Source organism: Equus quagga, chromosome 13 (assembly GCF_021613505.1).
Source record: "Equus quagga isolate Etosha38 chromosome 13, UCLA_HA_Equagga_1.0, whole genome shotgun sequence".
Lineage (NCBI taxonomy): Eukaryota > Metazoa > Chordata > Mammalia > Perissodactyla > Equidae > Equus > Equus quagga.
In genome coordinates this window covers 43,999,755-44,137,090 of record NC_060279.1, presented here as the reverse complement: position 1 = coordinate 44,137,090, position 137,336 = coordinate 43,999,755, and the positions used below count along the sequence as shown (strand labels likewise).

Genomic DNA, 137,336 nt, shown 5'->3' with positions numbered 1-137,336 from the left:
AAAAAAAAAAAAGAGGAAGACATCAAAGGAAAAGAAAAAAAAAAAGCAAGAACATAAACATAATCAAACATACCACCAAGTAATTCAGCAGTCAACTTGCATGGTTACTTACCTTTAAATACTTGAGTGGCCCAGCGTCCTTGGAGCTCTGAGATGGGCATAATGGCACCCAGGGGTTGGATCAAGCCTATGATTGCAAGAGTTGGCTTCTCCAAGTCAGGGGGGAAGACCTTTTTATACAGGGATACCTTGTTTTTGACTACTTTGACAGAATCTTCAAGAAAAGGAAAGGCAAAGCTATAGCCGGTGGCAAAGATAACAGCATCAATATCATCCTCCCGGGAGCCATCTTCAAATATGGCAGCTGTCTCTGTAAATTCCTTCACATTTCCTTTCACCTTCACCATGCCAGAAATTATACGATTTGGCAGGTTATCATTTATTGTTGGATGCTGACTCAGAGCTCTGTGAGTGATGATCAAGACCAAAAGAAGAAATGAGAGAGATTATGAGAGAGAGAGAAATCAGTAACATGTAAATAAAACTCTACTTTGATAGAGGTGGATAAACAATATGCCAATGGCTCCCTCTTAGTCTATCCGGAAATTTGGGAAAGGTCTAATGTATTAAAGCTTGGCACAGATCAGGGTCTCAGAGCAGGAGTTGGATCCCGGATGGCATTTAAAGGGAAGATATTAGAGAAGTGAAGGAAGAATGGTATTATTTGAAAAGTGCATGTATGCTTTCTCAAGGAATAGTAATGTTCTCAGTGATATGATAAAGCTACAGGACAATGTTTTCTATCCATATATGAAGAAGTCTATAGAACTGGACTATCAGCATTCTGTTGAGTCTCATTTCCAGTTTCAAAGGCCTAAGAGCTAGACTTAGACCATCATTTTCCAAACTGTATAATAAATTACATGTGTATAGTAATTTATGGTTATAAATTGATGTTACATACATTAACTTATTTGAGTCTCACACAAACCCAATGAAGGAAGCAGGACAGGTGTCATCATCCAGCTTTTATAAATGAGGAAACTGAGGTCTAAAGAAGATAAGTGGCTTGCCCAAGGTTACACAGCCTAGGATTTTAGAATTTATATCAAAATGGTTTTCTATGAACTCTTTTGGGATACTCTGGGCCTGTTAGGTAGTATTTCCTAGAGACAGCACAGGATAAGGATGCCAAAAAAATAAGGCAGGGTTTCCAGTGTCTTGGTCCTTTCTAAAAAGCAGTCTGAATCCTTGCATCCTAAGTTAATAGGCTCTGAGAATCCTCAGCTCATTGTGTTCAGACAGAGCTGGCCTAACCTTAAGAACAATACATGTTTAAACAACTATTACTAGTTTGCTGCATTTATTGATGCTTTGACACTAACCTTTAGGTACAGATTCTGTTCTCATTCTGACCTCATGATTTCTTCTTTCTCTCCAAGTTTACTCCTTTTCACTAACAGCACCACCATCCATATAGGTGCCCAAGCCATAAGACTGTGAGTCTTACATCTAGCCACCAAAGCTTTTCCCTTTCTCCTCTAACATCCTCAAAATAGTTCTATCTATTCTCTATCTCACCTGGACTATTACAATTGTCTTTAGGGCCTCCTGCTCCAACCCCCTTCAGTCTATCTTCTACATCATTTTTAGAGTGGGTGTTCCAAAATGTATTTATTATTATGTCACTCACTTGCTTAAAATCTTTCAATAGCTCTGGACTGTCTTCATTCCAAACTTTTTATTTAGCAGAGCATACAAAAGTTTTCATGTACCTGCACAATAAACCTGGAGATGTACTCAGTCACTCTTCCATCTTTGCCATATAGTGCAGCCAAACCAGACTGTGTGCAAGTCCCAGAGCATAATGTATTTTTTTGCTATTCCAAGATCTTGTACTTACAATTAGAATGCTACTTCCTTACCCTATTCGTTTGACTGTCTTCTGTTATTCCATATAGCCACATAATTTATTTTATAATCACCAAAGTTATATATGCTACAATTTCCATAATCAGGTGAAATAAATGGGTGAAAGGTTGCTGGGAAGCACATTCCTAAAGTAGCACCCTACTGATTAATTTCAAAGGAGAAAATTTCTTTAAAAAGGAGAAAACTGGTAGATATCAGTTTTTCCAAGTGATCAAACATCATTAATAGGGGATTAACTGATATCATTGGCTCCTGATATGATCCACCAGGAAGGCACAACATAACCTATAAATATTTGTGCTAAAAATGTTTAACTGGAATATAATAAAGGAAGAACAACTATGCAAGTCCTAATTTAGAGACTTTCTGGAAAACAATTGGCTTGGATTCTTAAAAAAAAAAATGTCCATGTCCAAAAAATGGAGAATTATTTCAGATTAAAGAGATATGACAACTAAATGCAATCAATAGTGTAATACGTGACAGGACCTTGGATTTAAAAATAAGAAAGCTATAAAGAATAATATTGGAATAACTTGGGAAATTTGAATATGCAATATATTAGATAATGGTATTTTATCAATGTTAAATTTCCCAAGTGTGATAACTGTATTATATTTATGTAGGAGAACGCCCTTTTCTTAGGCAGTATATGCTGAAGAATTTAGGATGAAGTGTCTTAATGACTGCAACTTACTCTCAAATGGTTCAGAAAAAAAGATGTATGTATTTATGTTTGTATGTATATATGTATGGATCTATCTATCTTGAGAGAGAGAGAAAGCAAATAGAGTAAACTGTTATTAGGTGAATCTGAGCAAGGGGTATATGAGTGCTCATTGTACTTACTATTTTGTAGTAAGTAAATATGAACACTTAAAAAAATAAAAAGTTGGAGGCTGGCTTGGTGGCGTAGTGGTTAAGTTCTCATACTCCACTTTGGCGGCCCGGGGTTTGCCAGTTCGGATCCTGGGCGTGCACCTAGCACCACTGGTCAAGCCATGCTGTGGTGGCATCCCACATAAAGTAGAGGAAGATGGGCACAGATGCTAGCTTAGTGACAATCTTCCTCAAACAAAAAGAGGAAGATTGGCAACGATGTTAGCTCAGGGCCAATCTTCCTCACAAAACAATAAAAAAATAAATAAAAAAGAGTTGGAGGGAAAAAGGCATTTAACATCACCTCTAGAAATGCTTTCGCAGTCTACCTCCTTGCCTTGACGAGAACTACCATCCTTCATACACTTATAGCACTCTATGCATTTCTTTATCATATTGTATTTGTCTGTCTTCTCATTAGAGTATTTAAGGTCAGATCCATTTCTTGAATCTGCTATTTATTACTTGTGTGATCTTGGGCAACTCAGTTTCTCTAATTGTCAACTTATTTTTATATCTGCAAAATGGAGATAATACACCAACATACAGGGCTGTTGTGAGAATTAAATGAGATACAGCATGAAACTCATTTAGCATTGTGCTTGTCTTGTGTGAAGTCCTCAAAAAAGGAAGGTGTTACTATTTGTATTACTATTATAGTAGGTCTTTACTCTCTGTATTCTCATGTCCTGTATAATGCTTGGCTCATAAGAGGGGCTCAATGTTTGGTGGATGAACGAATGAATAACGCATTGCTCCCTACTTTCATTTTGTTGTTGTTTTTGGGCATCATGTAAAAACAACTAGTATCTGGGGGAATGACAAAATGGTTAACACCAAGCAGAATCATACACCAAAGATTACAGACCAGTAGATCTTGGACTTCTAGGGGGGCAAGGTGGAACTGTGGTCTCAGTTTCTGTGGATTTTCTTAACGTACTTGTAGAGATAGCTCGACTAGCAGCCTATGTGAACAGTCCTTATTCCTGTGCCTTGGCCATTCTCTCCCCACTCCCACCCTGGGAACATACCTGTGTTTAGGCTTTAGGCCATACAGTTCATGGTCAATCCTTTGGTTCATTTTATTTTCCAAATATGCGTTTACTAAAGATTGACTACAAATCTTTGTCAAAAAATGTTGAAATCGAGATAAGGATGACACATCCAAAGGATATCCATAGTCTCCTACTCGACTCAGGATCCAAGCCCCTCTCCTGGTGCTGATGAAAACCTGGGGCACAAGGAAAAAACTTTGCTTTACCATTCTCTGGCTCATAATCCTTTAAAAAATCCCATTTTCTTCAAGATTAAGTTTAAACTCGTTAGTCTGACCTTTTAGTCCCTGCACAATCTTTTTTTATTTCTGCTATTTTCCTTCTCAAACACTAAATTGGTGTATTCACTGACCAAGAATATGTCTTACTATGAACCACCACTGCATTTCTATTTAATGTCATTATGCCTCTCTGAAAAGCCCCCTATTCTTTTAATTCTCCAAAGCCTATTTATTTTTAAGATCCAGATCAATTCTGCCTCCTCCATGAAGACACCACTGACTGTTCTGGCTCACAATTTTTTCTCCCTCCTCTGAACTTCTCTAGCACATATCACTTGTGTGGCCGATTTAAAATCATGGAATGGGGTCGGGCCCGGTGGCACAGCGGTTAAGTGCGCACGTTCCGCTTCAGCGGCCCAGGGTTCGCTGGTTCGGATCCTGGGTGGGGACACGGCACTGCTTGGCAAGCCATGCTGTGGTAGGTGTCCCACATATAAAGTAGAGGAAGATGGGCACGGATGTTAGCTCAGGGCCAGTCTTCCTCAGCGAAAAGAGGAGGACTGGCAGTAGATGTTGGCTCAGGGCTAATCTTCCTCAAAAAAAATAAATAAATAAAAATAAAAAATAAATAAAATAAAATCATGGAATGGTAAAGCTGAAACAACTGGAGATCACTGAAGCCAAAACCCTCAGGTTTTTTTGCTTTTGACATTGCGTTATTACAAAAAGCTTATCACTTATATTGATATTAAACTTTTTACACTCTTATTTTCTGTCTTTCCAAACGTGTTTTCTCCAGGGTGGGAGATATAACATACACATCTTTTAGTCTCTTCAACACATCATCATCATCACTTCCATTTATTGAGAATTGCGAGCTATAAGTCACTGTGCTAGGTCCTTTATCTATATTCTTATTTAATCAATACAACAACCTCTTGAGGTAGGTATTATTATCCCCATTTTATGGACAAGAGGCATGGAGAAGATGAATAATTTGCCTGAGATCATATAGCTAGTAAGGGGCAGAGCTGAATTTCCAACCCAGGTCTGACTCCAAAAGCCTGTGCTTAAGAAATGTTCCATTGCCTATTTAATGGAAAAACTGAAGATTGCTAGTAGAATAATAACAGGAAGCTGGTCAGTCTTTCTATGTTCTCTGCTGGCTAACATCCACGTTCAGAACTAATAAATGTTTGATATTCAATTATCGGGCAAAAGTATCACTTTGTCTACACTACAAATCTCTCTAGAGATAGTTTCCAGAGTTGTAAGGTTTCTAAGTACATTGCTTTAAGGTCTTCTGTCTAAGCTCTCGTGTGAAAAGGTGGCCTTTCTACAGAGGGATAATCAAATACTTCCTTCATATATTGTCACTGCTGGTGACCGTAAGCACTATCATAATTAAGCACTATTACATGTCACAGTAAAAGAGCATGCATGATCTTTGTTACATAAGTATATGAGTAATATAAATATTCAGAGCCTCAATTAAAAGGTTCTCTATGTATAAATAGTAATAATACATCACAAGACTGTTGTGAGGATTAAATATTGTTTTTGTAAAAGGTGTGGCATATAGTAAACACTTGATAAGTGCTTAATGGCATCGTACATCTTATTTCAGTTTTCCATCTATAGTTTGTTTTAAGCAAACAGCATATTTACAAATCTGGATTTATAGGGAAAAAATGTAAGGAAAATTGTTTTACAAGAGAAGGATGTTTTCTCTTCACAAAAGTATTATACCACAAGAATTATTATACCAAAACTTCCTTGATAAACTGAAATTTAAAGATTCATTTAAAATTTTTGATTTACAAACAACTTCTCATAAATACAACTTAATATGTAAAGCAAAAAGTTAGAACCCAGCAACTGAGTTTCTTCAGCTTGTATTAGTGGTGTGATGGTGCTGGCCCCTTGCTATGTAGACACAGTTTTGCTATGAGTTTTCCCAGGCTTTCTTAGACAGAACCACCTTATCTCCTTTGCTTCTGGCTGCTTTGTTCTTTGGCAATCCACAATTCCACAATGCAGGTAAGGCCCAGCTCCCTTATAACTGGCCACTGGACGAGCCAATGATGTTAAAGAAGGCTCATGCTGTGGGTCCCCACCACATACCTTGCACATTCTTCTATCATAACACCTACACACAGTTTTACCCTTTCTTATTTATGTTTCTACTTCCTGATAAGCGCTTGATGAATTAATTCACAGAGTAACATATGAAATCACTTTTGTGATGATAAATGGGGTAGTACTAGGAAGCGTTATTTAATGGAGTTTCTGGGTAAGGGTCATCTAACAAAGTTGTAGCATTAAGCTTCTATTTTCTTTTTAAATAATTTAAAACATATTTGTGGGGAAGCACAACTTAATTAAAGTTACTGAAGAACAATCAGGCATTTACCTATGGCCAATAAAGTTAAGATTCAATAAAGACATGAATAACAAAATATAATAGTAATGTGTCTTTTTCTAGGAATTTATAATGAAGACACTTCTCAGTTCAAAATATATGATAGAAAAAACAAAACAAAACAAAACAAAAAACCACAAGGACATAGAAATTGCTTTAGAGCAAATGCCATTCCGTGTTACCTAACTGTATGCAAAGGCTGGGGTGAGCTGCTTGCATGAGTGGATGCTTTTCAGACTGATATCCACATTGCCTTTGGAAAAAATTAGACTGCTTCTTTTTTCCATTTAAGGAGTGAAGACAAAATTCAATCACTGTCCTATGAGTGAAAAGTTTTCAATGACCCAGTGTGCTTTCCTTCACATAAGAGCATGGCACTTCCACTGGCCAACGGAAGAGCCACACTCTGAATGCTGCATTCTAAAGGGGTTCCCAGCAATTACTTGGTCTTCCTCAAAGCCAGATGCACACTCTGAGGAGGAGATAGCTGATTGGGATTATCAGCACAGTCTGTGGTCACGAACTAATTCCTAAGTATGAGGCCAACTGAAGGATGGAAATCTAACTGGTAACCTTGGCTCCCTCACATCATCAATCATAATCTTGCCAAGTGAGGCAATGAAATGAGCCCTACATTTGCCCCTGGCACTGATGAGCTATGTGCAGGTATCCAGACTCTCTGTCAGGTCCACCTGCAGCTTCCTTGGTGAAGCAAAGTAAATAATTTAGTGATTCAAACCTGCTTGGCTGTGTGGCTAATCTCCACAGCCAGATCCCCTCCAGAATTCCCAATCCCAATTATAAGAACTCTCTTTCCAGTGAAACTCTCTGGGTTCTTATATTCTCGACTGTGGAGGTACTGTCCTTTGAACTTCTCAATTCCTGCAAGAGAAGGGAAAATAATTATCGGGTGATGGCTTATCTGATATCATTTGTCAAATCATTCATTCCTTTTTTTTACAGTGTGTAGAGTTTAAGCATCTATTCTCCACATGTTCTCACTTTACTCAGCTGCAGTCTTGCTTTTCTGAATATTTTTGCCTATTTTCTTTTCCCAGAGCTCAGAGCAGAACTTTGTGATTTCCTTATCATAAGTAGTTTGCTTAACTCAGTATCTGTTTGTAGTTTGGAACTGTAGACTCACAAATCCAAACTGCCTCAGAAAACCTCCATTCTCTTTCCATCCTCTTTAAATACCTACTCTTGTTTCAGTTGGAGCATATATACATTTACACTCTATAGGGCACTTATTTTTTTCAAAATGAAAATCCAGGCCAAAGACTGTAATTAAATTCTCTCTTTAAGCTTTGATTTATTCCTTAGAAACTCAATATTTCTGTTTGTTTCCTCCATTGCTGAAAACGTCCTCATTCAACCTAATGTGGATCAACTCTACATTCTTTGTTCTGATCCTTAGAAAAGCCAGACTCATTGTGAAACTAAATATAGAGCCCCCTAGTTTTCCTCTAGTCTCTAAAATTAGCATTATCTCTACCCCCCAAATGGTAGTAATAAAAGATACCCTGACATCTTTCAAGGGAACATACAGAATCAGGGTAAGCTTTATTTCATTCCAAGGTAGGATCACTCAGACCACAATCCTCCCATTCCTCAGGGCTCAGGTCACAGGCATGGTTCAAGGGTCTTCCTTCCTGGTAGGCTACTCACCAGGGAAGCTTTCCAAGGGTAAGTGAGCATTGGTGTGATGGCCAGTGCAAACCATAACTCCATCAAAGACATTCACCTCCTTTTCCCCTTCAGATTCCGTGACCACCTCCCATTGGCCTGAAGTGGAGAAATCAGGCTGCTTCTTCACACTGCATACAGTGGTCTGAAAAGCAAAGTGATAGCCATAGGGGACTGTAACCACAGCCTATACAGTGGACATCTTCCCTGACATGATTCTCCTTACAGAGTGTTACACAAAGGGCTGATATCACATAATAGGGCTCATACAGGGATATCTGATTTTCATAATCCACAAATAAGAACTCTTTTGTTTGGGGCTGTGGTCAGAGTGAGAAAACTTGCATGAGGCAGTCTAAATAAAATAGAGTTGGCAGGCTAATGTTGCACTCTCCTCTCTTCCAGAAAAGTGCAATTTCCTAGTTCTCTGAGATCATATCCTAAAGCAGTGTGACACCTGAATAAAACTTGGATTTCTCTTGTGCTTCTAAGATACTCTATGCACTAAATGCCCATTCCTTCCCTGACCTCCAGACATCCTGAGACCCTCTGATATCTTCTTACCCCAAATCCTGTTCTCAATGTCTAGCCTTAAACTTGTGAACTGAGCTACAGGGCTGTTTCCTAGTAGAGGAGAAAAACATCTCAGTGGCTTATAGTTTATGTAAATAAACCTCTCTGGCTCCCACGATTGCCCATTTTACAAATAACTATAAAGAAAGAGGCTGTGAGATGGGATAGTCAGTGGTATAGTTTTTAGCTTTTTTAAAAAAATAAATAATAAATAAAGGTTACTCTACCCAGCCTAAGGAAACATTAAGAATGTGTTCCTATGTGCTTCTAGGGTCTATGGCCATAATGTCCTAGTGGACTAACAGAGACACCACCTCTGCATACCCTAGCCATCCTGCAGTATAGTTCCTTTCTATCATATTCTTGCTTTTACACAGGCTAGTGCTTCTACCTGGATCATCCTTTTATTATTTCTTCATTTGGCAGATTCTTACTCACCCTTCAACATTCAGCTTGGATATTATCTCCTCTAAGTAAACTTCCCTGGTGCCTGATACCTCATGCCCTGATGGGTTAAGCATCCCTCCTCTGAGCTGAAATATATAGATCTCTATGGAATATATCACCCTGTAATGCTTTATTTTTATTAATTTTTTAATTTATTTATTTAAAGATTGGCACCTGCACTAACATCTGTTGCCAGTCTTTTTTCTTCTTCTTCTTCTTCTCCCCAAAGCCCCCCAGCACGTAGTTGTATATTCTAGTTGTAGGTCCTTCTGGTTCTGCTATGTGGGACACCGCCTCAGCATGGATTGATGAGCGGTGCCATGTCCACACCCAGGATCTGAACCAATGAAGCCCTGGGCCGCCGAAGCACACACACTTAACCACTCGGCCAGGGGGCTGACCCCCTATTATTTAGACTAACAATAAAATTTTTCTTCATTTTTCTATCTCTTTAACTAGACTATGAAATCACTGATTTTTTTTTCTCTTTGTATCTTTACTGCTTAGTATGGTAACAAACTTGTTCAATAAGTGTTTAAACAAGTGAAGGGAAATACCACTGGGCTGTAAATGACTTACTTTATAAGTTGTCACTGGATATTACCATTTTATTATTGCTGTTAAACAGAAAAAGGTATGATTTAGCAGAATGATCAGAAGGTAGAAGAGGGTTAGGGGTAGGGGAATTGGATGAAGGTGGTCAAAAGTCACAAACTTCCACTTATAAGATAAATAAGTATGGAGATGTAATGTACAACATGATGACTATAGTTAACACTACTGTATGGTATATTTGAAATTTGTTAAGAGAGTAGATCTTAAGAGTTCTCATCACAAGGAAAAACAAAAAAGAAGGTAGAAGATTTGGGCTGTTTGCCAGCTGTCAGAAATATCTTTTATTTTATGGCCAGAGTTAAAAATGATAGAAAAATTATGGAAGACTTTACAGCACGAAGGAACCATTGAAGTGATTTAGTACAACCATCTTGTTTTACAAACAAGAAAATTAAGACACATCGAAGTTGAAGAACTCACTTATCTGAGGTCACAAGTTGATTAGTGGTAGAGCAAAGACTAGAACTCAAGTTTTTGCTCCCTAATTCAGTGTTCTTCCTTCTACACCAGACTTTAACTTCTTTGCTTCCTCAATAACTTCCCAGTAACTGTTTCTCTGGGTTGTTGTGATCAGATAAAATAATTCATTGGAAAGTCCTTCAGAAAGTATTAAAGGGCTAAGCAGTAGCAAGCAAGTTGTGGAACCACAAGTTTCAAAGTTCCCATACCTGGCAGTTCCTCTCATTTGTTTTATTGCAATCAAATAGTATAAAATGAAGGCAATGAAAACATTCTGGCAGGTCACTTCCTGGATTTGTGGTCAAAATATATAGAAGAGGGACCTTCCCCTGAATATTTTTCAGGCACAGAGCAGACAAAGAGTGGCGTCTTTGTCTAGACAGGGTAGATACATGTGCATATGAAACCAATGTTGACATGTCAGCACTGGTAAATGAAGCCACATTATTCATTTACTTGACAAACAACTTCAAACACAAAGATACCCACAAAATTCCTTACCTTAAATCGAATATACTTTAGAAGGTCAAATTCTTTGGCATACATCCTGAAATACTCTAGGATCTGGGAATTATGCATGAAGTTGGGATAATCATCTGGGATGAGAAAGTCACTGAAGCACATCATCTCCTTAGAAGTGTTGATGACCACAGATTTGTAAATACTGGCCCTTCCTTCTTCAGGATTCTCCTGCAGTAAATAAGAAGCATTCATAGCAACATGAGCATTCACTTTGTGGTTTATAAACAGCCAGTAAACATTTGAAAAAGTTTTCTGAAGGAAATGCTAATTAAAAGAAGTTATACACCCCCCTCCCCCATATCTTCCACTTTGCACCCTTGTGTGGTCTCTTCCCCTTGTATCTGAGCTGTCTTTATGACTTTCTTTTGACTAACAGCATGCAGTTGGAATGATACCAAATGGCTTCCAGGACTAAGTCAGAATTAATCTTGTAGCTTCTACCTAGGTCTCTTAGAAAGCTTGCTCGGGTAGAAGTCAGCACCCCTGAGAGAAGTCCAAACACCCTGACACCACCATACTACAAGGAAGCCCAAGCTAGGCACATGAAGAGAACATTTGGGATAGAGAGATGTGTAGCCAGCCCCCAGATATTCTAGTTATCCCAGTTGAAGTTCTACACTTGAAAGCAAAGAGGTCATAGCAGATGTCCAGTCTCAGCTGTCACTCGATTGCAATGACATGAGACTCCAAGTGAGAACTGCCCATCTAAGTAATATAGTCTTTTAAATATTTTATATATTTCAAAGCCTAGATAAGTTTCAAAGGTTTTCATATAGTTGTGAGACTGCTCTCCAGGAAATATTGTACTAACTTAGATTCTGTCCAGTATATGTTCCCATTTTACCTCATTTTTACTAACTTAGAAGACTATTACTCAGTGTTAGCAAAAATGGGGTGGAAATGGGAACTTATGCTAGACGGAGTGTAAGTGAGTACCTCAGTGTTTTCTGGAGAGCAATGAGGCAAGTATATGAAAGCCCTTGAAACTTACTTAGCCTTTTAAAGAAATATTCAGCATTGTAGACAAAGATTTATCTTAAAGGATGGTATTGATAGCATTATATATAATATAAAAAGGAAATAAGCTAAATGCCTGCAATATTGTGATTTATAAGAAATACATATTTGGTTATTCAGATGACCAAAATATATTTCTCATATGTATTTGGTCTTTGTCCACAGTTCCTAGCTCATAGCTCCCCAAACACTTGGAGTTGCCCAAGTGTTGGGAGTGACAAAGGTGTCTTTTGTTATGTTAATGAGGTAATTTTTGGAAAGCACCTAAGGATGGCGGCTGGTTGCCAATGGAGCCACCATGTGATTAGAGGGTTGGAATTTTCAGTCCTATGCCCTGATCTCTGGGGAGGGGAGAGGCTCTGGAGGCTGAATCAGTTGCCAGTGGCCAATGATTTAATCACTCATGCCTATGTAATGAAGCCTCCATAAAAACACAAAAAGATGGAGTTTGGGGAGCTTCCAGGTTGGTGAACCTGCAGAGACTCAGGGAGGGTGGCATGCTTGGAGAGGGCATGGAAGGTCTATGTCCTTTCCCCATACTTTGCCTTATGCGCCTCTTCTATCTGGCTATTCCTGAGTTATATCCTTTTTTTTCTTTTTTTTTTTTGGTGAGGAAGATTGTCCCTGAGCTAACATCTGTTACCAATCTTCCTCTTTTTGCTCAAGGAAGATTGTACCTGAGCTAATGTCTGTGCCAACCTTCCTCTATTTTGTATGTGGGATGCCACCACAGCATGGCTTGATGAACAATGTGTATGTCCACCCCCAGGATTTGAATCAGCAAAGCCCTAGCCACGAAAGTGGAGCATGCAAACTTAACCACTATGCCACAGGGCCACCCTGAGTTATATCCTTTTATAATAAACCAGTAATCTAGTGAGTAAAAGGGTTTTCTGAGTTCTGTGAGCTGCTCTAGCAAATTAATTGAACCCAAGGAAGGGGTTGTGGGAACCTCTCATTTATAGCCAGTCTTATCAACCTGGATTTACAACTGACATCTAAAGTCCAAAGTCCAAGGAGTGGCTCGCTGGAACCTCTAATCTGTAGCTGGTTGGTCAGAAGCACAAGTAATAAACTGGGCTTTTGACTGGCATCTGATGTGGGGCTAGGGGGCAGTCTTGCAGGACTGAGTGCTCAACCTGTAAAATCTATGCTTTCTCCAGGTGGATAGGCATCACAATTGAATTGAAATTTCAGACACCTTACTGGTATCTGAGAATTCAACCGGTTCAGAAACATTTTAATGCCTCCCAGACTACTCTGAAATTTGAGAACCACTGCTGTAGATCCTTACTGCCGAAAGTATTATCTGTGGACCAGCAGCAGTGGCATCATTTGGGAGAAATGCAGAATCTCAGGCCCCACTCCAGACCTACTGAATCAGAACCTGCCTCTTAGCAAAATCTTCAAGTGATTCAGATGTACCTGGAAGCTGAGACGCATTGCCCTAGATGACATGACTCCACAATTCAGTGTTCTTCCCTGTACCAAGATTAACTCCTTTACTTCCTCAAAAACTTCTAATAACTACCTCATGGAGTTGTTGTAGTGATCCACAATATCCACCCAGACTATTAGTCCCTCACTGAGATGTTACAAATGATGACTTTTCAAATCTATTCGATTTTTAAAAATTGTTTTGATTAGAGAAAATCAGCTTAACCATCTTGAACCCCCCTTCCCTTTTTATGCCTGAAACGAACAGATATTTGGATGCTGGGTATTACTGAACATTAAGTAGCCACAAAACAGAGTGTTCGTTGACGTTGCCCACGTGAGAGAGAATTTTCCTCCCATTTTTATACAAGAATTTTTCAGTCTAGGAATCCTGAATTGATCATTCTCATTTCCCTGTCCCATACTCCAAGATCTCATTCCCTTTGGCTGCTAATAACATTTTCACAAGTCTCTTTTCAAGTCTCTTCTTCTAATTTATCTTACCTATTTCAACCAGAGTGTTCTTTCTAAGTGGCTGTATCTCTGCCCTAAGTAAAATTTTGGATGTTGTCCCATTTTCCCATAGTTTATATTTTTCAGCTTAGGATTCAAAGACCTCCAAAATGTCTCATAGTATACTTTTTATCTCCCCGACTATATTGTAAGCCCCTTGAATTGTCTTCGTGATTTTTGCCACAGCTTCTAAAATTATAAATAGAAAAAAATACCATTTATAATAATATCCCCCAAATTAAATACTTAGGTATAAATCTAACAAAATATGTACAGGACTTATATGCAGAAACTATAAAACTCAGATAAGAAAATTAAAGATCTATATAAATGGAAAGATATTCTGTGCTCATAGATTGGAAGACTCAATGTTGTTAAATGCCAGTTCTTGGGGCCAGCCCGGTGGTACAGGAGTTAAGTGCACATGTTCCGCTTTGGTGGCCCAGGGTTTGCCAGTTTGGATCCCGGGTGCGGACATGGCACCACTTGGCATGCCATGCTGTGGTAGGCATCCCACATATAAAGTAGAGGAAGATGGGCACAGATGTTAGCTCAAGGCCAGTCTTCCTCAGCAAAAAGAGGAGGATTGGCAGCAGTTAGCTCAGGGCTAATCTTCCTCAAAGAAAAAAAATATGTCAGTTCTTCCAATTTGTTATGTAGATTCAATGCAATCCAAGTCAACATCCCAGCAAGGTATTTTATAGACATCGACAAACTGATTCTAAAGTTTATATGGAAAGACAAAAGGTCTAGAATAGCCTACTTTGTCCTTAAGTATAGACTGTGCGTAATGACTTTCTTCCAAAGAGTACAGTATGGCAAGGGAGAAAAAAAAAAAAAAGAGCAACTTTACAGTGGCAAAACCTGACAAACCCCATCTCAAAACAGGCCATCAGTGTTAACATCAATAGTGATAAGTCATGTTGATAGTATGCACCATTGATATGATGTGATGAGAATGGTTCTCCACCTCTATGGTCTTCCTCCCTAAAATCTACAACCCTAGTCTAATCATGATAAAAACATCAGACAAATCCCAATTGAGGGACATTCTATAAAATACCTAGCCAGTAATCTTCAAAACTGTCAAGGTCATCAAAAACAAGGAAAGTCTGAGAAATTGTCACAGCTAAGGGGAGACTAAGGAGACATGACAATTCAATGTAATGTGGTATCCTGGATGGCACCCTGGAATAGGAAAAGGCTGTTTGGAAAAAACTGAGTAAATCTGAATAAAGTATAGACTTCAGTTAATAATAATGTGTCAGTATTGGTTCATTAATTATGACAAATGTATCATACTAATGTAAGATGTTAATAATAGGGGAAACTGGGCATGGGGTATACAAGAACTGTGTACTATCTTCCTAATAATTCTGTAAATCTAAAACTGTTCTAAAATTAAAGTTTATTTAAACATGGTTGTACATAGCACTTTTTTAAAAAAATTAAATTAATGTGTGGCAGGGTCATTTTGGAACTAAGATGTTTGTGGGGGCAGGGGTAGACACATTCCTAACTTCTGAATTTGATCTCATTCATTCATTCATTCAACAGATATTTGTAAAGTCTCTTTGTAATAAAAACACTATATTAGGTGCTAAAAATTACAAGTCTGTCCCTGTCATCCAAAGGTTCAAAGTTTAGTACAAGTAGAGCCATACTTTCCACAGCAGGTCTGTCGGGGTAGCTGAGCTAAATGAATCACAGATATTACCCCGTGACAACAGTCATAACTTATATTCTTTCTCAAGTCACTAATACAACAAAGTGTTATCTTGTGTCAACAGTCTTCCAGCCCTTCCAAACACCTGATTGGATTCTAGGCACTAGAGTTTATCACTGTGTCAACCCTCTGCTTTATAAAAGAGAGTGGGAGCAGAGCAGTATTGGGTTAGTGAGTGGAGAAAAGAAGCTTTTGTTCCTGGATTTTAAAATTTCCTACCATCCATGAATAAATCTGTCCTCTACAAATGTACCTTGATTTTATTTCCTGCCCAAGCACATGACTCCCACATTTGAGTAGGAAGTTCACATAAGAAAAGAGAGAGCAGAGGACTTAGGGTTGTGTAATTGGAACTGAAGGGATTGGAGGCAGTAGTAAGCTCAGAAGAAAGGAGAAAAATGACTCTCTTTCAGTGGGAGAAGTAAGGACAGGATGGATCTTCTGTTCCTTTGACAGACTCTCAGAAGCCTGTAGGACAGAAGTTCTTTTAGTACTGTTGTTCTCAACCTTGTCTGCACACTGGAATCATCTCGGAACTCTAAAAGATACTATTGCCTGGTCCGTACTCCCAGACAGCTTGTTTTAATTGCTCCTTGTCTAATGTGTAGACAAAATTGAGATCTGCTTGTAAGAGGTAGTGTGCTGGCCCCGGAAAGCTCAGGGCACCAGAATTTATCCCGTCGATCTTAGAAGACCTTTTGCCACACATCCTTAGCAAAACTACAAAATACCCGAGGGCAGTGGTAGGAGGTTACACAACTGTATCCCCATACCACCTAACGTAGTCTGAGGGCCAGAAATGTTTATTCCATGGAGATTATTGATTTTATTTTAAAGATGCAATGTAATCCTCATTTATCACCTGGGAAAGCTGGGGTAAAAGCTATAAGGCAAAGGCCTCCATGTTGACTGCACATTAGAAATAACTAGTGGCCAGCACCATGGCCAAGTGGTTAAGTTTGCGTGCTCGGCTTCGGAGGTCCAGGATTTCCCAGTTGGGATCCTGGGTGTAGACCTATGCACAGCTCATCAAGCCATGCTGTGGCGGCATCCCACATAGAAGAACTAGAATGACTTACAATGACAATTAGGATATACAACTATGTACTGGGGCTTTGGGGAAGAGGGAAAAAAAAGAGGAAGATTCGCAACAGATGTTAGCTCAGGGGAGTTTGTCTTTCTCTGTCTGGCTTATTTCACTTAACATAATTCCCTCAAGGTCCATCCATGTTGTTGCAAATGGGACAATTTTGTTCTTTTTTATGGCTGAGGAGTATTCCATTCTGTATATATACCACATCTTCTTTATCCAGTCATCAGTCAACGGGTACTTAGGTTGCTTCCACGTCTTGGCTATTGTAAATAATGCTGCAATGAACATTGGGGTTCATGGGACTTTTGGAATTGCTGATTTCAAGTTCTTTGGATAGATACCCAGTAGTGGGATAGCTGGGTCATATGGTAGTTCTATTTTTAATTTTTTGAGAAATCTCCATACTGTTTTCCATAGTGGCTGCACCAGTTTGCATTCCCACCAGCAGTGTATGACGGTTCCTTTTTCTCCACAACCTCTCCAACATTCGTTACTATTAGTTTTAGTTATTTTTGTCATTCTAATGGGGTAAGGTGATATCTTAGTGTAGTTTTGATTTGCATTTCATTGATGCACAGTGATGATGAACATCTTTTCATGTGCCTATTGGCCATCTGTATATCTTCTTTGGAAAAATATCTGTTCATGTCTCCTGCCCATTTTTTGATCACGTTGTTTGATTTTTTGTTGTTGAGTTGTGTGAGTTCTTTATATAGTATGGATATTAAGCCTTTGTTGGATGTATGACTTGCAAATATTTTTTACCACTTAGTGGGTTGTTGTTTTGTTTCAATCCTGTTTTCATTTGCCTTGAAGAAGCTCTTTAGTCTGATGAAGTCACATTTGTTTATTCTTTCTATTGTTTCCCTTCTCTGAGAAGACATGGTGTCCAAAAAGATCCTTTTAATAATGATGCCAAGGAGTGTACTGCCTACATTTTCTTCTAGAAGCCTTATGGTTTCAGGTCTCAGCTTTAGGTCTTTGATCCATTTTAAGTTTATTTTGGTGAATGGTGAAAAAAATGGTCAGTTTTCATTCTTTTACATGCGGCTTTCCAGTTTCCCCAGCACCATTTGTTGAAGAGACTTTCTTTTCTCCATTGTATGCCCTCAGCTCCTTTGTCGAAGATAAGCTGTCCATAGATGTGTGGTTTTATTTCTGGGCTTTCAATTCTGTTCCATTGATCTGTGCACCTGTTTTTGTACCAATATCATGCTGTTTTGATTACTGTAGCTTTGTAGTATGTTTTGAAGTCAGGGATTGTGATGCCTCCAGCTTTGTTCTTTTTCCTCAGGATTGCTTTAGCAATTCGGGGTCATTTGTTGCCCCATATGAATTTTAGGATTCTTTGATCTACTTCTGTAAAGAATGTCTTTGGGATTCTGATTGGGATGGTGTCAAATCTGTAGATTGCTTTAGGTAGAATGGACATTTTAACTATGTTTATTCTTCCAGTCCATGTACATGGAATGTCTTTCCACCCCTTTATGTCGTCATCCATTTCTTTCAGAAAAGCATTGTAAGTTTCATTGTATAAGTCTTTTACTTACTTAGTTAAATTCACCCCAAGGTATTTTATTCTTCTTGTTGCGATTGTGAATGGTATTGCGTTCTTGAGTTCTTTTTCTGTTAGTTTGTTATTAGAGTATAGAAATGCTACTGATTTATGCAAATTGATTTTATACCCTGCAACTTTGCTGTAGTTGTTGATTACTTCTAAAAGTTTTCCAATGGATTCTTTGGGGTTTTCTATATATAAGATCATGTCATCTGCAAACAGCGAGAGTTTCACTTCTTCCCTCCCTATTTGGATTCCTTTTATTCCTTTTTCTTGCCTAATTGCTCTGGCCAAAACCTCCAGTACTATGTTAAATAAGAGTGGTGATAGAGGGCATCCTTGTCTCAGTCCCTTTCCTCCTCCCCTCCTAAATTATTATTTTCAACTCTCAATCCAACTGTTGTTGTGAGTTTGTGGTTAGAGTGATAGGATTGTCTTTGCTTTGGTGATTTACTTCCCTTTATCCTAATGCTATAGTTGAATATTTGCTATCCTATTCTGGTCCTATCTATTTGTCTCCCTACTCTGTGTTTTGTGACCCCTTTCTCCCTTTTTTTCTTTTTTCAGGTACGAGAGCCTTCTTGAGGATTTCTTGTAGTGGAGGTCTTTTGGCTACAAAGTCTCTTAGCTTTTGTTTGTCTGGAAAAGATTTAATTTCTCCCTCATATCTGAAGGATATTTTTGCTGGATAGAGTATTCTTAGCTGAAGATTTTTATCCTTTAAAGTTTTGAATATGTCATCCGAATCTCTCCTAGCTTGTAAGGTTTCTGTAGAGAAATCCACTGAAAGTCTGATAGGGGTTCCTTTGTAGGTTATTTTCTTCTGCCTTGCTGCCCTGAGTATTCTTTCTTTGTCATTCATTTTTGCCATTTTTACTGCTATATGCCTTGCAATAGGTCTTTTTACATTGACAAATCTAGGAGATCTGAAAACTTCCTCCACACACATTTCTCCCTCAGTCCCTAGATTTGGGAAGCTTTCTTCTATTATTTCTTTGAGCACACTTTCTGCTCCATTTTCCTTTTCCATGCCCTCAGGGATTCCAATAATTCTTAAGTTGGATTTTCTCATTGAGTCTGCTATTTCTCGGAAATTTTCTTTTTTTTTTAATTCTTAGTTCTCTTTCTTCCTCTGTCTGGAGCCATTCAGCCTGTCTATCTTCGATTATGCTAATTTTCTCCTCTATGGTGTCTACACAGGCATTCAGGGAATCCGATTGCGTTTTATCTGATCCATTGTATTTTTCATCTCTAGTATTTCTGATTGATTCTTCTTTATACTTTCAATCTCTTTTGTGAAGTAACTCCAGAACTCGTTGACTTGTTTCTCTATATTTCCCTTTACCCCATTGAGTTTTTTGATAATAGCTACTCTGAATTCATTGTCACTTAGTTTACCTATTTCCAAGTCCTCAGGACATAATTCTGTGTTTTTATTGTTTTCCTTTTGGTCTGGAGCTTTTATAAATTGCTGGATGGTAGAGGAGTGTTTTTTGTGCATGATGCTATTATTCGGTTGCAGTTACAGCCTGTCACCCCTACATGGGGGTTGAAAGCCATGCATTCTGAGCCCTCCGCCTTCAGCCTCGATGGCGGTGTGCAGTCCGGGTTTGGGGAGGAGGGGCACTTTCTCTCCTGCACAGACCTGGCTTCCGATCAGCTCCACTCTCTGGTTTCCCTGGGCCCTGACTTGATGGGGTACCCCCACGCGAAAGCTTTCCCCTTTAGAGGGTTTCCGCTGCATGGGCAGTCGGAGTCCAGGATGCTCCTACAGAGATGCAGCCCCTCCCCCACTCCTTCCCTCACCTGTGGCAGCAATCCCAGTCTCTAGGGGAGGGAGCGAAGATCTCTCTTACCCAGTTCCAGCTCCTCCGAGGGCAGTTCCAGCCTCTCTGCCCTCCATCTTTGGCTGCTGTGGGTCTCTGACGATCTCTGTGTTATTAGGATTTTTTGCTTGGAATTCAGTTCCTTTTGATTGTAGTTTGAAGGGGAGAGAGTCCTGGGTGAGCTCACTCTGCCATGTCGCTGACGTCCTATAGTTACCCTCTTTTAAGTGCTTTTGTATCCATTCAGTTGTCTTTTGAGGCAGACAGGGAGTTAATAAATTTAAGAATTTTTAAAAACCTATTCATCTAAGGGTGTTTATTAATTTAATATTTTAAATTAATTTATTAAATATGCCACATAGATTGTATTCATAAGGTATCTTTGTTTTTAAAGATTTTATTTTTTTCATTTTTCTCCCCAAAGCCCCCCAGTACATAGTTGTATATCCTTAGGTGTCAGTCCTTCCAGTTGTAGCATGTGGGACGCCACCCCAGCATGGCTCAATGAGCAGTGCCATGTCCGCACCCAGGATTCAAACCGACAAAACACTCGGCTGCCTGCAGCAGAATGCGTGAACTTAACCACTAGGCCACAGGCTGGCCCTGTATATTTTATTTTTTTGAAGATTTTATTTTTTTTCCTTTTTCTCCCAAGCCCCCTGGTACATAGTTGTGTATTTTTTAGTTGTGAGTCTTTCTAGTTGTGGCATGTGAGATGCCACCCCAGCGTGGCTTGATGAGTGGTGCCATGTCCGTGCCCAGGACTCAAACCAGTGAAACCCTGGGCTACCGAAGCAGAGCACATGAACTTAACCACTCAGCCACAGGGCTGGCCTCCATAAGGTATCTTTTTTATATTACATATACACTTTGGAACTTCACTATTTGAAATGTAGTTATCAGACCAGCAGCATCAATATCACCTGGGAGCTTTTTAGAAATGCAGAATCTTGGCACTACCCCAGATTAATCAATCAGAATGTACATTTTAGCAAAATCTCCAATGATTCATATGAACATTAAAGTTTGAGAAGTACTGATTTGGTATGCTTTAAGGATTTTAAAAATTCAGATGGACTAAAGAATATTAAAAATTATTTTACAGCATTAAATACTTATTAAATCCTCACCATTTCATAAGGGATTTATCATTTTTAAGATATTTCATTCATAAAGTAATATTGGTGGATGAAAATCAAAATAACTTGTCTCACATTAGCACATACTTTCCACTATCAGTCTGATCTAACATTAGTGAGAGAGAGCAAGAATTGATTGAAATTAATGTCTTGAGAACTTAAATATAATTATTACTAGAAGGTATTCACAATAACAAGAAGGAGGCAAGTGGTGAATCCTACTCCTTTTTGGCAGGTGGTACAGAGAAAGAGGAACAGAGATAGGAAAATGCAAGTGATTGTATCTGAGAAGAAAAAAGTATGTACTGAATCCCTGGGACCAGTCACAAGAAAGAGAAAATGGAAGCCCTGGATCCCCAGTGTCTTACTGGACACCTGGCAGCACTGGTGGAATTCCAAACTGCTTGGGATGATCTTATATATGAAACCATGAATGGATTACAGAAAATTTAGGCAGATAGGACAGGAGAGAGGAGGACTCCAAATAACAAGCAAAGGGATGGCAGAGAAGCAGATGTAAAATATATGTGTAAAATATATTATATATGATATATGTATATATTGAAATATATGTAAAATATATGTATGATATCATATACCTAATAGACACAGATGTGGTCTGTCTTAACAGAAGTCAGAGAGTTATGATGAAATATAGTTTATTTTTAAGGAAGCAGTTTATAAGGTGTTGAAATTTTGCCAGGAAGATAATCAGAAAAACTCCAAGTTAAGTCTTTAACAGAGAACAAGTTTAAACCACTTTGGAGATAAAAGCCAGAGACCTCATAATCAGGTAGGATGGTGGACACTCAACGGATTTTATGCCTGGTCAGTAGTTGCCAAACCTGGCTAGGATGTTTGCCAGAGACACCAAATGCATGGGCCTCACTCCAGGCCTGCTGGATAATAACTGACGGATGTGTAGCACTTATTGTTCACCTGTCACTGTCATTAGTGATTGACGCAACTATTCATTCACTTAATCCCCACAATAACTCTATGAAGTGAATACTGTTATTATCTCCTTCTTAAAGATAAAGAAACAGAGGTAGAAAGAGGTTTAATGATTTCCCCCAAGGTCACACTGCTAGTAGGTGTGGTTACAGGATTTGGACCCAAACTGTACACTTAACCCTTTCACTCTGTCATAGCTGGATTTCAAAAGTATAAATATTCTACTGATTGCTAAACACTAACAAACTTTTTAGCCTATGCTCAAGACTGATTATGACAGAGATATGGGGGGGTCTGCTAAGGGGTATCCCCTCTAGATCTGAATAAGGACTATTGTCAAATAGCATTAGTCCCCAAAGACAGAGCCAAGATGCAAAAGGACTGTACTACTGTTCAACTAAGGAATGCTATGAAGCCACTTCATAAGTAGCTTGTCAACACTGTTGGTTTTTATAAATATGAAACACATATGGACACCTTAATACCATTCACTGGTTTAGAAAGTGAGTTTAAAAGCAAACCCAATGCATGTTACTTTGGAGATCAGAAAAGGAGGTTGATATTCTTTGGCATAGAATAAGCTTAACTATCATGTAAGTAGATGATACCTTAACTATTAGTAACAAGTTGCAGGGCTAGATGTGCATATTAAAGTAATTCAACCTTAACACCGAGTAAATGCAAGGACAAAAAGTACCAGTTATAGTTGCCCTCTGCCCTCTTCTGAAGACCAGACTTTGAACTACCAATCTGATATCTCAAGTGGAGGAAAACTTCAAAGTACAGAAGATATTATATTCTATTCGAGGACTAGGATTATTAGAGAATTATCTAAAGTGAACCAGAACTCAAAAAAAAAAAAAAAAAGAAAAGAAAAGAAATAAGAAAAGAAAGGAAAAAAATAAGATTGAAAAGGGGGATTCCTGGAAGGAGTTATAAGCAGGTATTCTAGATCACTTACCTATTAATGCAGACCAGGAGCAACCAACTATGCAATTTTCTAACCACTTTACATTTTCTAATGTCTGTTATTTTATTACTCCCCCCCCAACCCCGGTCCCCAAAGACTGTTACTCTCTTCTGAATAGCAAACTCATTAAATGAAAATGATCTCTGTGCCATTTTCAAAGACATCAGTAAAGAAAAAACAAGTGATACCTGTATCCCATTTTGCTGCCAGCCTAGGGACAGAAGAACCTGCACAGAACCTGAGGTGATGGCTGCTGGGAGGAGGTCAGCAGGCTGAATTCTAGCAGGTTTAATCACTGTCAAGCCCGTCATATTTCCTGAGACGAGATAAAATATCTCATGCACCTAGTTGCAGTGAGGGTTTCAAGTATTAAGGAACCAAGAGATTTACCTGGAACCTCCAGAGCCCTCCAATGTCATCAGTCCTTTCAAAGCAGACGGGTTCCAAGTCTTCATCCAGGCAGCATTTGATAGACGAGAGCCCACTCACACCTGCCCCAATCACAGCAATTCTTTTCTTGGTCATGGTCTCCAGAAATCTTCACTGGGCTGGGTCAGTGTAACCTATGCTCAGAAAGGATGACAAAGACAGAAAGCACACATCAGTTAACACTTTTCAATGAAGACCTTGGCCATGCATCCAAATAAAGGCTGCCACAACAGGTGCCTTTAAGGGAGCCAGATTCTGCTGTCCTCTTAGCCTTAGGGAGGTGCTACACAGACGTTAAGAGAGCCCCGAGCATGCAAGACGCAGAGCTGAGAGCTCTGCTGTGGTACAAGATCTCACTGCCTTTCCTGCAGCACCAAGGCAACCCTTCAGCTGGGAGCTGGAATTTAACACTGCACTTTGGGCTGTCGTCAAATCTAAAGCAACAAAGTGCAAACATCAGCCAATGGGGACGGGCTGTTCTGCTCCTGCTCCTTTCAGCCAACACCCCGCCCACTCAGTGGCATGCACTCCTTTCCCAATTGGGAATGAAACTTGGGCCGCACTTGTTTGGGGCAGAAAAAATTAATCCTACAACCTCTCCATTCTCCCCGCTGCAGTTGCCCACACTCTCAACTACTCTCTCTGGAGAGTGAGCAGCCCTGTATCTCCACGCCCCTCTGCATCCACTTTTAACTTCCTGGTGTTTCCTTAAAGTGACAGACTCCTACTGGTGAGGTGAAACTTGACAACAACCCGTAAGCAAGTCTTGCCGCACAAGCTTATGGGAACACCCACCTTTCAGGACATCTCTTAAAACAAACCCTGGCCCCTTCGTCCACTTCCCTACCCCAGCCGCCACCTAACAGACTGGATCTTTGGTTCTAGACTACTGGTAGAAATTTACTTTAAAATACCTGCAGTAAGGTGAGGAATGGATTACGTTCCCTACTTAGAGGCAATTAGAGTTTAGTGAAGAAGCCCAAAGCACAAACAGATAACTTCAATAAAATAAAAAATATTTTTTAAAAGTGCTTTCTCTCACACAGCTACATGTGTAAGTAAAAAACACAAAATACCCACTTTTAAAATGTAACTTAAATCTTTCAAATATAAAATCATTGACAGATAAGGCCAGTATAATGGATACAGTATTTTACACACTGGGTCAGAATCAGAATCCAGCCAACCCAAGAGTCTATTGTGACAGCTATAAGAGGTTGTCAGACAGGTAGGTTGTGGCTGATGCCATCCATCTTTGTTCACCTTTTACCCTGAGTCAACTTTGCTCAAGATGATTCAATTCTAAAAGTGCCAGCCCTGAGTTTTGGACTTACTGTCTTGACTCTAAAAGACTGACTGACCTCCGCAGGCCATTGATTATCATTTCTCAACAGCTTACCTTGGATGGTTCAAAAGGCTTAAGGGGAATGAACCCATATAATCCTCTCAGCAACCCCATGAAGCAGATACTATCATCAACCCTATTTTGCAAGTAAAGAGAAAGGCCAGGAGGCAAACCAGGCAGTCTGGCTTCAGGCTGGGCTTTCAATCACTCACTATATGTAACACCACTCCTTTATCAGGATATTTTTACTTCTTATTTTGCCACAAGTCCTTCTTTCATTTCTCATCCCTCTATTGCATCCCTTTTCCTATTGCCTAACTCCTGCCTTTACATTTTACACTTTAATTGAACTACTTTTAGCTGAGCTATAGCTTGCCTTATTTCAACTACTTTAAAATATGTTTAAAAATATATCTTTGGTTTGGGGAATCGTTTGGCTCCATCAGGAAGATTCCTGCTCCATATATGGTCGGAATTATATGGAAATATAGTAAACACATCCACAGTGGGGAACATATGACATTAGCATAGCCTAATGGGACAATGAAGAGGAAGAGGCTCAAGGATGGAGTTTTATATATATCTTTCAGTAATTAGGAAAACATGTTTTTGTTTTTTGATGTGGTTCTGTCTTACTGATGTGGTTCTTATTTATCAAAATGTCATTAATCTCTCAATGGTCACATCAAGGGACCTAGTCAAAAAGTTCTCATTTAAAAAAAGCTGCTGTTTACTTTTGCTGTGGATTGTCTTCTCATTTTGCTCCAGAAATCCTTTATGTAACTAGTGTCCTCACAGATTACCACAAAATAGAATGCCTTTTGTCATCAAATATCTTTCTTTCTGTCTAATGCCACTTTCTTCTAGAAAGAAAAAGTAGAACTTTCTTCAATTACCTACATGTATCTCCCTTGAGATTTCAGAAAAATTAGCTGCTCATTCTACTCCTCCCCAAGATTTACAGTAGTGGAAGGGGCAGGGGACACATAAGAACAAGAACATCTCATACAATGATCTTGTTTCTATTAGACCATGGTTTATTGGATATTGGAGAATGTAAATGACCTCCTTTCAGTTAATGAGTTGCTAGACCACAAGGAGCCACATCTGAATCTGAGGCAGACCACTGCAAGCCACCTAGAGATCCCAGAACTTGAGACGAGTGTAGTAACTCCATGGGATTTAGAAGTGTCTCCCTTGGGATGGGGATGAACATGTCAGGAGAAGGATGAATACAGAATTTTAGTGGCTAGAGGGATGCCAGACACTGCTAGCTGTCTGTTAAAATCTGTTCTCTTCGTCTCACAACATAATATGGTTGTAGCTGGGATGGGGCTGCCCGAAGAGGAACTGTAATTTCCCAGTTCCCCTTGCAGCTATGTGTGGTCATATGAGTAAATTCTCACTAAAAACTAAGAAGAGGTGATGTAGGCAAGTTCTACATAACCTATTTATAGCAATTAAAACAGTATGGTATTGGCATAAAAACAGACACATAGATCAACGGAAGAGAATAGAGGGCCCAGAAATAAACCCATGCATATATGGTCAATTAATTTACAACAACGAATATACAATGGGGAAAGGACAGTCTCCTTAGTAAAATTTCGGGAAAATTGGACAGACACATACAAAAGAATGAAACTGGACCACTATCTTACACCATAGACAAAAATTAACTCAAAATGGATTAAAGACTTGAATGTAAGACCTGAAACCATAAAACTCCTAGAAGAAAACATAGGCAGTAAGCAACTTGACAAAGATCTTGGCAATGATCTTTGAATCTGACACTAAAAGCAAAAGCAATTAAAGCAAATAAACAAATACATCAAACTAAAAAGCTTCTGCACAGCAAAGAAAATAATCAACAAAGTGAAAAGGCAACCTACTGAATAGGAGAAAATATTTGCAAATCATATATGAAGGGCTAATATCCAAAATACATAAAGAATTCATACGACTCAATAGCAAAAAACCCCAAACAATCCAATTAAAAGATGGGCAGAAGATCTGAATAGGCATTTTTTTCAGACGTATAGACGGACAGCAGGTACATGAAAAAAATGCTCTACGTCATTAATCATCAGGGATGTGCAAATCAACACCACAATGAGATATCATCTCACACCTGTTAGAATGGCTATTTTCAAAAAGACGAGATCTCAAGTGTTGGCGAGGACGTGGAGATAAGGGAACCGTTGTGCACTGTTGGTGGGAATGTAAGGTGGTACAGTCATTATGGAAAACAGTACAGAGATTCCTCAAAAAATAAAAAATAGAACTACGATATGATCTAGCAATTCCACCTCTGGGTATTTATCTAAAGAGAATGAAAACACTAACTTGAAAAGATATCTGCACCCCCATGTTCACTACAGCATTATTTACAATAGCCAAAATATGGAAACATCCTAAGTGTCCTTCAATAGACGAATGGATAAAGAAACAATGGAATATTATTCAGTTGTAAAAAGGAATGAAATCTTGCCATTTGCAATAACATGGATGGATCTCGAGGGCATTATGCTAAGCGAAGTAAGTCAGACAGAGAAGGACAAATACCATATGATCTCTCTTATGTGTGGAATCTGAAAATAAATTAAAAACCAAGCCCATAGATAGGGAGAACAGATTGGCAGTTGCCAGAGGCTGGGGGTGGCGGGGGGGTTGCAGGGTGGGAGAAATGGGTGAACTGGTTTTTTTTTTTTAGTTTAAATAAATTGAATTAAAAATGATAAAGGTGAATTATCACTTTGAGGCCACTGGTACAAATGTGCACAAAGTGATAATGTACAAAATAGTACCTTTGTGGCTTGAAAGAATTAATTTACCCCCACCATTGAGTATAACGTATTTACTAGTTGTTTTTCACAGATTAACGGAAAATACCAATTTAGATTATTTTGTTCCCAAGTGTAAATATTACTATGTATGCTTTTCTTTCATTTTCACAGAATTTTCTTTATGGACTAAAAAGAGTATTTCATTTTGTGGATAATGCCAAAAGTCCATGAATTAAATATGATTTATGTATAATTAAAGGCAATGGTTTAAGTACTATACAATGCTTTCATTTCTTTATCTTTATTTTTAAAAAAGCCAATGGTTTATCTTGGACTTCTACTCTTTGTCCTTTCCTGTAGCCTGGAATGTTCGTAAGAGAGAGACCTTGGGAAACCAGGCATTAAAGATGGTGGGTCCCCCATTAAGTTGGCTTCCTAAACGACTGGATCTTCTCCTCTGGATCTACTAATCTTGGACTGTTACATAAGAGATGAGTCAACTGCTATTTTGTTTGTGCTGAATTTTTAATTTTCTTTTACAGCAGTTTAGCCAACTGTAATTAATATTCTTTGGACCTGTAACTTTTTAAAGACTGATTTTTTTATAAACACTTTCAGTTATAAATGTGAACTTATACTAGAATAGTATCTTTTGAAAATAAAATTCCGAAGAGAACATTTTTAGTACAATCATTTTACATATAGGAAGTTTACCTTATAAATGAATTATTTGTAAATTGGATAATTTTGAATGTACTAGAGATGCCTAGTTATAGGAAAACCAGTGAATCCTTTTATAAACTGGATATTAATCTCTCCCTACTTAATCAGTTTTACAATTTTAGGCCAATACAAGAATTACTTTTAAAACAATATTTTAAAATATAATTTTATTTTAATGCTCTAGTGCTTTGTTTTGTAATTAATTACTTTTATTATTATTATTATTATTTCTTTCTTTTGTGAGGAAGGTTAGCCCTGAGCTAACATCTGTGCCACTCTTCCTCTACTTTGTATGTGGGATGCCTCCACAGCATGGCTGATAAATGGAGCAGGTCCACACCTAGGATCCAAACCTGTCAATCCTGGGCCTCCAAAGTGGAGCACGGAACTTTAACCACTCAGCCATGGGGCTGGCCCCATGTAATTACTTACTTTTGAATTTGCCAAATATGTTTTGTGTTGTTTTTAAATTACTTGTAAAATATTTTGAAACTTGATTCAAATTTTCTCTCTGTTTAAGCTAAATGCCAATTTGCAAGTGAGTCATTTTCTTCATTGGGCTGTAGCAATACACACAAATTAATATACAGGCTCAACTCATTTACTCATCCTATTGGGAAAGAGCAATAATACAAATGGTAGATAACAATGACTAGTTCTAAGGTAATATATATGAGGGTTTTGAAGGAGTGTGTGTGTGTGTGTATGTACATATGCATGCATGTATAATCGTGTTTACAGAGGACTTTCTGCAAAGGTCCCACCCAGCAGGAGCTTTTGAACAGCATAGACTCTACCTCCACTCAGATGTTCTCCCATTTCCTAATTCTTTCTATTAAGTCTGCATTTTACTTACATTCATTCAATAAATATTGCCTTTTGGAGGCCAGTTCTTTTAAGAGGGCCGCTTTATGTGATAGAAGGAGCTTGGATCTTGTTTGAAGGCGAACTGCCAAGAAAAGCTGCCTGTCAAGCTTTGGACTGTGACATGAGTGAGAAATATGTTTTTGTTAAATTAACATTTGGAGATTTATTTGTTACAGTAGTAAAGCCTGTATCAGTCAGTCCTAAGTAGTATGGGAATCACTGACAGCATAGCATCTATTCTATGCCTGCTACATGCTAGGTTTTTTTGTTAGGTACAGAGGAGGGAGGGAAAACTCACGTTGAAAGGAAATGAGGAGATAAATCATGGACATTAAGGTAGGCTGAAAACACAGCCCCCAAAGAAATCCATGTTCTAATTCAAAGAACCTGTGAATTTCACCTTACTTGGCAAAAGGGACTTTGCAGATGCAATTCAAGTAAGGATGCTCAGATGGGGAGAGGTGCCTGGATTATCCAGGTGGGCCTATTGTAATCACAGGCATCATTATAAAAGGGAGAGTGAGGGTGCTTTGACTGTAAAGACAGAAGGTCGTTCGAACAACTGAAGCGACGTGCTATGCTGCTGGCTGGAAGATGGAGGAAGGGTTCTCGGCACCAAAGAATGCAGCTCTGGAAGCCAGAAAAAGGTAAGGAAATAGATTCTCTCCTAGAACTTCTGGAGGGAGCACAGCCCTGTGGGCACTGTGATTTTGGCCCAGAGAAACCCATTTGGACTTCTGGTCTCCAGAAATGTAAGATAATAAATTTATATTGTTTTAAGCCACTAAGTTTGTGGCAATTCGTTAGAGCAGCCACAAGAAGCTAAGGTGTGATAAGCACAAAATGAGGATCCAGGGATTTATTCAAAAGTAAGCTAATCTAATACCCTCCACAAATCAACTTATTTGAAATGAAATGTCAGTCAAGCAGCAGTGCTGATGGCGCTTCCTGGGGTCCAGGACTGCGTGCCATGCTCTCACACACACAAAAACAAGCAATGCAAGACCTGCCCTGCGTGATTCTCAAAGATGACTGGAAACAGAGAATATAAACTCGTTAAAAAGATTTAAAGGTACTTAAAAGCCATAAAAAATGAGAAAAATCTCCAATGAAGAAATGAGTTCTAAAAAGTTAGTTTTAATCCACTGTTGAAAACATACATTTTCCCATAGAAACAATGTCATATTCCACAGTTAAGTCACCAGAAAAGCCATAAAAACCTACTGAATATTTAAAATAGCCCAAAAGAAAATTAAGTTAAAATCCTGGATCAGTAGGGAATGAAAGTTTTGTGGATGGCTCCGGCTCATTCACATATAAGAATACCATTCATATCCAGTGAGTCTCTGGGGGCTGTTGTCCTCCCATTTGCTCCTCAGGCAAAGGGTCCTTCTGGCATGCACATCAGAGACAGCCAAGACTTGGGTAAGGGTGGGGACAGTGGAGAACTTGAGGAGAGGATGATTCTGGGTGTGGTTTGGAGGTAGAAAAAATACTGACGATACTCAGTTCTGGTAAGAATCTAGAGCAACTGAAGCTCTCATACATTGCTGGTTAAATGCAAAATGGAACAGTTATTCTGGAAAACAGTTTGGTAGTTTTTTATAAGGTTAAACACCTACCATGTGACCCAGCAATCTTACTTATATGTATTTAGGGAAATTAACAGATATGCGTACACAAAAACTTGTACACAAAGGTTCATAGCAGTATTATTCATAACCACCAAAAACTGAATACAACCCAAATGTCCTTCAACAGATGAATGGATAAACAACTGTGGTATATCCATCCACTAGAATGCTATTCAGGAATAAAAAGGAATGAACTATTAACACACAAACAACATGGATGAATCTTAAATGCATTATGCTAAGTGAAAGAAGCCAGTCTGAATAGATTAAGCACCATATATTTCCATTTATGTGACATTATGGAAAAGATAAAACTATAGTGATGGCAAACAGACCAATGGTTTCTAGGGGTTAGGGATGGGTTGAGAGATTAAAGAGTGTTGGAATTGTTCTGTATCCTATTTGTGATGGTGGTTATGAGAATCTAAGTATTATTAAAGCTCATGGAACAGAAAATCAAAAAAAAAGAGAGAATGAACTTGCTGTATGTAAATTTTAAAGATTTTACTTTTTTTCCTTTTTCTACCCAAAGCCCCCCGGTACATAGTTGTATATTCTTCATTGTGGGTCCTTCTAGTTGTGGCATGTGGGACGCTGCCTCAGCGTAGTTTGATGAGCAGTGCCATGTCCGCGCCCAGGATTTGAACCAACGAAACACTGGGCCGCCTGCAGTGAAGCACACAAACTTAACGACTCGGCCACGGGGCCAGCCCCTAAATTTTAAAATAATAAGTTGAAATGTATTAGGACTCATCATCTTGGGTCAAACTGAAGGTCCATATAGCCTACAATTCTATGGCTAGTAGTGCCATGAAATAAGATAATTGCTATTTATCCTCTCTGGCCTCATATACACCAGCATCTTTTAATGCTTCTATTAGGCATAATTGACTCATTCTCACTGTGAAAACACATTTATTTTACTTTTTTAAACTATATACTAAAGATCACAGTAACATGCAATAATATTTTTTTATAAGTGGAAATTTTAAAAAATCCAAAGGAACCAACTGAATAACTTTCTACTAAAAAAACAGTTCAATAAGAAGCAGAATACAAGAACAACATACACGGATCAATGTCTTTTCTATATACCAATTAGAAAAAGTAATAGAATAAAGGAGTCCATTAACTAAAGGAAAACTAAACATTTTCTAAGAATAAACAAAAATGTAATGTGCAAGACCTACATGAAGAAAACAATAAAACTTGACTGAAAGACATAAAGTATGACTTGAATAAAAATCTTGTTCCCAGATAGGAAATCTTAGCAGTGAAAAGATTATTAAGTTTCCCAGTCTCCCAAGAATAATTGATAATGTCAAGGCAATCCAATCAAAATGCCAGTTGAATTTTTTATGTAACTTGACAGGTTGATTCTTAAATCTATACTGAATACTGGAGGAGAAAATGTATAAAAAAATTAAAAGGAAGACAAAAATTGAAAAGAAATATTTCAAAACAAACTAACATTTAAATGATTGAAACAGTGTAGTATTTTTGTGAAAAAAAGATAACTTCATGTATATAAAGGAATTTAGTTTGCAATAAAGATGCTATTTCAAATCACTTGAAGAAAGGATGAATTATCAGAATGATGTTTGTTATCTATTTAAGAAAAAAGTTAGAGTTAGGTCCTGACTTTGCACTGTATAGAAAAACAAATTCCAGAGATAAATGTAAAAATTGAAACTAGAGAAATACTAGGAGAAAATATAGGAAAATATTTATATAATCTGGGAGAAAAGGAAGGCCTTTCTAACTAAGACAAAATCCAAGAACAGTGAAGGAAAAATTTTATTCATGGAAATTCAAAACTTCTGTACATAAAACTAAACAAGGAATAAAGAAAAGCTATAAGCAGGAGAATATATTTGCAACATATCAACAAAAGATGAAAATTCAAAATGTATGAAGAGCTTCCACACAACTATAAGAAAAAGACAAACAATATAGTAGAAAAATAAGCAAAGAATATGAACAGGCCATTCAAAAAAGAAGAAATTAAAAATGGTCAGTTAGTTTATGACATGATCTTCAATCAGATGTGTAACCAAAGAAATTTTAGGCAATGAGATGTCTGTTTTCCTCTTCACATTGGAAAACAAAACAAAATAAAAAGATTGGTCATATTCACCACTGGAGAAGTGATAGAAATGGGCAGCGTTATTTGGGGTATGGCTTAGGTGCTGGAGCCAGATTATGTGGATTCTATCACTAACTAGTTTTCTGACCTTAGGCAAGTTAACATTTTTTTGTCTCAAGTTTTCTCATCTGTGAAATGAGGAATAGGATATAATCACCTACCACATAAGGTGGTTGTGAGGAACAAAGAAGATAATACATGTAAAGTGCTTAGCACATGGCCTGGCACATAGAATTCAACAAGTATTAACTGGCATTAATAGTGAAAAATGGAAAATAACTTCATAAATGCTCATCAAGATGGAGAAGAACTCTATAATGGGACTTCATACTATAGACTTATGTAGAAAGAGATATTTTTATAATATAGATATATTTTAAAAACTTATTTTTAATAAGAGGAATTTATACTGACATGGAAAGATTTGAATTAGCACAGCCCCTAATTGGTTTGTATAGTTCTTGTGGCAAAGGGTAGGAACAACCTAAACAAGCACATTTAAAGCTTTAGGTCATATAGTAGAGTACATCACATCTGGTTGCATTCCATTGGCCAAAGCAAATCATATGGACTCTGCCTGTTGGGAGGCACTGAAGTCATATGGCTGATGGCATGGATGTATGATCATCTTACAGGGGAGAAAGTGAATAGTTGATAAGAGTAATATAATCTACCAAAGCTGGCTATCCATGACCCCACCATTGAGTAGATATTCCAGACTGTGTGTGTATGTGTGTTTTCTGTTTACCTTTAGAACCTGTATCTTCGGGCCACACATATGAGAAAAACACTATGCAACATTTGCTTGTGGATTCCCCAAGCAAATAAGGTTATGATGGGACCTCAAAAATGAGGGATAACTCTCAATTTCTTGTGTCTCCACTGATGAGATGTAGATACTTGGGTGATCTTCAAGCTCATTTTCAGCTTAAGTTTTTCACAATATCCTGGACATTCAAATTTGTGCTTAGTTCCTTATAAAAAAATTATTTCATTTAATTTTCACATCATTATAGGATAGCTATTATTATCCTCATTATAAATTGTTGTGTATCAGAGGCCTCCCGAAAGCATTCTCTGATTGTTAAAACTCTTTGATTATGAAGATTAATTGTGCACGACAATTTTGAGCACTCTTGGGGATGGAGATGGGAGAATTTCCTTGCATCAAAGTTACAACAGAGCCTCAGGAATATAGATACATATGCAAACAAATGTGCCCAGTTTTCAAACCTAAAACCCAGGCTTTGTGGAGTTGGGGCATAAGATGGTTTGCGGCTCTTGTTAACCAGAGTAGGAAGGAGTTCTTAAGACTGTAGCCCCTTGGTAGCAAGATTACCTTACCTTAAGATATTTCAATGTAGGCTAAGTCATGAGAAGCATTTTGGCTTCACAGTTTTATTATTGAGATGTCCTATTCCTTCTGTGGAACTATGTCACAAAAGTTAAATTCCAGAGTTGGCAAACTCAAGCTTTGTGGGATTAGCTAGGTGGACTGCATAAATATTATACTGCTGGGTAGAGAACAGAAAGAGTGACAACGTATATGACTAACTTCATGGCAAGTTATGACAGTCAAAAGGAATTTAAATAGAAAGGAAAATAATCTTGTCAAATAAAACCTGTGGGCGGATTTGGATGCAAAGTGCCAGTTTACAACCTCTGGCCTTTGTCCTAAGATTTATTTGATAACATCCCAGTGTTACCGTTACCTTTGGTATTAAAGGGGAAGCGCAGTTTTCTGAAGTGACTGGGCAAGAATCCTGTATGGTAGATTTACTTTGTTGATATACTTAAATGTGCACTCTCTTTAGTATATTTCCCCTGAATTTCTGGGTTTTAAGTTTATTATGTGCTGTTTGATGCCAAAGATGTATAATTACATCAAAAGTGAAAATACAGTTTTTCCTTTCTTGGGAGAAGAAACAGTCAAGTCTCTTTCATCCCAGTAGAGTGATTTGTCCACTCGAGGGCACTGACCTAATCCTAACCTGAGCTCAGAGGTCTAAGTCTATGTACTCAAGAAGTCTGTACAAATGTTCACCCATCATCACAGCTATTACTCAAGCTCCATACCTGATGCACTAGATGCTGCCAACTGGTGTTCTGCTGCTACCTATCATGCCATAATTGATAACAAACAACTTATTCATTAACATGTACTGGTCATGCTTGTTTTGGTACAGTTGGCAGGTGCTAAGGCTCATCACTGGCATGTTTTGGTTACCATTAATCCCATTGGGTTGCTGCTGCCAAAGGGTGTACCCTCTCTGTGGAGTAATAAAACAAAGAATTAACATGAACCCCACGATTATATAAGCTGAGCAACAAATGAAAGAGGATTGGGGTTAGATTTTATCCTGGCAGTTAACATTGACTCACTAGAAAATGGACAAGTTGCCTACGCTTTCCGTGCCTTAGTTTGCCTATCAGTGAAAGTCCTCTGTACCTCAAGGTTATAACAATCATAAGTCCTGGATTTTAGAATTGTTTGATAGGCGCCTCATTCAAACATTTAATATTACTTATTGAGTGCATGCTATGTGCCAGGTACTGCTCTCAGTACAAATTCGACATATCCTAAAAGTGAAATCATTATCTTTCCTTCCTCAAATCAGCTTTTATCTCCTATATTCTCTCTCTCAGTGGTGGCATCAACATCCACCCAGTGATCCAAGGCAGAAGCCCCTGGAAGTCAGTCTTGACATTTGTCTCCCCTTCAGCCTTATATCCCATCAATGACCAAGTCCCTTCAAGTGTACCCTCACCAATTTAAAAGATCTATTACTCCCTTGCTAACCCTTCCTCAATGACTTTGCCCTTGTGGGGTCTCTGCCTTAAACATTCTTTTTCCTAATTTCACATAGCTGGCTTCCCATCATTCAGATCTTAGCTCAAATGCCATCTTCTTAGTGACATTCTCTCAGCCTATCCTATCCAGAGCTGCTCCCCAGCCCTACTCTTAATCTCATTACCCTGTTTTACTATCTTATTATCACTAATACTACCTGATAACTTGTTACCCACTGCCCCCATTTTGTCTGTCTCCATCATTAGAATCTAAGCTCCATAAGTGCAGGGATCTTTTCTGCCTCGTTCACCTCTATTCTAGACACTGGAGATATGATCAGTATAATCACTCTCTATTGTACTTATCTGGCAAAAATCCAACCCTGGTAAAATCCAGTTTTCTAACTATTCTCCACCTGCACCCAGCACACACCATGCTTATTGTCTCATGACCATAAACCTCAAGTGTCCCTCACTGCTGCTTGGCAATGCTACCATACTTCTCTAGTCATTCACTCTCCCACTTCCCCAGACAACTATTTCACACCTTTCCCTCCTCAAACCTCCAAAAACCCCCTTCCTTCTTCTCAAGCTCATCTGATGACTTTGTTTCTTATTTCACTTAAACAATAGAAACAATTGGAAGAAACCTTCCACAGGCCCTCACACCAAATCTGTCCATATACTGTGCCTCCACATGCTCCAATGCGTGAACTGTCTATGCTCCTATCTAGGCCAACTCTGTCTTTATGCCTTGGGTCCCACCTCCTCCCACTCAAAGACATCATTCCTGCAGTATCATGTTTTTCTGTACACTAGATTGTTCCCATCAGCATTCAACGTGCTCTAACATAACCCATCAAAAACAAAACAAACCCTCCCTTTGATCCATATCCCCTTTCAGTTATTGCTGCCAGTTTTCTGTGAGACATTCTGTCTCCACTTTCTTTCCTCTTATTCTTTTTAAAACCCACTCCATTCAGGCTTTTGACTCCACAATATACAGAACTTGTTATTGTCAAGGTCATCAATGACCACCATATTACCCAATCCAGTGGTTATTTCTCTCTTATCTTTATTCCACTTCTCATTTGCATTTGACACAATTACTCTTTTCTTCTTGAAACTCTTCTTCATTTGGCTTCAGGGACACCACGCTCTTACTTCTCATACTATCTAGGCTGCTCTTCTTAATCTCTTCTACTGGTTCCTCCTCATCTTCTCAACTTCTAAATATTAGTTGTCCAAGGCTTAGTTTCTTTTATAGTTCCAATCATCCCCTACAGGGTCCCATCCTATCAAGTACCAAGGCTTATGGTCCATCCTAAAATGATGACTTCCATATTTTCATATTCAGTTTCAACCTCTCCCCTGAACTCCAGACTAACCTATCTGATTATCTATTCAAAATCTCTCCTTGAGTATCTAGTAACCATTTCATGCTACTCTGTCCAAAAATGAATTCTTGATGCTCCTCAAACCTTCAAATTCTTGGTCTTCCCTCCTCCTGAAATGGAAACTCCATTCTACCACTTACTCAGGCCAAATCCCTGAAAACATCCTTTATTCCTCTATTTTTCTCAGATGCTCGGTCAGTGTATCTCACAGGCTCTACCTTTTCAATATACTAGTATCTGACCACTATGCACCACTCCACTGCCGCCATGCTGGCCCAATAACTATTGTCTCTTGCCCAGACTCTTGTAATAGTTTTCTAACTGGTCCCCCTGCTTCTGCCCTGTCCCCTTCTACAGTCTCTACTCATGCAGCATCCAGAGTAAAACTTTTATAGGCATCATCTCACTAGCTGATTTGAAGTCTCTCAGCTACCTTTCTTAGCTGTATTTTAGATGCCAGACTCAATATACCAACAGAACATTTAGCTTATATCTAGGACCCTATCTCTGGTATTGTGCCAAAACGAATGTACTTTAAGTTAAAAATAATAAACACCCTTTTGAGTGGCAGGTGATTGATAAAGGGGCGGGCTGCTTTAGTGGATAAGTCTACCCACTGGGCCTGAAGGGGAGGAAATAAGTCAAACACAGAGACTAGAATGCAAAAACTACTCACTGAGCAGCCACAAAGGACAGAAGCCCCTCCAGGGAAGCCAACAAAGGATGCAAATCTATCTTAAGGTTTTGAGAAAACACCCAAGTGGGAAATCAGTGTAGTCCCATTATGTGACTCTGACTCTTTCAGCTTAATATTGACCACTACCTGATTTTTATTTGCTAATTTCCTGTCTCCTCCTTTCAAAATATAAGCTTAATATAAGTATAACTTATTTAAGTGTCCTACAGATGAGATTAGTGGCCTCTATCTCCAGTGCTAAAAGAGTGCTTGGCACATGGTAGCTGCTCAGTCAGTATTTACAGAAGGACTCAGGACACAGAATTAGGTTCACAAAACGGTGCTTGTAGTTTTATGAATAAACCAACCTGAAGTCATCTCTTTTGTAGCTCACCAATAATTCCTCCCTTTTTTTAATGGTAGGTGAGGATGTGGAAGAGTGCAACTGTAATTTGCAAGTTTACTGATGATGGAAGCACCAAGATTAACCTAAATGGGAATAGTATTCTGATGATGTCACCAGAGAATAATATGGTTCCTGTGCCAGCTTTGCTACTTACCATTCCAAGTCTCCATTTCCTCATCTGTAATATGGAGACAATTATAGTGCCTGCTTGTGGGGTTATTATGGGGGTTAAACGAGCAAATAAATATGTGTAAAGCCTTTAGGGCACCCCTTGTAACTGCATCAATAAATGCAGCTATTTGGGTGGTGTTATAATAACATCTGTATTATTGGTACACTAGTAATCATAAACCCACTCAAAGCTGATGCTGACTCACGGTGTCCCCCAATCTAACACATCGCTTCAATTTACTCCCCATAATTCACTTGAGAAGTCCACTGTGGAAATGACACCTTTCGTGATCTTAATTAACTACCATTTAGAGGTTCCTAACTTTGGCCTACAGTCAGCAGGGAGCAAGTAAGAGGATTTCAGGGCCCAAAGCAATTTATTACCAGTGTTAACTGCACGGAACACGCTATCCTTTACAATCTTGCTGTGAATCGCTAGAGGGCAGGGACGATGTCTTATTGAATTCTATAACCCCAGAACTCAGCAGAATACCTGCCACATGACAGTCAATGTTGGTTAAATAATAAGTAAAATACAAGCACATGTTGATCCCCTGACGAGCGTTTCAGGCATCAGACGCCTACAGCGGGAATAAGCACGACCAGAAGCGCCGGGAGCCAGAACCTGGCGGCGTGCGCGTACCGCGGACCGCAATTTCGAGGCCGTCTGCGGGGTCGCTCAGAGCGCCCGGCGCGCCCTCTGGCGGCGGCTGCGCCCACGGGCTCCGGCCGCGCGCGTCGGGGAGGAAGTGCGGGGGGCGGCGGGGCGGAGCCTCTCCCGGCTCCATGGAGCGCGCGAGCGCCGCGACCCCCGGGGGCTACGTGCCCGGCTTTTTGCTGGCCCTTCAGACCAAGAGCGGAGCCGAGGCGCCGCGGGCGCTGGTGCAGGAGCAGGAATTAAGGCAGTGGGGCCTGACAGGTCAGTGGCCCCGGGCGGACTTCCCCCGCCTCCACCCCGGGCTAGCAAACTCGGTGGGACTCCCTTCTCTCGGGCCGGGGACCGCGCGCCGGGGGCGCTCCTGCGGCGCCGTGGGCGGACTGGCCTGTGGGTTTTTTACCTACGGGCGGTAGGGCCTTCCCTTCCCGCCCCGGGGTGCGCTGGGCGGAAAGGAACCCGGCCTGGGGCCAGGTGGCTTTGCCGCCGCCTGCGCTGCGCGCGGGCCCACGCACACGGGATGAATAGGATTGGGGACGGGAAGTGAGGCCTGCCTGGGGGGGGGGGGGGGGGGGGGGGGGGGGGGCTGGGTGAGAGCCCTGTGCCAAACGTGAGACTTTCTGAAGAAGCAGAGGACGTCCTGGCCCCGAGGGTGTGGCTTAAAGTTTCTCTTCCGGTAGGTTTGGAGGCCCGGCCTGGTTAATTGGTTGCTGCTGTAAAAACTGGCAGAACTCGTGTTCACGCTTCAGTTTTCTTCTTCGGGTACAGTGCAGGAGCACGGTTAATTCTCCCCCAGGGCTATATATTAAAATATGCAGCTAAGAGAAGTTTATCGGCTCATTGCCGCACGTCGTTATTTTATTTTACTAGCCTTTTCCTAGAATCTTCGAAGCTTGAAACTTGCATTCCCCTGAGGTCTGCAGGCAGCGAGCCTGACTGCATCTCCTGCGGATGGAGAGACCCGGGTCCTGTTTGCTGACCTGCGCTTGAATCCCCACCTAACGTCTCCGGTCCTTGTTTTCTTCATAAAATGGAGCACGCAGTGCGTGCCTTGACTGTGTGACAGAACATTGGACAACAGTAGTGAGTGATGTAGTCGTTAATTCATTATTTATTGAGTGCCACTGAGAGCTACATACTATAAGGTGTTGGTACAGATAGGAGTAAAATAAATATGGACTCTGCCCTCCTAGAATTTCTAGACTAGGTCGTGTGAGTGCTTTCAAATTTAGAAAGAAGTACTTATTGAACTTATATGCTAAGTATCAAGGAAGTGTGAAGTCTTGTTATTCTCAGAATGAAACAAAAGATGTGGTTCTATGTCCAGCTCAGAAGAGGGATGGATAAAGATGAATGGATAGGATACAGACATGGAAGAGAAAAATCTCTCCCTTCTTGAGTCTCTGAGTGTATAAGAATGTGTTTTTCTGTGTCTGTAAGGAGTGTGTATCCAACTTAAATGTGGATTTATGGACTGCTGTTTATGTTTGAGGTATCTTGACTAAAGTTTATATGTTTGTGTGTTTGCCTGTTTCCTTCCATGTGTTTTTGGGTGTGATACTTTGAGAACATGTGTGAGAGAGGGTTAAAGTGTGCACATTGAGATTAGACTGTAAATAGTACACCCAGAGACATGGATGTGTGCTGGTTTAGTGAAAATGAGAAGATAGATAAGAGGCTGCAAGTTTTCGTGGATGAGTTAAAGTGGGTGAATGAAAAAGTAAATAGGCAAACGTGGAAACTTGGTGGTGGGAGTGGATAAATCGGTAGTGGGGCGGAAGAAAAAACAGAAAATAGGTATACTCAAAAGAATAACCATTGAAGATTATAACTTGAAATTCCTATTTCTATTTACCAGAATAAATTAACATTCTGAGAAACTGTTCTTTGTGAGTTGGTTAAAAATGCTTACTGACTTTTGATTATAGGAGCTTTTATACGTTCTCTGTAAAACATGTAGGGTAAATTTTCTATGCACAAAGGAAAAAAATTTAATCTCCTTAATCCTCTTACTGTTAATAAGTTATCTACTCTGCTAGCCCTTGGTCTACACATGCGTGTGTGTATGTGTGTATTATTTCATTTTTTTATTCTTCCTTTCCAAGGCAAAGTGGGAAGCAAAGGAGAGCTGCAGAAATGGGGTTTCATGTACATTCTTTTTTGGAAACCATAATTTTCTTCTTTATAATCATTTATTCTTCTTCAATATCATATTTACTGGCTATAGAGTATTTCACTGTCTGGGTGTGCTGTAATTTAGCTAGCCTGTCTGCTTAGGTATTTGGGTTCTTACTTTTTTTGCTGTTATAAATAATAATAGTAAATATTGTTGTAACCAAATATTTGTTGTAGCTATCAATTTTAATTCCTCAAAGGCAGCATTTGTAGAACAAAGACTATGCAAAATTTTTGCTCGTTTCTCCACACTCTCACCAACACTGGTAGTTTTTAAGTTGAGAAGTTAAAAATGCTGCTTTGTTTTATTTAATGTTTGTTTACTAGTATTGATGGACACTTGGGTGTTCATGTTTCTTTTGTTCCTTGTCTGTTTGCACTCCTTGCCTATTTTTTAATTGAGGTATTTGTCTTTTGCTTTGTAGGATCTTTTTTGCATTGAACGTATTAAATGTTTGTCACATGTATTGGAAATATGATCTCTAGTTTATTTGCCTTTTGACTTTGTTGTGTGTGTGTGTATTTCAGTGGTGAAATTTAAGAATTCTGTAGTCAAATCTTTCAGCCTTTTCCTATATGATTTTCTTTTGATGCAACGTTGGTTTATAACATTGTATATAGGTTTCATATGTACAACATTATAGTTTGACATCTGCATATGCTACAGTGTGCTCACCACCAAAAGTGTAATTTCCATCTGTCACCATATAATTGACCCATTTTGCCCTCCCTCTGGTAACCACCAATCTGTTGTCTGCTTCTATGAGTTTGTTTTTGTTGTGTTTGTTCATTTGTTTGGTTTTTTATATTCCACATATGAGTGAAATCCTATGGTATTTGTCTTTCTTCGTCTGACTTACTTCACTTAGCATAATAATACTCTCAAGGTCCGTCCATGTTGCATCTGGCAAGATTTCATCTCTTTTCATGGCTAAGTGGTATTCCATTGTATGTATATATACCACATCTTCTTTATCCATTCATCTGTCGATGGGCACTTAGGTTGTTTCCATATCTTGGCTATTGTAAATAATGCTCCAATGAACATAGGGATGCATGTACCTTTTCGAATTAGTGTTTTTGTGTTCTTCAGATAAATACCCAGAAGTGGAATAGGTGGATCATATGGTAGGTCTATTCTTAATCTTTTGAGGAATCTCTGTATTGTCTTCCATAGTGGCTGCATCAGTTTACATTCCCCCCAGCAGTGTATAAGGGTTCCCTTTTCTCCACATCCTCTCCAACACTTGTTATTTCTTGTCTGTTTGATAATAGCCATTCTAACAGGTGTGAAGTAATGTCTTGTGGTTTTGATTTGTATTTCCCTAATAATTAGTGATGTTGAACATCTTTTCATGTGTCTGTTGGCCATCTGTGTGTCTTCTTTGGAAAGATGTCTGTTCAGATCCTCTGGCCATTTTTTAATCAGGTTGTTTGGCTTTTTGCTGTTGAGTTGTATGAGTTCTTTATATATTTTGGATATTAACCCCTTATTGGATGTATGCCTTGCAAATGTCTTCTCCCATTTGGTAGGTTGTCTTTTCGTTTTGTTGATGGTTTCCTTTGCTATGCAGAAGCTTTTTAGTTTGATGTAGTCCCGTTTGTTCCTTTTTTCTTTTTTTTCCCTTGCCTGAGGAGACATAGCCAAAAAGATACTGCGAAGACTGATGTCAAAGAGCTGCCTATGTTTTCTTGTAGGAGTTTTATGATTCCAGGTCTTACATTTAATCTATTTTGAGTTAATTTTCGTGTAGGATGTAAGATAGTGGTCTAGTTGGATTCTTTTGCGTGTAGCTGTCCAGTTTTCCCAGCACCATTTATTAAAGAGACTTTTGTTTCTGCTTTGTATGTTCTTGGCACCTTTGTCATAAATTAGCTGTCCATATATGTGTGAGTTTCTTCCTGATCTCTCAGTTCTGTTCCATTGATCTGTGTGTCTTTTTTTCTCCCAGTACCGTATTGTTTTGGTTACTGTAGCTTTGTAGCATAGTGTGAAATCAGGGAGTATGATACATCCAGCTTTTTCTTTTTTCTCAGGGTTGCTTTGGCTATTCAGGGTCTTTTGTGGTTTCATATAAATTTTAGAATTTTTTGTTTTGTTTCTGTGAAAAATGCCCTTGGGATTTTGATAGGGATTGCATTGAATCTGTAGATTGCTTTAGGTAAGATGGACATTTTAACTATGTTCATTCTTCTAATCCATAAGCACAGAATGTCTTTCCATTTCATTGTGTTTTTTTTCAGTTTCTTTCAGTAATATCTTATAGTTTTCAGTGTAAAAGTGTTGCAGTTGTAAATGGGATTACTTTCGTAATTTCTCTTTCTGATAGTTTGTTGTTAGTATGTAGAAATGCAACTGATTTTTGTGTGTTGATTTTGTACTCTGTGATTTTACTGTATACATTGTTAATTATTCCTAATAGTTTTTTGGTGGAGTCAGGGTTTTCTATATATAAAATCATATTATCCACAAATAGTGACAGTTTTACTTCTTCCCTTACAACTTGGATACCTTTTCTTTCTTTTTCTTTCCTAATTACTGTGGCAAGGACTTAAAGTATTATGTTGAATAAAAGTGGTGTGAGTGGGCATCTTTGTCTTGTTCCTGATGTTAGAGGAAAAGCGTTCGGCTTTTCACCATTGAGTATGATGTTAGCTGTGGGTGTGTCATATATGGCCTTGATTATGTTGAAGTACTTTCCTTCTATACTCATTTTATTGAGAGTTTTTATCAAAAATGGATGTTGAATCTTGTCACTTACTCTCTCTGCATCTATTGAGATGTTCCTGTGATTTTTATCCTTTGATTTGTTAACGTGTATCACGTTGATGGATTTGCAGGTGTTGAACTATCCTTGCATCCCTGGAATAAATCCCACTTCATCATGATGTATGATGCTTTGAATGTATATTGAATTTGTTTTGCTAATATTTTGTTGCGAATTTTTGCATCTATGTTCATCAGAGGTATTGGCCTATAGTTTTCCTTTTTTGTGTTGTTTTTGTCTGGTTTTGGTATCAGGGTAATGTTGGCCTTGTAAAATGAGTTAGGAAGTATTCCTTCCTCTTCAGCTTTTTGGAAGACTTTGAGAAGGATAGCTATTAAATCTTTGAATGTTTGGTAGACTTCACCAGTAAAGCCCTCTGGTCCTGAACTTTTATTTTTGGAGAGGTTTTTGATTACTGTTTCAGTCCCTTTACTAGTAATCAGTCTATTCAGATTTTCGATTTCTTCCTGGTTCAGTCTTAGAGGATTATATGATTCTAGGAATTTATCCATTTCTTCAGATTTTCTCATCTGTTGGCATATAGCTGTTTGTAGTACTCTCTGATGATCCCTTTTATTTCTGTGCTATCTGTTGTAACTTTTCCTCTTTCATTTCTGATTTTTAAAATTTTTTCAAGGAACCAGCTCTTCGTTTCATTGTTTCCATTGTCTTTTTACTCTGTATTTCATTTATTTTCCCTCTGATTTTTATTATTTCCTCCCTTCTCCTGACTTTGGGCTTCATTTGTTCTTCTTTTACTAGTTCCTTTAGGTGTAAGATTAGATTGTTTATTTGAGATTTTTCTTGTTTCTTGAGGTAGGCCTGTATTGCTATAAATTGCCCTCTTAGTTCTGCTTTTGCTGCATCCCATAGATTTTGGTATGTTGTATTTTCATTTGTCTCTGTGTATTTTTTGATTTCTCCTTTGATTTCTTCATTGAGCCAATAGTTATTGAGTAGCTTGTTGTTTAGTCTCCACATATTTGTGATTTTTCCACTTTTCCCTGTAGCTTATTTCTAGTTTCATACTGTTGTGATCAGAAAAGATGCTTGCTATATCAATCTTAAATTTATTGAGGCCTACTTTGTGACCAACATATGGTGTATCCTTGAGAATGTTTCATGTGCACTTGAGAAGAATGTGCATTCTGCCACTTTCGGATGAAATGTTCCGTATGTATCTATTAAGTGCATCTGGTCTGGTGTGTCATTTAAGGCTGATGTTCCCTTGTTGACTTTCTGCCTGGATGATCTATCCATTGATGTAAGTGGGGTGTTAAAGTCTGCTACTGTTACTGTGTTGCTGTCAATTTCTCCCTTTGGGTCTGTTAATAGTTGCTTTATATATTTTGGTGCTCCTATGTTGGGTGCATGTATATTAATAAATGTTATGTCTTCTTGATAGATTGTTCCCTTTATCATTGTATAATGTCCATCTTTGTCTCTTGTTACCTTTTCTGGCTTGAGGTGTAGTTTGTCTGATATAAATATGGTTACATCCACTTTGTTTTGGTTGCCGTTTACTTGGAGTATCACTTTCCACTCCTTCACTTTGAGCCTGTGTTTGTCTTTAGAGCTGAGATGAATCTCCTGAAGGCAGCATATAGTTTGGCGTTGCTTTTTAATCCATCCGACCACTCTGTGCCTTTTGATTGATGAGTTCAATTCATTTATGTTTAGGGTGATTATTGATATATGAGGACTTACAATTTCCATTTTATCTTTTATTTTCTGGTTGTTGTATATCTCCATTGTTTCTTTTCCCTTGTGTTTCTGTCTGCCATTTTAGTTGGTGATTTCCTGTGATGTTTTTCTCAGTTTCCTTTTTTTTGTTGTTTCATGTCTCTAGATTTTTGTTTTGTGGTTACCATGAGGTTTGTATACAATGTGTCAAAGATAAAATAGTCCTTTTTCTGCTGATAGCATCTTATCTTCATTTGCCTATACATTTGCCTATACAGGTTCCATCCTTTTCCTCCTCCCCTTTTATGTTTTGGTTGTCACAAATTATTCCTGTTTATATTGTGAATTCAATACCATGTTGAAATAGCTTTAGTTATTTTTAATCCTTCTTTTACTCCTTTAATCTTTATGCTGTCATTGAGTGTTTAACACCCTATTCTCTAATAGCTTTACAAGTTTCTATGTCATTTATCACCTTACTCAAAGCTTTTTTTGTGTACTTTTGCCTTTTTGTTTCTGGAATAAGGACTCCTTTTTTTTAAAGATCTTATTTTTCCTTTTTCTTCCCAAAGCCCCCAGTACATAATTATATATTTTTAGTTGTGGGTCCTTCTAGTTGTGGCATGTGGGCTGCCTCCTCAGCATGGCTTGATGAGTGGTGCCATGTCCACACCCAGGATCTGAACCAGCGAAACCCTGGGCCGCTGAAGCAGAGTGCACAAACTTAACCACCCAGCCATGGGGCTGGCCCCAGAGCTCCTTTTGGCATTTCTGGTAAGGCAGGTCTAGTAGTGGTGAGCTCCCTCAGTTTTTGTTTGTGTGGGGAAGGCTTTATTTCTGCTTCATATCTAGAAGGTCACTTTGCTGAATAGAGTATTGTTGGCTGACAGTTTTTATCTGTCAATATTTTAAATATGTCACTTCACTCTCTCCTGGCCTGTAGAATATCTGCGGATTGTCTGATGGGGGTTCCCCGTAGGTTGCTGTCTTTTTTTCCCTGGCTGCCTTTAAAATTCTTTGTCATTGACTTTTTTTTTTTTTAAAAGATTTTTTATTTTTTTCCTTTTTCTCCCCAAAGCCCCCCGGTACACAGTTGTGTATTCTTCGTTGTGGGTTCTTCTAGTTGTGGCATGTGGGACGCTGCCTCAGCGTGGTCTGATGAGCAGTGCCATGTCTGCGCCCAGGATTCGAACTAATGAAACACTGGGCCGCCTGCAGTGGAGCGCGCGAACCTAACCACTCGGCCACGGGGCCAGCCCCTTTGTCATTGACTTTTGACAGTTTTAATATGTGTCTTGGAGAAGGTCTTTTTGCGTTGAGATAATTAGGTGTTCTTTTAGCTTCATGTACTTGTATATCCAGTTCCTTCCCCGGGTTTGGGAAGTTCTCGGCTATTATTCCTGGGTTTTTTTTTTTTCTGTTAAGAAGGTTTGCTCTGGGCTAACATCTGTTGCCAGTCTACCTCCTTTTTTTTTGCTTGAGGAAGATTTGCCCTGAGCTAACCTCTGTGCCAGCCTTCCTCTACTTTGTATGTGGGTCACCACCTCAGCAGGGCTGACAGGTGGTGTAGGTCTGTGCCAGTGAACTTCAGAAACCCAAAATACATTGGGTCAGAAAGATACTTTAGGACTGCTTTGTTTTTGGAATATGCAGACCTATTACTTCTTGCTGGTTTTTTTTCCTGCTTTTTCACTACTTGTCATCCACTTGAGAGGTGAGCAAGAGAACTCAAACAACTGTATAATGGATATTACAGAGAGACACCCTCAGATTTATTCCTTTCCCAACCCCTGAGCCTGCCTTACTGCACCCTGGAGGCTAGAAAACAAAAGTCAATATTTCTCAGACTGTCTTGTAGTTCTGTAGTGCATGTGACTTGGCTTTGGCCAAGCAGATGACTATGGGAGATTTGGAAGGGGAAAGTGAAGGAGAGGGATTCGGGTTTTCTACATTTCACTAGGCAACTAGTCCTAATTTCAGGAGAGTTAGGTGAGTACTGAGCATTCATTTTGCTGGCAAGGATTGGGGCTGAGGCAGAAGGGTGTGAAGCTGACAGCTGGGGAAATGGCCTCTTGGTTTTTCTTCTCTAGGTAACTCATGTCATTTTCCTCTGGCTGTTTTCAAGATATTTTCTTTGTCTTTAGTTTTTAGAACCTTAATTATGATGTGTCTTGGTGTAGGTTTCTTTGTTTCATTCTGTTTAAAGTTCACTCAACTTCGTGAGTCTGTAGGTCTTTTGCCAAATTTAGGGAGTTTCCGGCCATTATTTCTTTAAGTCCATTTTCAGCCCCAACTTCTTTCTCATCTCTTTCTGGGATACCAATGAATGAATATAGATTGTTTTTGTTAGAGTCCTGCAGTTCCCTGAGACTCTGTTCTTTTGTTTTCGCTTTATTTTCCCTCTGTTTTTCGGATGAGTAATTTCTCTGGTTCTATCTTCCAGTTCACTGACTTTTTCTTCTCTTCCCTCCATTCTGCTGTTGAGCCCATCCTCTGAGCTTTTTATTTTGATTATTGTATTGTTCAGAGTTAAAATTTCCATGTGGTTCTTTTTTGTATCTTCTCTTTCTTTACCGATGCTTTCCATTTTTTCAGTTGTTTGAAGTTCATAATTGCTTGTTGAAGCATTTTTATCATTGCTGCTTTAAAACCTGTCAGATAATTCTGAAATCTGTGTCATCTGGATGTTGGCATCTAATGATTGTCTTTTTTCATTCCATTTGAAATCTTCCCAGTTCTTGATATTCATGATGAGTGCTTTTTGATTGAAACCTGGACATTTTTGTATTACGTTATGAGATTCTGTCTTATTTAAACCTTCTCTTTAACTGTCTTTGTTTCATGCTGCTCTTACAAGGGACGTTGGTTGCTGTCTTGTTACTGCCAGGTAGAGATAGAAGTCCAAGCTCCCCCTCTTGGGCTCTGTTGACACCTGGGCTTAGGGAGGAGGCTCCTGACCCCTTGGTGAGAGTGAGAGTACTTGCTCTCCACTTGGTCTCCAGTGACACTGCAGGAGGGGTGGGCTCATCACCTCCAGGAAGTGATAAAAGTCCTACATCTAGACCAGGCCTCCTTTGACACCACTCATGTGGAGGTGGTGGAGGGAGTGCATTGTGATCTAATAGGGGTAGAATCCAGGCCTTGCTGGGTTGCCAATTTCTTCACTTCCAAGTCTGGGATATATGAGGCAAAAATAAACCCAGGGAACACATCACCTTGTTATTCCTCAGGTCCTGAGGTCACTAGCAGGTCTGCCTTCTTTGCTCCGCCTTTTCAAAGTCGTCTTATGTCTGTTTTATTTGTAATATTCAGGATTGTTAGTTGTATTAGTAAGAAGAATGGGGAAAAGAACATCACCATCTTCCCAGAAGAGGAAGTCTCCAGATTTTACATTTTAATCTTCTTTGATTGTCTGAATTTTCTAACCTACAAAATGGGGCTAATACCTAATGCGTGGAATTGTTATAGCTATTACGTGAGGTAACTTAGGTAAAGCATTCACTGCTCTTGCTGGTATTTAGTAAGTGCTTAAATAAAAATAACTGATTAACCTTTTTTTTCTTCCTAAAGATTGGCACCTGAGCTAATATCTGTTGCCAGTCTTTTTTTTTTTTCTTCCCCCCAGAGACCCCCAGTACATAGTTCTATATGTTGGTTGTAGGTCCTTCCAGTTGTGCTATATGGGATCCTCCCTCAGCATGCCCTGATGAGCAGTGCCATGTCCCTGCCCAGGATCCAAACCAGCAAAACCCTGGGCGGAAGCTGGAGTGTATGAACTTAACCACTCGGCCATGGGGCTGGCCCCAACTTGTTAATCTTTTTAATCTTCTACACTTATTATATATTGGCTAGCTTCTTTTTAAAGGTCATGAGTTCAAACCACAAAGTTATGTTTTTGTTAATAGTTCTTGGATGAAGTAGGTTTAGAGTCTTCCTTCTCCCCAAAATATGGCTATTTTCTGAATTTGGACTTCTTTTCAAGGGAGAAAGAAAAGAGATGCAACAGAAGCTCCATGTGGGTTTCAGACATTTTCTTCTGTCCTTTTTGCACTATTAAACACTTTCCGTGCCACATCATTTCAGCTCTTAACAGCACTGCTTCTCTGTTGAAGCATAATATAGTCCTGTCTTGATTTTTTTTCCTTTAGCACCAATGGCAAATATAAATGGTTGCAGTTAAGTAGACACATGTACAATCCGTGTGTTGTTGTTGTTATATCAGTAATGCCTTATTTTCTAGAATGGACCCTGGCAGGAGATTCAGGCAGTTTAGGGGCCAAATCCCACGTTGACTTTCTCCTCTGCCAATTGGACACTCTAACACTAACAGGCTGTTTTAAGGCTTGGAATATAATGGTGACTAAGTTTTCTCAAAAAGTGGTTCGGAAGTCAGCAAATGTTTGCATATTCATAACTTCCCAGCAAAGGATATGGCCAGTAAGGTTTGGGGGTGTGGGAATTTAGGCTGCATTCTTCTGTCGAAGTCTGAGAACATATCCTGTGTGTGTTCTGAAAAGTCTGCTCCTCAGACAGATAAAGTTGTTTTATTTCTAGGGATTCATCTACACTCTTACCAGCTTGAGGGAGTCAACTGGCTGGCTCAGCGCTTCCATTGTCAGAATGGCTGCATCTTGGGAGACGAGATGGGCCTGGGGAAGACCTGCCAGGTATGTTACTCTGGAGTGACCACTGTTCACCTCCACTGGAATACCTCCTTACAACGCATTACTATCTTTATCTGCTGGGTACCGGTATGTATTTTTATACTAAGAGGTGAAATGCCTGAACCTCTGTTAAGAGATCATAACCTTGGGTCGACTTTTCTAGTCATGGGGATGGTTTTGAACTGTGCCACTAGGCTTATCTAGCCCTCGACATTTAGAGTTGCAATTAATGGGTAAGATTTTCCTCTATTCAAAACCAATATACCTGTCCCGGGGATCAAATTGACTCTGAACTCCTTAGAATACTTTAGTTAAGTTAACTGGATCACTTCTAATATTAATCTCTCTTCTTGGTGGGTGGTGGGGCCACTTCCCATTTCTCTGCCATCCTAGAGAAGTACAGATGAGGTATCGTATGTTTTCCAAAATGCCTTTGTCATCTAATGGTAGGGTACAGTCTAGAGACGTGGAGAGTCAGATGTGGCCTCCTTGTGCACTGATAAGCAAATGGTGTGTTGAGATAGATGCTTCCAGTAGGATGATCACCAGTACAGCCCTGTTGTGACAGATGTCAGTGGTAGGACTGCATCGTTGGAAAGTCCAGACTTAGACACCCCTTGGGTTAATCACTCAACGTTTACTCATCTATAGGATAGCAAAGAAAGTCAGTGCAGTCAAGGTACACAGCAGAGGCAACTTGATCAGAAACCGTAAAAGTATAATTTTCTCGATACCAAAAAGGTTTCACTGGTGAACAAACAGAAAGAGTGAAGGTCTCGTCAGTCCTTTTAGAAGCTCAACTGCCCCCTCCAAGTCTAACCTCACATACATAAACATCAGGCTGGAGCAGTTCTGCACATAGGCTAGTCTGATCATGGGTTGGAGACTACTTTATTTAAGCCAGGTGTACTGCATCAATCTTGGGGCTATTCAGAGTACAGTATGACCTGCAAGTGTGGTACCTGGAGGTACCTCATTTGTCACTCTCAGATTTCTCAGACAAATAAGCCTGGTTCTAGTACATTCCTGAAGTGAGAGCTGTGGAATTAGAGCAAAGGTAACTTTCCTGGATGTCTCTGGGAGCCAGGCTAAGGGGCTCTTGGACAAGCTACAGAGCCTTCCCTGCAGTCTCCTTTGCCTCAGACATTGGAATTGCCCTGACTTCAGTTAGAGCCAGCAAATGCCACTTGTTCTTTACCTTTCCTCAGAGTGTTCATATAGCTCTACTTTAAGTGCCCTAAAAATACCACACCTACAAGTTCATCTTGCTAACATTTTGTTTAGAAGTTTTACATCTATGTTCATGAAGGATATTGGTGTGTAGTTTCCTTTTCTTGGAATATTTTTGTCTGGTTTTGGTATTAGGGTAAAGCTGCCATCATAGAATGTGTTGCGAGGTATTCCCCCTCTTCAGTTTTCTGGAAGAGTTTGTGTAGAATTGGTGTTGTTCCTTCCTTAAACGTTTGGTAGAGTTCACTGCTGAATCCAAATTTGTGTTTTAGTTATATCTGGTTTACAGTAATAAAAGATAAATTTTCTCTAAATAGCATCCTCAGCAAAAGCTAAAAGAATAGTTTTAATCCAGTAAGTACCTATTGGGTGGTTTCTCTGGCACAGTCTGGGCTGAGAAGACATAGGTAGTTAAAAAAGAAAATTATTTCCACTATAAAATTAGTGTAATCTCTGTTAAAAAAAATAATTGCCACCCCATAACCACAACACTCTAATCATAACCATGAATGGCAATGTATGTTTTACATGGTTGAAATTATAGTGCACACATACTTTGTATTTTAGTAATCTAACACTGTCATTGTAATTTTGCATTTTATTATATGCTTCCCAGTCATTATTTTCTACTGGATGCATGATGTTCAGTCAGGAGAATTGATCATAATGTACTGAAATGTTCTACAGATGAGGAATGGCAAGTTCTCCTCTTGTTGTGCAATTTAAATCAAGCTTGATGCAAACGTCTTGGGGTGTGTAGCTTTCACAGGATTTTGGATTATATCTTTAGGACAGATTTTCTGAGAAAAGGTTCACCATTTGGGGATGGGGGATCCTCAGACTTTTTGTTGTATAAAAGAATCCTGCTTTTCTGTATATCACAGCAAGCTTTTAAAGAAACTTTTCTAGTCAAAAGTGTGCAGCCGTATCCTCAAGGAAGCCTACTTTGGTTTACAGAGATTTCCATGTTATATCCCAACTTAAGCTTGTGAGGCATTATTTATTGTTTTCCTCACTAGAATGTATACTTCAGGGGAGCTAGGAGTTTGTTTCTCTTTTCACTGTTATATGCCAGAGCTCAGAACAGTTTCTAGCAAATAGAAGGTACTCTATAAATGCACATGGGGGGGAGGAGGTTGGGAAGGAAGGAAATCTTTCCCCCTTAGGAGAGCCTGGCAAGCAGCGGAGGCCACCGTGTGGTTGATAATCTTTATAGTCACGTCTTGGTACTTCTTGCCATATGTTCACAGAGTATCGTGTGCATTATGTGCATTGTTTTCATTGATTTCTGTTGTGCTTCCTGATTTTTTTCTTTGCATTAGAGGTTCAGTTACCTAAATGTGGAGCACTGTTGCTTGTTAACGATGGATGTAATTGAGTACCATACCTTTCTTTGGCAATTATATTTAGGCTTCTGCGATTTCACTCTAGGAATGGGTGACTCTTCTAATATGTGGGAGATTGTACGGTACATTATATTTCTGTAAAGCAAGTCTTCTATAAGAGTTTATGTTCCCTACAAGATTGTGGGAAGTTTGTGGTTGTTTCTCATGTGGAAATATGATCAAAACTGCCTTCTTTGTCTGTGTTCCAGGCTATTGCTCTCTTCATTTACTTGGCAGGAAGACTGAATGATGAAGGGCCATTCCTGATTCTTTGTCCCTTGTCTGTTTTAAGCAACTGGAAAGAAGAGATGGAAAGGTACAAGTAGACATAGATGAAATTTTATTTTTTACATTGATTAAGATTTTTCTTCTGGGTGATATGTGAAATATGATAAAACAGCATGTTGTCCTACGCAGTGAGTTTATTTCTTTCCAAAAACTCTGACCTGAGGCAATGTAGTTAGAGACTGAGGATCTTATGAGGGGAGGCTCCAATGGGTGTTATTATTACTATTTGGCAATTTGAAGGTCAGTACTCATTTTCAGTAAATTTTGCTGAACTAAATGAGAAGGCATCTTTTTCAAAGTGACATAGGAAATAACCAACATGGAAAAAATAGTTTTCTTTTTAGAGTCAGCACAGGCCCTTTTAGATGTTGATCTGACCCTTCCTCCTTTTCACACAGGGACTTACTCTTAGGTTTACCCATTGCTCTAGGTAAGATTCCAGAGTCCCAGGACTCTTTCTGGTTACAGGGCGTCCTGTGGTCTGCACGTCTGCAATCCTTCCATGAAATGCAAGTTTCCACGTATGCATACCTTTTCCCATGGCTCTGCATTTATGTTCATCTACCTCTTTTCTTGGATTCAGATTTGCTCCAGGTCTTTCCTGTGTCACATATGCAGGTGACAAGGAGGAGAGAGCCCACCTACAGCAAGACCTGAAACAGGAGGCTTGTTTTCATGTACTGCTAACTACCTATGAGGTATCCATTTTTTCTCTATAGCAAGCACTCTTAACCTGGGACCTTAGAAGTTATAGAATCCACTGGAATTATATTTAAATTTTTTTTTTTTAAAGATTGGCACCGAGGCTAACAACTGTTGCCAATCTTCCTTTTTTTTTTTTTAAGGATTGGCACCTGGGCTAACAACTGTTGCCAATCTTTTTTTTTTTTTTTTCTGCTTTATTTCCCAAACCCTCCCCCGGGTACATAGTTGTATATCTTAGTTGCAGGTCCTTTCTAGTTGTGGGATGTGGGACGCTGCCTCAACGTGGCCTGATGAGCGGTGCCCTGTCCACACCCAGGATCTGAACCCTGGGCTGCCGCAGCAGAGCACGCAAACTTAACCACTCGGCCACAGAGCCGGCCCTTAATTTTTTTTGAGAACACATATTTTTCTGAGAAGAAAGTCTACTTCCATTAGATTCTCAGAGCAGGGCTGTGACCAAAGGAAGTGAAGGACCATTGTGCTCCAAATTAGTTAGATATCTCTCCTTTTCTTTCCTGGTGGATCTAGGGGGAAGACTTCTCAGGGAGGTGGCACTTGAGCTGCCTCTTGGTCAGTGAAAACAAGGAGGCAGATAGGCAGGGGAAAGGGTTTTGTCAGCTGAGGCATCATCTCTGTTACTGAGGAATGAGAATGGAGGACACTTAGTTCCAGTCTCTCTTTTTTTTTTTTTGCTGGGGAAGATTAGCCTGCCTCCTCATTTTTTGCTGAGGAAGACTAGCCCTAAGCTAACATCTGTGCCAGTCTTCCTCTACTTTATATATGGGTCACCACCACAGAGTGGCTGATGAGCGGTGTAGGTCTGTGCCTGGGATCCCAATTTGCTAGCCAGGCTATGGAAACGAAACATGCTGAAATTAACCACTCTGCCATGGGGACTCCCCCTCCCGTCTCTTTTTAAGTCATTGTTCTTCAAACTAAGACTGTTTGGACCAATGTAAGGAACACCTTCCACTTATTCATGTCTCTCTTTTGTTTGTCTGTAAGATATTGCTACTTAGAAATTATGCTCAGAACGTTTTTTACTTAGTGAATGAATAAGACTTAGCTAAGTCCTGTTGTTTAGGAGAGTTAACAAGAAACTAGCTTATTAATATCAGAGTTATGTCAATGTCAGCTTTTATAATGTGTCTTCCTTAATTTTTCAGATTTGCTTGAAAGATGCATCATTTCTAAAATCGTGAGTATGTTGCACTACTTCAGAAATTGTGTTGAATTTGTCATGAAAGTCATGTCTTTCCTTCAGATTTTAGTGCTTTGCTTGTTTCCTGCTGTGTCTTCCATGAGTCTTATTTACAGATAGGAGGCATGGCAGGAGTCCTACAGTCCAGGCCCCTACCCATAAACTGTGTGACCTTGATTAGTTACCTTAACCTCCATGAGACTCAGCTTCTTGACCTGTAAAATGGGGAAATTAAATCTCTTACCTTGGATGGTCGTTATGAGGATTAAGGAGATAAGGTAAACATGGTGGGTGGTTCCTTTTACATTCTTTACATTACAACTTGCCTAGACATCTTTCATGGCTGCTGTTTGGAGATTTTGCTACAATATATGAGATCAGTTGTTTCAGCTTTTTCCTGGAAATATCCTGAAGTAGCAATCAATGCTATAAAATTAGCTTTTTAGAAAGGAAGTTTTAAGTATACTTCTAATTGATTAGCTATCAGGCATCGTATCAGCTCATGAAATATAGGAAACTTAGATTTAACTCAGTACCACCTGATGGTAGGGATGACATGTTGCAGCATGTGGTCAAGACAACAGTTACAATGTAAATTAAACAAGAGCTAGACTTTAGGTAAATAAGAGAAGAAGGTATGTTGACAGGTTTCATTCTCCATAGCTTATGTAGTTATGACCTCAGCAGGTGGGGATTTGCATCTCTGATGTTCAGAGACTTTTGTTTTCCAAGTGCTTTTTTAGTATTTTAAATGTTATTTCTCATCCGGGTTCTTCTGAGTTGGATTCCTATTTTTGTCTTATTTTGAAATGCTAAAGGCTCAGTCAGATTTCATGGCTTCCATCTAGTATTTTGTTTCACTTAAGTGAACATATTATCTTTTCTTGGGAAGAGGATACGCGTGTCCTCTTTTTTTCTTTTTTATTATAAACATCCAACTTACTCTTTGTTGAAAATCTTTCCTTTGGAAAGGCATTGTTCTGGGAGTATCAGCAATACCGGGGAGGTAACCCATAGAGCTACTCTAAGAAGACAGAAACTCTAATAGAGGGATAAGAAGTATACAGATATCCATGTTACAAGACAATATTTAGGAAGTCTCAAAGGATAAGAAGATTGGGACATTAATTTACATAAATTATCGTGTTTGATCTTCATGAAAACCCTACTAGGCAACTATTATCATCCATTTTATAGTTGAGGAAAGTAAGAGATTAAAACCCATCCCAAGGTAAATTGCTAGTAAATGGTAAAGCAGACATCCAGACCCAGCACTCACTGCTGTGGAGCGTCTTTTTAAGAGAGCTTCTCAAAGTATCTGAGTGCAGTGGAGTTTTGCATTGTTGAGCAGAAATACAGTCTTTCTGTATCAGATCATCTGTCTGGAATCCATTACAGGTGAATGTAAGAACCTAAATAAGGTGACATTTATCATGTTGACTCATAGTATGAATCCCAAGAACACAATGTATTCTTTCAGTACATTTGGCAAGGTTATTTTGTGTATTACTGTATTGCACACTCAGCTAGAAAATGTAATATAATCTCTGCCCTAAAGAGGTTTATTGTGGAGAGTTAAGACTGTGCACATATCAAAAAATTTCATATTTTTCATATTGTTAACAAACAATAGACTTATAAAATCTTTGCATCAAGAGGATTAGAAGTTACCTTGTCCCAGTCTCCATTCAATGTTGGAATTGCCTACACCTATTAATACCTTTTCAGGGAACATCCTTTAGAACGTCCTTTGCTGAGTGAATCAACCTACTTCCTTCCACTGAGCCAAAATCCACATCCCTGTAGCCTTTTTCGTTGAAGAAGTTTTTATTGGATTCTCACTGTATGTAAAAGCCTATAAATATCTAGTTCTTTGGAAAGAAATAGGACCTAGTCTGCTTTGAATGCTAATCTAAGCAGGGACCAGGCACTACACTCTGGCCGCTTTCATAGCCTATCTCATGACCAGTGTCCAACTTCAGCTGTATCCTTATTCCTTCTAATCCTTAGATGCATCACCTGCTCATGCCGCTCAGCAGGAATGGTCCCAATTTCTACAGTCTCTTTGGACCCAGGTGTCCCTCCACCTGTACCACTCTTAACGTCACTGGTACAAGGTATCTGTTTCTGCACCCATTTTCTGGATTTTCTTTGTAGCCTCAGAAGAGGAGGGCTTCCTCCTTATAGGCCTAACTTCTGCTTAAGATCTTTCTCTTAATTTTTGAGAGATTTTTATTTCCATACCCACTGTCTTTCCAATATTCTGCCTTTCTTGTATATACATTGTTTTTTTTAAGTATAAAAATAATGGAATTACAGAATGTTTACAAACAATAAAAACTTAAAAATCTTCTAACTTACACTTCATGTCTTTCACATGGTTTTCATATTTGTGAAAAAGGATATATAATATTTATATCTTTTTTAGTTTTGTATAGGCCTTTTTTTATTGTAACATATTCATATTTACCATTTAAAATGCTATGTAATATTTCATCACCTATCATCAAACTTATTATTATTTTCAGTTTTTTGCTATTTTAAATAATGCAGCTGGGAACATATTCATACATACATATTTTTCCATATTTCAAATTTTTTTTTGGAACAGCTCCCCAGGATTGTCAAAGGATATGCTTTTATGAATGAAACTTCTTGAGAAATTGTTGTTGTAGCCTCCTATGCTACAAAATGTGCTCTGACAACAGCTACCAATGACTTCCATTTTAACAAATCCAATGGATGTACCTTCCTGTATATCTGCAACATTTGGTCCTGTTCACCACTTCCTCATTTTAAAATCATACTTTTTTTAGCCGCTGTGATACTACTGTCTCTTGATTTTTCTTCTAGGTTTGAATCTCACCTCTACCTCATACTGGCTTTGTGACCTTGACCAAGTCACCTAACCTTTCTGAGCTTTAGTTTCCTTGTTGGTCAAATGAGCACAATAACGTCTACTCACTATATTCTTTTGAATTAAATAATATACATAAAGCCCCACACTCCGTGTCTGGCACATAGTAGGTGATCATAAATGTTTCTTTTTGCTTTCTATCTCTGGCTCCTTCCTTTCTGCCTTCAATGTATATATCTTTCCCATCTTGGGGAAAAAATTCCCTTAATTTTACTACTGTATCTGGATATGCTCTTGTGTATGTAGTAGGCTCTCAGATAAGAAGGAAATTTGAATGTGTTTCTAATAGGATGGACTTCATATTAGTCTTCTCAAAAACAGTCAGTCACAGTTTTATAGTAAGACTTTTTGGTTGTGAGATGTGTTGAGTTACACAAAACTGAAAGTTTGGGTTTTTCTCTCACAGCTTCCCTTGGAGTGTTCTTGTTGTAGATGAAGCTCACAGATTGAAAAACCAAGGCTCCTTGCTGCATAAGACACTTTCAGAGGTAAACTCACAGGATAGTCTTAGTTTTTTGTGTTTTTTTGTGGGGAGGGGAGATCAGCCCTGAGCTAACGTCTGCCACCAATCCCCCTCTTCTTGCTGAGGAAGCAAAAGCTAACATCCATACCCATTTTCCTGTACTTTCTATGTGGGACGTCTGCCACAGCATGGCTTGACAAGCAATGCTTAGGTCCACACCCAGCATCCAAACTGGCGAACCCTAGACCACCAAAGTGGAACGTGCGAACTTAACTGCTGTGCCACCGGGCCAGCCCCTAGTCTTAGTTGTGATATAATTCCTTTTAAAAAAATATTAGTTTAGGCCTGTATAGAGTCAATTTAGTTGAAACTTTTTTCCAGTCAGATTTCTGCAGGGCCAAGTGAACATTTTGCAGATGACGAAAGTATATGGCCTAACTTCTTTTCTTCTTGTCTTTTACACAGGAGATAACATTTACTAAAATCTGGTTATTAAATAAATAAGACTCTATACCAATAAAATACATTGTATTTTTGGATGTGTTTCAACTCTCTTACCTTCTTCAAAGGGGCAATTTCTTTAAGAAGTAGTTTTATTATAATTCTGTCTGCAATAGCAGATACATCTAACATTGTACTCCTCCCCTCATTTACCTATTTAAAAAATTCGACAGTTCACAGAGTCAAGAAGAGGCTGATTTCACATCATTGGGTTTTATCTCCAATCTCTCTTATCTTTGTCCTACTTTTGGGTTTGACACCCTTCACCTCACTCCCGTCTCGTGATCTCTGGCATTGTTCTGCCAAAGAAAATGAGAAACGTCATTGTAGCCCTAGATTTGCCCTCTTCCGAGGAACCAGTGGAACAGCGTGTAGATATAAAGTAACCTTCTTATTGACCTAGTTAGGCTTGTTATTCATGAGTCCAAGTGTGCAAATTTCTGTGACCATCATTGACCTATAATAAGTCAGTTAATAAATTCAGAGGAAAGTGTTAGATCTGAATTCCATATTTACAGGCTAAAAGTTGTAGTTTTTAGCATTATAATGTAGATATGGTCACCATCTATTATTAGCACAGTCTCAAAGATTGCTGTCCCTGGTGGGCCCCCTCTGCTCTGTGGTGTCTTTTGCTTTCTTTGTAGGGACTCTTAACAGTGTATCTTTCCCGAGAGGTTGTCATATGCTGGTGCCTAACCTTGGAAGAGACTGCTTCATCAACTGTCATGCCAGTTTCCTCGTTTACAGTGCGAGGAGATGAGCAGGTGTAGTGAAAGAGCCCTGGGTCTGGAGTGGGGAAACTAAGTTCTGTTGATGGCCTCAGAGCCTTTTCTTGTTATTCATAAGGTTCAGAGGGATTGACTGAGGAAATTTTCGACATCACCTAAGCATTCTGTTGTTGAGATTTGAATTGCAGACAACTAGTTGGTTAGGAAGAAAGACTTACATTTAGTGATTGGGCAGAGACGTGGGGAGAAGGGTAACTGCCTTTTTTTCCCCCTTCCTAATGTTGTGTTCAGCTTGTATGTAATAGTTGGAAGCAACCTAAAGTGAAACATAGGGAAGTAGTTACACAATTTTTGCTATACCTGTTCAGTACATTTACAGAGTAAGCCTACCTTGAAAAATTATGCAGAAGAATATTTAATAATATGAGAAATGTTTGCACAATATTTTATACAACAAAAGTTTAAAAAATATTATACACAAACAAATTGTTTCTGGATTTTTTTTAACCTGGTTATAAGTTTTGATGACAAAATGGACACTGCTTTGAATAAAAATGATAACTTATGTGAAGTTGATTGTAGTGACCAAAAACCTTGATTATCTTTGTGATCTCGTCTTCTTTGGTCACCTCAGTTCTTTGTTTGGTGAACACATTCTGTTGAAAATGTGAGTTAAATTGCAAACATTTATTGTTGACCAGTTCTTGTACTTGAAACACTATGGAAACATCACGCTGCAAGCAGAGCAGGCATGAATGGGTGGACATGGATTAAACCTTTTAAAAAGAAACAAGCAAGAAAGGAAGATTGCCTAAAAAAGCCGTAAAAGATTTTCAAATCAGTTTTAATTGATTGTGTCATTTCATTTATTACCTTTTCTTCTTTCAGAAGTAATGTGCTCTTATAACTCCCTCAAATCGAAATATAGAAACAGAAGAAGAAAAGTAAAAACCACCAATAATCCTCCTCGCCTACATACATTAACATTTGGTATATATGCTGCCATGTCCTTTGCTGTGTATATGTACACCCAGCATATAAATATGCATATATATTATTTTAAAAAATCAAAATATATTATTTTAAATATCAAAATACAGTATGTATGTGTATGTATGTATATGTGCATATACATACATACACATACTGTTTTAATATTTAATATACATATACAGGATATGACTTTCCCTTTTTGCTATATTATTTAACTCAAATGGTATAAGTTCTTGTTACTGTCAGTTCAGAGTTGTCCTTTGCTTGACCTAATATCTGTTGTTATTGTTTTCCCTAACCTTTTACTTCATTAGTTTCTTATTCTTGGAGCACTCATCTGTTGCTCAAAATTTAAAGAATTCCTTTCCCTTTGGGGCTGTATATGGCCAAGAAACATCCGGAAATCTTGAAGTCTTGCATGTGATGCACTGTAAAGTTTTATGAAAGGATATTCTTTTAGTACAGGTCTTCTTGCTTCTTGCTTATAGTGATGGGGCCTGATGCTTTAGCTTTGGGCTTCTCAAACTGCATAAGTATCTGCTGTGTGCCTCTGACGCCCCAGTAGACTCCCTCACATAGGTTATGACACATACCTTGAATCCCCATATAGATTGAATAACAGTAACCATATTGAATACTCCTGTAGTACTTCAGAGTTCACAAAGTGATTTTACTTACATTCTTATAATGGTATTTCCTTTGCAGGATTATTATCCCCTTATAGTTGAAACCGAAGAGGTGTATTTCCAACATCAAACAAGTAGTGTACAACTTGAATGTGAGCCTTCTGATTTCATGTGCCTGTGGTCATTCCGTTAAATCATGCCTTTCTTTGTGTGGGTCAGGGTTGTGATGAGTAACTCAGTCTTGCTTTCAGATGTTATGGATTTTTTACTTTACTTATTTATGTATTTGAGTTCTCAGTAGTCTTCAGTCTCCTGTTGACCGGAACTCCCATCCAGAACAGCCTCCAAGAGCTCTACTCTCTCCTGAGTTTTGTGGAGCCTGATCTCTTTTCCAAGGAGCAGGTGGAAGATTTTGTTCAGCGTTACCAGGATATTGAGAAAGAGTCTGAGTCAGGCAAGTTCCCTTCCTATAAATCATGCCCAAGAGATCTGGGCCCAGAAACTGCCACAGTGCATGAAAGATAGTAGTTATAGATAGAAAAGAAAGAGTCAGTAACTAGAGGACACCTTCCAGGGAGAAAAACAGCCACACAGAAATACAGTGATGTTAGATCCCTCATGTTCTTCCCAGTTGTCTGCTATTCGTGACTCTCTTGTTTGTTACATGATTTTACAATAGGGCTTATTTGGATCATTTTTGGAAGAAATAGAAAGTATCTGCTGATTTGCAGACTTTTTTTCCCCCACGTAATTTTTATAAGGACTTTGTTAACTTTGCTACTTCCTGAGGCAGAAAAGCGTGTGGGTGCTGTAAAGCATTCACAGCACTGATGTCTCTTTTAATACTGTACCAAAACCAAAAGTCTGGGATGGACCCGTGGTGGAATGAAAGGGGGAAGCCTTCCTCGTTCATATAGCTGCAGTTGTAGTCTTCTTCCCCTCACACCTTTGGCCCTCTGCCTCATAGAGCTATCTGTCTATCCTGTAATATTATCCCAAGATGATGATTCAGAGCAAATGATAGGCATGCCTGCTATTGTGTATGTGTGTACTAGGTGAATATGAGTTGGAGGGCTTCTCATAGCAAGAATTCCCCACACCAAAGGCTGAGGGTGGCTTGGGGAACCTGCTCTGATTGCTCCCAACACCCAATAAAATATTACAAGGGACATGCTCATATTAAAAATTATTCGTTATTTATCTGAAATTCCAATTTAACTGGGCTCTTGTATTTTTATTTGCTGTATCTCACAACCCTCCACAGGGTGTAATTCCACTTTAGGCTAGTTTTTGAAGTTCTTGGCACCTGGGGAAGGAACAAGGGAGTTGAAGTCAAAAGAATTAAGTTTGAATAATAGCAACATTAGCATCCAGCTGTGTGACTTTAGATAATATGCCTAATTTCTCTGAGCCTCACTTAACTTAGCTGTAAAAATGGGGACAATATTACTTACTTGCCCTACATTGCTAAGCTGTTATGCTCGTCCAAGTGGTTAAATGCAAAAGTATCCTGGAAGCAGAAAAGCTCATGCAACTGAGATGATTAGTAAGAATGAAGTTCTTTGAGTGTTCCTAGTTCTTGAGTTAACAGCCATTAATGATTTTAGAAGGAATTGGGAAGAACCTAATGGAGGAAGAAATACTATGAAAAATTACCATACCAACCTAGAATGCAGAATTGGCAGGAAAATTAGAATGAAAATAAATTGCTGTATGTTCTCTAATAGTTCAATGCCTTGGTCTTGCTTTCGTTCCACACCAGTTGTGTGTGTGTTTTTTTTTCTCGTGCAGCAAGTGAACTACACCAGCTCTTGCAGCCATTTCTGCTGAGGCGAGTGAAAGCTGAGGTAGCTACAGAGCTTCCCAAGAAGACGGAAGTAGTGATATACCATGGCATGTCAGCATTGCAGAAGAAATATTACAAGGCCATTTTGATGAAAGACCTAGGTAATCAGCGGGCACTTGTCTGTTTAGAAACTCAGTGAGGATGTGATTTTCCTGGAGGGAAATATTTCATAATCATACTCTCTTTATATAGCAAGAATACGGGATGGGATTTTGTATTCTAAATAATGTTCAAGTCATTGAAACTGTGGCAGAATATTGTTACTATCACTCAGACTTTATTGTTTTTTGCACTTGTGGAATCCCTCCCACCCACCTGGTATTTTTATTGCCTGTAGTTAAGGAAACACTTTTAGGCATCTCAGTCATGCCTTTCGTCTTCCCACTTGGTGAGATATGTACACACTGCAAAGCTTTTTTGTTGAGTCAAATTCAGTGGGAAGAATTAGGTTGTGGGAAGGGAGAGAAAGGAGTGAAACGTTTCTCGATTTGCATTATTTTGTCCTTTGGCTCCACAAGAGCAATTAAAGAAGGAAATTTAGAATTTGAGAAAGAGTAACAAAGTACTCCTGAGTTCCATTTTATAGTTAGGCTTCTTTAAAACGAAGTGATGGTTAAGAAAACTTTGTATGAGTGTGCTATTAATTCTTAATGCAATTCAGTGAAATTTGGGAGGTTAATATAGCTTTGAAAGATATATTACTGAAATGAGAAAGGTTATTTATGGAAACTTAGAATTTTTGTTGTTGTTGTTCAAAAGTCCATCTCTCTCTCTCTTTTTCTTTTTTTAAATTTCAGATGCATTTGAAAATGAGACAGCAAAGAAAGTTAAACTTCAGAATGTCTTGTCTCAGCTTCGAAAGTGTGTGGATCACCCTTACTTGTTTGATGGTGAGGCGATGCCCTTTTTCCTCATGTTACTTTTCGCTAACATTTCTGTGGCCGGCATCATAGCACACTTGTTCAAAAGAATTGCCTATATTTACTGTCTATTTTCCTCCCATTTTCTCGTGTAAATTTTTTAATATTGATGTTATCTAATGTATTGTTCATATTCAAATTTCTTCAGTTGTCCCCTTAATGTCCCTTATGGCTTTGTTTTTTTTTTTTTTCTTTTTAAACCGAAGATCCACTCACAGATCCTGCATTGCATGTGTTATGTCTCTTTATTCTCCTATAATCTAGAAACATTCCTCAGCTTTTTCCTTTTTGCCTTTTTTTTAATCTTTCATGAAAATTGACAATCTTGAAGAATCAAGGCCAGTTGTTTTATGAGATATCTCATAATCTGGATTTATTAGATCGTTTGTCTATGATTAGATGTCCATTTATCTTGAACCCACTCAGTCAACCTTTCATCACCATTCCTAGTTCACCAGTCATCTCCATGTTGCCCAACCAGTGGTTGTCAGTTCACATTTTAATTAACTTCTCAAATCCTTTGACACAGTTGGCCACTTCTTTCTTAAAACACTTTTTTCCTTTGGCTTCTGGGACAGCTCTTTCTCTTGCTTCTCCACCTGCCTTACACTGACTCCTTCTCAGCCTCCTTTGCTGCTTTATCTTCATCTTACAGATGTCTGTAACTTTCCCTCCAACTGCTGTCTTAGCTGCCTTCTACATATTTTGATATGTAGTGTTTTCATTTTCATTCAAACTATTTTTTTGATTCCCTCTGACTGGTAGCCTTTGGGACAATTCTAGAACTTCTGTGTCTCTGCGAGCCCTAGTATGGGTAGGAATAATGCAGAGGGTTTGCCATAGTCATTTTCAGGGAGTCTTTGCCAAATAGCACTATAAATTGTTTTTAAAAATGTCACAGAATCTTAATTAGGTGCATATAAGAACTTTTTTCTTATTGAGGTCATAATAGTTTATAATATTGTGAAATTTCAGTTGTACATTATTATTTGTCAGTCACCAATACATATGCCCCTTTACCCCTTATGCCTACCCCCCAACCTCCTTTGTCTCTGGTAACCACTAGTTTGTTCTTTGTCCATGTGTTTGTTTATCTTCCACATATGAGTAAAATTGTATGGTGTTTGTCTTTCTATGTCTACTTATTTCGCTTAACATAATATCCTCTAGGTCAATCCATGTTGTTGCAAATGGGATGATTTTGTCTTTTCTTATGGCTGAGTAGTATTCCGTTGTGTATATATGTATATACCACATCTTCTTTATCCATTCATCAGTCAGGGGGCACTTAGATTGCTTCCCTGTCTTGGCTATTGTGAATAATGCTGCAATGAACATAGGGGTACATAAGTCTCTTTGAGTTGTTGATTTCAAGATCTTTGGCTAAATACCCAGTAATGAGATACCTGGGTCATATAAGTATTTCTATTTTTAATTTTTTGAGAAATCTCCCTTACTGTTTTCCATAGTGGCTACACCAGTTTGCATTCCCACCAGCAGTATATGAGGGTTCCCTTTTCGTTACATCCTCTCCAACATTTGTTGTTTTTTGTCTTGGTAATTATAGCCATTCTAATAGGTATAAGGTTGATATAATCTTTGAGGATGTTCCATGTGCACTTGAGAAAAATGTGTATTCTGCTGTTTTTGGATGGAGTGTTCTATATATATACCTACTAAGTCCATCTGGTCTAGTTTTTCATTTAATTCCACTATTTCCTTGTTGACTTTCTGTCTGGATGATCTATCTGTTGATGTAAGTGGGGTGTTAAGCTCCCCTACTATTATTGTGTTGCTGTTAATATCTCATTTTAGGTCTGTTACTAGTTGCTTTATGTACTTTGGTGCTCCTGTGTTAGGTGTATATATATTCATAAATGTTATGTCCTCTTGGTGGAGTGTCCTTTTTATCATTATATACTGCCCTTCCTTGTCTCTCATTGCCTTTTATCTTGAAGTCTGCTTTGTCTGATATAAGTATGGCAACACCTGCTTTCTTTTGTTTGCCATTACCTTGGAGTATTGTTTTCCATCCATTCACTCTGAGCCTGTGTTTGTCTTTAGAGCTGAGGTGTGTTTCTTGGAGGCAGCATATTGTTGGGTCTTGTTTTTTAATGCATCCATTCGCTCTGTGTCTTTTGATTGGAGAATTCAATCCATTTACATTTAGAGTGATTATTGATATATGAGGGCTTAATGGTGCCATTTTATCACTTATTTTCCAGTTGTTCTGTATTTCCCTTGTTTTTGGTCTCATGTATTTCTGACTGCCAGTTCAGTTTGGTGTTTCTCTGTGATGGTTTTCTCAGTTTTCTCGTTATCATTTGTGTCTCTGTTCTGATTTTTTTTTAGTGGTTACCATGAGGTTTATATAAAAGATCTCGTAGATGAGATACCCATTTTCTGATACCCTCTTATTTCCTTAGTGTAAGCAGTTTCCATTCCTTTCCTCTTTCTTCCTCATGTAAGTTCTTCTTGTCACAACTTACTCCATTTTGTGTTGTAAGTTTGTGGTTAAAAGGAAGTGCTTATCGTTATTTTTGATGTTTTCTTTCCCTTTATCGCTAACGTTATAATTAAGTGTTTGCTAACCTGTTCCGGTAGAGAACTGCAATTTTCTGATTTTGTCTGCCTATGTATCTCTTTGCTCAAGGCTTTGTAAACTCTTTTTTTTCAGGTGTGTGGGCCTTTTTCATCATTTCCTCTTTGGGGGTTCTTGTAGCAATCAACTCCCTCAGCTTTTGTTTATCTGGGAAAGTTTTTATTTCTCCATGTTATCTGAAGGATATTTTTGCTGGATAGAGTATTCTTAGCTGGAAGTTTTTGTCTTTCAGAATTTTGAATATCTCGTTCCACTATCTCCTAGCCTGTAATGTTTCTGCTAAGAAATCTGCTGAAAGCCTGATGGAATTCCTTTGCAGGTTATTTTCTTCTGCCTTGCTGCCCTTAATATTTTTTCTTTGTCATTGACTTTTGCCAGTTTTACTAATATATGCCTTGGAGAGGTCTTTTTACATTGATGTGGTTAGGCGTTCTATTAGCTTCATTTCTTTGTGATTCCAGCTCCTTCCCCAGGTTTAGGAAGTTCTCAGTTATCATTTCTTTGAACAAGCTCTCTGCTCTGTTTTCCCTCTCTTCTCCCTCTGGAATACTATAATCCTTGTGTTGCATTTCCTAATTGAATTGGATACTTCCCGGACCATTGCTTCATTTTTTCTTTAGTCTTAGTTTTCTCTCCTCCTCCACCGGAAGCATTTCTATATTTCTCTCTTCTAAATTGCTAATGTTGTCTCCCATAGTATCAGCTCTGTTATTTAAGGACACCAAATTTGTCTTTATATCATTCATTGTGTTTTTCATCTCCAGCATTTCTGATTGGATTTTTTTTATAGTTTCAGTCTCTTTTGTTAAGAATTCCCTCTGATCAGTATTTTATTCCTGACTTCATTGAACTGTCTTTCTGAGTTCTCTTGTAATTCGTTGATTTTTTTTTATGGTAGCTATTTTGAATTCTCTGTCATATTGATTGTAAATTTCTGCGCCTTCAGGATTGATTTCTGGGTGCTTGTCATTTTCCTTCTGGTCTGGAGTGTTAATATGTCTCTTCATACTATTTGATGGCGTGGATTTTTGCCATCGCATAGTGGTAGTATCTCCTTGCCAGATTTCACCTGCTGCCGCTGGGGTGGGGAGCAGGAGCTGCATATTCTGAGCCCACCGTGATCCCTGGCAGCTGTACCTGTCCTTTGGAAGGTGTGCTGACAGGGCCAATCTGCATTTGCCCACTGGCCACTGCTGCTTTACACACATATGCATACAGGTGCTCTGGCAGGGGTCCCTTGCTCTGGCCGACTGGCCGAGCTGGTGTGCCGCGTAGGGGGAGGGAGGGGCACTTTCTTTCACTTACATGATCCAACTGGCACTCCCACTCTACACTCACTGTCTGCCTTCCTGGGCTGCCCGGCTTGTTGAAGACGCTCCTATAATTGCTTATCCTCCTTGGTGTGGAGCTTTCCCATGGGCTGGGAGGCGGCTCCAAGAATGAAGGCATTCCCTCTGAGGGCTGCCCTTTCCCCACTCTCCTCGCAGAGCTGCACGTGGTCCCACACCTTAGATCAGTGCCATTTGGGGAGGGAGAGGAGATCCCCTTACCTCCTTCCACTACCTCCTGCAGGTTCCAGCACTTCCACCTTCAGACATATGGCTGCCTGGATCTCTCAGACATCTATTGTGTTATGTATGTCCTCTGTTGGTTTATGAATGTCATTTTCATTGTGTCTTAGTGGGGAGAGTCTAAGGGAAGAGCTCCCTCCACCATGATGCTGACATCACTCCTCTAGATCCTTTTTTTTCAGGAAGCAGTGTGTTGGAAACATGTGGATTTTGGAAGAAACTCTCCAGGTTGTTCTAACTGCCAGCTTATTCCTTGATAATTACTAGTTTATACATCTAAGTCTATTTCTTGATTTGTTTTCTGGAGTGAGAGCCTTAAGATTTCAATTTTGGTTTTCTTTGGTCTTTAGCATCTTCCTGTGCCTCAGTTTCCTAAAGAGTGAGTTTGTCCCTTGGATAAGCATTTACTAGGCATATTGAGTGTGCCAGGCTCTGTGATTGATGTGAAGCAGCACTGAGATCATCCTGCAAACAAATAATTATAAAATGCCTCAAAGAGAGATGAAACTTGGGCCCATTATCAGTTAGGAACTTGGCCTCTTTCTGTAACCAAGCCGTTGGCTTCTCCATTCAGGGAACCTACCTTGACTGGGGACATCTTGTTGGGACTGGGTTCTTTCTTTTCCAGGTGTGGAACCAGAGCCTTTTGAAATTGGAGACCACCTGATTGAGGCCAGTGGGAAACTTCACCTGCTGGATAAGCTGCTGGCATTCCTGTATTCCAGGTAGGTGGTAGGTTTACATTTTCTGCTCTTGAGTTGGTGACTATTAGAACCAGAATAATGAGCAACTTATTGATTTCTTGAGACTAATTTCAGTTTTCCTTTTCTCAAGACCCTGGTTCAGGTTCTGCCTCTGCAACTACACTCTCCACCCCATTCTATCCTACCCTACCCGAGCTCCTCTATAATCTTTCTTTACTTTCCTGAGTTCCTGCAGCACTTGGGATCCTAATCCAGCACTTGGCAACGCACGACCTTAATCTGCTCTCTGGTTAATTGGTGTGTGTTAACTGTAACACTCCAGCTATATTGTTTAGTTCCATAAGGACCACAGATAACATCAAGCATTTATTTTTTGATTGCCTGCTGGTACCTTGCATTGAATTGGCACATAATGAGGGCTTAGTAAATATTCACTTTTGTTAATCTGTGGGGTTTGATTGACTCAGGGAGACCAGGGGGACTCTTTCCCAGAGGCTGAGTTGGGCATCAGAAGACCAGGTCACTTCTGGAGACTCTAAAGTTTCAGCTATGCATTCAGCGACCTGGTGTCCCACCTGTACCTGATCCTCTTAGTCCCCAGAGGGAAAGAGGAGTCTAGACAAACCTCAGCTTCCCAAGGACTTCAGAGTTGCCCCTTTGGGACAACTGCCCCAAGAGCACCTTAACCAACCCAAACCCTCTTATTTGGCAAAACCGCCCAACATTAGGAATGTGCAAGTCAAATAATTGCATGTCTTCCTATATTTTATTGGTTCTGATAAATCTGCTATAAGTGTGTTAGAAATGGAGAAGGACCCATAAATATCTTCTGTCTGACCTTTTCATTTCACAGGTGATGAAACAGGCCCAGAGAGGTCATGTGACTTGTCTAGAAGTCACACAGGCAGCAAATGACAGAGATAGGATTAGAATTGAGGTCCTCAACTTCCAGTTCAATGCCTTTTCCACCCTTTTGGGATTAGAGTCTTGAAGGAGTTCTTCATAATTTTTCCTCTTACGCCCGTTGCAAGCTCAGATTAAATTAGTTTTCCTAAGGAGAGTATTGTTTTGACAGTGCCATACTTCTTTGTTTGTGGAAACTTAAAATAATGACTGATAACATGGGGCTCTAAGCTTGACTTTATTCTTGACTTAATCCGTTTTGCCTCCACCTTTCTTCTCTCCTCTCCCTATACATAAGTTTTTTCATGTATCCTATGGTATATGGTATGCCACCTGCCCCTTGCTTCTCTAAAGTGATGCTTCTCAGACTTTTCAACCAATATAGCTGTCAACAAGAGGATAATGACGTTACACCCCCAACACAGAACAGCTGTAGATGGCTAACTACAAGCTCTTCAGGGTTTCCAGTTTTCGGTTTTTTTGTGCGTTTGAATTTTGCGTTTTATTCTTCACATATCTTTGTTTATTTTGCTGTTAAAATAAAAGTGTGTATTTCTTTTTATTTAGTAAATTGATATTCCAGAAAGAGGTACCTTGGTTATCCTAGGGCTTTCTGTACCCACTGATGCAGTGACACCTGCTCCTAGGAATACCCCCACTCAAGTTTGAGAACTACTGCTCTGAAGGGTACAGCTACATGTGCTAGGATGTATATGGCTATATATCCTTATATAAAGCATTTAGCATTTCTGAGGAAGTCTTCACAAGTGATTATGATATTTATATTTCTGTTTTGTATTTCATTTACTTATAAACTTGTATTCGTTGGTAAGTTTCACCTGAGGGAAATTCACCTGAAATACTCCTGGCGTTGGCAGTTTTTCCTTTTCTTTTTCTTGCCAGGAGCCATCGAGTTCTACTTTTCTCCCAAATGACCCAGATGTTGGATATTCTCCAAGACTATATGGATTATAGAGGTGACATCCCTTGGTCACTATATTGCCCAAGCGTTTTTTAGACTTAACAGTCCAGTAGGTCCATGGAGAGTAATCTGAGATGTGGGGGATGTTACAGAGGAAAGCAGTGAAAGAACATTATTCAGAACCAAAAAAAGAATGAAAGTAACGAGAGAGGTGTGTGACGCAAGGGTTGACAGCAGGATAGAGACACATGGGCAGAAATAGGCACACACATTCTCATCAGTGATTCATTTAAAATTATGGATTCTGGAGAAAATGTGTGCTGCAGAAATGTTGAATGTTTGAAAACGTATAGTAAACAGAGTTTCAGTGACAAGAGCTTTCAGTGTCTTGCAACATTTAGCTCAACTGTTGAGTACTTGTTCAGGATCAATTGAAAAGGTGAACATTGAAATTAGAGAAATCTCACATATCAACCAAGAGAAAAGCAAAGGAAATTTTTTCTATATAGACAATATTGAGTCTAAGCTATTACCTGGGCACTCTGTTTAATGTTTAGTAAGATTTATTTGGGGTGATGGGAAAAGGCTGTGACATTGGTTGACGCTGAGATCAGTGGTGAAGAGGTATGAGCTCCAGAACTTACTGTTTAAAAAATGAATCCAGAGTGGGTCTCTCAGAATCACTTGATGCCCCTCAAGTACTACAGTGTGCCTGTTCCATTGGACACTTGCAGGAAATACCACTGGCATATTGAGGAATCTGCAGATTCACGAACATGGCTTCAGCATATAATTCCCCTTTCGGACATGTGTCTGTGGTGATGGGTGGAAAACCCTGAAGCTTCATTGAAAGGTGCTGCTGGGCCATCCGACAGGCTCCCTCACTAGCTCCCAAGTACTTGTCTTACTGCTTGCATACGTAAGAATTGTGTCTTAGCAACTGGAAGTTTCCAAAAGTGGAAACTACCATACAGTGTGGTCCATAGTGTACTTCAGGGTTGCTTGGGCTAGTCAGAATTGAATATTGACTCTATGAATGCCAAATACATCAACTGCAGGTACTTAAAAAACCCAGAGGCGTAGATGATGGTAGGTCTTTTGTAAAACAATGAAATGTCCTGTAAATTTAGATTTTTCCCATGAGATTTCCCTAAATTAGGAGCATGCCTGTATATGAAAAGGGACAAAATTAGCATTTGATTTTGAGCTGACAATGTCTTATTCTCCAAAGAGTACTTGAAAAGGGTTAATATTTCCCTGTTTTCTTCCTCTGTGAAGGCTACAGCTATGAGCGTGTGGATGGTTCTGTGAGAGGAGAAGAGAGACACCTGGCCATTAAGAACTTTGGACAGAAGCCCATTTTTATTTTTCTCCTCAGTACTAGGGCAGGTAGGCCATGTGGACACTTGACAAAAACAGACAAATAAGGGGTGATGCAGTACTTTTTTACCTCTCAACCGTTAGTGTGTTTTTCCTTAATTCTCTGAAAGGTGAGGTCATACTGGGGAGTATAAAAAAGGGGAATTGAGGTAGTTGACGCAAGTTTATCAAGGTACTGGACTTCTAATGTGGTGGTCTTTTCTGTCCAACTTATCTTAAGTTGTCATCTCATCAAAGAAGTAAGGCTGAAACCTGGGGTTTTGGGAAAGTAATTCTAATCTGCGTTGAACTTTGACCTAGGATTGTCCTGAAAGATTTCTAGAGTTTTGTAAAAAGTTTTATTCACGTTCAGTGGAGGCAGCTCTCCTTCCCAACTATGAATTTGGGAAATGAGATAACAACCTGTCTGCTAGGTTATCCTTCCTCCACTAGTAGCTTGGGAATAGTGTTGTAAAAGCTTAATAGAACTCTAGTTAAAAACAAAAAAAAGTGATTATAATGAAATTGCCAGCTTTTTATGATTATTGATGACATTGTCTATATATGACTGAAGTCGTAAATATCATATGATGTTTGTAGTGCTTTACCAGTTACAGAGTGCTTTCGTATACTCTTAAATAATTTGAAATCAGTTCTTGGAGGTGAAATTATTCTTATGTCATGGAGCAACCTTAAATTAGTTTTGAACTTATAGAATCTTAGTTTCATTATCTTATTTTTTGTGGACCTAAATCTTGATGGAATAGATGCTGGAACACTAAAGGGATGTGTGTCCTGTATTAAAGAGAGATCAATATCTTTATAAAAAGAGAGTTCAGTATTATTTGGAAAGCATTTTTTAAGTGCTTAGTACTCGAAGGGTATATAAAAGAAGGGTTAGATGTAGTCCTTGACCATAAGGAGATTGTTTTGGCTGTGTGTGTCTTATCTGTGTATTACAGAGATATGGTCAGATTCATTTGGTCTCACTTCTAAGATCATAGACCGCACTCTGAATCACAGCCATTTTTTTCATGTCATCAGTTGTCCCAGGAGAAACTGGAAGGATCAGGGGAAACACGTCATTAGTGTTGGAAAAACAGCTCTATTTATGCTTTACTGATTTCATCACCTTCACATTCAGAGAGCAGCATTATGTTTGAAACATCTGAAATTAGGAATCTCTGCTTTCCAACTAATCTCCTTGGAGTACTCAGAATCAGTCAAAACAGAGCAGTCTTTCAGGAGCTGAAGCAGTCCTGGACATGAGCCTTTTCCAAACACCAGTTGTCACGTTTGCTATCACTTTTTAGCTGTAGATTTGAAAAATTATCATTTATTTAACAGGTTTCCCTCCAACTTTCAAATATTTCTATGATTGTCATGTTGCCACCAGGTGGCAGTGATAGCTCATGAATGTCCCAAACAAGCATGGAGGTAGCTTATTTATAAAATATCACTGCTTAAAGAAGGCCTGAACTTAGGCAACAGCAACCCAAGAAGAAGATAATTTTTATGAAATACGCTTTAATGAAATAAATGCCTGAGAGGTGTTATGGTATAGAGAGTAGAAACATGGACTCTGGAGTCAGACCATGGGACGCAATCCTGGCTCCTTCTAGCTGTGCAACCTCTGATAAGTCCCTTAACTTCTCTGTGCTTCCAATTCAACATCTATAAAATAAGGATAATAATGCTAATTACTCATACAGCTGTTGTGAGGATTAAAAGAATTAATATATGTAAAGTGCTTTGAATAGTGCCTGGTAAGTAGTAAGCATAGCACAAGAGTAGCTGGCGTTATTATAAGGTATAATTTAGCACCTCTCAGTAATCAGTCTTTATTATCTCTTTATTCCAGCTTTAATTTTATATGAAGACTTTAATTAGAATATTCCCGTCTGACTTGTCTTGAGATCCAGGTTAGCGTCAGTAGCCAGTTTCAAAAGTTCGTCTTTAACTTGGGCTCTCGGAACAAGCCCTTTCAGGCCTGCTTGTTTCTTCAATGAGCTGTAACGACCCTGGCAAGAGGGAGTTGTCTTGTACTTGTTTCCACATTAATCAAAGAGAAGGCTGTAATTTGCCTTCATGGTTCTCTTAATTAATTCCCCTAGTCCAGGGAGCCTCCTCAGCCCTTTTCCTGCAGCGCTGAAGAAAGACCAGAAAGTTATCCCATGGAGTGTTCTTGTACTCTGCTTGGTTTTGTTACCTTCTCTTTGATTAATGTGGCAACAAGTACAGAAAAGACAAAGTTTTCTCCCATCAGAGGGAGGTAGTTTCCGGCTCTGCTTAGGAGAGTAATGAATGGCATCTCCTCATCTCATTAATGTGTGTCAAGGATCTTGCTGCCTAGTTGTAACTTGCAGTGCATGTTAAGAGCTCTTCTCTCAAGTGTCCACAGCAGAAGACCTCTCTCATATTTAAAACTGTTTTCTGAAAGAGCACGTGTGCTTTTCCACAGACTATTCTAAACAAAATCCAGTCAAGATTTTTAAACAGAAGAGATTTAAAATGGCTTCCTGGCACTAACTTAAGTATCCGCTTTTGCTACATACCCCTGCTCCCCTCGTTCTTACTCTCGGTAGTGAAATTTTCTCAGGTAGCACTTTGAAGGACGAAGCCACTTGTTTGACTGATACCAGTTAGCAGTCTGACCACCATAACCTTGCGTCTATGTTTTCTAGTCCCTAGTCCAAGTGCTGCTTATCACACTCCTTTTTGCCTTGTTTTCAGGTGGAGTTGGCATGAACTTAACGGCAGCAGATACCGTTATTTTTGTTGACAGTGATTTCAATCCTCAGAATGACTTGCAAGCAGCTGCCAGGGCTCACCGAATTGGCCAGAACAAGTGAGAGATTTAAGCATCAGCACTATTCCACTTCCTTGGCTCCTCAGCGCTTCTGGGTTGGGGAGGAAGGTGAAGAATGTGGTCCTGGTGACGGTCCTGAACTGGAGGGCGAGAGACCACTAGGTTTTAGCCCAGCTTTGCTGCTGACTCCTAGAGTAGTGCTGAGAAGGGCACATTCTCATTTCAGACTTGCTGTGTTAAAAAGAAGAAAATCAGATTGTGAAAGGATTGGAAGGAAGCTTCAGATGTTATTTAACTTATTCTTCCTGAGTTAAGGTCTAATTCAGTTAGAAAATAGTTATGTGGTTATGGAGCTAAGCTAAAAAGATAGGTCTTAACTCTTGGACCTGAGGATAGGTTAGATCTTCCTGAGATTTTCCTCTGCCACAGAGAAGAATTTCAATTATGGCCGCTTCATCATCCCTTCCTTGACTTTTGGAAAGGTTCAGTGAGAAGTTGAGCCAGACCCCTCTGACAAATGCGCAGGTCCACATACTACAATCTCCCTTTAGTGGTACCTGAACGTGGCATTTTCGGGTTTGTGTCCTTTTAGGTATAGCAGCCTTGCATGCTTGTGCCCATCTTTGCAGACCTTATAGCACACCACTCTTCCTTTGACCTCTGCACAGGTCTGTGAAAGTCATTCGGCTGATTGGCCGAGACACCGTGGAAGAAATAGTCTGCAGGAAAGCAGCCTCAAAACTGCAGCTCACCAACACGATCATAGAAGGAGGCCATTTCACTCTGGGTGCCCAGAAACCCGCAGCTGACGCGGACCTGCAGGTAATGTGGTTGTTCTTCACTTTAGAATATGTCATGATTTATAGTCTATGCTCTCTGTTGATTAGAAAGTAAATAAAAAGAACCAGCATTAGCCACCCACTCTCCCCAGCTACACATTTGTTCCCTTGCCAGATATACCTGCCATAGGACCTACTGCATGCAAGCAAGGGGTTAAAAGTGATTAGGATACAAAAAAGCAACAGAATATAGAATAACAAGAGGGAGCTTTGGATCCCTCTGACTTGAATTCAAATCCACGCTTTTTCACTTTTTGGCGGTGTAGCTTTGAGCAGGTATCTTAACCTCTCAGACCCACTCTCTGTTTGCTTTTCTAAAAATGAGGATACCACAAGTTACCTCAGAGGACCGTTAAAAGAATTAGATAAAATAAAGAACTCAGCATAATAAATGATGATTAATCCCGTACCTCCACCTTAACCCCAGATCCTTTGATCAGTGATCTTCATACTCAGAGGAGAGTGAATGAGATCAGGAATTCAAAATTATGCCATAGGAAAAATGGTTGAAAGATCTAGAGTTAATTGCTTGAAGAAGGGAAAATTGGGTAGGAAACAAAGGCTGGCTTGGAAGACTTCCGAGAAAGCTCTCTTCTGGAAGAGGTGATTAGGGTATTCTATAGGGCCTTTGGGTTAAAATTAGAACCCAAATTATAACATACCCCAGGTTCTTCCACTTTGCCCCAGGGATCAGATTCACCAAAAAATTGGAAAGAAGCCTTCAGATAACAAAACACACAGTAAACATTCCGTAAATGTTCCCTGCATCTGCGTCTGCTTCTCCCTGTTTCAACTGTGTTCTCCCTGCAGGATAATGAACCTGCTTCTCTCTTTCAGGATCCTATACCTCTGAGATTTACCAAACCGTAACCATGTCTTTCATTACTGGATTCTTTTTATTTTGCAAATAGAACCAAACAAACTGCTTTCTTCTGAGACAAGGGCTTTGGGTTGTTACCCTTGTTTTTGGCAACCAAAGAGATAACTCCTATAGTCTGGATGGGGAATAGATAAGTCAGATGTCATAGCCAGAATGTAACCTTCCAGTAACCTTGAGCTGAGCAAGAAGTCCAACAGAGCCCTCTCAAACAGCCAGTGGGCTATGTTCTCCCTAGTATTTGGCTCACAAAGTAGACCATCTAGCGATAATTGACCCAGCCTAAAAGGACAAGATATGAATCAGGAGCCGAGATGTGAATCCAGCTTGGTTCAGAATCTCAGGGTTAGTGCTCAGGGAGGTGCAAAGTTGGAAGTAGGAAACTAAAGCCAGGAAAATGATCTGAACTTTCTGGATGGTTCCTACAGGCCTCAGGAACAGGCTAAGGATTGGAGAGAGAGAAGGGAAGAGAAATAGGACAGGGCACTGCCGGAGAAATATCCAGGAGGAGTAGAATTGAGAAATGGCCTTCAGGTCTAGCGATCAGGAGTTGTTACTGGTCTTTGCAAAGGTGATTTCCATAGAGCACTGTGGTAGGCAACCAAATTGCCAAAGGATAGAAGTCAGTTAATGGTGGAGGTGAAGCACCCTGTGTAGCCTTCCCTTTCCAAGAAGTTTGGCAGTAGGAGAGGTGAGAGAGTAGCTGACTGGGTCTCTGACTTCTCATGTTGCCTCTGGGAATGCCTATGAAAAAGACTGTGAGAAATGCTATAGATAATGTAAGAAATTACTGTTAAACTTCAAAAAAAGTTGGAGGCTAATAAATTTTTTTTTGTTAATGAGAGTTACCAAAATCAACGTCTCTGATCAATATTTATCACCTCTCTGTTTACCCATCATCCAACTACTAAACGGCCCTGTTGGTATCATCTGCCGTGGAGAGAGAAGAAAACCTGACCATCAGGGAACAAATGTGCCTGGTGTCATTACCTAGCAAATCACTGATATTCCAATGTTTGATTTCATGAGAACTAACTGGACTTTTGTTTTCTCCAATCAAGTTGAGTGAGATACTCAAATTTGGTTTGGATAAACTGCTGTCCTCTGAGGGGAGCACCATGGATGATATAGACCTGGAGTCTATCCTGGGAGAAACAAAAGATGGTCAGTGGGTCTCTGATGCCTTGCCTACAGCAGAAGAAGGAAGCAGAGAACAAGAGGAAGGAAGTAAGTTGAGAGTAAGAGTAGAGCAAATGGCATAGCCGCCCCAAGCTAAAACATCAGTGAGACAGGTCCCCAGGGAAGGTCTTGGATACTATTGCCTGGGACATCTTTTTCCTACCCAGCCCTATTCTCATTTGGGCACACTGTTTAGTTAAGACTTACTTGGTCCAAGAACTCTTCCTAGACTGACTGGAAATCGTCTGACATTTCCCTTGTAGCTGAACTTTGTACCAAATTTGTTTTTCTTTCTTTTTTTTTTTAATTTTTATTTTTGTTTTTATGGCAGTAATGTTGGATTATAACGTTATATAACTTTTAGATGTACATCATAATATATTTCGAACTGTGTAGATTACATCATGTTCACACCCAAAGACTAATTAATCCATCACCACACATATGTGCCGAAACACCCCTTTCCCCCTCTTTCTCCCCCCTTCCCCTCTGGTAACCATCAATCCAATCTCTCTTGTTATGTGTTTGTTTGTTGTTGTTTTTATCTTATACTTATGAGTGAGATCATATGGTATTTGACTTTCTCCCTCTGATTTATTTCACTTAGCATAATACCCTCAAGGTCCATCCATATTGTCACAAATGGGTGGATTTTGTCCTTTCTTATGGCTGAGTAGTATTCTATTGTGTATGTATACCACATCTTCTTTATCCATTTGTCCCTTATGGGCACCTAGGTTGCTTCCAAGTCTTGGTTATTGTGAATATTGCTGTAATGAACATAGGGGTGTATGTATCTTTATGCATTTGTGTTTCTAGTTCTTTGGATAAATACCCAGCAGTGGAATGGCTGGATCATATGGTAGTTCTATTCTTAATTTTCTGAGGAAACTCCATACTGTTTTCCATAGTGGCTGCACCAGTTTATACTCCCACCAGCAGTGTACCAGGGTTCCCTTCTCCACGCGTCCTCTCCAACACCTGTTGTTTCCTGTCTTGTTAATTATAGCCATTCTGACTGGAGTGAGGTGATATCTCATTGTAGTTTTGATTTGCATTTCCCTGATAGTATTGATGTTGAACATGTTTTCATGTACCTGTTGGCCATCCATATATCTTCTTTGGAGAAATCTCTATTCAGATCTTTTGCCCATTTTTTAATTGGGTTGTTGGTTTTTGTGTTGTTCAGACATATGAGTTCTTTGTGTGCTTTGGATATTAACCCCTTATCTGATATATGGTTTGCAAATATCTTCTCCCAATTGTTAGGTTGTCTTTTCATTTTGTTGATGGTTTCCTTTGCTGTGCAGAAGCTTTTTCGTTTGATGTAGTCCCATTTGCTTATTTTTTATTTTGTTTCCCTTGCCCGGTCAGACATGGTACTTGAAAATATGCTGCTAAGACCGATGTCAGAGAGCTTGCTGCATTTCATGGTGTCAGGTCTTACATTCAAGTCTTTAACCCATTTTGAGTTGATTTTTGTGCACAGTGTAAGATGATGGTCTACTTTCATTCTTTTGAATGTGGCTGTCGGGTTTTCTCAGCAACGCTTATTGAAGACTTGGCTCCCTTGTCGAAAATTAGCTGTCCATATATGTGTGGGTTTATTTCTGGGCTCTCGATTCTGTTCCATTGATCTATGCATCTGTTTTTGTGCCAGTACCATGCTGTTTTGGTTACTATGGCTTTGTAGTATGTTTTGAAATCAGGGAGTGTGATACCTCCAGCTTTGTTTTTTCCTCAGGATTCCTTTGGCTATTCGGGGTCTTTTGTTGTTCCATATAAATTTTAGGATTCTTTGTTTTATTTCTGTGAAAAACGTTGTTGGAACTTTGATAGGGATTGCATTGACTCTATAGATTGCTTTAGGAAGTATGGACATTTTCACTACGTTGATTCTTCCAATCCAAGAGCACAGAATACCATTCCGTTTCTTTGTTTCTTCTTCAGTTTCTTTCAACAATGTTTTATAGTTTTCGGTGAACAGATCTTTTGCCTCCTTGGTTAAGTTTATTCCTAGGTATTTTATTCTTTTTCTTGGCAGTTGTAAGTGGGATTGTATTCTTAATTTCTCTTTCTGCTACTTCATTGTTAGTATATAGAAACGCAACCTCTTTTTTGTATGTTGATTTTGTATCCTGCAACTTGACTGCATTCATTTATTATTTCTAAAAGTTTTTTAGTGGATTCTTTATGGTTTTCTATATATATAAAATCATGTCATCTGCAAATAGACAGTTTCACTTCTTCTTTTCCAATTTGGATCCCTTTTATCTTTTTCTTGCCTGATTGCTCTGGCTAGGACTTCCAACACTATGCTAAAGAAGAGTGGTAACAGTGGGCATCCTTGTCTGTGAACCAAATTGATGATGTTGGAATTGTTATCCTTGTTGATCTGTATATTTTTTACAGAATATGCAAAAAGTTTGGAATTTAGGCACCTGGCATTATTCTACAGGACACTGCTCTTTGGCTTTTCTCGTATTTTAGATTTTTTAATATTAGTATCCTGTGTTTATTATTCCAGTACTCTTTCTTGTTTTCTGCTTTTTAATTGTATCCTGTCCTCATTTCAGGGATATAATGTCCTTTCTGAGCATATTTTTATAGCTTTTAAAAAGTATTCCAGGGTGGATATTTATTATATCTTTTTAAAAAGTATTCCTGTGTTCCTGGTGTTGACTCTCTTTCCTCCTATTGCTGCTGCTGCTTCCTTTTTCCAGATTTGTTTTAGAATCTCTTGTTCTTGTTGGTAGTTTTCCTGGACTATTTTGTGTCCTCTGGCTGTCTGTTCATGTGCGCCAGTGATGTGCCAAAGCTGATGGGCTGCTTGTCCTGAGCAGGTACGTGGGCTCTTGGTCCTTATTGCAGCATTGCTGGTTGGTGAGCTGGCTTTCACATTGAGCGGGTCTTCCCAGATGTCTGTATATTTGAAGTCTTTTTACTGGGCCACTCAGTTTCTCCAGAGATGAATCCTTTAATATCATTCTTGGCAGAAGTAGGGTAGGGGTTGGAATAACCCTGTTTGCCTAAATTGAAGAGACAACATGAGTCAAGTGTTCATGGCACTCCCGTTATTTGGTGTGCAGAATTTCTCTCATTCCCCCACTGTGTGGTACCTTGTCCTTGTAAGTCCTAAGCTTTTGGAGGATTTTAGAGTCTCTATTCTCATAATCACCCTTTGACTAGGCACCTGTGTTTTGCTTCCACTGTTCTTAATCTGTTATCATTCGTCCAGCCACTTTCCATTTTCTAAAGTGTTGAACTTTTCATCCACTGTTGCCTCCTATATCATTTTTGTGTGTGTGTGTGTGAGGAAGATCCTCCCTGAGCTGACATCTGTTGCCAATCCTCCTCTTCTTTCCACTTGAGGAGGATTAGCCCTGAGCTATAACATCTGTGCTAATCTTCCTCGACTTTGTATGTGGGATGCCTCCACAACAAGGCTGAGGAGTGGAGTAGGTCTGCACCTGGGCTCCAAACCAGCAAACCCAGGCTGCCGAAGTGGAGCGCATGGAAATTTAACCACTTGGCCACAGGGCTGGACCCTCATATATCTTTTTAAAATCCCTGTATTACCATTTAGTGGTGACATTTTGATTACAGTAAATGCTGAAGCTTGCACCCATTTCAGCACTCATCTAAATTAACTTCAGCCTATTTTTGTAGCATTTACTAGAAAAAAATTTCACTGTTTTCCAGAAAGATAATTAGAATTTTTTTGGCAGTTTGACTAACTGAGAAATATATTTTTTCAGGCAGTCCAGCTGCCGGAAGAGATTTTCCAGTTGTATTAAAACTTGGAATTTTGTCTTTGATCCGTGAGAACCTATGTTCACTCTGTGGTAGATGGTACCTCTGGTGGGATGCCGATGAGGGTCTAGGTGTGTGGTCTCCAACCTCCCCTTGACTGCAGAGTGATGACAGGGAGCACAATTAAAAAGAGTAAAAGTAAATGTGAAAGACTGGTAATTAAAGTAGCCCCAATCAAAATTAAATAAAAAACAGAGTTGCTTTATCTTGAATGCCAGGGTTTCTTTATGTTTGTAAGTTGAGGATTGCATGCAATATGAAGCTACATATGTTGATCATATTTGACACTTCTCGGTTCTTTATTTTTTTCCACTTGTTGATAGAACACGTCATTGAAAGCCCCCTGCTGATTTAATTAGCAAATGCTAATTAGAATTACAGCTGGTTGGATTTGGGTACAAGTGTGAAGCAGTTGATCTCTTGAGAATGAAAATGTTTGCTTTCGTTCTCTCTAGAGAAAACATACTTATAGCTGATCTCATAATGTTGTGAAAATATATTTTTTGTTAACCTGCTATTAAATATGCTTCACTTCAGAATCGTTCTCTCACCTCTCTGTGCTTGCTAGTATCAGCTTGTCACGGTTTCTCTTTAGCAGTGATTCATGATCTTGGCAGATCACTCAACTTTTTTGAGCCTTTGTGTCCTCATCTGTAAAATGGTGCTGTTATTGTCTGCTTTGCTTTTTAAATAGTTGCAAAAATCAAATGTGATAATAGACTTGAAAGTACTCTAATAGCAGAAAATGCTTTACAAGGTTACACTATTGTCATTACTGTAATCATTATTTGCTGGCCTGTTATCTCTCCCTCCTTCTATATACAGTAATATACTGAAAAGAGCACACGGGCCTTAAAGTCATAAAATCCTGCCTTCTTCATTTATTACTCGTGAGCATTGGAGAGTCCCTTAATCCCTGTTTGAGCCTCAGTTTTCTCTTTCTTAAGTGGGGTTAGTTATATTAGGATTGTGGTGAGGCTCATGAAGATGCTTCATGAGATCTGTAAAAAATATTGTAAATCTAAGGGATTATTTTTGTGATTCTCATTTTCTCAGATTTGCCGCTTGTTCCTTTAATATTACAGAGAAGCAGGGAAAGAGTCGAGTATTAAAAGTGTGTTTGGAATAAAGAAGTATGTTCTCAGTTACCTTTAACTAGGTGATCTTACTGTCAGTGAGATTTATACTGAGGGATAGTGTGCAATGAATGAGTGATCCAAGACTCCACAGGGTGGAATATCCAGCAGAGACTCCCAGACGGTTTAGAGAGGGACCGAAAAGGCTTTAGCCGTGCTCTGTCCTTTGAAAAGTAAATGTGTGAGATCCCCATGTGGATCCCAAACCCATCAGTGTCAGTGGGATCAGAAATGCAACACCTTCTTCACAAGATAGTCTTAGCCCATGTGGAATACAGGCTGTTTGCCCTGGTTATTGCTTTGAATAGAATTAATCCATTTTTCTTTAGTATCTAACATTTCTCTTTTGTGTTTTATGTTCTTAGAAAACCATATGTACTTATTTGAAGGTAAAGATTATTCTAAGGAGCCTAGTAAAGAAGATAGACAATCATTTAAGCAACTGGTAACTCTTCAGAAAACCCTTCTGGAGGAAACTAGTCAAGAGGGCCGGTTACTTCGAAATAAAGGCAGTGTAAGAACTATTGATTTATGTAAAAGAATAAATTTTTCCAAACTCTCATCCTAAGAGAACCAAAAATGATTCTGGAGTGATTTATTAAGAAATAAGTATGTAAGTATTTGTTGAAATGTATATATAATTCACTGTACTTTTTATACATAGTATAAAAACTATGTAAAAGGTTGGCAGAAAAAATGTTAACAAGGGAAGAGTATTTTACCATTTAATGCACTTGAAAGCAGCCGTGTCAATCTAGGACATCCTGAAGAGATCACTGTATTATCACCAAAATACCATACTTTGCTGCTAATAATTGTAACCCTATAGCACGCAAGCAGATGGCAGTCATAAACAATATGTAATAGCCACAGTATTTGGCACTTAGTATGTGCTTGTTAAATTCCAGCTGTCATTAAGATAATCATCATGTTGAAATATTCTGTTTAAGAAAGAATTATGTAATACATTGTAGGAGGATTTCCATTAAAAATGGTTAAACCTAAAATGGCATCCTGCTGGGCATACTTTCAATTAAAAAAATGTTAGTTTTCTGAAGTACCTTTTTTCTAATGAAATTAATTAAAATGGCATATTGTGTACCAAGCACGTCAGTGCTTTGCTTGATTTTAGAGCACAATATCCTAGTCACCATGCATATGAGATACATAATATGAACAGTAAATTGAAATGTCTTGCCACCACTTCCTACCATGCAAGGTGTCTTGGAGATGCAGTGTTTTATGAAATATTCAGCATGTTGCTTCCATACAGATTGTGTTTAGGAACAAATGAAACTCATGAAGGAACTGGCTGTCCCCAACCTTCCTGATTATAGAGCTTATTCTTCCTACAGGTTCTCATCCCAGGCCTTGTGGAGGGCTCTACCAAGAGGAAGCGGATTCTGAGCCCAGAAGAGCTGGAGGACAGGAGGAAGAGAAGACAAGAAGCAGCAGCCAACAGAAAGAGACTAATGGAGGAGAAGAAAAGGAAAAAGGAAGAAGAGGAACATAAGAAAAAGTATGTGTGATCAAAAAAGTGTTAATTGATTGTATTGTTAATAAAAATGAGGGTCATAATTGATAAAGGAATCGTTCTTGTATACTGAGTCCACAGTTGAACATCACTTTAAAATTCCAGAAAACTTCTATAAAGCTAGTAGTTCCTACTGGTAATAGAATACTTTTCTAAAGATTAAACTTTAACCTTAGCAGTCAGTCTACTTAAGTGAAAAGTCCTGAGTGCCTAAGGCAGAGAAGATGCATTCAGTTGAAGCAAGAAAATTTTAAGATTTTATTGTAGCTGTCTGACAAAGAGTGGTTTACTTGAACAGTACCTTTTAGTAACATTCTTAAAAACAGGGACATCCGATGGCTGCTCATTACTGAAGTAACGTCAGGTGGCATTTAAGCTAATCAATGGGACTTGTTTGTTTACAAATAGGCAGAAAACCTCAAATCAAAGTGAGCTTCTGATTGCATTTCCACTTGACACTGTTTGTGAATAGCAGTACAAAATGTGCTCCAAGGGACATTGGGATAGGCCTGGTTAATTTCCTTTTCTCTCTGGCCTGTTGAAGGATGGCCTGGTGGGAGTCCAACAGTTACCACTCCTTCTGCCTGCCTTCCAAGGATAGCGAACCAGAGGACCTAGAGGATGGGGAAGATGAGAGCCCTGTCCATCTGGATTATGAAGACCCAGACTCGACCTCCATCAACTATGTTAGTGGTGACGTCACCCACCCACAAGCTGGGGCAGAGGATGCTGTCATCGTGCACTGCGTAGGTAGGAGAAGTGGTACAGGCCTGGGGTGGGTTCCTTAATTTTTATGATGCCAAAAACTGGGGAGGATGTGGCAGAACGCTGACATAGGGGTGATTGATGGGCGCAGTGCAGCCTAAGAAAGGTAGACTTTAGAATTCGGAGACTTGGGTTTGACCCTTGGCTCCCTTGTTGACCCGACTGAGTAACCCAGCCTCCCTGTACCTCAACTTCATTATCTGTATAATGGGGTAACACTGCCCTATTCTCTGCACAAGGTTTTTAAGAGGGTGAAAGGAGGCAACATCTATAAGATAAATGAATTCGCTGAGAAAAAGCAAAATTCCAGTCATGTTCCACCCTCATGACCTTTGCACTTTTTACCACCTCTGCCTGGAACCCTCTTTCCCTGACAGCCACATCAAGCATTGTTCAAATGTCTGTGTCTCAGAGAGGTCTCCCCTGATTGCCTCAAATAAAACAGATGCCTCTATTATTCTCTATCCCTTTCCTACCTTATTTTACTTTATTACACGTATCACCACCTGACATATTATGTATGTATTTGTTTATTTGACTATCTCATTACACTAGAAAATAAGCTTCATGGGATTTTTTTCTTTTTGTCGTCTGCTATTACCCTAGTGCTGAGAACAGTGCCTGACAAGTAATACATGCTAACAAATATTTGTAGAATGATTGAATGAATGAGCAGAAATAAAAGGTGCTCACCAGCTATGATAGTGCCAACTTGAATACATCATTAACCTTTCCTGTTCTTCATCTTTACAATGAAAGTTGTGTGCGGTTGTATTACCAGTGCTTCAGCTCTCTCTGTTATATCTTCCGTCCATCCTTCCTCAGTCATGTCCCAGGAATTACAGGAGTACCACAGAGATTTTGCTCTTTCAGAACACACCTTTTTTTAATGCTTTCCTGTTATGATGGCCAGGTATATTCCAGAAAACCTAAACATATTTGAGAAGTCCAACCTGTGATATTCCTAGGAGATTAGATAGTTTTTTCTTCCCTTTGAAAAATCATTCTTCTGCAAGTCTATTTGGTGTACCATTATTTTTTTAAATCGTGGACTGGACTTTTCCTCCCATAGACAAAAATTTTCTTTTTCTTCTCTCAGATGATTCTGGCCGCTGGGGCCGAGGTGGTTTATTCACAGCTCTGGAAACACGATCTGCTGAGCCAAGAAAAATATATGAGCTGGCTGGGAAAATGAAAGGTAAGAAGCAAAGCAAAGAATGGTTAGGGCTGGAATAAGAGAAGAGAGGACACTTAGGACAGGCATCATGTGGGTTAAAAAGCACTAGATAAGGAGTTGGAAGAGCTGGTTGGATTCTGAATTCTGTCATCAGTTACCTACTTATGTGACTTCGAGGCAGTCCCTTGCCATCCTTCTGCCTGTTTTCTCATTTCTAATTTCTAAGTAATATTTGTTCCACCTACTCATGAGACTCTAATTAGGATAATGAATGTGCAAGTATTTTGATAAATGTCCGTCTCTGCGTGCATGTTAAAGTATTGGCATGAAGGTCATTTCATTGTTTACCTGACTCACCCCACCTTTGTAAGGGAATATCTCACCAAAATGTCAGACCTGTGGGAGAGAAATCAGACACACCGTTAGAATGCTAACAAGAGCTCAGGTTGGGTGCTGAGGGGAAGGATTAGGAAGTTAACCACAGGCTGGGGTACAACACTCGCTGGAGACAGAAATAAAGCTGTTCAGGGCTAGGAAACTTGGGAGGCTGGACAGTGATCTCCCTCAGCATAGAGAAGGGGAAAGGGTACCTTCTTTTATGTGCAGAAATCAAAAAGTGGCAGGAGGAGTAAAATTATTGTGATCATTTCTTTGGGACTTGAGAGGCCAAAGGACCTTGTCTAGGAGAGAAGGACCCTTCAGATTTCTTAGAGATTGGTTTTTCCTAATTCTTCTGCCCAGTTCTCTATGGTGGAAAGGGATGTAAGGACTTAGAGTGAATTCTCTTTCTACTAAAACAGATTACTGAAAGAAGGGTTCAATATGTGTTAAAATAATTAACCCAGATCTAGATATTGATTGGGCCATTGGAAAGGCAGAGAGTTCAGGATAGGTCAGAGCTAGAGATCCAGACTGAGGAATCCCTATTTGGATCCTTGTTTGAAACTGTGAGGGACATAGGACAGAGAAATGAGAAGACAGAGAACAGAAAATGGAAAACACCTCCGCTTAGGAGTAGAGGCAGGAAGGGGAGACAGAACGAATTGCCAGATAAATAAGAGAACCTTGAGAGTGTAGTATTTTGAGGTACAAGGGAGGAGAGGATTTCAAGAAAAGGTCTGCATTTTCAAACACTGAAGTCAGGATGAGAATTAGGAAAAGGCCATTGGATTTGCCCCAAGGCAGTCACATGCTCTTGGAACACTTTGAGGAGAGTGTGAAGACTAAACCCTGGGTGCACACAGTTAAGGTATAAGTGGTCACTAAGAAAACAGAGGGGAGTGAGTACTCTTCTTCAGAAGGATTGAAATAGGGGAGCAGGGTAGATGAAAGTGTGGGCTAGAATTACCAGAGAGGGCTTCATGGAGATGGTGAATGTTATCTTGGCCCTGGAAAGATGGGTTGAATTTAAGTAGGTGGAGAGAAATGGCAAGAGGATCCCTAACTTGCATCTCTTTCTTTCAGTATTCCCACAAGTCCTACCATCCCCGGTACAGGGTATTGAATGACCCAGGCAGTTACAGAGTGAATGTGTTTGGGGGATGGTGCATAGGCCAGGCAAGCCAGAGTAGAGGGTTTAGGCTGAGGAATAGAGTAGAGTTATATTTTAAAGAGAGATTTGGGCCACATTATGGAAGATTTTATATGGCTTGTCCTGGGAGATGCCATTCTAAGCAGGACCTTATCCAATGGGTAGTGACTAATCATTTGGGAGATTTGAGGAGAAGAATGTCATAGCAGAGCCAGTATTTTAGAATGACTTAAGAGATTAGGGTGTGCAGGGTGGATTAAGAGGACAAAAGATTCAAACTGAAGCATGTAAAGCCATAGAATTATTTTAGCACATTTTTCTAGAGCATCAATTTGATTTGATTTGGATGAGGCAGGTATACAAGTAGATATAGATATAGTAGTATGCAATATTTGAATGGTTTAAAACAATCATAAGACTTCTAAAGGAATTTTAACTTCGTAGCACTCTCTCTTTCCTGTCCCCCCAGATGCCTCTGGGTTTTGCGTTCACTCTCCAATGCCTGCAAGATTACTTTGTAGGTAACATTTAAGGGGCACTGAATTAGATGATCATAAAAATTCAGGAGTGAAGGGCATGACACTGGCTTCGTGGCAATGTAAGACATCCCTCCTTTTTATCCCCCTTTTTAATCACCAAATTAGGTATCCATACACAAACAAAAGCACCTTGGTGGGTCTTTGGGGACCTAGCACCTTACTCCAAGGGACCCAAGAGGAGTCTTGCCCACCAGCTCAGCCAGTAAGAGACAGACAAACCTCCATGTGGGCTGCAGAGCCAGTGAAACTCCTTCTTGCCACCATCAGGCAAAAATCAGGTGAATGCTGACCCGAGCAGTTACTCACACCTGAGACAGAACTTGTAGAAGTCTAGCCTTCCCAAAGGGAGACTCCAACATATTGTTGGAGAAAAAGAAAAAGATATGAGTTTGATCACAGTGGAGGTTTGGAGGATAAGAGAAACTTTCTCAGTGCTGTCCCCTTTACCCCAGGGAAACACTGAACAGAGCTGATTTATCTGGTGAAGGCAGCCTCTCCTGCAAGGAAAAGGGAAGTGGTGAGTGAGAACCCAGCTGTCCTGGCCAGGCAGGACATAATTAGAGAAACCCGTTTGTCTCCACCAGCACTCAGAGTGCTGGTACTAAGGTGAGAGCTCTATGACTGGGGAGAGGAAGGATACTGGGAAAGAGGCAGGTAAGAATTTCAAACAGCATCAAAGGGATTGTGCTCAGGAGGAAGTTCACCCGTGAGCCTCTGGGAATACCAACCCTGGGGAGCTCCTTACTGGGCCCCCGGGTACCCCCAGTGCCCTGAATGCTAAACCCACACCTCCCTTGACTCTGCTGCTGGCTTCTGAGTGTGTCTGTGTGAGCACACTCAGAAAACAGGCCATGGTTGGTGGGCAAGGAATAAACTACAAACTTGAGCTATAGCTCCAACTGTTCGAAGGCAAAAGAGAGATTTCCAATAGCCAGCATGGTGAATTGTAAGAACCAGAGAAGATGCAAAAGCTTAAAATTTAGCCACAAGAGAGAGCAAGAAGAGTGGAGGAGGTACACCTCACAATAACAATACCATAGAACACAACACCCCTTTGCAGAAGGCAACAAGCAGAGTTAAAGACATGTCTGCTATTTCAAATGTGAAAGCACCAGCGCGTAACTATGAGGAATGTGAAAAATCAAGAAAATGACAGTTCTCCAGCAACCAAGTTCAAAAGCACAGAGTATCGTGATCTAAACTGATAAAGAATTCAGAATAGTTATGAAGAAATTTGAGTTACAAGAAAACTCAGAAAGGCAATTCATTGAAATCTGGAATAAAACATATGAACGAAATGAGTTCTTTTCCAAAGAGAATGAAATTATAAAAAAAAAAAAAAGAATTCTGGGGCTGAAGAATTCAATGAATGAGATGAAGAATGCAATAGAGAGCAGCTGTAATAGGGCCAACAATGTGGAAGAAAGAATAAGTGACTTGGAAGATAGGAGTTTTGAAATAACACAGAAGAGATGAAAGAATAGAGATTTTTTTAAAAGAGCGAAGAAAGCGTACATGAGCTATGGGATTGGATAAAAAAGACAAATATCAGAATAAGCAGGCTTCCAGAAGGAGAAGAGAGGGAGAAGGGGGCAGAAAGTTTATTTAAAGAAATATTAGCTGAGAACTTTCCCAAACTGGGGAAAGACTTGGACGTACAAGTTCATGAAACTAGTAAGTCACCTTATTATGTCAATGCAAAAAGACCTTCCCCAAGGCACAGTGTAATGAAATTGTCAAAAATCAATGATAAAGAAAGAATCTTAAAGGAAGCCAGGGGAAAAAAGAACATAACCTAAAAGGGAACCCCCATTAAGCTATCAGATTTCTCAGCAGAAAGTTGATAGGCCAGGAGAAAGTGGAATGACATCTTCAAAGTGTTGAAAGAGAAAAATTGCCAACCAAGAATACTGTATCTGGCAAAGTTATCCTTCAGATGTAAAGGAGAAATAAAGACTTCCAGACAGGCAAAAGATGAGAGAGTTTACCATCACTAGACCTCCTATGCAAGATGCTGAAAGGAGTAAAGGTGAAAAATAGACTTAGAAAACTGTCACTGTATGTTAGTTATGGTGCGTTAAGCACTCAACTATAGTATAAGGGTTAAAAGAAAAGAGTAGTAGAAATAACCTAGCTGTGATAAATTGTTAATGAATACACAACATAAAAAGAAGTAAATTGTGACAGCAATAATATAAAAGGGGAGCCTTTATAGGCGGTTGGACATAAGTTGCTATCAGCTTAAAATGGACTGTTTTATCTATAAGATGTTTTTGGTAAGCCCCATGGTAACTGCAAAGCAAAAACCTAGAGCAGATTCATAAGAGAAGAAGGGGAAGCAGAGCCTGCCACCACAGAAAATAACCAATTTGCAAAGGTAGACAGAAACAGAGGGAAAAAGAAAGACTGGAACTACAAAACAACTAGAAAGCAATTAACATGGCATTTGTAAGTACTTATATGTCAATAATTACTCAATGTAAATGGATTGAATTCACCAAGCAAAAGGCATGGAGTGTCTGGATGGATAAAAAGACCCAACTATTTGCTGCCTACAAGAGATCAACCTGAGCCTTAAAGACACACACAGGTTCAAAGTGAAAGGATGGAAAAAGATCCTCCATGCAAGTAGAAGCCAAAAGAAAGTGTGAGTAGCTATACTTATCAGATAAAATAGACTTTAAGCCAAAAATGGTAACAAGAGACAAGGAAAGTCATTATATAATGATAAAGGGATCCATCAATCAAGAAGATATAACAATAGTTTATGAGCATCCAACATTGGATCACCTATATATATTAAGCAAATATTAACAGATGTGAAGGGAGAAATAGACAACACAGTAATAGTAGAGGACTTTATACCCCACTTTCAGTAATGGATAGATCATCCAGACAGAAAATCTATAGGAAATTATGGGCTTGGACCACATCTTACACCAAATCAACCTAATAGATATCTGTAGAGCATTCCATCAAACAGCAGCAAAGTACACATTCTTCTCAAGTGCACATGGAACATTTTCAAGGATAGGTCATATAGTAGGGCACAAAACAAGTCATAGCAAAATAAGAGGATTGAAATCGTACCAAGTATCTTTTCTGGCCACAATGGTATGAAACTAGAAATCAACAACATGGGGAAAGCTGGAAAACCTACAAATATTTGAAAACTAAATAGCACACAGCACACTTCTGAACAACTAATGGGTCAAAGAAGAAATCTAAAGGGAAACCAAAGAAACCCTCAGAACAAATGAAAATGAAATACAACATACCAAAACTTAAGGGATGCTGCAAAAGCAGATCTGAGAGGGGGGTTTATAGTGATAAATGCATATAAGAAATTAGAAAGTTCTCAAACAATGTAACTTTACAACTCAAGGAACTAGAAAAAGAAGAGCAAATTAAGCGCAAAGTTAGCAGAAGGAAGAAGGAAATAAATACCAGAGCTGAGATAAATGATATAGAGATCAGAAAAACAGAAAAAGATCAGTGAAACTAAGAGCTAGTTTTTAAAAAAAAAGAAAGAAATTGACAAACCTTTAGCAAGAGTAAGAAAAAAGAGGACTCAAAATCAGAAATGAAATAGGAGAAATTAAACTGACACTACAAAAATACATAGGCTCATGAGAGACCATTATGAACAATTATACATCAACAGATTACATAACCTAGAAGAAATGGATAAATTTGTAGAGTCATACAACCTACCAAGACTGAACCAGGAAGAAACAAGGTCTGAACAAACCAGTAATGAGTAAGGAGATTGATTCAGTAATTAAAAACCTCCCAACACAGAAAAACTCAGGACTAGATAGCTTCATGGGCAAATTCTACCAAACATTTAAAGAATTAATACTAATCCTTCTCAAATTCTTCCCAAAAAATTGAGGAGGAGGGAACACTTTGAAACTCTTTCTATAAGACCAGTATTACCCTGATACTAAAGCCAGATAAGAACACTACAAGAAGGCTGTAGACCAATATTCCTGATGAACATAGATGCAAAAAGTCTCAAACACATTAGCAAACCGAATTCAAGAACTCATTAAAGAGATTACACACCATGACCAAGTGAGAGTTCTCCTTGGGATGCAGGGATTGTTCAACATACGCAGATCAACAAAGGTTTTGAACCCCATTAATAGAATGAAAGATAAAAATCACATGATTCTCTTAATAGAGGCAGAAAAAGCATTTAACAGAATACTGGTAATAAAAACCCTCAACAGAATAGGTATATGAAGAACATACTTCAGCATAATAAAGTCCTTATATGATACCCACAGCTCACATTATATTCAATACAGAAAAATTGGAAGCTTTTCCTCTAAGATCAGGAACAAGACAGAGGTGCCCACTCTCACCACTCTCATTCAACATAGTGCTGGAAGGTCGAACTACAACAATCAGGCAAGACAAAGAAATTAAAGGGCATTCAAATCAGAAAGGAGAAGAAGGGAAAATTGTCATTATTTGTGGTTGATATGATCTTATAGAAAAATCCCAAAATTTCAACTAAAAACCTGTTGGATCTAATCAATGAATTCAGTAAAGTTGTAGGATATAAAATCATTACACAGGAATCAGTTGCTTTTCTATACACTAACAATGAAATATCTGAAAAAGAAACAAAACTATCCCATTCACAATAACATCAGATACAACAAAATACCCAGAAATAAGTTCAATCAAGGAGATGAAAGATCTAGACAATGAAAACTGCAAAACTTTGTTGAAAAAAAATCAAAGAAAACACAATTTGAAGGACATCCCATGTTCATGGATCAGAAGAGTTAATATTGTTAAAATGTCCATATTACCCAAAGCCATCAATGGATTCAATGTGATCCCTATCAAAATTCCAATGGCATTTTTCAGAGAAATAGAAAAAACAATCCTGAAATGTATACAGAATCACAATAGACCCCAAATAATCAAAGCAGTCATGAAAAAGAAGAGAAAAGCCAGAGGCATCACACTTCCTGATTTTAAACTGTGCTCCAAAGCTATAGTAATTAAAACAGTATGGTACTGGCTAAATATAGACACATAGACCAATGGAACCAAATAGAAAGCCGAGAATTAAACTGCATACACTGACAACTAGTATTTGATAAGGAGCTAAGAACATCCAATGGTGAAAGAATAGTCTCTTCAGCAAATGTGTTGGGAAAACGGGATAACTGCATGCAGAAAAATGAAATTGGACTCCTATTTTATACTACACATAAAAATTAACTCAAAATGGATCAAAGAGTTAAACTAAGAGCTGATACCATAGAACTCCTAGAAAATATAGGGAAGAAGCTCATCGACATTGGTCTTGGCAGTGATTTTTTGGATATGAAACCAAAAGCACAAACAACAAAGGAAAAAACAAGTGGGACTACATCAAGATTAAAAGCTTCTGCACTGCAAAAGAAACAACAAAATGAAAAGGCAACCTACAGAATGGGAAAGAATATTTGCAAACCATATATTGGATAAGGGGTTAATATACTACATGTGAAAAGAACTGAGACAACTCAATAAGAAAAAAACCCCCACAATCTGATCTTTTTAACAATCTGATTAAAGAATGAACAAGGGAACTGAATAGACATTTTTCCAAAGAAGACATACAAATGGCCAACTGGTACATGAAAAGATGCTTAACGTCACTAATAATCAGGGAAATAGAACTCAAAACCACAATGAGATATCACCTCCCACCTGTTAGAATGGCTATCATCAAGAAGACAAGAGCTAACAAGTGTTGGCAAGGATGTGGAGAAAAGGGAACCCTTGTACACTGTTGGTGGGATTGTAAACTTGTTCAGCATACTATGGAGAACAATATGGATGATCCTCAAAAAGTTGAAAATAGAACTACCATATGATCCAGCAATCCCACTTCTGGATATATATCTAAAGGAAATGAAATCAGGTTATCAAAGAGATATATGTACTCCCATGTTGATTTCAGCATTTCACAATAGCCAAAATATGAAAACAACCTAAGTGTCTGTCAACAGATGAATGGATAAAGACAATGTGGTATGTATACACAATGGAATACTATTTAGCCATGAGAGAAAAGGAAATTCTGCTGTTTGTGACAACATGAATGTACCTTGAGGACATTTTGCTAAGTGAGATAAGTCAGACGGGGAAACACAGATGCTGTGTGATATCCCTTATATGTGGAATCTGAAAAAACCAAACTCGAAAAAACAGAGTGGAATGGTGGTTACTGGGCCTAAGGGGTGGGGGAATGGGGGAGATATTTAAGGGTACATGCAACTTGCAACTATCTACTTGGAACTAGTAGATAAACGAATCTTGGAGATCTAATACACAGTACAAGAACCACAGACAAGAAAACTTGTATCATAAACCTTAAAGTTGCTAAGAGACTAGATCTTAATTGTTCCCACCACTGGAAAAAATGATAATTAACATGACATGATTGAGATGTTAGCTAGTGCTATAGTGGCAATCATATTGCAATATAAATGTGTCAAATCAATGTGCTGTATGCCTTAAACTTACACAATGCTGTCAATTATATCTTAATAAAGAAAAAACAAGAACAGATGTTGGTAAGGATGTGGAGAAATTGGAACACTTGTACACTGACAGTGGGACTGTCAAATGGTGTTGCTACTGTGGAAAACAATATGGTGTTTCCTCAAAAAATTAAAATAAAATTACTATATGATCCAGCAATCCCACTTATGGGTATATACCCAAAAGAATTGAAAGCAGGAACTCGAGCAGATGTTTGTACACCCATGTTCATGTCAGCATTATTCACAATGGCCAAAAGGTGGAAGCAAGTGTCCATTGATGAATGAATGGATAAACAAAATGTAGTATAAATATATAAATATAATAGAATTTTATTCAGCCTTACAAAGGAAGAAAATTCTAATACATGCTACAACGTGGAGGAACCTTGAGGACACTGTGCTAAGTGAAATAAGCCAATCACAAAAGGACAAGTACTGTATGATTGCAGCTATATGAAGTAACTACAATAGTCAAATTCATAGAGACAGAAGGTAGAATGGTAGTTGTAGCAGGAATGGGGAGATATTGTTTAATGGTTATAGAGTTTCAGTTTTGCAAGATGAAAAGAGTTGTGGAGATCAATTACACAATAGTGTGAATGTACTTAAGACTACTGAACTGTACACTAAAAACGGTTAAGATAGTAAATTTGATGTTACATGTATTTTACAACAATTAAACATTTAAAAATAAAAATTGAGCAAAAAAAAAATTGAGTGCATCAAGTCACTGGCTAAGGCAGCGACTGAGGCCAGGAAAGTGAGGAAAGGTGGGTTTGAAACCCAAGTGGATATGGAAAAGGCAAGGTGTAAGGAGGACCCAGAGCAGTCCCTGTTCAGGGATCTCAGTCCATAGTAAACTTGATGTTCTTTCTGTTGCTCCTTTTTACTTTACCTTAGATTTGAGTTTGGGAGGTGTCCTTTTATTTCCTGTTGATGATAAAGAGTCAAGAAACAAAGGGCAAGATTTGGTAAGTAAAAAAACCACATCTCTTATTAGAACTAAAGGTTGGCTCATATTAACCTCCTCTTGAAACCTCTCTGCTCCCTCTGGCTTAACAGTGTATTAGTTTGCTGGGGCTGCCATAACAAGATACCACAGGCTGGGTGGCTTAAAAAACAAATTTATGGGGGCTGGCCCAGTGGCGTAGTGGTTAAGTTCACACACTCCACTTCAGCGGCCCGGGGTTCATCGGTTCAAATCCTGGGCGCTGACCTGCACACCGCTCATCAAGCCATGCTGTGGCAGTGTCCCACATACAAAAAAAGAGGAGGATTGGCACAGATGTTAGCTCGGGGCCTCTCTTCCTGAAGCAAAAAGAGGAAGATTGGCTACAGATGTTAGCTCAGGGCCAATCTTCCTCACACACACAAAACAAATTATTTTCTCACAGTTCTGGGGGCTACACATCCAAGATTAAGGTGCCAGCAGGGTTGGTTTCCTCTGAGGCCTCTCTCCTTGGCTCATAGATAGTCGCCTTCTCTCTCTGTCCTCACGTGGTCTTTCCTCTGTGCGCATGCATCCCTGGTATCTCTCTGAGTGTCCACATTTCTTCTTATAACGACACCAGTCACATTGGGTTAGGCCCCACCCTAATGGCTGCATTTTAAAATAATCGCTTCTTTAAAGGCCCTACCTCCAGTCACATTCTGAACTAATAGGGGTTAGGGCTTCAACATACGAATTTTGGGGGGCACAGTTCAGCCCATAATAAGCAGGTTGGGCCTCGTCTCCACTGCAGCAGCCGATCTGCCCCCCACCCCCAACCCCATGCCTCAGTCCATCACACCTCCTGGAGTGCTGTCCTCTACTTGCTTGTTCCCCCTGCACTGACCTAGACGGCAGGCTCCTCCCAAGTGCTCAGACTCATTTCTTTTATCCTCAATAATTCATGCGGTACTGGCTCATAGGAAATACTCAGTAAACATTTACTGAATGAATAAGAGAGCATGACAAAATGCTAAGGATTTTATCATTTATTACATGAAAAGTTCTATGAAAGATCATGTTTTCTAGCCAACCATAAGCAGAGGAGAGGAACCAATTCATATTTCCTCTGCCTGCATTACAACTCTCCTTTTGCATCTTAAGTGTCTCCCACTTGCCTGTCATTTGGAATTCCTCTGAGATGGTTTATTTACCACACCTACATAGCTTTCTCCAAGGCCTGAATTCATATTCAAATTTCAAGCCAAATCTTATTGACTTAGAAAAGAAGAAATTTAGAAACCCTGCTGAAAGAGAGCATGTCCTCTTGAGGTTAGTGGCCCGCATGGCTAACAACAGAGTGGTTCCTGCTTGTTCATTCATTGAGTCATTTCTCAAATGCTAAAAAAAGAGAATGACACAGTGGTTATGCATAAGCAGTTCTGAATCCAGTGACTCTAGTGTTGATGGTGAGTAAACACCATGACTGTGATGTGACTAATGATGTCAGCCTCAGATGTTCCCTTGCCACACTCTCCAGCTCCACCCCACTTAGGTTAGGGCAGAGGGCTGGTTATTTGGCGTTTTGTCCTCACAGGATTTGTTTGAACAGAGGTCGAATGACTGCTTATCCTGGGGGTTGTGGCGCTGACTTGAGCGTCAGCTAGTGGGCTGGAGAGCAAGGACCTCTAATGTTCTTTGTGCTCCTAAGATTCTGAAACATTCTTTGCCCTCTAGAACATTTAGAAAGGATAGCATGTTTCGGACTCAAGTTTTAATGCATCTTAAAAAGAGGAAGAAAACCTTATATAAAGAAACCACCAAATAAAACAGTTATGATGGGGTGAGAAGTCAGATTGGGCAGAACATGGCTGTTACAGCAGAGCATTCAAAAGAGATGGAGCTAAGCCTGAGTGACCCATAAAGGGCTGTGCCCGTCGGGGGACTTCCCGCACCACTCCATGGGCTGGTCACTTAGGTGACAGTGTAGCCATCTCATGTCATGTCGACTGTTTAATGACTGTTCTCCTAGTTGGCCTTGATTGTGGCTCAGCATCGTGATCGCTTCAACGTCCTGTCTGGCATTAAGATGGCAGCCCTAGAAGAAGGCCTGAAGAAGATATTTTTAGCAGCAAAGAAAAAGAAAGGTAAGCTCTTCCATTTGTGCTCAGAAGTAAATGAATTTCTGTTTCCAATACGTGATGTGATTTTTAAAGGGAAGTGAGAAATGTCAAGATCCCATTTGATATACACGGTAAAGGTGAGCCCTTGTATGAGACCACAGATGGAACCACCTCATCCTCCTGTATCTGTAAAGCCCTTTTTCCTTTCCAGATCACTTCTGCATCTATCTCTGGGGACCATCTGCACCCACTAGGGTATTTGTATCATGATTTTACAGAGGAGGAAGCAGAGGACCAGAAAGAGAGTACACTGGTCTCATACAGTTGGGAATTACTGTTTATCATATCCCTTCTCAGAGAGTCACAGTCCACATTAGCAGACAGTTCTCTGCCAAAAACCAGAGTTGAGTTTTGTTTCCAAATGCGGTGTGTCTCAGAGTTTGTTGAACTGATTGACTTGTTAAAAGAATCTTTGCTTATTTTAATTACATCTCAACCATCGATCGTATTCTATTTCCATTGTACCTGTTTATTTCCAGAGCCTATAGATCCTTGTGTTTGGTAGAATTATTTAAGTTTTCCCTGTTAGAATCCCTCCCCAGACGTAATCGTATGCTTTGAGTGGGATATTCCATGATCGTATACATTTTGTCCATTGAAAACCATGAAGTGACTCAGAGAATATAGATTATTTTCTCCTATGCATGTATTATACCGAATCAATTTTTGATAAATGAAGGCATCATGATGTATTCTTTTTTTTTTTTTTAACAGCAAGTGTCCATCTTCCACGCATTGGACACGCCACGAAAGATTTTAACTGGTATGGTACTGAGCGACTTATTCGGAAACACTTGGCTGCAAAAGGCATCCCAACTTACATGTATCCTTTTGTTATCCTAATGGTGGGCCCTCCCAGCCCGAAAGGAAAGATGTCTTGCATTTTCTGGTGTCACTATTTAGTTCAAGGCCAAGTTCTCTTCTGCCACATTTTCACTCTGCCCCTCTTCAATGAGACAAAAACTAAGAAGCACTTTCTAACTTGTATATCCAAGGAGATAAATAGACCCAAGCATTTCTGGGTGCCAACAGCTAGATTAAAAGACATATGAAGGGGGGAATTAATTGAATAATTGTCATTTGATAACATACTGAATCTTTTTACAGCACTTCTCTAGAGATCCTTCAGGCCTCTGGACCAAGTCCTAATTCAAAGGGCTTCGCTCTGTTCACTAAAATAAATAATTAACCAAACAAACTAACAAGTAAACTATTTTATATCTGAACCTTTCTGAATGTATTCTTAAAGAGCAGTGTGAAATTCATTTTGTCCATTAGGGTTTAATTTAGTTTTGCTAGACTAATATTTTCTTCTAATGACCTCCTTGCTGTAGAAGTTAGCATTGTTTGAACTGTTACACTGAAACCAAAATCACTAGAAGAAGCTGAATTGACCCCCAAATGCTATAATCATACAGAAATTCCCATCTTTTTACTTTAGATACTTATTGAAATTCATTCATTCAGTGGTGGTTTTCAAGACATTTTAATCACTGTAAGAACTTAGCAGAGAAATCATTATTTTATATGCTTGCACAATTCAAGCAGTTTCAAAAGAGTTGTAGTACATCAGATAACAGTAGCAATAATAATTGCTAGCAATACTGGAAGGATTTGTGATATGGTGAAAGGGAATTAAGGCATGCTATTTCTGGAGTGGTTATTTCACTTATTGCTAAACCAGAGAACTAGTAGTTTTAGGAAAGCTGATTTTAAAGTGATGACATATAATCCTTGACCGTCCTTATCAGATATTACTTTCCTAGAAGCAAGGCTGCTGTTTTTCCTTCACAGTCCTCACATTCCTCCTAAGGACAGCTGGTGCCTTTGCAGTCGGTCCAGCATCGGCTTCCGCCTTCAGCAATCAGCTAAGAAGATACTTGCTCAGAGCTACTGTAATAGAGTATTTCAGAAAGGTCTCAGGATCTGGTGGACCTCTAAGATGCTGTTTTTTGAATTCTCATTTTGTTCTCCTGGATGTGTTACTCTGATTTGGTACCTGTAATACAGGGATGTACAACTTATTCAGGGAAGTCTTTTGGCAGCTTGCCAGGGTCCCAGTTTGCATAGCTATTTGCATAATAATTTTTCTATCTCTAATGGTTTCATTGCTTTCTTTCCTGCCTATCAGACTGATTTCTTTAGAGAGGGGAAGGCTATATAGATTAAGAAGAAATGAAAGGTAACAGGAGACCAGGGTGGCTCTGGGAGAAGGAAGCACCTTCGGCCAATTCATGCCTTGAAAAGACAGTGCTCTGAGGGGCAGAGGCTGAGAAGTGAAAGTCCTCATCCAGACAACTGGAGCCTGTCCTGCCGTTCTTTTTGCACTGCTCAGCATCAAGATCTAGAAGAACACACATTGGCCTAGAGGGCTGTCAGATGTGACTTTAGAGAAACCAGATCTCCTTTCCCCTTCCCGCCCAGTACAGTTTGGCCGCAAGAAATTAGGCAATCGTGGAAATAGCACGAAGCTGACAGAGAATGTCAGATTGGGGAGGGCAGTGGGCTGAGGACCTCCAGAGAAGGAGTCATGGGGGGAGACACTATGTAAGCTGTGGCTTTTCACCCTTTTGTACGTGAAGTTTCAGTCTTGGCCAACCATCCTCAACCAGCCTGATTTCTGCTGCTTTGAGGCCCTCCACACCTGGAGTGCTTTGGAGGCCTCTTCAGAAGCCTCAGCCCTAGGCCATTGATTCAGGGAACTTGACTACTTACTGGTGGACTCAGAGCCCAGACCATGACCTTCTAAGGAAGGCGGTACCTTTAGCACCTGGATTGTACTGTTCTGTTTGACTCCCTCCCCAGCACCTCACCCTTCAACAATTTAGCATCTGTGTTGAAACACTGTTAGACCCTAAAGTCATGATTCCTTAATTTTTTCCCCTAAGACTTCTTACTTTCATTTTTACTGGCTCCTATCTGCTACTCTTAGCACCAGGCCTCTATACATAGGTTATTATAATAACTTTAACCTCTTGATTAGCATCTTAAGTCTCTCCTACAACTAGAAGCAGATTGGAACTCCAAAAAGGGAAAAGGTAGTGAAACCTAACGTAATGCACAGGTAAGTTGCCGTGCCTTCAAAAGCAGCCAAAGTCCAGAGAGGTGGGATATCAGCAAATGCCAAGAAGACTTGGTTGTCCAAAGCTGCGTACCCTCCTGAAAAGCCGTACTCACTTCTGACAACAGGGAGCAAAGGGCTTGCTGTGGGTGTTTCTGAACATCTGAGAGAAGCCTCAGAGCAGGAAACTCACTCCCAAGGGGAGCACAGCTGACTTTTTCAGGGGCTTGGTGTTTTTGAGGAGAGAAGGGCCTCTCTGTCCCCCGTGCTCCAGCCACATGGGCTTTCCTCTGAGTGGAGGCCCTGGGCCGTGAATCTGTTTCCTGGTCAGCTGAACAAAACAACCCAGAAGGAGATCAGAAAACTCACATAGCACATTCTCCCTTAAACGCAGGGTCACCTGTTGGTAACAGCCTCCCACTTTCCTTGTCTACCTCTCTTAGCTCTTCAGAGTCAAGAAACACTGCCCTACTGTATCTCTCTAGTCGTTCATATCTTTTATAATCCTGTCACCCTTCCCATTCAAGGACTGTCATTCTCTGGGAAAGAAGAATGAGAGAAGCTACCTATTCAGTTTATCCCGAGGAGTTTTTGTTCTGTTACTTCCACAGCAGCCCTCCCCTCTGAGGAGGCTACAGTGGAGTCAAGAGGACAATACAAGATTTTATTCACTGATGAGCTTTTGTGAAGAAGTTTGTGCCCTAAACACCAATATAAAAACCCTGCTTATTGAGATAGTGAAGAACTTGTCTGTTGAAACTTATATATATATATATATACACACACACACACACACACACAATCTTACATGTTTTCTTGATTTTTAATAAACTTTACTTTGTAATATGGTTATAACTTGTTTAATTTTTTGTCCAGTCAATCTAAACTACATTCCATTAAGTTAATTAACCCTTTTCAAGGATAGCTTGAGTCAGCCATTTTAGAGCCCCAGACCATCTCTAGGCCATTGTGTGGCCTGTGTTTTGCTGTCTACTAACTGAATTATAAACTCACTCTAGCATTGCCTACCTTCCACTGTATTCTACCTTATTTCTCAAAGATATCCCACAGTTTCTCATTGGGCCTTTGCTCATGCTGGTACCTCTCCCTGGACTGCCTTTCTCCTCTAAACCCCTTCTCCTACCTGCAACCCCCTATTATCCCCTATCAAATCTGGTCTTTTTTAAGAATCCAGAAAGACATAATCTCTCTGTGCTTTAACCATTAATGATAGTTGGCTTTATGGCACTTAATTTGTTGCACCTCCTATTATATTCATTGGTATATTTACCTAACCCTTGCCTAAATACTAAGGTTTTTAAGAAAGATTTCTCATTAATTTTTCATATCACACAGAGCAATTAGTAGATACTCAAATATTGAAATGGTATGAGAATAAATGGCTAGCAATTTGGGAAAAGTATTAGACTTCCTGCACATATCATAAACTCCAGATGGCTTAAGTACTTAAACATAAAACTTGAGAATATGAAAGGAAACTTGTCATTTTATAGTATCTGACTAGCAACTGCTCTTTGAAGCTTCTCCCAACTCTCAGTAAAATACCAATGGCATTAAGGTGAAGACTCACAACTGGACGGAAAATAGACAGCCAGCCAACCAAACGCCAGAATGTGAGAGGAAATGACTAGTTATAAAGCAAAGTTGAACTGAGATTTCTTTTTAGAACAAAGACCTTAACAACCTAAGACCTTCACCACCAGAAGATGAGCAACCAGTCCTCTATCCTTTCCTACCCTTATGTTAAAAAGCTCAACCCTCCCACATCTCTACCTTCTCAAGAGTGTTATTCTACTAACTACTCCTCATATCTTCAATTTTTTCCTTTAGATTAGAACGTTTCTGTTGACTTTTAGACAAGGTCATGTCTCTCCCATTAAAAATTCCTCATTCCCTCCCCTGTCACAGCCAAACCTCAAAAGAGTTGTCCATAATCACTGTTTTCATTTCTCCACCTCCCACTCTCTCTCTAAGCTACATCATTCTGACTTTCTGCACTATCACTTCATCAAGAGAGTCTGTCTTAAGAATACCAATATCCTCTAAGTCACTAAGTCCAGAGAACAGTTTTCAGTTCTCATCTTGACTTCTCAGCAGAGTTCAACACTGTTGACTGCTTCCCACTTCTTGAAACACTCTTGCCTTGGCTTCTGTGACAAGATACTCTTCTATGACAAAGTAATTTCCAGGAGCTTGTCTTCTATCATCTTTGCACAATTTTTTTTTCACAATCTTCTTTTTACCCAGTGTATTATTTTGCTAGGGCTACCATAATAAAAGACCACAGACTGGTTGGCTTAAAAAACAAAAATTTGTGGCCAGCCCCGTGATGCAGCGGTTAAGTTTGCACATTCTGCTTCAGCGGCCTGGGGTTCGCTGGTTCAGATCACGGGTGCGGACATACACACTGCTTATCAAGCCATGCTGTGGCAGGCGTCCCACATATAAAGTAGAAGAAGATGTTAGCTACGGCCCAGCATTCCTCAGCAAAATGAGGAGGATTGGTAGCAGATGTTAGCTCAGGGCTAATCTTCCTCAAAAACAAAACAAAACAAATTTATTTTCTGCATCCATCAACTGTATGTTCCAAACAGTTTGGACTCAAAATAGTGAAGACATTCTAGATCCTGCCAAGGTGTCAAATTAACATGAGTTCCTTCCTCCAAAATCACTCTGGAGGAACTAAAAATGGAAGCTTGGAATCTAAGAAATAACTACATAAACATGAAAAACCCCAGGGGAGATGGAAAGTGTTTTGAACTGGAGTGTGGGATAATTGGTGGCTGGTGTGGCTGTGGGAGGCTGTTCAAGAAAAGCTGTTCTAATCATGCCACCCTCCCCCGACCCTGACTTTCCCTTCGATCCATTATTGCCTGCCAGAAATTCAAGATAAGAACCCATATACCCACAGGGTAAAATCGGGGCAGGGCAAAACCTCTTGGGGCCAACACACTGGGAACAACCAGCCTCAAGCATCTACTCCTCTACCCCTTCCCTTTCAAATCCTTAGGGCTGGTAGATGACAATCTAGGGAGTGCCCCTCTCCCCAGTACTATTTTTCCATTTGAGAGTTCAAAGGTGAAGCTCAGATCTAAGGAATTGGTAGGTCGAGTAGTTAAAAAAAAATAAAGATGACAGTAGATCTGCGGACCCTGAGGTTCTCTGCCCTAGGGGTCCTCCCCTTCCTCTGTTCTGAAGCTTACCAGAGCCAAGTATATGAACATCTGGACTGAGATCTGGACATCGGTCCTTTTCCAATGCACATTAACAGCATAGTCAAACATCCCCAGGGGAATATAGCTCATAACGAGACACCTGAGGATTAAAACTTCCTCAATAGAAAAAGTTAACAACAACAAAAAAACCAGATATATTAGAACAGAAAAACTAAGAATTTACAGTAAGTAAAATAAACACACTAAAAGACCTAAGGGAAAATATTAGCAATGTGAAGTTGAAATTATATTAAAAAAGAACCAAATGGAAATATTAGTTATGAAAAACAAGTGGAAAAAAACTTCAAGAGATGGAATAAATATTAGAATTGATATAGGAGAAAAATGAATTAGAAAGTTAAAAAATTAGACCTGGGAACTCTTCCAAAAGGAAAGGGAAGAATAAAGAAATAGAAGAGATCAAAGAAAAGTAAATTAATTTTTAAATTAATTATAATTATATAAATTAATTAAAATAATTATATATACACACAATTTCTCATAATTAAAGAAAGATGAACTATTTGACATTGATAGTGTTCACAGAAGTACTAAATAGAAGAGATAAGAAGAACCCACACTTTAGAAGAGATAAGAACCTCCCCAAACCTAGATACATTATGGTACAATCTCCAAAAGTCTCAGAAGGTTTGTCACAAAAAGACCCATTTTAAAAACACTTTTGGAGGAACTATTCAAAGAAGAGGACTAAAACCAGCAGATGCTGCCTGGACAACATACTACCTTGCTAACATGTCTCACTTCCTCATCCCACTTGAGGAACTTAGTATGGATGAGAATCTTTTTATTATTCGTGTACATTTGAATGACTTGGCTAAATATGAAATTTGTTTCAAAGTTCTTTCCTTCAATTTTTTAAAAAAATGCAAAGACCACATTGTCTTCTTGCACATACTGTTTAGGTTGAGAAGTAGAGGGTGTGATGGGGATGAAACCAAGAAGTGGTTTCCCTTTTTAGAAAGAAGACAAATACCAATTTAACAACTAGAAAAAAAAAAACACGGAAATCAAAAAAGGAGGAAGAAAACTGACACAGATTGACATAAAAAAGTAAAACAGTAAAAGCAAATCAGTATGTAATTAATCAGCAACTGTAAATGAACTAAATTGCCAGTTAAAACACTTAGCTTGTCAGCTACATAAAGCAAAACAAACAAAACAAAAAAAATGTGTAGTTATATACTTAAGACTCCAAATCTGTATCACTCCCTGCTTAAAATTCAGTAACTCTCCTCATGATAGGGTTAACAGCATCACACACAATTCGCTCTGTTACGTGGAGTCTGCCAACCACTTCTCCAGCCTCGTTTCTTCTCACCTCCTTTATTTAATTTGTTCCAATAACACCCAACTGCTCCTGGTTCACTGAATTCACCATTATGTTTCAGGGTTCTGTGCCTTTGTTTACTCTTTTCTCTTGACACACCTAATCCCTTCTTAAGAGTGTTAATTCATCCTATAAGAGTTACTTTAGTTTTCATTGCTTCTGGGAATTGTCCTCTAACCTTTAAGAATATACCAAATACCTGTCTTTTATATTTCCAAAGGAACCTTGTACAATCCCCTGTCATTCTTCTTACCTTGAAAGATCAGGAGTAAAAAATAGCAGAATTAGACCTTCCAGGCTTTAGATTGGAATTATCAGACATAAAATATTAAAAGTATATTTATAATGTTTGTAGAAATGAGTGAATTGAAAATAAAAACAAGAAATGACAGATTATAATAAATGACCAGGTAGACTAGAAAACAGCAAATAAACTTTCAGGAATGAGATATGAAATCATTGGAATTAACTCAGTGGATGGGTAGGCAGAAAAATGGTCCCCCAAAGATGTTCATGTCCTAATCCCTGAAACCTATGAATATGTTACATGACAACAGGAATTACAATTGCAAATGGAATTAAATTTGCTAATCAGCTGACCTTAATATAGGGAGATTATACTGGATTATCTGGGTGAGCCCAATGTAATCGCAAGGGCACTTAAAGATGGAAGAGGAGGCAAAACTGTCAGTGTCAGACTGATGGATGTGATTTTCAAAACAGAGGAAGCAAGCCATCAGCCAAGAAATGTGAACAGTTTCTAGAAGCTGGAAAGGGAAGGAAAAAGATTCTTCTTTAGAGCCTCCAGAAAGGAATGCAACCTTTGATTCTAGCTCAGACCCATTTAGAAATTCTGAACTACAGAACTATAAGATCATAAGTTTGTTTTGTTTTAAGCATTAAGTTTGTGGTAATTTGTTAGGACAGCAAGAGGAAACTAATATAATAGGTTAATTAGATTAGACACAATGAAAAAAGAATTAGTGGAATGGAATATAGATCTAAAGAATGTAGTATAGAGGAACAAAGAGATAGAAAATATGAAAGAAGAGAATAGGGAGAATGAGTGAGGTGTCATATTCAACAAGTTGAAAATTCAATGGCTGAAAATTTTCTAAAATTTATAAAAGATCTTAAAACTTAAGAATCAGGAAGCATGGGTTGGCCCCGTGGCTGAGTGGTTAAGTTTGCGTGCTCCACTGCAGTGGCCCAGGATTTTGCTGGTATGGATCCTGGGTGTGGACATGGCACTGCTCATCAGGCCACGTTGAGGCAGCGTCCCACATGCCACAACTAGAAGGACCTGCAACTAAGATATACGGCTATTTACCAGGGGGAATTTGGGGAGATAAAGCAGAAAAAAAGAAAAAAAAAAGAATCAGGAAGCAATGATTCGCAAACAGGCTAAATAAAAAGAAATCCCTACCTAAACATATCATAGTAAAACTTCAGGGCATCAAAGACCAAGAGATTATCTTAAAACAGACAAACAGAAAAAAATAAACAAAACAACCAACCAACCACGTAACCTACAATGAATAAAATTTATACTGAGAACTGATTTCTCAACAGCAAATGGAAGGCTAAAAATAATAGAATAATATCTTCAAATTGCTGAAAGAAAATAACCTAGAATTGTTTACTTGGTTAAAATATCATTTAAGAACTACAACAGGGGAAGGTAGCATCAGCACCATGGCAAAGTGAATTGTTCCCTTTGTCTCTCCCCTCTAAGTTATAACCATAGGACATCCATTGAAAGGACTCCTTGCACAGTACACTCAAATGCCTGAGAGATCCATACATCTGAAGGTGGATGGCCTAGGCCTCTGGAAGTCAGTGGAACTAGGGGAGCAACCCCAAGCCCCAGGAGTGGCAACTCCAACACTGGCCCTCCCAGCAGTGGGTGTTGCACCCAAAACTTGGTTACCCCTGGCAGTGGTGGTGGTGCCCTGACCTGAGGTTTCAAAAAGCATGCTGGAACCAGAAACCAGAGGCTGCAGGAGGGGCAGCAGTGCTCACAGCTCAGCCCCTCCCCCTCCTCCAGCAGTAGAAGATGGCACCAGCAAACTGATGCATCAGGAAACACAGTGGCACTTGTGGCTTAACTCCTGCCCCTGTGTCAGCAGTGGTGGATGGCAGCTGTGACCTGAGGCTTCAGGAGCCACAGCAATACCTGTGACACAGCCCCCAACAGCAGCATCCCCCAAACCAGCCCTACCAGCAGCAGTGGCTGTATACAAGACCCTGGGCCCCTGGCAGAAGCAGTGACACCTGTGGACCTAGTGCCCCAGGCAGCAGTGCTGCCAGCACTCCCAGAAAATCCAGGAGCAGCAGCACAGGTGGTACATGTTGCAGCAGCACCCAAGGCTATAGAGAGCCCATGGAGAGCCAGTGGGGGAACACAAGACCTAGATAACCCCGCAAGCACCAGAGGTGCTTGCAGCCTGGTGGCAACACCATGGCTACAGCAACATTGTAAGCAGCAAAGCAGAAGGAATCTGGGAGGCACAAGCAGCACAAGAAGTACACTGATGACGCCTCCAGCAGAGGCTGGAAAGTGTAGGTTCTCAAATACAATCAGAAGCAGCTCAGAACCAAAGTAACCAAAGCACTACCCAAATAAAGAAAAGTGTTTACTAACACAAATACACCAGCAGAAGATCAATTCATCAAACACCACGATGAACTACAGTAACATATTAGTACAGAAATAAAATGACAACTCTCCAAAAACCAAACTCGATGTCACAGGAGATTGAGATTGCAATCCCATTGACAGAGAATTCAAAATAGCTGTCATGAAGAAACTCCAGGAGTTACAAGAAAACTCAGAAAGATAGTTCAATGACCTCAGGAATAAGTTAATGAAGAGAAGGAGCACTGCACCAAAGAGATTGACTCTAAAAACAAACAAAAACAGAAATTCTGGAGATGAAGAACACAATTAATGAGATGAAAAATAAAGTAGAAAGCATTGGAAATAGAATAGTCCATATGGAAGACAGAATTAGTGAACTTGAAGATAGAAATAAAGAAATGATTCAGGTGGAAGAGGAGAGAGAACTAATGTAACCACCCCTGATGCAGGAAGGGTTAATAATCACTGGAAAAGGCTTGCCAACAAACTGCGACACAGAGGTGAGAAGGCCGGTTAGCCAATGACGGGTCAGACCTCCAAGGGGAGGCAACCTAAGCCAGGCACGGTCGCCTGGGGGCACAGATGGAGACACGATATCGGGAGCAGGAGGGGCCGTTGCCTAGGAGGCATTGCCTGCTCCGAGATAAAAATATACGAGCACAGCAAAAACATGATAATATCAAAACAGAGGTGGAGGGAGGGCTCCTTGAGAAATCACTAAGAATTCTTGGCATCCGCTAATTACTTTGTCCAGAACACTTGTGTATGTTTAACAGATGTAAGCTATGCATATATTGAAACGCTGGTTATAATAAACTCAGAGTGGCCATCAGCCCTCTCCACATCTATCCTGACGTGTACGTTGGATTGTGACACCAACAACTAATTTTTTAAAAATGAAGAAATTCTGTAGGAAATACCTCAACATAATAAAGGCCATATACAACAAACCCCAGACCAGCAGCATACACAATGATGAGAAATTGAAAGCTACTCCTCTAAGAACAGGAACAAGAAAATGATGCCCACTCTCACTGCTGTTATTTAATATAGTATTGGAAGTCCTAGACTGAGAAATTAGACAAGAAAAGAAATAAAAAGTATCCAAATTAGATAGGAAGAAGTGAAACTGTCACTATTTGAGGATGACATGATTCTATACATAGAAAACCCTAAAGAATGCACCAGAAAACTATTAGAAATAATAAACAAGTACAGTAAAGTTGCAGGGTACAAAATGAACATACAAAGATCAGTCACATTTCTGTACACTAAAGACCAACTAGGAGAAAGAGAAATTAAGAATACAATTCCATTTACAATTGCAGCAGAAAGAATAAAATATCTAGGAATAAATTTAACCAAGGAGATGAAAGACCTATGCACTGAAAACTATAAGACATTATTGAAAGAAATTGAAGATAACATAAAAATATGGAAAGATATTCTGTGCTCATGGATTGGAAGAATTAACATAGTTAAAATATCCATACTTCTTAAAGCAATCTACAGATTCAGTGCAATCCCAATCAGAATCCCAACATGTTTCACAGAAATAGAACAAAGAATCCTAAAATTTATATGGAAAGCAAAAGACCCCAAATAGCCAAAGCAATCCTGAGAAAAAAGAGCAAAGCTGGAGTTATCACACTGCCTGATTTCAAAATATACTACAAAGCTATATTAATAAAAACAGCATGGTACTGGCACAAAAACAGACACAGAGATCAGTGGAACCAAATTGAGAGCCTAGAAATAAACCCACACATTTATGGACATCTAATTTATGACAAAGATACTAAGAGCATACAATGGAGAAAGGGAAATCTCTTCAATAAATGGTGTTGGGAAAACTGGACAGCCACAGGAAAAGAATGAACATAGACCATTATCCTATACCATACACAAAAATTAGCCAAATGGATTAAAGTCTTGAAAGCAAGACCTGAAACCATAAAACCCCTAGAATAAAACAAAGGTGGTACACTCTTTGACATTGGTCTAAGCAGTATATTTTTTACCATGATGTCTCCTTAGGCAAGGGAAACAATAGAAAAAATAAATGGGAATACCTCAAACTAAAAACCTTCTGCATGGCAAAGAAAACCATCAACAAAATGAAAAGATAACCTAAAAATTGGGAGAAGATATTTGTAAATCATATATCTGTAAGGGGTTAATATCCAAAGTACATGAAGAATTCATACAACTCGACAATAAAAAAATGAACAATCCAATCAAAAAATAGGCAGAGGATATGAACATTTTTCCAAAGAAGATATATAGAAGGCCAAAAGACACATGAAAAGATATCACTAATTAAAAGGGAAATACAAAGCAAAAATACAATGAGATATCACCTTACACCTGTCAGAATGGCCATAACTAACGAGATGAGAAATAATAATTGTTGGAGAGAATGTAGAGAAAAGGGAACCCTCATACACTGCTGGTGGGAATGCAAACTGGTGCAGCTACTATGGAAAACAGTATGGAGGATTCTAAAAGAAATTTAAAAGAGAAATACCACGTGAGCCAGCTATTCCACTACTGGGTCTTTATCCAAAGAACATGAAATCAACAATTCAAAAAGATTTGTGCACCCCGATGTTCATCATAGCATTATTCACAATAGCCAAGATGTAGAGGCAACCCAGTGCCCATCAATGGGTGAATGGATAAAGAAGATGCAGTGTACATATACAATGGAATACTATAGCTGTAAACAAAGACAAAACCGTGCCATTTGTGACAACATGGATGGAGATTGAGGGTATTATGCTAAATGAAATGTCAGACAGAGAAAGACAAATGTTATATGAGTTCACTCATATGTGGAAGATAAACAAACACGTGATTAAGGAGAACAGACTGGTGGTTACCAGGGGGGAGGGTGTGAGGGGAGTGGAACATATTTATGGTGATGGGTAAAAACTAGACTTCTGGCAGTGAACACGATGCAGTCTATACAGAAACTGAAATATAATAACGTACACCTGAAATTTACACAATGTTGTAAGTCAAGATGACTTTGCTAAAATAATTTTTAAAAAATAACGTGTGGAAGAGGATGTGGAGAAAAAGGAATCCTCACACACTGCTGGTGGCAACGTAAATTGGTGCAGTCACTATGGAAAACAGTATGGAGATTTCTCAAAAAATTGAAAATAGAAATACCATATGATCCAGATATTCCACTTCTGGGTGTTTATCCAAAGAGTATGAAAACACTAATTCAAAAAGATATATGCACCTCTATGTTAAACACAGCATTAACTGCCTGTCAATGGATGAATGGGTAAAGAAGATGTGGTATGTATATGTATATATATATATGATGGATAACTACTCAGCCATAAAAAAGACAAAGTCGTGTCATTTGCGACAACCGTGGATGGACCTTGAGGGTATTATGCTAAGCAAAATAATTCAGACAGAGAAAGACAAATACTGTATGATTTCACTCATATGTGAAAGATGAACAAACACATAGATAAGGAGAACAAATTGGTGATTACCAGAGGCAAAGAGGGCAGGGAGAGGATGAAAGGGGTAAAGGGGCACACGTGTATGGTGACGGATAGGAACTAGACTTTAGATGGTGATACAATGCAGTCTATACAGAAATTGAAATATAATGATGCACAGCTGAAATTTATATAATGTTATAAACCAATGTGACCTCAATAAAATAATTTTTAAAAAGAATTAGAACAAAATAGACATTTTCAGGCAAATGAATACTGAAACACCAGGCCCAAAACACTTTATAGAAAAATTCAACCAGATAACCCAGAAGATAATTCTCTTTCCATATGTATGCGTTCTTCCTGGAGGATAGATAAAGAGGAAGTGTCCCTGATTCATTTCGTGAGGCTAGCATAACCTTAATAAAAGAAAGCCAAAACAAGCTAGGAAAATGATAGGCTGTTTTTCCTATGAACATAAGTGCAAAAATTCTAGACATAAAAACAAATCAAATCCAACAGTGTGTAGGGATCAATTTGGGTTAAACTGACTTTGTATTTGACAGATTAGTATTAGAAAAATCTATTCTCACAACTTACGAAATAAAAGAACTTAAGACATATATGCCAACTGAATGTATTGTCCTGGATTTTTTTCCTCAACCTTTTACAATTACCTTGTCCAAATGTAATTTGATAGCAATTTTTTGGTGACTCATCTTTAGTGAATCTTTTCGAAGACACAAACTTTCTCCACACACTTTATCATTTAACATTGCTGGCATATAACTGATGGGAGCAGAGGTGCTGATTCTCAGCTGGTACTCACTGCACAAGAGCACCACTTGCTAACATTGAAAAACTTCCAAACCAGTTAGTAAGGAGAAATTCGCTACTTATTAGAATTAAAAGTTGGAAAGTGACATCAGCAACATGGCTGCATAAGGAATTCCTTCTTTTTATCCCCCTTTTTAATCAACAAATTGGACATCCATACACACTTTAGTGGAAGTTTCCAGAATTTGCACCTTGATGCAAGGGACCCAAGGGGAATCTCCCTCACCAGTGCAGCTGGTAGGAGACAGAAAAACCTCCATACAGGCTTCAGAACCACTGGAGCCAGAGATTTCCTGGACCCCTCTTGCTGCTGTTGGGCAAGAACTGGGTGAGTGGTGAATTGGGCAGGCACTCACCTACGAGAAAGAACTTGCAGAAGTCTAGGCCTCCCAAGGGGAAAAAAGAAAAAATATATGAATTTGATTGCTGAGGAAGTGTGAGGAAGACATTCCCTGTGGTACCTCATCCCCAAGAAGGCCCTGATTGGGGCTGATTTATCAGGCAGAGGGGACACTTCTTGATTGCCTTGCTATGGTGGCAAGTGGGGCTTATGCTCAGGGTCCCACAGAACTGTAACAAATGGAGAAAGCATTCTTAACTGGCCATTAATGAATGAACCCCAAGTCTTCCTGTGAAAGAGGCCTATTAGCTTATCTTCATAACTGTGGCCTGGAGGGCAGTCTTCTAATTAAAACACACATTAGTAGAGGAAGGAGATAAAGACCAGAGTGGAAATAAATCAAAGAGACTAAAAAGAAAATGGAAAAGATGAATGAAACTAAGAGCTGATTTTTTGAAAAGATAAAATAGACAAACCTTTAGCTAGACTCACCGAGAGAGAGAGAGAGAGAGAGAGGATTGAAATAAATAAAATTAGAAAAGAAAGAGGAGATATTACAATTGATATCACAGAAATACAAGGGATCATAAAAGACTACTATGAACATTTATATGCCAACAAATTGGACAACCTAAAAGAAATGGAAAAATTCCTAGAAACCTACAACCTATTAAGACTAAATAATGAAGAAACAGTAAATCTAACCAGACCAATTACCAGTAAGGAGACTGGCTCAGTAATCAAAAACCTCCCAACAAACAAAAGTCCAGGACCTGATGGCTTCACTGGTGAATTCTGCCAACATTTAAAGAAAAATTGATACCAATCCCTCTCAAACTTTTGAAAGAAAGAAGAGGGAATACTTTCAAACTCATTTTACAAGGCCACTGTTACAAACTCTGATACCAAAACCAGACAAGGACATCACAAGAAAAGAAAATTACAGGACAATATTCCTGAGGAACTTAGATGAAAAAATCCTCAACAAAATATTAGCAAACCTAATTCAACAATACATTAAAAGGATCATATACCATGATCAAATGGGCTTTATTCCAGGGATGCAAGAAAGGTTCAACATCCACAAGTCAACCAATGTGATACACCACATTAACAAAATGAAGGATAAAAATCATATAGTAATGTCAATAAATGCAGAAAAAGCATTTGACAAAATTCAACACTCATTCATGATAAAAACTATCAATTAATTTGCATAGGGAGAACACACCTCAACATAACAAAGGCCATATATGATAAGCCCACAGCTAACATCATACTTAATGATGAAAAGCTGAAAGCTTTTCCTCTCCTTAGATCAGGAGCAAGACAAGGATGGCCACTGTCACCATTTTTATTCAGCACAGTACTGGAAGTTCTAGCCAGGGCAGTTAGGCAAGAAAAAGAAATAAATGCATCCAAATCAGAAAGGGAGAAGTAAAACTGTCCCTATTTGCAGACGAAATAGTATTATGTATAGAAAACCCTAAAGACTCCACCAAAACACTGTTAGAACTAAGAAAAAAAATTTAGTAAAATTGCAAGACACAAAATCAATATATAAAATTTGGTTGCACTTTTATACCCTAATAACAAACTCTCATAAAGAGAAATGAAGAAAAAAAATCCCATTTACAATTGCAGCAAAAAGAATAAAATACTTAGGACTAAATTTAACCAAGGAGATGAAAGACCTTTACATTGAAAAACTATGACATTGATGAAAGAAATTGAAGATACAAATAAATGGAAAGGTATTCTGTGCTCATGGATTGGAAGAATTAATATTGTTACAACGGCCACACTACCCAAAGCAATCTACAGATTCAATGCAATCCCTGTGAAAATTTCAATGACATTTTTTACAGAAATAGAAAAATAATCCTAAAATTTTATGGCACCACAAAAGACTTCAAATAGCCAAAGAAATCTGGAGAAAAAAAAGAATAAAGCTGGAAGCATCACACCTGCTGATTTCAAACTATATTACTGAGCCATAGTAATCAAAACAGTATGGTATTGGCAGTCAAACAGACATGTAAACCAATGGAACAAAATAGAGAGCCCAGAAATAAATCCATTCATATACAGTCAATTAAAGTATGACAAAGGAGCCAAGAATATACAATGGGGAAAGGACAGTCTCTTCAGTAAATCGTGCTGGGAAAACTAGACAGCCACATGCAAAAGAATGAAACTGGACTCCTATCTTACACCTTACACTAAAAACAACTCAAAATGGATTAAGACTTGCATAAGACCTGAAATGATATAACCCCTAAAAGAAAACATAAGCAGTAAGCTCATTGATATCAGTCTTGGAAATGATATGTTGGATTTGACACTAAAAACAAAGGCAACAAGAGCAAAAATCAACAAATGGGACTACATCAAACTAAAAACTTCTGCACAGCAAAGGAAACCATCAATAAAATGAAAAGGCAACCTTCAGAGTGGGAGAAAATTTTTGCAAATCATATATCTGACAAGGGATTAATATCTAAAAAGTATTAAAAAACTGATACAATTCAATAGCAAAAAATCCAAACAATCCAATTAAAAAATGGGCGGAGGAACTGGATAGACATTTTCCCAAAGACGACATACAAATGGCTAACTGGTTTATGAAAAGGTTCTCAATATCATTAATCATTAGGGAAATGCAAATCAAAACCATAATGAGATATTACCTCACAGCTGTTAGAATTGCTATCATCAAGAAGACAAGAGATAACAAGTGTTGGCAAGGATGTTGAGAACAGGGAACACTTGTGCACTCTTGGTGAGAATGTAAATTGGAGCAGCCACTATGGAAAGCAATATGGAAGTTCCTCCAAAAAAATAAAAATAGGGGTGCCAGCCCTATGGCCTAGTTGTTAAGTTTGGTGCACTTTGCTTCAGCAGCCCAGGTTTGGTTCCCAAGTGCACACATACACCATGCTGGGGTGGTGAGCCACATACAAAATAGAGGAAGATTGGCACAGATGCTAGCTCAGGGCCAATCTCCCTCACTCACACATAAAAAAGAAGACTAAATAAAAACTTTCTTTTCAGATAAACAAAAGCTGAAAGTATTCAGCAGCAGCAGATCTGCACTAACAGAAATGTGAAAGAAAGTTCCCCAGACAAAAGGAAAATAACCTGTGTCTACACAAAGAAATGAAGAAGAAATACTGGAAATAGTACATGTGTGGGTATTATAAAAGATTTTCTCCTTTCATTTTTAATGTCTTTAATAGATAATGACTACTATGAGCAAAAGAATTTAGTATATTGTTCATAACATATTGTAGTAAAAAGTATGACAACTAGTAATTGAAAGGACAAAAGAGGAAAATAGAAATATAATACTTTAAGAGTTTCAAATTATATTTGCAGTGTTATAATATTCGAGGTAGACCATAATAAGTAAAAGATGTGTATTTTAATTTATAGAGCAGTGCTGGCAAATGAAAATGTCAATGTAAATAACCAACAGCCATTCTACAGATAAGAGTGATAAGGTGAGTTTTACTTGAGCCAAGCTGAGGACTGGCCCAGGAATGTAGTCTCCACAAAGAAAGAGAGCGTTCCAGAGAAGCATGGTTTTCAGTATAGTTTTATACCTTTTTAGAACAAAGAATATACTTCAAACATGCCCAAGATACATATTCATCAGAATTTAAAAGAGATATTTAGTTATAGATTAGCAGGTCAACATGACCTTGATGTCCAGGAAAGGAAATTTGTCTTCAGGAGTACTGATACTGGTGTCATAGGAAAGGAACTATGCATTCTTACCTTCAAAGACTGCATTCTTTTACTTCAAGATAATGTTTACCATATGCTTTACTTTAATGGTTAAAGCAGATGTACAATATATTTGACAGGCCATAAATAAGGCTTCTTTAATTCAGGCCGAATCAGGTTTAAACCAGAATAGCTACCCCATATGTCTCAATAGATGAAAACTTCTTATCAGAAGTATGTGAACCACATTTGTAAGTTGAAATTTTCTGGTAGCCACATTAAAAATCTAAAATAAACAGATAACATTAATTTTAATAACATATTTTTGTTTAACCAAATGTATTAAAAATATTATCATTTCAATATGTAATTAACACAAATAATTATTAATGGAACATTTTACATTCTTTTTTCATACCAACACTTAGAAATATTGTGTGTACATTACTGCACAAATGGCACAATCTACTTGCCACAAGACAAAAGCCAATTGTCAAGAGGCAAGATCGTGGCAGAAAAAGGGCATTTTATTAAGCAATATGCTAGCAAATTGGAAGATGGGAGGAATAGTGTCCTAAAGAACCATCTTAAGGAGGGCACAAGAATCTTGAAGCAGTTATATAGGCCAGTGGGTTTTAGGGGAGGGAGTCAGGAATGTTGACTTTCTCGTGTTACAGACTAGGAGTCACCACACCAGATCTTTCAGTTGTCATTCGATGATGGTTATCAGCATAGACTCTCTGTCTGGGATCATCACATTCCTAAGGAATTCAAAAGAACAAAGTTATTGTCTTATCACAGATGGGATGTACATACACAAGCAGGGGTCATAAAATCTACAGAGCAGGTAGATCTCCTAGAGGATGCATATCCAGCTGGGTTAGTCAGAGGTCATTCAAAGTTACAATATGTTTTCTTTTCTACAATATGGCTTCCCTTAGGTCGATCTTGTGCTGAGTCAGTATGAATTCCCCCCTTTGGTTGTTTATTCTTAAATCTTGAGGGATATCCTGTTGGTGAGGGGCATAGGTTTTTCCTTCTCACTGAACCTGTCTCTTAGTAAGATGGTGATACAGGTGGGCTCCCAAAGTTAGGCCTACATTGTATGGCAAGTAACCAGGTATTTAATAAGAAGCATTTCTAGAGAAAGAAAAAGAAATACAAGGTGGGAGCAAATTATATACCACTTTCTGAGCCAAGGGGGCAGCCAGCCAAAAAGATCTCTAGATGTCAGAGTCAAAGCATCTTTGGCAGTTTGAAATGTCTCTGAGGTCACTGGGTGTTCAGGTATCTTCCTGAGTGGCTTACACAGCAACAGACATGAATCTCTCTTAAGTTTATATCAAGTTGTCCAGCTTCAGTTTGGAGGGATTCAGGAAAAAGGTCAGTTTTAGTTCTCAATGATTTCCAATGAAAATGACGGGAAAAAATTTGAAAACATTAGTTGGGAGATTTGTAGCAAGATATTTCAGGACACTAGAAGAATTAGGATCCAGTCCAGTTTACAGATAGAAAACAAAACCTGAAAGATAATTACCACAACTAGTACCTAATATCCATGAATGTATACTACAGTTATTATTGAAACATAATTTTTCTCTCTAAAATCAGCCTCATTTTCATGAAAGATATTAAATTAAGGCTCAATGGTTTGAAAAATAAGTCTAGTTTCAATAAACTTGGCACAATTATTTACATAACTGCAGCAAGAGTAGCAACTGATTACATAGGCTCTTTCAAATCTGCTTTGCTGGAACGTTTTATAAGGAATCTCAGATTGAACTTTAAAGGCCTCTTAAGGCTGAGAAAGCCAAGCCAAGGACTGTTATCAGGCCTTGCCTGCAATACCTACAGATTTTGGTAGATTCCTCTCTTCTTGAGGTCCTCAAAATAGCAGGTTCCAGGCACCTGCTAGAGAAGTGACCTTCTTACTTACCTGGTAAGGTTACTGGCAACCCTTTAAGTAAGGTACCAGGCCAATATTTCCAGGTGGCTTTATTCCATAAAGTCAACCTTTATTTCTCAAAAACTGTCTTGTCATATCTTAGTCTGTATGTTTCTCTCAAATATGACATTCCAGTCAAAGCTTTGGTAATATAATCAATATTTCCAATTGTGTCCTGTTATAAGGAGAAAAGATTTTTATTGAACTTATGCAAATAACTATATTGCCTGGAAACAATACTCACTCACTAAGAGTTTCCAAATCCTGGAGGGATCAGATAGGGAGAAAAATAAATAAATGTTTCAATTTTACTTGCAAACATATAATTTCACCAAACTGCTATAAGTCATAGTTAGCTTAAGAGAAAGAGAAAAAGGTTTCCTTAAATCTGGAAAAAACAAAAAATCAGCAAATCTCAAACGAAAAGTTGTAAAAATTATAATCATCCTCATCAGTTCATTCAGTCCTGTGTAATCGGTTCTTGATCTTAATCTTCTATTAGCAGTTTTATAAGGCCATCAGTTTTTCCATTAGAGTTCTGTAATTTCTTACCCAGTTCAGTTTTATGATCTGAAAGTTTATCTGAAACCTGTATTCTACAGTGTCAGAGTCCTTTCCATGAATCTCTCTGAAGATGAAACATATTTACAAAAGCATCAGAGTAAAACAACTGTCTGAAAATAACAAAAGATTCAAAAAGGGCAATTGACAGACTGGCTATTTATGTGACATACAACACTTAAAGATAATAACTATAATTATGGCTGACAACCAGGACAGATCAGAATTTTAGGAATGTTAAATAATTTTTAAAACATTTATATCAATAACTCTTACCCACATAACACAACCTAAGAAGGTTTATCATCACTTATTTGACAATGCTTCCCATGTAATTTAACATACCAAGTAAGCCTAATTGGTTTAGTATCTTCTTCTTTATAGAAAGAGAGAGAAAGAATTTCTTTGAGTAGTCCCAGGGGTCATCTGAAATTCTCAAAGAAAAATTTTTTCCTTTGGGTCAAAAGAAAGACTTCATTCAGGACTTGAATTTTGGGGAAGCTTGTCAAAAATATCAAAAAGTTTTAAAACACTTGGCTAAATAGGAAACAATGTTCACTGCAAAACAATGCTCAGTTATCCATTCAATCAGTGACAACAGAAATAGTCAAGGGCTAACAGAGAGTTATAACAGTAAAAAAAAAAAAACCTTAATGGAGAGACCTCAGTCTTTTTGAACATAGGAAATTATTTTAACAGAAAAAAGACCTTCTGTCTTTTAGGTAAACTTACTTAAAAATAAAGAAAAACCTTTTATAGCTTCTTTGTCAAGAGCAGACTAAAAGCCCAAGAAAATTATCCTTTTAAGAAAGAGAGAGCCAAATTTTAATTTTTGCACCAGTTTATTTTTGACTATAAAACTAATTTACTTTGGGCCAGCCTGGTGGGGTAGAGGTTAAGTTTGTGCACTCCACTTCAGTGGCCCAGGGTTCACCAGTTTGGATCTGGAGTGCCAACCTATGCAGCGCTTAACAAACCATGCTCTGGCAGGCATCCCAAACATAAAATAGAGGAAGATGGGCATGGAGTTAGCTCAGGGCCAATCTTCCTCAGCAAAAGTGGAGGATTGGTGGTGGATGTCAGCTCAGGGCTAATCTTCCTTTAAAAAAACCTCGTTTACTTAATTATATTTACTTTGATCTTAGCCAACTGACCATGCCAATATCATGTATTTTACACTTTCAGCACATCTCAATATGAATGGTAAATCTCCATTGGATACACATGATCTGTATTTGGATTTAATAAAATTTACAGGTGAAAAATAGATTCCCATACCCAAATTGTTCCAAACATACTTAAAATTTTCCAATAACTAAGTATCAGTTTTTAAACAAATTAATTAAAATTAAGTACATTAGACTTGCAGTTTCAGCTCTGAAAAAAGATTCAGAGCTCACAAATTGTCAGTCTCATTCTTATGATAAAATAAAAGCTAAAAGAATCAGTGAAAATCAGTGACTCATCTTGGACCCACTGCAGAATTGAGGTTGCAGGGCAAACTGCGACACTGAAATGTGGACAGACAGGTGAATACAGAGAATCACAGCCAAGATCTGCTTACCTGGAGCATGAACCTGTGCAGCCACAACTGATAGGAGCAACTAAATGGTAATTTTGGTGAGCTGATGGAGGCTGAGTGTCATCTAGTGTGAGAATGAGAAACTCCTGGGGACAACAGTCTTAGAGGTGCCTCCATATTTCCACAGGTTTTACCTCCAGAAATCTCCCGAGGTCTTCATGATGAAGAGCCGAGAAAAAAATTTCCTCAAGGCTCTGGCAGGGGAAGGGGAAAAGCAACAATTTGGAATATTCCCGTCATGTTCTCCATAATAAAGGCCGACTCTCCAGGGACAAAGACTTTATCAGAACCTTATCCCACTTAGAGAAAAGAACATTTACCCAACTTCCACCACCTTTAGCCTTCCTGTATCACCTAAGGGGAAGCTAAAAGACACTTGTGGGGGTCACAGCCTAGAAACACTGGCCCACTAAAACACAGATTTAATCACAAGATCATAGAATGCTCCTCCCCCTCAATACCTTACCACCACATCAATAGGGCTTAAGAATAATAACAATAGATTACAGTTGAAAGAGCTGCAAGGTATAGTCAATACTTAAGTAGGAGACTAAAATGAGGACAGGGGAATTTGAAACTTCTGGAGCCTGTAACTACAGAAAACTTTAAGCAGCCAAACTCCTGGCTAAATTAACATAAAACCTCACACTAAAGGCCTTTATCTCAATTCTTATTAACCAATACATATGTCTGGCTTTACACAAAAATTACAAGGCACACTAAAAGCCAAAAAAATTTAAAAACCCGTCTGAAGAGACAAGGATGCAACATAACCAGATTCAGATATGAAACAGATTTTGGAATTATCAAAGAGGGAATTTAAAATAACTATGATTAACAGGTGGAAAAAGTAGAAAATATGCAGGAACAGATGAGTAATGTAAGCAAGGAGACAGAAACTCTAAGAAAGAATCAAAGGGAAATGCTGGAAAACAAAAACACTAACAGAAATGAAGAATGCCTTTGATGGGCTGATCAGTAAACTGAATACTGCTGAGAAAAGAATCAATGAGCTTGAAGAGAAGTTAGTGCACACCTATAAAGTCCTGCCATTTGAGAAAATTATAGTATGCACTCAATGTAAGTATAATATAATTTCTAGGTAATTTTTAAATCTCTAGGGCCCTTGATTTATAAGCATATTCTATACTTGTAAAGTAAATAATAATTAATTCATAAAAGCTACTAGCAAAATGTTTACAGCTGCATGTATATTTTGTTCCTTTCAAATCTGTTATTACCAAGTTCTTCCCTTAGAAAATGGTTGAGTAGGATGTCACACATTTTGCCTAAGTTGTTCACAAACAAAAAGTTTCAAAGCTATTGTCGATGAAAATAATCCATAACCAATCTATAAATGAAAATTTGGGTGAGTTTATTCTGAGCTTAAATCTTAGGATTATAACCCGGGAGAGTCTTTCCACAAAGGAACAGAGCACTCCAAAGAAGTGAGGGTACATAGGGTGGTTATATACCCTCAAAGAGGGTGTTTCACATATGATTGAAATGTCCCTCCTACAATAGTCACAAGATTGCCCTGTCTGCACAGCGCTTGATGGACACAGCAGGTAGTGGGTCTGCTATCTTCGTGGGCGTAGCAGGAGGCAAGTCTATTGTCTCGAGCTGGGCGGTCACAGGTGAGTGCAGCAATCAGTTTCTAGCCTAAGGAAAGATGCTTAATCCTTAAGGAGACACCAATGTTGGGAGGGGGAGGGAAGTTGCACCTTTATCTCAGGGCCTTTTGCTCTTGCCATAGGGAATCTCTAAAGCAGGTATACAATGCATGCTCAACGGCCTGGGTCAGGCCCTTTTGGAAAGACAAGGTCAGGCCAAATTAGGTTTACACCAAAATGGCTTCCTCATATATTCCAATATATCCTATTACTTGCCATTTTCATTTGACACTATCGATATAAAGGGATCAGGAATAGGTTATTCTAGATCAGAATCATGCCATCTTACTTTTAGAAATTTCTCACCTGCCTTCACTTACTCCATCAGCACTCTGGGCCTTTCCGGTTTCCTTTCTTTTGCGTATGTCAGCTAGAGAGAAATGTAAAGGGTTAAACAAAAAGCAATATATGTTAATTATAGTAAACAAATAAAATAAAGTAAAACACAAGAGCAAAATATCATAAGAGATCGGAGGGAGGAATTGGGAATACTCTGTTATAAGATACCTGTACGACACATGATGAAGTAGATATATTAATTATAAATGTGTATTGCAAACTATAGAGCAACCACTAAAAAAACTGACAAAGTAAGTATAATTGATATGCTAACAGAGGAGATAAAACAGAATCATATAAGACGCTCAGTTAAAATAAGGAAGGCAGAAAAAGAAGGAAAGATAAAAAAAGAACAAGTGCAATGAATAAAAAACAATTACAAGCATAGTAGATAATAATCCAAAGAGATCAATAATCATTTTAAATATGAATAGTCTAAATGCATCAATTAAAAGACAGAGATTGTCAGAGTGGATTAAAAACAAGATTTAACTGGGGCTGGCCCCGTGGCCGAGTGGTTAAGTTCGCGCGCTCCGCTGCAGGTGGCCCAGTGTTTCGTTGGTTCGAATCCTGGGCGCGGACATGGCACTGCTCATCAGACCACGCTGAGGCAGCGTCCCACATGCCACAACTAGAAGAACCCACAACGAAGAATACACAACTATGTACCGGGGGGCGTTGGGGAGAAAAAGGAAAAAATAAAATCTTTAAAAAAAAAAAAAAACAAGATTCAACTGCCATATTTGAATATAGACATTACTCCCAGACTGCTAGTTACTAATCTAGTAACTAGCTAGTTAAGACAGCTAGTTACTGATCTTTGTAATTTGATTTGCTGTTAAAGCTGATTGACTTCCCTACTAACTGGTATATCCAGAAAGTACAAGCTCAAAGGGGATGGCTTTTAGCAGAATGGTGGCAGACCAAGGGAGTAATAGTGGTGAACCAGGAGACAGGTGAAAGTGCAGTAAAATAACTTCACCTTCTGAATGCAAGCGCCTTTAAGGAACCGAACTCATTTCTATTCTCTGTCATCCTTGGGAAGCAGGGATTATTACTTCTAGTTTACATTTTGTGAAAACTGTTAAGGGCTGCCAGTGCACTCTAGACAGTAAATCCAGCCCTGTTCCACATGGCCCCGCACTTCCTCCACGAATAGCCTCTACTCTGCCCCCGTGCATTTGTTAGTACCCAATCCCTTGTCCTCTGCCAATCTCATTGTAGTTTTGCAGGAAAATGGGGCATCGTTCCCTAAAGCTGAGAATTGTGCATCTTTCTTCGGCTTTAAATTTTCAGGCATGTAATAATAAAAATCCAGCAAGCCACTGAAAGGAAATGGCACCTACGGAAATCTCCGGCATCTCTCTCTTTTCCTTTTTCTTGGTCCTGCTTAGAGTTGTCTCATTGGCAGGCAGCCGCCTGTGAAATGTGCACATTTCAAAGCAAATGGCTCCAGGAGCTCATAATTGCTGCCAAACGTGTGAGGATCTTGAATAGCCCATTTTCATTAGCCTTGTGTGAAATCACCTGTCTCTGTGTTGTTACCCAACTTAATTGTCAATTATGGTGATTAAGCTTGGCTTTCACTACCATCGCTGGTAATCATTAGTATTATCTCTGAGGCTGAACGAAGGGAAAAGAATCATGCCAGAAAAAAAATCATTTTGTAGGGGGAAGGCGAATATTTTGGTGTCAATGACTGAGGTGGTACTTTTCTTTATTCAGGCTGAACCAAACTTGAGTCTAGCTGTCATTTCCAACCTGCCTTTAAATGTCTTGGGACATAAAACCTCTCTTTTGTCATTTGGTTTCCTGTCATCAGGGAGGGGTTCCTGATACCAGTCTCCTCCATTCTCCAGAGATGTGCCCCATAGCTAATTAGGAAAGTGGTAAGATAATTAATACTTTTAAATTGCTTTCAGCAATATTGATGATTCTAAGTATAATAGGTGGAGCCCTGGGGACAATTTGGGGGTAGCACATAAAGTGTGGCCAATGGGAAACTTGAGATTTTGATTGTTTTTCCTACTTTCATCCACCCTGTTAAATTTTGAACACCTTGCCTTGGCTTCCTATATAGAATCATCTAACTATGTGAATATTGGCTAATAGTGTACTTTTTTCCTGAATTTGGAATGAACAATAATGAAAATCAAGGAAACCATCATTCTTTTTCATCCTTCTTTACAAATTTTAATTTAATAAAATTCCCAAGCCCATTTCTGTTATGCTTTGATGGGATTTTAGGACATGGCAAAATAATGAAAGACATTTTTAAAAATTATATTATTAAACATCATCTCTAGTATTTGAATGCCAAGTGCGTCCCCAAGGTTTCCAACACTCTTAATACTTGATTTCCTTCATCTTTCCAAAACACTTGGAAGAAACTAATAAGAGATTTTTTATTCTAATTTAAAGGGAAGAAAGAAATTAAGTAATGCAGGCTTAAGGGATATAAAGAGTCTTTGTGCCTTCTGCGGTAGAAAGTGGAAAAGGTTCTATCCCAGACAGTTCCTAATAAAAACACCTAAGTCCATAACAGAGCAAAGATCCTCTAGCAAGTATAGACTGAGGCTGGGAAGAATTAAAAGGAATTAGCTTTCTGGGTAGTTTCCTTTCTTTTCCAACTTTCCCATTCCCATTTACTGTTGTTTTGAGTTTTTGTTTTTGGTTTATTTAAAAAAGGTCTGAGTATAACAAACACTTATCTTCATCACTTGGCTTCTAAACCCTCTGTGCTCAAAATTACTGACAGAATGTCCTCTTAAGCTTCATGGTCACCTACCCAGACACAGTGGAGGACTGGAATCTGAACCATTATGGAATTTTCTAATTTCTATGAGTATGTGTTTATTTTGTGATATGAAATGTTACTTTTAATTTCCCAGAAAGGAGAATATGATTAAAAATATCACCTAGGAATAAAGGAGGAAGACAAAGTACAGCTCAAATATTCTCTCTTCTGTGAAGCTTTTGCCAGCCCTTCCTCTCCCAAGTCCCTAGGACAAAATAAATTGCCCCCTTTTCTGTCTTGCCACAGTATTTTCTCCTTACATGGTTTACAGTGTGACCACATTTTATTATAGTTTTTTGTTGTATAACTTAAACTTTTTGTCTTCTAATTTTGATCAAGAGAGAGCTTCTTTTTTTAGCTGCTGTACAAGTAAGCATAAGGATGATGAAGAAAAGAGAAAATTCAAACACCCGAAAACTGTGAAGGATGAGTCCCTTATAGGGGAACATAGAGGAAAACTACTGCTTCGCTATGAATGGATTCAAAGAGAATCAACTGCTTTGGTAGCTTGGATGTGATATGCAGGCTGAGTGGTTTGTTTATTGGACAGCATTCACCAAATTCATGAAGATCTCATGTAAGCTTGCAAATGCTTGTGCTTTGTGATAGAAATGCCTCTGGAAGAGCTTATTTAAGTCTAATATGAAAATTTTCTTTTAACCTAGTGTGTATGTATCTCCCATTAGGACAGATTCTATATTGTATCATTGTTTTCCATTGTTTAGCACAGTATCTGGCACAACATGGATAGCAACAGACGTTTGTTAAATAGGCTTAAACTATCACACACCACCCCCATAACTCCTTAAATCGGATTTAAAATTACAATTAAGGGAGAAACATATCAGATATTCATTTTCTTCCTTTAAAATTTGCACTCAATGTGTATTCAAAGCAATGAATGAAACGAGCCTAATAATGTCTTTTGATAGCAGGATATCAAATTCTAGCTGACCTCTACCTCTGTCTTTTTCATAGAACCAATGACTTCCCTCAAGAAGCTGGCAGGACAAGAGGTTGCTGTTTCTAGAGCTGCCTTTGAGATTTCAGCTCCCAGTACCAAGAGCTCCCAGCATTTCCCTGCAAAACTTCCCTGATTCAGCCATCTCTGACAATTGGGGTTTCTGAGGAAGTGAACCAAAGCCGGCAGTGGTTTCCATGGTGATCAAGTCTCTATGGAGTGAAGTCAGGGGAGCATCCATTTGAAGAAATGGGGGAGCCATATTCTAGTAAAATGGCCATCTGATAAGAATGAAGTGATCCTGGAGAATGAGTGGGGTTGTGGGGGGAGGGTCTTAAGGAGTATGGAAAAAATTGAAATAGATACTATGAGGGATGCATCAGGGAGTCAACAAGAGATAACTAAAGTGATTGTCTGAACAGCAGTGAGAGTCCAGCCCAGGAGAGCTTGCATGCATCAGAGTGGACCCTGGGAGTATAGCTTTGTGGTTACTCTCAGAAATTCTCAGCAGCTTGGGAGTGGCAGCAGAGAAAACAGACATAAGGAATCACCCAGGGTTGGGTATTGGCAAAGATGAAACCTAAAATATGTGTAAATCAAACACACCTGTGAAACATAAACACACCTCAGATTACTAAGAACTACACTCTCAAAAGTTTTTGCTTAAATAAACAGTTTGCCACAGAATGAACAGAAGTGTATTTGTGTGGGGGCTGGCCCGGTGGCCGAGTGGTTAAGTTCGCGCGCTCCGCTGCAGGCGGCCCAGTGTTTCGTTAGTTCGAATCCTGGGCGCAGACAAGGCACAGCTCATCAGACCACGCTGAGGCAGCGTCCCACATGCCACAACTAGAAGAACCCACAACGAAGAATACACAACTATATACCGGGGGGCTTTGGGGAGAAAAAGGAAAAAATAAAATCTTTAAAAAAAAAAAAAAAGAAGTGTATTTGTGTGAATCTTAAGTGTGATGGAAAGCAAAACCTTTTATTCTAGAAATAATCCCTAAATCCCTATTACATGGTTTATGTTCAGTAAATTCTTGTCTAGATATTTCAAAAAATTATTCTTTTAGATTCCAACTAATGTTCAGTCTTAAGCCATAGCGTAGTTAACATTTCTTCAAAGAGCTCATAGCCCTTAAAAAGATGTGATGAGCACACCAAATAGTCGTATAAGGTAACTTAGAAACAGGCATCATTAACTTCATAACATAAAAGACCAATATGACCTCTAGAAGAAAGTCAAAGCCCCTCTTGGCCTCTCCTTCATCCAGCACTTCCCTTCCTCCCACCCTCTCGCAGGATGATTTGGGATTCAGAGGAAGTCTCTCCCCTAAGGAGGAGTTAAGATTTGGATTTGCCAGTTACTAGCGGGTGAAGCTCTTAAAGAGAACAGCCTCAGCATACACGAATGTGGTGTTTTCTCTTCTCTCCTTTTGCTTCCTTCCAGGGGCAGCCCCAGCCATCTTTCTTTCTCTTCTCCCACATGACGGCAGGATCTAGTGCTCAGAATTGAGAAAACCCAAGGGAGGCATCAGTGGCCAAGTCCCTGTGAGAACTGCAACAGAGACTAGTCTTTTCCTTCTTGTCCATTAGAGTTGCAGGATCTGGGATGAGGATTTGAGTCTGTGGAAGGTGTAAAGAATGGGCTTAACAGCTGTTTTGTTTCCAGGGCATCCAAGGCAACCTAACTTAGAGAAAGTACTTCTCTCAGGAGTACAGCCTAGGCTACCGGAATTTGGGAACTAATCTACAGATATTGCACAGTGTTACTTTACCTTTCTTTGGTTTACTTTATTCTCTGTCTATAACCATCTGAACCTTTTCAATGGAGGTGTTATGGGGCAGGGGCAGTGTTTGATCATCCCTGAAACTCCTGAATAAAATACCACTTTAATACAATATCAAGATCACCCCCTAACAAGGTCTCCATTTTATGTGCAACACCGGGTCGGATATTCATCTTATCACCTCAACCTCAAGTCTTTCATCAATAAGTGAAGCTATAAAGATGTTAATTGACTTTAATCTCAGTTATAAAAGGCAAGTTTGAACTGCACATTATTATAGTTATTTTCTAACCTGTGTTTTTATCCACTAGTTGGTAAGTAATTTGAAGGCAAGAATCATGGCTTGTTTATTTTTTGTGCTTCAAAACACCAATTTAGTGTCTCTTGGATAGTAGCTTTCTAATACATGTTTGTCACACCAGAATAATAAGTTCTCAAAGTTGGAAGGGATCTGAGATGTCACAGGACACGATCCCACATCCAGAGGTAAATCTCCCAAACCTCCATGACAGGTGGTATTCAGCCTCTCCATGGATGCTTCCAGGGATGGGGAGCCAGCTGCCTCACACAGCAGTCCATCCTGTTGTTGGACAGCCCTTACTGTTGGAAAGTGCTTCCTTAACTTCTGTTGAAATTTGTCTCCCTGTGAGGTTCACCATTGCGCCTCTTGCTGCTCTCAGAGGCACACATAGTCCCTTCCTGAGTCCATCTTATAGATCTTCGAGTATTCAAAGCAGCTTTCATGTTATCTGAGTTTGAATATCCTCCATTCCTTTATATGCTCTTCAGAGGAAATGCCTTTCAAGATCCTATATCTCTTCCTTGGGGATCTGGCTGGTCAAAATTTCTCATAATTGTGGAGCCTGGAATGAACCCCACACAACAGTGGTGTAGAAGCAGCAGAGAATAGAGTGGACAAAGCTTCTGTTTATGTACTTATGAACACAGCTTTTCTGGTGGTGGTTCCAGTGACTCCTATTTAAACTTATAGTCAATAGAAACATACACATCATCTCATATAAACTGCTGTGGAGTACAATTTTACCCATCCCAAACTTGTGCAGATGGGCATGAAGACCAGGCAAATGACTTTATGATAATCCCTATTAATTGATTATCCCCATTGATCAAGCCTGTTGAGATGCTTTTTAAATCCTGGTTCTGCTAGGAATAATGATCCCTTCATCAAGTGGTATTGTGAAGAGTACATGAAATAATGTATGCAAAGCACTTAGAATACCCCATATGTAGTAGGTACTTAACAAATAGTAGTTCATGTTATTTCAGCCAACCTAATGATGGATTGAACTGAATAAACTCTAAGTTCTCTACCAGTTCAGTCATTCTGGGATTTTATTATATTTTAGGATGAACAGGTAATTTGAAACTCCTGGTTCTCAGTTTAATACTCAACCTAACATTTTTTATTTGTTGCACATTTTTATACCCTGCCTCTAACCTAAAAAGAGTAGAAATAACAGGTCAAAATGTAAAACACTTCTTATCCTGCCTCCACAACTGTGTTAGCCACGTGATGTAAGTAGTAAGATCATCAGACGAATACATGTCACCAGCACTAAGTTCTTTACTAAGGGAAGAAGAGCTTGCTGAGAAAATACAGTCAGAAGCATTCATCAAAAATGATTAAGAAGCAGCAGTTTCAATGCTGGGAGTGAAACTGGAAAATATAAGTAAAACTTGATGCCAAAAAATATGTTTTCTGTTTAATGCAAATGTAAATAACTTGATGTCTGTAGATATACAAAATGAGTTAAATATAGCTTTAAGGAGTAATTTTCAGCGGGTTGCCTTATTAGGGTCCTGAAGGTTGTCATCAAGCCAGTAGTGCCAAATTTCTCAAAATGTGACTCAAGGGCTTTGTGCATCAGAGTCACCTGAGGTGCATTTAAAATGAAGATACCTAGATATTGTCCCATCTAGAGTTGGAATTGCTAGAGATTTGGCTTGGGAATCTGAGTTTTACCAAGCTCTCAGGTTGATCCTGGTGTACACAAAGGATTGAGAAGAACTTACTGGTGCCTGGAGGGTACATGGAGGAAAGAGAGGGAACTTCACACCTACCTCCACACACATCTACCCTATGCCTCAAGTCACCCCCTTGGAAACTATGTACTTTGAGAGTCTCATTCATTCTGGACCATAGGGGACATCATATAGAGAAACTTGGCTCTTCACAGCCATCAGACCTTTGAAATGCCTCAGCAACATAACCTACCCAGGAGTTAGCTAATTCCTGAGGAGCCAGAGAGCCCTCCACCATCGCCAAGCCCGTTTATCCAAAAACCACTTGTAAGAATTAATTATCCGAGTGCATTGGCATTAACTTCCTGGATCACAATTTGAGACACCGCTCCTGACCCACTGGAGTTTAGGGCTAGCTGTCAGGTTTGTCCCATGTGACTCTGCTGTCTTGGCCGATAGGAATAGGCAAGGACACCTGCCCAGGCTGTGACAATCAGATCTTCTCTCCTGGGATTTTGGAATTTGATCTGAAGTTGGTTATAACCTGCTAACTTGTCTGGTTAGAAACAGAACATGTAAATTTGAGATCTGTGTCAACGTTGTGGACAAAAAAGAAGGGAAAACTAGTTGTATATAGAGATAAGAAGGAAGCAAATGGGCAGAGAGAAGCAAAGACATAATAGCTCTTGCTTCTAGCTTTTTCCTCAGGTCTGGCTTCATTCTTACTCTTGGTTCCATGAGAGACCTCTGTATCCTTCTACTAAATTCCCCTGGACTCCTTTTTTTTGAGGAAGATTAGCCCTGAGCTAACATCTGCTGCAAATCCTCCTCTTTTTGCTGAGGAAGACTGACCCTGAGCTAACATCTGTGCCCATCTTCCTCTACTTTATATGTGGGATGCCTGCCACAGCATGGCTTGACAAGTGGTGTGTAGGTCCACACCTGGGATCCAAACCAGTGAACCCCGGGCTGCCAAAGCAGACTCGCAAACTTAACCGCTGTGCCACTGGGCGGCCCCCTCCACTACTTTTTTTAAAATAATATAATGATTCAAGGAATTTGCTATTACTTTCAACTAAAAGGATCCTAATTAGCTAAGCTCACTTTGTCACATAACCATTTATCCTTTCTTATCACCCAGTATGTAATCTCTTCCTGTTATCTACCCCTCCACTCACAATTTCATGTCCCACAGTTGTTCTCCAAAGATTCCATGGAATCTGTCCTATGATTAATAAACTCTCCTCCATCTTTAACTGATTATTCTGCCTCCTTCAGGCTTTAATTGAAGTCCATTTCTCCCCAGAGGCTAACAGTTCCCTGTGGGCTTCTCAAGGGGAAGCTCCTCCTTTCATATGCCTGCTAATAGACCAATCATTGGTCAAGAGAGGAAAGAGATTACTAAGAATAGTTTAGCCAATCATGATTATTCTGTAGGCTGAGTTAGAGGCCTATTTCCCTGAGATTAAGGAAAGTCCACTGGGAGTTTATCTGGGAAAAAGTGGGAGGTTGGCTACTGGGTAGATAATGGTCTATGTCTAAGATGCCTCTCGCTTTCCCCTCCCACCACATATCCATGCACACATGGGCACATATGCATGCACACACACATTCCATTCTCTAGCCACACAGGAGTTCTTTCACCTTTGGGCTTTTTCATATGCTGTTCCGACTGCCTGATAATCTTTTTACCTTCTTCACCAGACTAACTCCTACTTATCCTTTAGCTCTCACTAAAATGTTCCTTACCCTGGGAAGTTTTCCCTGATACGCCCTCCTGAGTCTCCTTGCTGTGTTCTCCCATCGCAGTGCACTTTGCCTGTCTTCATGTTTATCCACCTACAATACTGCTGGTTTAATCGTCAGTCTTTCCTACAGACTTTAAGCCCCACAAAAGCTGGACCTTTGTCGTTCTTGCTCATTCTTTCCCAGGATACAGGATAAAGAGAAGGTATGTTGCCTTACTTTGTATTCCCAGTGGCTGCAACAGTACTAGGTCCATCATGGCAGGAATTCCATAAACATTTGTTGAGTATATAGACAGTCTTCCAATGAGATGGGCTTAGAATATATTGACCTCCAGGTTTCTATAATATGAGGACACATTTGAAATCCTGAGAGATAAGGAGGTCTCAGATAGATGCCAAAAGAGCTATGAAGGAGTTTTGATGTTACAATGCAATGAGGTGTTTATAGAATTTAGGAAATTTCCCGGGTGAGAGACTGCCTCCTGATGTGAATGCATGGACAGATCCAGCAATTGCCCAGGAGCTGCCGCGACTGTGCCTTGTCCATGCCGTCCAGATCAACGAGCACCCTCCTTGCATTCTCCTTCTCTTCCTCCTGTGTGCATCTTCCTCTCTAGAGCCAGGGAATGCAGAGAGCATGGCTCTGGTTTTTAAATTTGTCTTCTAGTCTTAAAATCCTTCTTCCCTCCCTCCTTATGTTTCACCGCTTACCCCAGAACTAACACTGGTAGCTTTTCTTTCTTCTGTGTATATTAGACAAGAAATTGAATTTAATCGAGGCAGGAAGCTTTGGGTTAGATTTTTACCTAGGAATGCTATGAAATATGGAATAAGATAATAAGGGGTAAATAAGATAATAATGGCAAAATAAGGTTAAGGGGCAAGTAAGAAAATAAGGGGCAAACATCTAAAATTATCTAGAAGGTGTTATTAATCAAGACTAGCCCTTTTCAGAGGGAAAGCAATGTAATCAATTACTTCCTGAAATTTTCTCTCACACCCATGATTTCATAATTATCTATCTCATGGTCCAAAAGCCAGGTTACCCCGAGTAGAGGTAACAGAAAGAGAAAGATTGGCAAGATTTCTAATATATTATTTTCATTTTTAAAACAAAAGCAAAGTTTCTTCTTTAAATAGCCAACACTAAACACAATCATTTAGAATATTACAAGTATATGAAAAGTACAAGATTCAAATAAGTCAAATAGTTGGGTAAGATCAGGAATCTTTCTCACATTATCTATCACTGCTCAATCTAACCCTGATTCATATTCTCTTTGGTAAAGGTTTCCTTCTAATTCCTCTAAGTTCTTATACTGCTTTCATTCCTGGAATATCTTGTTGGGATAAATCAGGGATTTCGGGGGATCTTGGTATCAAAAGTTTACCTGTCTGCACAACTTCCCTTGGTCACGGGCACTGGTGATTTCTTTACCCTGCTTGACTGTTAGGACTATAGAATGGTGCTACTTTCCCCTCTGACTCTCTTGCTCCTGTTTCTTCTAATTCTTCTCCTGTAAACAGCAGAAGTGGAAAGAGAAGAATTAGTCATGTTAGTTGTTTGTATCAGTAGCATGAACTTCTGTGACTTTCTTTTCCATTATAAGGGAATAATATTCTATCCTCCCAGAGAAAGAATAGGAGCTACTCCTCTCTGAAGCAGTTTTTCCTCACTAGGAAGCCCTTAAGTTTGCATAAAATGATTTCTCATGGCAGTTACTCTACGAAATTGTTGCAGAAACAAAGTGCTTTCAGTTAAAGGAAACGTGCCTTTTCATAGAAGAAAAGCTTCTGGAAAAAAAAAAAAACACATGCAAATTGAAAATTTAGCAATGCTTTACGACCAACTATGCTCAGTAATTCCATCTTACCACAATTCTCCAAGAAGAAAGTCAGACAAACACTCATGTGCCATGATCACATTGCAGCATTTCTTTTGATTTCTAATGTCATTTTTCTCCCCAGCTCCAAAAAGTGCAGAAATACCAAAGGCTGTAGTAAAATGTCTAGTTGCACCATTGAATCAATGAATCCCGACTCTACCCTTGGGAGACCATGATTAGGCTCTTCTACAACCAGGATCAATCATGGGAGCAGAGAGGCCTCCTTTCTGCTCTCCTACCTTCAGCGTTCTTCCCTTGGAGTTCCCTCCTCCTGTGTGTATCACAGAATGAGTCAGCGCACGACATAACTCACAGGTTTTCCACAGTCACTTGCACTTGCCTTGTGGGTTATTAAACTGAGCCAAATGATTCCACAGGAGGTGATTTCCAGAAAGAAAACCCCTTTTTTCATTAATTCCATATTTTCAGAAGTAACATTCAAACGTTACTGGTACAGACATATTCTTTTTCTAGTGATTTATATTTAGCACTTGATATTCTAAACTAGTAACTCCATCTCTTTCCCCTTACATTTATGTAGGGGGATACTTAGTAATATCAACAACAATAGCTAATATTTACTGAGTACTCTATGTCCCAAACTCCATGCATTATCTCATTACTCCTGTAGATTAAATTCTATTGTTATCTCTATTATACAGATGAGGAAGCTGAGGCTGAAAAATTTAGTAGCCTGCCCAAGGTCAAGTAGTAATTAGAACTGGGATAGACCTGGGATAAGACCCTTACTCTAACCCCGGTTAGCTCTTGCCCAACTCCCAGCCTGCATAACCCCAGAGTATATGGCCAGAGGTAGAATGGGAGCTCTGGTTCTGCCACACAAGATTCAGCTCTGCTGAATGCAGAAGAGGCTTCTTTGGCCACTAGGAGAAGCTGAGAGTTCTGCCTTTTCTCCAAAGGTCAGTAAGGCAGTGAAAGAAACCAGGAAGATAGAAGGGGCTCCTTACCTACTTCTCCAAGGCCGGCAGTTTCAGTTGCACTTCTCCACTTACTCTTTGCAGGGGAGGAGGTATTTGAAGGTTATTGTTAATTTAGTGTTTTGGTTTACTGTTCTTTTTGTTTTTTGTAGAGACCTCATGCATGGCCTGCTCTTGAATCCCTCTCTTTAATTGAGGGGTTCAAAAGAGTATGATGATTATTTTGTGTTTATAAAATATATCAGTGACAGGTGCGATATGAAAATTACCCAATCCTAAATCCTTCAGGAGTAGTCTTCTCTCTCACTTTGTAGGCTGGGGTTAACTGGTATAACATGGAAGGCAAGGTGGAAAAGCGTGTTTCAACTACACACTGCTATAGAAAAGCAAATGCTCTGCCAATGATGCTGATTCACTGCCAGCCTGCACTATTCGGAAAGGAATCAATTGAGTTATCCTGGGTGCAATCTTAAACCAGCCCTCCTCCCTTTTCATACATACATATTCATCACTTTTATCAGAAGATAATCCATTCTGGAAAGTCAGTTGCTTTCTAAATAAATTGCTGTTCCTTAACAGCTGAATCCAACAGGCTGTTTTTCTCACTTCACTGAATTTGTTCTGACAACAGTGCATGCCAGCCATTTGCTCTTTTCCTTTCATGATTTGGTTTTATTATTAATCTATTCATTATGTTTATTGGCTCTGTCCATTATTTGAGAACCTCAGTGCATATTTACAAGTACAATAAAAAGAGACAGCCTCGACCATTATAGCTTAGAATCTAATAGGCAGTCAAGACATAAAATGATCCTTTTCTCTTCTACCTCTGACTAAAACTGTATGGGGCTATTGGGTTGACTGACCAAACTGACTAGCTAATACAGTATAATCCAGTCAAATAACCAGATAATGTAAGCAAGTAACTGGTTTGCTTGATTTTTCTCCCACCTAATTCAAATTCAAAGTTTGTTAATTGTCCTTTTTAAAAATTATTGAGATATAATTCACATATTATGTAATTTACCCCCCCTTTTTTTTGGGGGGTGAGGAATATTGGCCCTGAGCCAATCTGTTGCCAATCTTCCTCTTTTTTTTTCTCCCAAAAGCCCCAGTGTGTAGTTGTATATCCTAGCTGTAGGTCATTCTAGCTCATCTATGTGGGATGCTGCCACAGCATGGCTTGTTGAGCAGTGCATAGGTCTGTGCCCAGGATCCAAACTGGTGAACCCTGAACCGCCATGAACTTAACTACTCAGCCATGGGGTCAGTCCCTAAAATTTACCCTTTTAAAGTGTAAAATTCAGTGGTTTTTAGTTTACTCACAAAGCTGTGTAGCGATTACCACTACCTAATTCCAGAAGATTTTCATCACTCGATAAAAATAGCCTGTTTTTGTCAGTCACTCTCCTTTACCCCAGCTCCTGGCTACCACAAATTTACTTCTATGACTATGGATTTACTTATTCTGGACATTTTATATAATGGAATAATTCAATATGTGACCTTTTGTGTCTAGATTCTTTCAATATGCATGATGTTTTCAAGGTTTATCTATGTTGTAGCAGGTATTGGTACTTCAATCTTTTGTTATTATTATTATTATTATTAAAGATTTTATCTTTTAAAGCAGTTTTAGGTTAACAGCAAAATGGAGAGGGGGTTATAGAGATTTCCCATATACTCCCTGACCTCACACACGGCCTCCCCCAACATCAACATCCACCATGAGAGTGGTACATTTGTTAAAATTGATGAGCCTAAACTGACAGATCATAATCACCCAAAGTCCATAGTTTACGTTAGAATTCACTCATGGTGGTGTACATTCTGTGGGTTTGGACAGATGTAGAATGACATGTGTCCATCGTTATAGTATCATACAGAGTATTTTCACTGCCCCCCAACTCCTGGTAAATACTGATCTTTTTACCATATAGTTGGAATCATACAGCATGTAGCCTTTTCAGATTGGCTTCTTTCACTTAGTAATATGCACTTAAGGTTCATCCGTGTCTTTTCATGGCTTAACAGCTCATTTATTTTTAGCTCTGAATAATATTTTATTGTCGGCATGTACCACAGTTTATTTATCCACTCACCTACTGAAGGATATCTTGGTTGATTACAAGTTTTGACAATTGTAAATAAACCTGTATTTGACAATTGTAAAATAAACATCCATGTGCAGGTTTTTGTGTAGACATGTGTTTTCACCTCCTGGGGGTAAATACTAAGAAGTATGAGTGCTGGGTCACATGGTAAGAGTGTGTTTAGCTCTGTAAGAAAGTGCCAAACTCTCTTCCAAAGTGGCTGTACCATTTTTCATTCCCACCAGCAATGTATGAGAGTTCCTGTTGCTCCACATCCTCACCAGCATTTGG

At 39.0% G+C, this 137,336-nt stretch overlaps 2 protein-coding genes across 6 annotated transcripts in view; one reads left to right on the top strand and one right to left on the bottom strand.

The window, feature by feature from the left end:
* The window catches only part of FMO5 (flavin containing dimethylaniline monoxygenase 5), a 38,800-nt gene extending 14,663 nt beyond the window's left edge, over positions 1-24,137 (bottom strand). Inside the window, exons 1-7 of one of the 2 annotated variants that reach the window (XM_046684453.1) lie at positions 24,069-24,137; positions 23,435-23,607; positions 10,791-10,979; positions 8,178-8,340; positions 7,249-7,391; positions 3,843-4,042; positions 113-465 (exon numbers count right to left, since the gene is read on the bottom strand). In XM_046684453.1, coding sequence (XP_046540409.1) covers positions 113-465; positions 3,843-4,042; positions 7,249-7,391; positions 8,178-8,340; positions 10,791-10,979; positions 23,435-23,569 — 1,183 coding nt within the window. In that variant the 5' untranslated portion in view covers positions 23,570-23,607; positions 24,069-24,137. Of the gene's footprint in view, positions 1-112; positions 466-3,842; positions 4,043-7,248; positions 7,392-8,177; positions 8,341-10,790; positions 10,980-23,232; positions 23,376-23,434; positions 23,608-24,068 lie in introns of those variants that run through there. The other variant, XM_046684455.1, reaches the window with a different exon arrangement.
* A 15,046-nt stretch (positions 24,138-39,183) lies between these two features.
* On the top strand, positions 39,184-101,961 carry CHD1L (chromodomain helicase DNA binding protein 1 like). Of its 4 annotated transcripts, XM_046682977.1 has the most exons (25): positions 39,196-39,333; positions 39,940-40,152; positions 50,250-50,362; positions 53,184-53,290; positions 53,846-53,960; positions 55,134-55,165; positions 58,492-58,573; positions 61,476-61,548; positions 61,695-61,850; positions 63,188-63,343; positions 64,040-64,132; positions 68,964-69,060; positions 70,846-70,919; positions 72,143-72,253; positions 74,957-75,071; positions 75,701-75,854; positions 77,810-77,975; positions 83,242-83,390; positions 84,232-84,395; positions 84,955-85,160; positions 86,275-86,373; positions 95,880-95,950; positions 97,940-98,054; positions 98,805-98,913; positions 99,842-101,961. In XM_046682977.1, exons 3-25 carry the CDS (start codon positions 50,339-50,341, stop codon positions 99,900-99,902), a joined length of 2,529 nt encoding a protein of 842 aa, XP_046538933.1. In that variant the 5' UTR covers positions 39,196-39,333; positions 39,940-40,152; positions 50,250-50,338; the 3' UTR covers positions 99,903-101,961. The 4 variants fall into 4 exon arrangements, with proteins under 4 accessions (XP_046538931.1, XP_046538932.1, XP_046538934.1 ...); XM_046682975.1 differs by lacking the exon at positions 39,940-40,152 and having other exon boundaries at positions 39,184-39,333; XM_046682976.1 differs by lacking the exons at positions 39,940-40,152; positions 61,476-61,548 and having other exon boundaries at positions 39,184-39,333; positions 61,688-61,850.
* The last annotated feature ends 35,375 nt before the right edge of the window (positions 101,962-137,336 follow it).

Bases quoted from the DNA above. Each gene is read 5' to 3' on its own strand.
- CHD1L (XM_046682975.1), top strand. From the start codon at position 39,201: ATGGAGCGCGCGAGCGCCGCGACCCCCGGGGGCTACGTGCCCGGCTTT. The intron at 55,166-58,491 runs GTGAGTATGTTG...TTTCTCTCACAG, and splicing joins GATGCATCATTTCTAAAATC to CTTCCCTTGGAGTGTTCTTG. The intron at 61,549-61,694 runs GTGAGCCTTCTG...TTGAGTTCTCAG, and splicing joins AAGTAGTGTACAACTTGAAT to TAGTCTTCAGTCTCCTGTTG.